At 39.5% G+C, this 115,136-nt stretch overlaps 2 protein-coding genes across 3 annotated transcripts; both read right to left on the reverse strand.

Annotated features, from left to right (window-relative positions):
• Nucleotides 1-17,525: 17,525 nt before the first annotated feature.
• Nucleotides 17,526-19,411, reverse strand: KCNJ11 (potassium inwardly rectifying channel subfamily J member 11). Of its 2 annotated transcripts, XM_059826156.1 has the most exons (2): nucleotides 19,099-19,411; nucleotides 17,526-19,059 (listed from the first exon to the last, which is right to left on the reverse strand). In XM_059826156.1, exons 1-2 carry the CDS (start codon nucleotides 19,406-19,408, stop codon nucleotides 18,206-18,208), a joined length of 1,164 nt encoding a protein of 387 aa, XP_059682139.1. In that variant the 5' UTR covers nucleotides 19,409-19,411; the 3' UTR covers nucleotides 17,526-18,205. The 2 variants fall into 2 exon arrangements, with proteins under 2 accessions (XP_059682139.1, XP_009818490.2); XM_009820188.2 differs by having other exon boundaries at nucleotides 17,526-19,411.
• A 5,520-nt stretch (nucleotides 19,412-24,931) lies between these two features.
• ABCC8 (ATP binding cassette subfamily C member 8) lies at nucleotides 24,932-106,104 on the reverse strand. Its single transcript, XM_059826155.1, has 39 exons — nucleotides 105,942-106,104; nucleotides 104,381-104,522; nucleotides 101,535-101,656; nucleotides 95,789-95,955; nucleotides 93,055-93,297; nucleotides 92,008-92,196; nucleotides 86,167-86,331; nucleotides 84,007-84,162; nucleotides 77,390-77,524; nucleotides 76,240-76,402; nucleotides 71,445-71,485; nucleotides 70,995-71,140; nucleotides 66,415-66,520; nucleotides 66,084-66,194; nucleotides 63,977-64,052; nucleotides 63,781-63,886; nucleotides 58,984-59,019; nucleotides 57,354-57,389; nucleotides 54,151-54,249; nucleotides 53,210-53,294; nucleotides 51,877-51,957; nucleotides 49,216-49,353; nucleotides 46,713-46,838; nucleotides 45,915-46,014; nucleotides 45,054-45,301; nucleotides 43,835-43,995; nucleotides 42,607-42,676; nucleotides 41,779-41,936; nucleotides 40,516-40,608; nucleotides 36,765-36,867; nucleotides 35,211-35,324; nucleotides 34,455-34,575; nucleotides 34,153-34,283; nucleotides 33,506-33,584; nucleotides 32,505-32,613; nucleotides 30,824-30,927; nucleotides 29,924-30,057; nucleotides 28,533-28,595; nucleotides 24,932-25,519 (listed from the first exon to the last, which is right to left on the reverse strand). The coding sequence occupies exons 1-39, from the start codon at nucleotides 106,087-106,089 to the stop codon at nucleotides 25,382-25,384; spliced, it is 4,743 nt and encodes a 1,580-aa protein (XP_059682138.1). The 5' UTR covers nucleotides 106,090-106,104; the 3' UTR covers nucleotides 24,932-25,381.
• Nucleotides 106,105-115,136: the final 9,032 nt, after the last annotated feature.

The raw sequence follows: 115,136 nt of genomic DNA on the forward strand, positions 1-115,136 counted from the left end.
AAAACAGAACAAGACTCACTGTCTTTTTCTGTACAGATTATCCTACCTCCTATGATAATACCAGATTTTTCAAAATGCACCATGTGCTCAGACGTGAATCTTGGGCTTGTTAAGAGTCTCACTATTAACTCTTGTTAGTCTTTCAGCAGTTGGTGTAAGTCCTAAACCAGGGGTGCTACTTGATTGTATTATTTTGATATTGAACCAGGATAAGTCCCTAATATTGTAAGCCAAGATTTTACAAGAAAAAGTTGATTTTCCTGTGGGTTTTACTATAATGTTGAAAAATTGTGTGATGGTCCTTGCTTGTCATTCATTTCAGACTGAAGGTAACCTAAAATGAAAACCGTGTTTGGGGTTTTTTTGTTTGCTTGGGTTTTTGTGGGTTTTTTAAAACATGGATTGTTCTGATTGTATAATGCTGGCTTTGAACCGATACACACACACACACCTTGGCAAGCATCCTTTGCATTTCTTTCCTGTTCTGTGGCTAACTGCTGACAGTGTCATTAAAGGAGATCATACAGGTTTTGAGCAAAGAAATAGAGGCAAGCCTCTGTTATAGAAAGATGTTCCTTTCAGAGTAAGACTTTAATATTTTAGGCAATCTCAAAAAAGATAGGAGGCAATTACTAGCATTTTGTATTGACATTTGGGAACTTTCTCACTCTGAAGCACTTTGATTGACAGAAGCTAGGCATATTCCTTCCATGTTTAAGGCTTCTTCCATCAGGACTGAGCACATTCTTGTTCTCCACACATTATAATAGAACTCACTGCTAGATTAGGTTTCCTTATTTGTTTCATCTTGTTAGTTGTCATGTCACATTTCTTTCATTTATACCACTCAAACGATTGGACTTCTTTCACCTTTTTTTTTTGTTTGTTCTCTACACAAGTGGTTCACATTTTAATTTAGTTTCCAAAACCAGTGTCTCCATTGTTTGTCATTTCCATGCAAGTCTAACATCAGTTTGATTATGTCTTTGTCAGGAGACTAAAATACCTTTCAACAACTTCATCTGTTTGCTAAGAGGCGCAGACATAGTTACCGCTACATCCAAACTAACGGAGTTTCTCAGTGCACAGACCTGGCTTTGGGGTTGTAGCCTGATAATGGGTAACAGAGCAAGGAGGGAAACAAAGGGGAAATCATTCAAACATCATGGAAAAGGTGAGGGGAATTTTTTTGTGTGTTTTCCCCATCCCACATGAAAGTTTACAGAGGACAAATGATACAGCCACAGATGTTTGTAGAGAATCAAGGACTGCAACCTTTGGTGTGAAGGGATTTCTATCAGACAAATACTTCCTTCAGGTTACATCTGCCTCCTAACAAATGTCATTATATGTAATGACATGCTTTATAATGTAATGCTCAAGTTTTAGTTTCAGTGCAACCTCTTTACGTGTTGATTGTAAGATCCTAACTCTCACTGCTGTTTGAGATGGGCATTATATCCCCCTTATCCCATTTACTTTGAAACATCCAGAGTTTTGTCAAGAACTGTTGTAACTCGGGTGCTGAACTCAGCTTCTGCATGCCATGGTGTAGTGAGTGTCAATAGTGACTCTGAGGAAGCCGCTTGTGTGAAGCCGGAGTTTTCACGTGTCATTTCATTGTGAGTTAGCATTAGCAAAAGTTCCTCATTTTGCATTTCAGCTAGCCACTGAGATGCGTTCAGTGTAAAACAGTACGCATCTTTCCTTCCATTGCTATCTGATACCTAAATGTTGTTCTTGTCAGTGTTAATTTCATTAGTAGGCTTGCAGTTTAGCAATATACTACAGACTTTCTGTTCATTTTTTAGAAGTGGAAACAGGTGGGTTTTTTACACCTTAGCATTGGTGATCAGCTTTATTTCTAACAACAATCAAGGTTTAGTCAAACTGACAATTACTTGCCCTAAATTATGTGGAAGTCAGAGCCTCAGTCCTCAGTAATGCTTAAGTTATTGAACTCCTACCAAACACATCTTAAGTTTGTGGCATAAACGTTTTTGCAATGATCATCCACCCAATTCAAAAATCTCATATGTGTGGGTACCTGTATCACATGTCCACAAAGATACCAAGGACTGAGTGGGTGTTCTTTCAAAAGATGATCTGTCAGCTCTGGTCTATCGACAGACAATGTTCACCCAATACTGTCCATCTCATCCTCCTCTGTAGAGGAAGGGTATCGTTCTTCAGGCCTAGGCTAAAAGAGGTCTCCATCTGAGTGTAATAAAGTCACCAAACTATTTTTGTGGATCAATTCTGAAGTGTGGTTTAAACAAGAGTTATCTCACTGTGAGGAACATCTGCCTTAGAGGTTATGCAATGTGCTGAAGTCGTGCTTACACATTAAATGTTTGGCAGATTTGTTGCTTTTTAATGTGTTCGTTGGTTTTGATGCTGATGTCTTCTTTTAATTGTGTTCTCTCTTCCATAAGAGAGACTAAAAGTATTAGCCACTAAAAGCATGTTTCTGCCATGGTACTGATTTCTCAGGAGCTTTTTAAAGTTGAAAAAAAATTATTAAACTAAGCTTACAGCTAAGTGCAGAAGTAGAAAGCTATAATCACAGATAAATAACGGACTGGAATGTCATGGGCACCAGTGCTTTCACCTGTACTTTGCTTTTCATTTAGGAGGTGATTACAAGAAAACTGAATGTAACTTCATACAGACACCCGTTCTAAAACAAAGTTGGAGAGATTTGGGTTTGTACTTGGCTGGGATCTCAGTAGGAGGATGAAGGGGTAAGATTTGGTCAATATTGTACAAATTTGTATTCTCCAGTGCAATATATGTAGAAAAAAAAAAAGTCCCGCTCCGTACTTTGTATAGATTAGTTTTTAACTGGATTAAACTGAAACTCAGCGCAGTGACAGATGTCTAGTGTTTTATTTTAAGCAGATGGGAAAGAGGCGGGTTTAGTTCTTGTCTATATGCACAACTTTGTATTTCTGTTTAGATGCCTTTCCTGTTTGCCCTCCACTTTTTGCTTTCTGGAACCATGTGAAAAGGGATTTATAAAAAAAGATATAAGTATCTTGTGTTCTTCCCTGGGACCAGCTGCCTCACTGCAATAGCTATTCACTAATCAGGTACTTGAATGCTCAATTTTCTATATTCATAAAAATACAAACCCAACTAATTAAAATGCTACTGCAACAGCATTACAAACTCTTGACAACACCACACACTTCCTTGACTTGTTCAAATTCAAGACAGAAATCCCAGAGAAGGTGAAGGACCCACAGGTTTAGTAACAGCTTTTGCTATAGGTTGCTTTCTCTTGGTTTACAGATTTTGCCTTCAAAGCCAGGTCTCAGCCATTTCAGGATGTCAGAATGGCTGTGGCAATGTGTCTCCTGCGGAGATCCACAGGACATGATGCCATATCCAGCCACATTAGACTTTTCCATTTTGTAAATGTATCTTGATAAAGAAAAATTTGATGTATAGTGACGTTTTGCAAAGAAATGAAGCTCTGCCCTTTTGTAATTTTTGCAAAAATAAGTAGCAGATGCCAGGAGCTGTCACTACAGTTGGCTGCAGAAACACTTCCTTGTTTACATCCTCAAATACCTGTTACTTACTGAAATTAAGATATAGTGGTACCAACGTAGTGAAATGAGAGTCCCGTCTGAAAACATAGCAACACTCTGTAGCTCATTTCTAAAAATGAACCCTTTTTTTTTTAAACATACTGGGAAATAGGGAACTAGCTTGAGTCCTGTTATTTACGCATCTACAGATGGCAAATGTCAAAACCATCTACAGTTACCCTAATGTTTTCTAATGCCTTAAAAGCTATACTTTTTATAATTATACTATCCAATACTATGCTAAATAACAGCCTGTGTAGTTCCTTATGTAGTAAAGTACAATATCAATGAAGGAAAACAATTTTTTTCAGAGATACCCAAATTTCTAAACCTAGTATATTTTTCAGTGACAAATGCAGGGATAGAGCAGCACTACAAAGCTGACCTCTCCATTCTTTGCACCTTTTCCATCAATTTGAGAAGCTGTCAGTCTGAATGATTGCACAGCAACTGCTGTGCAGTCTCTGTTGCAAACAATTTTATTTACTCAAATGTGTATTTCATTAGCACATAATAGTTCACAGCTGGTACCTTCTAAGAAACTGCTTGAGAGTAATTTCTGTGTTATAGGAGGTTATGGTGCATACAATACAGAGAGTTTCCATCTAATATCTCATTTCACACCCTCTCCCACTAGCTTATCATTGCTGTTATTACTACATTGAGAAGAGGACTTCAATTTTTGTGCTGCCTATCACCAGTGACAGTAGAGAAAGTAGGATGGAGGTGCAGGCAGCCCTCCACCTTCACTGTGCATCATACCAAGCTACCCTGCTGCATGAATTCAGAGCCCACCTAGGAGGAGAGGATGAGTTATTCAGCCATGGAGTAGAGCCCTATGTAAACTTCCATGTATGGAAATTTCCACAGTCAGAGAAAGACACTGGATACTTCAGTAGCAATGAGTGAAGTTCCTGAGTCCATGTCTATTCTACAGGCTGCGCAGACCTTGCCAGTGCATTTAGTACCATAGAGAAGTGACGCAACGTCTATTATAACACACAACGATTTTTCACATGATCAGCACATACAGTTGCATACAGTTTCTTCGCTAGAGGGAGTCTAAGACAAGGATTACTGAGCACTTCTAAAAGCTGATTAAGCAGCAGAGTAGTGGCATAATAAAATAGGATGTTGAGAACTGAATGATCCCTCAAAAGCCAAACAACAGCTGCCATGTTTCTAAACGCGCTTTCTTTTTTTCTTTTACAAGAATGCATTTCTTACATTATGCTGTTTCCTTTTGGAAGAGACCCTAAAAGTGCAAATGAGCACTAAGCTAGTGATGCTCTTCCTGAATACAGGCACCTCTGTACCATGTTTGACCTCTGAGTACAATACACCACAACTGGATAACAACAATATGAGAATCACTTGGTATTTAAAAACCCAAGATACTGACCAAGAAAAGATACTGTTTACATTTATAGCTGGAAACCACAGTCCTCCTAGAGTAGGATCCTACATGTTAGTGAAATAAAAAAAAGGCAATGCTCCACTATTTCTGCCAAAGATACAGCTGGAAGAAACAGGATTATACAGATGTCAACTCATTGTCATTCCTGATGCTGCTCAAGGAACAGCTTCTTTGGAGGTAGTTGGTAAGTTATTTTATATTAGCATTTTTTTCCCAGGACTCCTAAAGGTAAAAATTGCCTATATCAGAGCCAGCTTAGGGATTCTAGTTCATTCGGTCTCTGAAGCTCCCAGGGAAGCACAATCCCCAATGAATAGCCAAGCAAACTGATAAAAATCATGATGTTAAATATCAGAACTGGGATAAAGGAATAGGGTGTTGTCATCAAGGCATGCCTTAAGTTTTTGATCAGTCTCTCTGTATCTCTAGTTTATTGTCTGTGTTCAATGTCATGCTGCTTCCTACACATAAAGCCATGGCTCAGTTTCAAATACCCTCTTTCTATGCATTTTATTTTTTAGCAAAGAAAGAGGAAAATTAAGTGCTGTAAATGTTCACTTATTTGTGTTAACTGAGTATTATAAAATTATCAAGAACTTAATAAATTACATACGCTATTCATAGTCTAAATAAGTATCTGTACTTTCATTTTCTACTGTCTTTGCACTACTCAGGCAAGAAAAAAATACAGCCAGTCATCTGCCCTGATGGGTAGATTTAGTTCCATCTACAGGTAATTACAGTATCATCAGAATAGTCTTTATTAATTTATCTATTAATTATTTACAGCTCCCAAGTTGCATTTTAGTTGACTCAGTCTTTGGATTAACAGCTGCCTGTCTTTTGGTTGGACTGATTGCTTTCCTGTACATTAAGCACTATAAACCACATAAGTGGTTTCAAGTGTCTAAATTTCCATTTTGATGGTATTAAAATTTCTACATTGAAAACTGTTTTTGCAAATGATTTTATTCTAAGGCTAACAGGAGGGATGAGTGACTACAGCCAGCACTGGTATACTCCTTACCGCTATTGTGATCTTTAGCCACTGCTCCCAAAACCAACGCTCACATGCTTTTGTTCCCATTTGCTTAAAAGCAATGTTTTCAGTCGGTACTTCGGTGGCTGCAGGCAGGCTGGAGATTGCTAAGCCATCTGTGCTGTTACGTGGCACCGCAGACCTGCGCTGGCTGGTCAGGTTGGTTCCTGCGGCTGCCTGCCTGCACAGCACCAGCCTCACTGAGGACCAGGGATCACCAGTCGGCATCATATCCATTTGATCTCTGCCAGCTTATACATGCTTTGTTGTTGCTCATCTTTCAGCCTAGACATGTCCAATGTTTCAGATGTCCCTTGGGCTCCTCAGGACAAAGCCAGGGTTGCACCAGTGTTGCACCAAGTATGCACAGAGCATTTTTGTTTATGCTTTCCTCTTTGGTCCACCTGAAAACATCTGGAGAGGACACACTGCCTTTAAACTTGTGTTAGCTCTGCCATGATTCAGACTCGCTCAGACTCTGCTCTGGAGAGAGATCAGTGCAGCTGTGTCCTGGACGTCCAGCTTTATATGCATAGACATGCCAGAAAGAGAGATTTGAAAGGGCTGAATCTAAGGAGGAACAAAAATACTGCTCCTGATAAGATTTCACAGGCTTTGTCATGAACTATCTTAATAAAGTATTAAAAAGAAAAAAAGAATCCCACCCAGATCTGATTATTTGTCCCAATGTGAGACTCCTACGTGGCACTGCACTTGCAAACCAATGCAAGCGAAAGAAAAAAAATGTTCCAGATATAGATCTAAATCTAGCCTGAGGTCTAGATTCGGTTTGAGAAACAGAGTTAGCCTGAGAATGTCAGAGTGCCCACAGCACTTGTATTCCTGCCTACCCCACTAGAATTCAGGGAACCTAATCCCTTGAGCAGACTTGATGATCTCTATCTCTTAGAAGGTTTCAAGAAACTCTTAGCAAAAAAAAAAAAAAAGAAAAGAAAAAAAAAAGAAAAAGAAAAAGGGAAAGAATAGGTCTTGGAGTTCGTGAAATATCTTCCTGTGGAAATATTTTTTAGTAGGATGACACTGATGATTTACAAGAAAGTAAAGAGATTGTTTCTCCTGCAGCAGGCAAAGCACCGTAATTCACCACCTTTTAAGTTGTGCTGGCATAGCTGTTTTGGGGACCATGAGGAGGACCAACAAGGGGAAACTGAGAACTTCATAAGCCAGGAAAAATATAATAAAACATATAATTACACGTTACATTTGTTACAGAAGCCCTGTAGCTGGACAAGTACTAAATTATTATAAGTACATTTTAGTATCCAAAGGACTAGAGGTTCGTTGTGTTTAAGCTGTCAAAAAAATGTTATTTCTCATACTTATTGCATTCCTCACTGAGACTGGATCCCTCTTGTTTCCTGTATAAATAACCAAATATATAAATACCAAGGCTGTAAAGAGCTAAATAATCAAGTTATCTGACCTCCTTTTCACACCTTTATCTGCTTAACTAGCATTAGCAAATACTGTAACATCTCTCTGTGCCTGTGTATATATAGAGTAATTTCTGCCCTGAAGAGATTCAAATCCAGTGGTTACTGGAGGAGGATATAATCAAGGATAATGTCAGACAAGAGCTACCAGGCAACTCAGGTGACTGCTTCTACCTACAATCTGTGCTTCAGGTAACATCTATAGCTTTCATGTCTGGCAAAAAAAATGCTTTCAAAGTAATGTACAAAGCCTGGGAAAACCCATCACAAAAGAGATATTTCTAAGGCTTCCAGGTATGTATAATACATCTATGGGTCCTTTCACTTTAAGGGCAGTACAGAGCACTATTTGATGTAACTTGATGACGGAAAAAATTATTTTTTTTTCAGATGTACAGAGTCATTTGCGTCAGGAAGGTGTAACTTAGGAGTCACTGTGCAAGCATGATTCAGCCCTCAGGAAACCCTGGCTGTAGCTTGCTATTGAAGCACTTGGTGCTGCAGTAGATATATTCACTTGGCATGTCATGTTTTGACACTAACACTCTCTGCAAAAGTGTCAACAAATTGGTATAAACAAACGTTGAATTTAAGCTCGGATTTTTGCTTTGCCGGAATTGTTTTATTTCAAATGAATGAAGAATATTATACTTCCCACTATGAAATTTGCTAAAAGTAAAGTGGCTGGTAAAAAAACCAAAAGCCAAAAATTGAGGTTCTGTTAACTTTAATCCAGCCATTCCACCACCAGTTTGCTTTCCAGGAGATAACCCAGCTGACAGGAGCAATTCCACTTTCTCTCTCCCCTGTCAATGACAAAAAGACGTAATCTTGTATTTACCCTGCTGTAAAATTCTAGCGGCAAGGAAGCAATATATATTTTAGATTTCATAATTGAGCAGTGTTAACATCAAATCCTTGTCTGGGTTTTACTTCTCAACTCATTTGACATCAAACTATAGATCTTTCTCTGATTTTATAGCAAAGTAACAAAATATTTTAGTTGGTGGAAGTAATGGTAAATGGGCTGAAAACAGCCTGCTCAAGACAAGTGCTTAATTGCTATCAAGTTGATAGGACTCATACTTTGATCTTATTCCTGCTGCCATGAAAAACAACCCCACACCCTTTAACAAAGAGCAAAATTTCTCTCTTTTAATATATGCGGTATGACACACTACGTATGTATGTACGTAAGTGCAGTGTCTTACTGAGCCCAGGTACTGAGGACTCAAAGAACAGCAAGAGTATACTTTTTTCGGTTGCAATTCTTTCTTCTGTAATAAATCACTCTTGGCTTAGTGTCCCAGAAGTATTTTACTGCAGCAGCTTTTTAATGGAAGACTTTCTCTCTTGCTTTACCAAAGTCGCCTCTTGTCTCTGAGATAAGGGAAATTCCTACACAGAACACAGCCAATAAGACTGTCTGTCTTGAAAATTCCATATCAAATTTTTCACCTGACAACATCAAGAGTTGTATGTCTGTATCAGAGCCACAAAGACTGGACAGAGTTACCTGAAGCCAACCTAGTCATGAAAAATAATATTGGAGAAAATGGATTTTTTTTTTTTTTTTTTTTTTTTTTTTTTTTACGAGCACAGTTGTCTCCAAAGGCATTTGACAATATTAAGATATTAAGATGTGAAGCTTTTCATCCAGCAGCTCAGCACTGTGTAGAACAAGCCTTTCAACTCAAGCTTGCAGGTAAACTGTATTGTTTTATTATTTTTTGTTATCTCTTAGAAGTTAGTTTAAATTTGGATACTAGTTTGCAAATACTCAAGCTTCTTTTAGTGTGGCTGGATAATGGTGTAAGACACCCCATAAAGTTATTAGAGGTATTGGAGTCTTACCTAAAGGAGATTATATCTTTAAGGAAGTATTTCTGTATGTCAGAATAATGTGGAAATTTTTTATTTTTATTTAAACTGCTTCAGAAAAATGAATGAAATTTGAGTGCCAGCACACCGTTTTAGTCATGCATTCTCACTGCATCCAGATTTTTTTAAGTCAGTAAGAAGACATCTGTTGAATTTAGGCACTTAGGAGTAGTTTCTCTGAGAGCCAATGTGAAAACCAGTGATGACTGAATAGTGACTAATGAGAACATACTACTAAAAATTTTGTGGACTAGTGTAAATTTGGCAATACTTTTTCATATAAGATTATGGATTTTTCTATGGATATATTAACTCCCTTTATGATAGGTCAGTATAAGATTATTACTACTGTAAATAATTTTATTTCTTCCTACTTAGTAGAAGAACCTAACAGGGCTGCTAATAAACCATCTCTGACTGCAAATCAGAGCCACACAGAACCCTTGAAGTATTAGTTTTAAAACAGAACAAAGCTATAAAGGCCATTGTGATACTATCGTTCCTGAGCACAATTCTTGCCTCACCAGGCAGACAATACTGGAAAGAACACTAAGTGACTGGATGGCTAACGCAGCAGCTGCATGCCCCTGTGTCTCCTACAGGACTCTAGGTTTGGGATCAACAATGTGTGTGTAGAAGGGGAAGAAATAGGCAGGATGTATATTGTCCACCACCACCACCAAAGAAGTTGTCTCCAGGTTAATACTAGTAGTTGTTAAACACAGACCTTTTTTTGATATGGAAGTCACCTGAAGGAGGCAGTAAGGAATCTCTGGCAGTCCAGACAGAGGTTCACAGAAATACAGAGAAGGGTTTTGAACAGGCAACATTTTCACATTGGGCCTGCTCAAGGCCAAGTTCAAACAAGGGGAATAAGCAAGCAGGGAGTCTTGTATTTATACTGGTCTCTTTGGGTAGTTATTTAATGTTACGAGACATGAGTGAAATGTTTAAAATTACGATTTTAATAGTAAAACACAAACCACTCAGCCAACATGACACATTTATGGAGTGGCTTTGGTGCCAACACCTTTATCCTCTTCCCTCTGAAAAAAAAAAATCAAATCAAAGATTCTGGTCCATCTAGCCAAGAAGCAGTTACCGCTTTGAAGATGAAGTGCATTACTGCACATCCAAAGGCTAGCGTGGATGTGACACTTCAGTGCTGTGTATCTGGAAGGAATAGAAACAGGGTGAGTTTAGTTACCTGGTTTAAGGGACTATTCCCAGTTGAGGAAGAAGTAGAAAATAAGGACTATGAGGATAGATCTGGTTTCATCTCTGGTGTAACTTGCAAAACAGAAAAGCAGAGCTAAGAATGTAGGATCAGGTGGGAGGTTTCTACTGAAGATGAAAATTTTGAGGAAACCTATGTTTTAAAACTTGATTGAGCTCCACTTAACAAAGGAAATGGACTCTCTTCAGTGAAGACAGATCTGCACATTACAGTAGAAACACTTGTGATAACACTGAAATATCTTGAATGGTAGTACTGTAATTTAAGAGTTCTGACTGCAGGTCACAGGCCTGTGGAACTTTATTTTGAAGTGACATACTTTTCAAGCTATGTACAGTAATAAACAAAATAAGTAGAAAAAAAATCAAATAAAGGAATAACAACTTCACCGCAATCAAAAAAAGGAAACACAAAAGAGCAACCTTCCAAACTGAATGATTAAATATCACTATCAAATGCTTCCATTTACTGAAGCAGGTAGATTCTAAGCATAAAGATTTCAGCTACGGATGTCCAGACAACACTTGATAGTCCGTGAGAAAATAATGACTGCTTCCTATAGAGACATTTCTAAAGATAGATACTGCCTTTAGAAAAATACCTGTTAACTCCTAGAATTCTAGAAGCATGAGCTTTCTCTGTGTTTGGCGGAGCCAGCCATTAGTTCTTTCAAATCAAGCTACCCTCGCATATTCAGCGATCAGCACATCCACAGAGTGCTAGTCATCTTCTAAAACATCAGTGGGAATGGCTGCATAGGGTAGCTTCTTTACCCTTGGGGTCAAAATTTACCATCATTTTACATAAGGAAGCTGCGCTTTCTTTCTGGGCACTCTGTTCCAACAAAATCCATGCATTTTGCAAGAACACTCTGATCTTCCTGCTTATCTCACTGCTCTCCTTCTCCACCCATCCCATGAAAGAAGCATTATCTTGCTAACTATTTTCCCTCAAGTTTTAAAGCTACAGTAATGCTAACAACACTGGAAAAATGCATCTGTGGCAAAGGGAGGGTCTGGAAAATATTGTCCCTGTTACTTGTATGCACTCACCAGGAGACAGCAAGAACTTAGAATCACAGAATGATTTGGGTTGCAAAAGGCCTTTAAGATCATCGAGTCCAACCGTTAACCTAACCCTGCCAAGTGCCCCACTGAACCATGTCCCTAAGCACCACATCTACACATCTTTTAGATACTTCCAGGGATGGCGACTCAACCACTTCCCTGGGCAGCCTGTTCCAGTGCTTGATAAGCCTTTCAGTGAAGAAATTTTTCCTAAAAGCCAATCTAAACGTCCCCTGACACAACTCGAGGCCCTTTCCTGTTGTCCTCTCGCTTGTTACTTTCCTCGCTCCAACCTCCTTTCAGGTACTTGACAAACAGGGCAAGCTGATCTCAGACCACTACATAAACATTCAAGTCATTCAAATGCCTCAGCATAAAGCATTATACAATATGCTCAAGGGCTGTATTCTCTCATACTAGAGAAAAGAAAATAAACCAAGATTTTTACTCACAAGGGACAAGAGGTTCCCAGGAGATACTGAAGCAGGAGACTTTTAACGTAAAACACGGGGAACAGCATCATTGTTGCAGCAAAGGCACCATCAGGGACTATTTGGATCAGCTGCCCACCCCATTAATCTAATAGTGCCCAACCCTAAGAGGGAAATCCTGCTGCTAATGAACTCTCTGGCAAGCTCTCTTGGATTTAAAGGCCCAGGATTTAACATTGGGGCCTGATTGGAAGCTCACTGAAGTCAAGGGCTCCTGCTGCTGGCATTGAAACTTGCTGTCAATCTCTGTGCCTCAGCTTTGCTTAGGAATAACATTATTATGACTGTAACAGCAACAATGCTATTTATACACCGTGCCTACCCTCTCTTGGGCAGAGAAAAGATGAATGCAAAACAATAAGCGGGTATTTGCCACTTGAAATAGCAAATGAACTAGAACAGCCAGGGAAGGAAAAGGGTGGCTCCCACCTCCTGCTGTAGCATGTGGCAGCCCTACTCCCAGCTCAGGGCCTCACCACCCTCATGGCAGCAGAGGCAGAGGGACGGGGTGGGATGCCCGATGCCTCCTGCCAGGGCAGGCCCCAGCTCCTGTGAGGGGAGGAAAGAAGAGACACATTCCTCTGAGGGACCACCATCACAAGGCCTCTGGGCCCCCGCTGGTTCAGATGGGATTGATTATTTAAGGCTGCTCAGCTTTGCAGTAAGGGCTGGTTAGGAAACCTCTCATAGAGTTGCCATCTGCATTTAAACTCAATAAGTCAGGCACAAAGGTTGACAGGGGCAAGTGATGAAGAGGGCCTGCAGGTTTTAATTTTTGAAAATTACTTTTAAACTGAGTCAGCCCCTGTGATGATTCTTTAAAGTCACGCTATGTATCAAAATAGGGGCATAAGCCAGAAAAACATGCAGCATACTGTCTTCTGTAGGCATCCAGCAGTGCTAAGAGCAGGATGGAGGCAGTGGTATCTGCAGCCTCTCAAGAATGTCTTCTGCTCTTTTAATAGTTCTCCTTGGGGGGGTGTGGAGGTTTGTATCACGTATCTTTCGCCTGTTGCTGAATCAAAAATAGTACACTGAGTCATTTGTTACAGGCAGATAGACAGTCACCAGCCACGTTGAGCACGCATCACACCACCCGCTCTGCTCCAGCTTGCCCAAAGCCTTCTTCACACAAGGGTCTTCTCACCTCAAACAGCAGCTTTGCTTGAGTAAGGTCTGCAGTGCTGATTAAATCCCTCCTCCTGCTGCAGCACATGCTTTCAGCAGGTTGGCAGATTACATCCTTTGTTCCAAAAATCCACTGAAATGGGTGGGAATTTTTCTACTGCCTTCCAGGAACCTTGGGTCAGGGCTGTTGGGTTTGAGATATCCACCTTGGAACAGGGCAGTTGGCCCTGCATGAATGCAAAGAGCATTGACCCTGCCCATTTTTAGTGGCAACACCAGTATGACTTTTAGCATGGGGAGAGAGAAAGGTGTAATCAGGAAGCCTAAAATGCAGTGATTCTGAACCACCTTCTCTTCTCCCTCAATCCTAACCTGAAGACCTAAACCACTTTCACTTCCACAGGAACCCGAACAATGAACAACAGGGAATAATCTATTGCAGTTTATTAAAATCCAGTTCCTAGGAATAGGTATTTCCATGCTTTGTACAAGGAATCACTGTGAAAGTTGCAAGCTTGGCAATTTCACAGACATTTTTGGGTTTCTAATATCTATTTTATTTTTTTATTGCCCAGAGCACTCTTGTGCTTTATCCCAAATCAAAACAAACTGTGCTAGCAGATGTACAATAATTACTTTTAGGGGTGACCGATACACAAAGAAAGAGTGAAAGAGGAAGGAAAACATGAAGAAACAAATTCAGTTTTCAAAGAACTATTAATTATTCATTAGATTGATATTATAAACGATTAATAAATAACTAACCACAAGAATCAGTCATCACAAAGCCTTCCTAACACTGCTTCCAACAGGGCTCTGTTGTGACTTGTACCTTGCTCAACACACAGCAGTATTTGCCCACTGGATTGAGCAATGCTGATCATGCCCAGCCTGCAGTCTCGCCTTACAGGGCAGACTGAATTTTGACATTGACCCCCTCACTAATCTGCGCTAGCATGTAAACCTTGGCCTTGTTAAAGACTTTTATACCAGCCTCTCATATCTGCTTTTTAGGTCTCTGATCTCTCATCTCAATATCGTCACAACTTTGTTGGTGTGAAGGGCTTCAAAAGAAAACAGTTTATTACTTCTCGACATTGCCTTCCCACTGTGTCACTTGTGGATTTTAAATTTATTTATTTGCTGTCCCTGACCCTCTTTTGCCTTAATATGCAGCCTCTTGAGTTCACTTCTGGTTTGTATCTGTTTTATTGGGACATTGTCCTACTGAAATACACTGCTATAATACTATACTTATCATGTGCCTTGGGGAATAAAGAGACAAAGTCAGACCTTGTTATACTCTAATTTTGTACACATATGTCACTTGATTTCATTAGGAAACGCAGCGTGAAACTGATACGCCCAGTGGGTGTTTCTCACCAGCAGTCACTAGAAGTATTTTAAAACTATGGCATATAACATAAGTGTTCTCCAGTCTCCGTTTCTGATTAATAAGCTCTGTAATCCTTGTGTCCACCCAAACAGCTTGACAAACTCCAATTCAAATGCACTGAACAGTGTGAGCTATGAGTATAAACTGATAATGGTCTCTGGACTCTGAAGCACATGAAAGGCAATTCCCATGGACACAGTTGGTTCTGCCACGCCCTAAACTCAGCAATGGGTCTCTACAAAACCTACAGCTTCCCACTTTTTGTGTCCATATCCTCCCCTCGGTCAGGGCACGCCCTGAGCATGTAGCCCCCAGCTTCCCTCACACTGGTTTCTGTGCAGAGAACACGTGGAGAGATAGCAGCGGTGGGAGCCACAGCGCACTCCCCCCAGGGCTCGGCAGGACCCCAACTGCGATACCACCTACCAAAAAGCAGACATAGGCTGAGAGAGAAAGTTCAAAAGCCCACTCACTTGGGACTTCAACTATGGAAAACACAACGTTTGCTCATTGCTAAGAATGAGGACTATTCTATGTCAAATGATAGCACTGACGCCTTCAGAACCTTCCTACAGAGAGTGGGGGCTGTCAGCATAAGTACAACTTTAAGAACAATTTCAGATATTTGTGTGCCCAACTACTTTGTAAATGACAAAATGAAAGGATCCTCACAAAGAAGTAATATCCCTAGTATGAAATAAATACACTTATTCTTCCTTGCTCTGCCCCTGAAATGCTTCTGAATATTTTCAATGGTGAAAGAACAGAAGAATTTAAAATTACCAGAATCCTGAGATTCAAAATCACCAACACTTTGACTGAAATAATTCACAATGGTGATTTTAATATACAAATCCCGCTTTCCTCATAATACTGTGGTGCCTCTTGGTTGCAAGACTTCAGAAAATTAGGCACATTCTTGTAAAAGAAGTGACGTAAAAGGTGGTCCTGAAAGCAGCCCAGCAAATGCAAGCTGTTTCCTCCCGTCTTTCCCCTCCCATCTCACAGTGAACAAAGAGAATTTTCTACCTCTCTGTAGCACAGATTTCCCTGAGGAAAAAAGAGGCTTGCATCAGTTCCTGAAAATAGTTGCATGGTAGTGGTGCTGAAATTGCTTCACATTTAGGTCAAATCTTGACAAGAGCTTTAAAATGCTACCAGAGCTGAAGAGGTTTCACGTGAGAACCTTAAGGTATATCTTACACATTGAAACGAGGCACTAAGGAGGCTAAGGAGAAGCCAACGATTTCAAGTCACTGGAAAGCTAACTCTAATATTTTATCTATGACTCTTGTAAGAATAAAGCAGCAGTATTGCGATAAGTCGCAAAGAACAATCAACTTTCAAAGGAACAAAGATGTCTAGGAGATGCAAATGGCTCTATCCTAAGTGCCCCTCTGATGGGCGATGGAAAGAAGCAGTAAAAGGGAAAGCTGGAAAATAATGTGACAATTAGACTCAGTCTTACAGAAGAAATTTAATCATCAAAGGCATTTAATTATTCCCTATTTTAAAAAATAGGGTTTTTTACGATTACAAATATAAAATATACCTTTCCGAATTTTCTTTGCTGACTACTTGTTAATGCCAGTTTGACTGTCTTTTGTGAAACACATACCACATTTTTAGAGCTGTTCACGGAGTATTATTAGTGTATTGGGAATGTGGAAAATGAACAGGCATTTATTCTCTTAACTGGCTGTCTGATAATGCTGATACAGGTCTTCATAAAACTGAAATACATAAATTTTGAAAATATAACTACCGTTTTATCATTTTAAAACAACTTTTGATTTTACCCAAACATTATTTCATTTTATTATAGATGCCTGAAAATATTCCACAGTCAATATGGAAGCTTTGTCACAATTTTGAATGAGTTTGTTATTTTGTTACACTGACAAGGCATCAAAAATTTGCCTTATTATTGCCAACACAAACCATTTCAGGTGTCTGTCATGAACTACATAACACACCAGAACTTGGCACTAGAAGTTCCTTGAATAATTGTTTGAAAGTAAGTTGATGCCTCTGCACAGCTTGTGTAACCAGGTGTTGGATCAGTTCTGTAATACTTATTCAGGTTTTGTTTGGACAACAGTATCTTTTTTATTTGAGTGGCAGTCTGCCCTGTTAATAGCACGCTGTAGTTAATGCTGCTGCTGCCTCCTAATAACCCTGCATAGAAATAAAATTGCTGTTGTTACTAATATCGCCAGAGAGAGGATTTGCAGGAGCGTGCTAAAGGGGAATTGCTCCTATTGTCACAGTGGAACTGAGGGGGTGAACATGGCTCCTTCATGTTTGCTGGTGAATGCCGGATCTTGAATTCAGCTAAAAACCAAGGCAGGCACCAGCTGTGTAGGGAGGTCAGGATGTAAGTGGAAACGGAATCGTTTCCTCAGCAGGACTATGTTTTGCGACACAGCATCCCAGGAGTGACCACACTGTCTTACACATCCCTCCTTTCCCTAAGCACAAAAACCTCTGCTTCTCTGACAAAAGGGAAAGGCGTGAAAGGTTTTGCCCACTGCATGCAGATAGCATTTCAGCGTTCAGCATTGCCCTTTCATTTAAAATATCAAATTCTATTTATATTCCCTGATTATCTAACAGAATTTACTCTGAGAGATTAATTTTTTTACTGGGTATCCTATTGCCATGCGGTGCTGTGTGTGGAGGGGATGTTGCTTCTCTTCGTTTAGACAATTAGAACACAGATTTTTTCCTATTTATAATTCATTTCAGTTGTATACTATCTGCTACTCTTTTTAAAGGCAAAGCATTGCTTACTATCAGAAATGTACAGTCCAAAAAGGTATTCCTGAATGTTTTATTTTGGAAATGTAAAGGGTTTTAAAATAAACAAAAGTAAATATTCAAACACATTTCATATTGCATGTGGTAGGAGTGGCTCCATACGATACAATATGGATGAAGCAAATCTGGCAGTTAATTTCTTTGAGACATAGCATATAATACATAGACACTTCCAGATCTGGTCTTGTGTCATACATAACATTGCCTGACCTTTTTGTTATACTTTAAATTCAGCCTACTTTATCAATTATTAGTATTTTATTTTACTATATTGATTGTTCAAGTTAGAAAAAAAACAGTTAAAAACTACCGACTTCAGGACAGTGCAAGACCCTAAGTACTGCAATTTCTGAAGATAAATATACATTTATTTTTTGAGAAAATATGTCATTACCTGCAGATTAATCAACACAAAATGATCGTGCAATTAAATAGGACAGTTCTGAATTGAAATTTAAAGCTGCAGACCATGTTTCTCCTACTCTCAGTGCTGCCTGAAATCTCTCACACCTTTAAAAAAATATAATTAGCTTTAGATTTATCCCACAATAAATAACACCAGAACATACCTTGTGCTACCAACCTGAATTTAAAAAAAAGTAAGAGGCCACGTCAGTGTTTTGAGTTTATGACATCTTTCAGACACAAAGCCCTAACAGAGTTTCCCAGTCAAAAGGCATCAGGAAGGCTCATTGCTTATGGTAAACTTGGGCTTTAGCTTGACAGACCTCTTCCTTATTGTGCCTTTAGGGGAAAATGGCATGGTGTCCATAATGCTCTTGTCCTCCTCCAGCTGCCTAGCAGTGCACGAAGGGGTGGGCACTTTCACTGTGTTGCCAAATTTAGAGTAGTCCACAGAGTATCGCCCATCTTCCTCTGCCACGATGGGCACAAACCTTTGGCCCCAGAGGATTTCATCTGCCAGGTAGGAGGTTCTGGCTTGAGTGGTGATGCCGGTGGTCTCCACCACCCCTTCCAAGATGACGATGATCTCCAGGTCCTCATGGTGGTGAAGGTTCAGGGGGGAGATGTCGTAGAGGGGGCTGTTCTTGTCTATCACGTGGTAGATGATGAGTGGGGAGACGAGGAAGATGCTGTTGCCCCCCACGGGGTTCTCCATCTGGATGTCAATCTGGTTGAGGGGCACCACCTCCCCCTCCAGGCTGGCGGTCTTCTTCACCACCTGCATGCGGATGGTGGCGCTGATGATCATGCTCTTCCGGAGGTCCCCCACCCGCAGCATGAAGCAGAGCTTGCCCTCACGCAGGGCGATGACCGCGTGCTTGCTGAAGATGAGGGTCTCGGCCCGGCGGTGGGCCTGCGCAGTCTTCATGAAGATGCAGCCCAGCATGATGGCGTTGATCACCAGCCCCACGATGTTCTGCACGATCAGCACCAGGATGGCGGCCGGGCACTCCTCCGTCACCATGCGTCCCCCAAAGCCGATTGTCACCTGCACCTCAATAGAGAAGAGGAAGGCGGAGGTGAAGGAGTGGATGCTGGTCACGCAGGGCACAAAGCCGGCCGGGGCCCCTGCCGCCCCCTCTCTGGGGTCGCGCTGCAGCCGGGTGCTGTGGTCCAGGTCTCCGTGGGCGAAGGCGATGAGCCACCAGACCATGCCGAAGAGCAGCCAGCTGCAGAGGAAGGACATGGTGAAGATGAGCAGCGTGTGGGGCCACTTGAGGTCCACCAGGGTGGTGAAGACGTCCTGGAGGAAGCGCCCCTGCTCCCGGATGTTTTTATGGGCCACGTTGCAGGCACCGTTCTTGCCCACGAAACGCGCCCGCCGCTCCCGGGCGCGGTACCGGGCATGATCCGGCACATCCTCCGCCAGCCGGGTCAGCACGTACTCCTCGGGGATGATCCCCTTCCTCGACAGCATGGCTCCCCGCCGCCGCTCCGCCGCTCAGCGCCGCCCCATGCAGCCGCCGCTCCGCCGGGGGCGGGAGTGTGTGGGGGGGTGGAGGACGGCCGCGCCGCGGGGGCCGAGCGGGTGCACGGCGCCGCCGCAGCCCCCGCCGCAGCCGGCCCCGGCAGCGCGGCGGCGGCGGGGAGGTGGCGGGGTGCGCGGCGGCCACCAGGCGGCACCGCCGAGGCCGGGAGCGGCCGAGCCCGGCCTCACACGCCGGGAACCGGCGTGTGAGGCCGGGCTCGGCCGCTCCCGGCCTCGATGTTGCGGTCCCCGAGCCGGTACCGGCTCCTCGGCGAGCCCCCAGCGGAGGGACGAGGGGCTGAGGCGTTCCCGCGCGCGCCTCCGCGCAACGGTCGTTGGGCAACGGGCGCAACGGAAGACGGTTAAAAGCCGTTGGGCGCCGCTCCTCAGCGTCGCCCTGTGGGAAGGGACGGGGGGAGCCGAGTCCCGGATTGCTCCCCGGTGAGCGCTGGGTGCGTTTCTTTACCCTTTTACCTCAGGTTTTGGGGGTTTTTTTTTTGGTTTTGGCTTTTTTTTCCCTGAGGAAGGGGGAGGTCGGTTTTCGGGCCGCGGTGGTGTGAGCGATCCCCTTTTCCCCAGAGCCGATATCTGTAAATATTTGTTCGAGGATGGATTTGCTGCCAGTACCTGGCTTCCATTAACAGCCGTTCTTTCGCGGGATGGTGTGCTTTCAGGTTGGGCAATTATTCTGTGAAATAGAAAACAAAATGATGCTGGGGGTTTTTTTAAAGGAAATCTTTAACGCAGAAAAAAATCCTGAAATTCACCTGCGTGTCTTTCTGTAAGTAGAGGGAAAACATTCATCTAGTGAGTCGGGCAGGCAGAGGTGGGAAATTTGCTTGAAGAGGCCAAGTCCAAGGACGTAATGCTTAAACAGAGACCTGGAACTAAAAGGGCTCCTTCCCCCTTACAAAATTTGCTAGAGTTATTTAGCCTTGGCTAAGGAAGGATTTTTTCTGAAAGAAGCAGCTCATGAAATGATGCAAGTTGTGACTGCTCAGGAAAAATCTACTGTCCAAATAGCAGTAAATGTTGCAAACAAATGATCCGTCCACAAATGGTTATCCCACAGTGACGTGAACTTCCAGAGGGACGTCAAAATCGCCAGAAGAGGTGACGAAAGGAGGCAGGAAGCTAAATTTGTGTGCGGCAGTATGATGGCTCGGTGCAGATAAGTGCATACATGTGCATGCGTATAAGGATGTATCTCTGTGACAAGATGCGTTATTCAAAAACACTCTGATGTTACTGCTCCACTGTTCAAATAGCAATATTCGCATTCGCGTGTTTACCTTCTCTGATTTAAATATTTTGTTTCTAGTTCAGTTTAGACACCAAAGTTGTAGAGCTGCTAAAGCATCCAAGGATATTCTGGATAAGAGGTTTTTCTTTAGTGCCAGTGGGTTTATGATTATATTTTTCTAATTCTATGTGTCCATGGACTTGCCTTTCAGTTTTGGCTCTAAGTGCTTTGGTACATACTGTGAGCAGTTATTGGCACCAATTGCCTGGGGAAAGCAATCGCCCGGTTGACGGTTGGGAGCCAGACCGTTGGGGTTGAAATTAACTTTGACCACCTACAGCTACTTACTGTGGCCCACCTAGGGATTTCAGAATAGTGTTTTTAAGTAATCTGAGCAGTCGTTATAAGTCTTGTAATCAAATGATTACTATTACTTTAGACTATTTCTACATTTTATGTATGAATAGTTGCATGTCCTTGGACACATCCATTCCTTTTGGAGGGGTCAATTTCCCAATACTCCACACTTTCTCTTGTTCTGGGTCATCTTTCTTGCTGCTTTGATGAATAAAACTCAAATGCCAACAAGGTGCCCTGGCACCTGGCTGCCAGGCCACTGAGCTTCGCCAAAGATAAGTCCCCTTTCTCTGTATCACATTGTCTGCTAGACATTTTTTGTGTGCTTGCTCTGAATATGTCACCTGCACCTACACTTTTACTTTAAGTACATGATTTATATATACAATTTAACTTAGAAAATACTTTTCTTTCTAAAACTTTAAAAAAAAAACAAATGGATGAAATAATTTGAAGATTTATTTGTCAAAGGTGTGGTTCTCCAGCTGATGGCAGATCATAGTTACTTCCAGCATTTTGAAGTGAGCATAAAAAGGCTCTGTAACACCATGCAGTTCATTGGTAACATTTCACACTCTTTTGCAGAGATGGACATAGGTATTCAAAAGGCAGTCATGCCTCTCGTCTCATTTTTCCTTACTCTTTTCTAATGATTGTATTATTCTGTACCTTTTCCTCCAGAGGCCGGTAACTACATAACTACATGAATGTAGAATGAAAAAAAAATGCATCGGGGAGGGTTGTTTTAAAGGGAAAGGTGAATTGCTTCATAGTCTGGTGCTAGGAATGACCCACAGAGCCTGCTACAGCAAGGAATGTTGCATGAACACACTCACCATGCTGGTTTTAGGAATCCTGAACTCTGTTGAGCTAGAAGGGTGTTTCCTTGTTTCCACTTCTGCTCTTTACTGGGACTGACATTTGCCACTTCTTTTCTTTCACCTCTGAGCACTTGTTGGCTGAGATGGGACAGCAAAGCAAGTGGCTTCTGCTGAAGAATTTCTAGAGCAGAATGAAAAGAAGCCCTGTCTTTGTGGATCAAGTGACAGATACTTAAAAGAAAAAAGTGACAGATCTTCTGAGTGAGCCAACATATTTGTGTTAAGAGCTGCTGAACAAATTGGGCTCACAGGAGCAAACAATCCCACTGTGTAGTATTAAATCATGAGGGGTAAGTTTTTCCACCCAAAAAAATAGGTTTTACATTTCAAAACTCCCCCCGCCCCGATTTATCCTGATTTTAATGGCTATCAAAGAAGATATTACTATAACTGTTAAATTAAAATTTAGTTGGCACCATGCTATTTCTCTGCCTTCAGAAGCAGACCTTTCTTTCAAAGGCTACACAGCATTAGTCTAACATGAATTAAGCCTCACAAATCACTTTGCTAGACAGAAGAAAAGAGATCGGAGTTGGTTATGCAAAGCCACAGAGGAAGGCATAAGCAAAGCTGGGATGAGGGCTAAGGTAGCAGGCATGCTGTGCTTCTTGGCCTCCCAAGGAAAGAGCATTCCCCTGGAAATAACTAGAACAGGATGAAGTGGCCACGCTTAGACAGGTTATAAAGGTTTTTGTGTAATGGGAGCATTTACAGAAAACAAAATAAAACAAACCCTAGTTGCATCTCCATTGGCAGCCTATCCCACTAACACCTTTGGGACTGAGCCGAGGCCTATCTTGGAGGAGAAATGAAAGTCTGGACATGGCTCTGGGGTGGTCTTGCACCCATTTTAGTCCAGCACTTTGCTCAGTAATGCTTCATTGCCATACAAAATGCATTTGTGAGCCCAATTCAATAGCAACTTCTGGAACACCTGCCTTGAGGCAACAGGTTCAATGACTCCCCTAATGGTAGTGAGCCTCCCACCATAGAATCATTTTCTTGGATACTGCTTCTGGTCACTGTTGAGCCTATAACCCTTTGGAGTTAGGGGGCAGAAGCTCCCTGGGACTTGGCCCCATATAAACAAGACTAGATAACATGTGCTGAGGAAATCTGAAGTGTGTTCTGTCCAAGTGGTAGCTAAGAGGCATCCCTGTTCACACATATTTATCCAGCAGTGTGGTACCATTAAAAAGATAAATAATCATTGAATATGAACCAACCCCCTTACCCTACTCTCCTGCAATGCTGCTTTGTGAAATATAAGCCCCATTTCCAATGGAAATGTATGACACTTGCACTTCGAGTTCTTATTTCTTAATACTGCAAGATATAATACAGTCATCTTAGCGATATGCTGTGTCCTTTAGTCCCTTGCATTCCTTTCCAGGTAAGGTTGTCAGAAGCTTGTGGAGTAGGAGCTAGTCCAAATTGCTGTGTCAAATCCCAGGCACTTTATTAAAAGCATATGAAACCTCACTTCTCTGTATCTCTCCTCCTGCCATTAGGATTTAGGATCTTCCACAAATGGTTGCAAAGCTTCTGAGAATCTCTCTCTGCACCACGAATTTGAGATGTCCTGCAGAGTGGCGTTTTCCTAAGCCTTTACAGGATGAGATTCTGCCTTAGACCAGTGCTGGGCAGCTATCAGACAGCACGCACAGTAGCTGTGATAGAAACCTGCTCTGCACTCACTGGGCCCTTCTGCTATCCTGGAAGGATAGTCACCTGTCTCCCGTGTCTTCTCTCTTAGCCGTAATGGATGCCTGGGATCCCAGGGTGAAAACACACCAATAGTTCCGCAGCTATTTTTCCTTTGAAGCTGCCCAGCAAAATGATTCCCTGGAGGAGGAGATGTCTCCCAACTGCCCATTTTTTCTCTCCAGCTGGAGCAGGCAATACTCAGCAGACAGAGCTCATGCATTTCCTCTGCATAACTGTATTCTATCTCCCCACTTTTACTGTTGTTTATCCTACACTCTCCTGTTGGTTATATGTCCTCTGGCCCCAGTTTAATGTCATTAGGTATTGCACAAATAACAGCAGGCAGTTGCTGCAAATACTCCACTCTGGAACTGGTAACTCTACATAAACAGCAACAACAGTTCTTCAAGTTTTCCTTGCTCTCTACTGCAGTGCTAGAAGAGAAGCAATGCATTAAAAATATCACATATCCTGTGAAAACACTGAGATATCTTTTTCCAGAAAATCAAGCCTTTAAAAAACAGATTCCAAATTAATTGAGCAGGCTAAAGAGAGAAAAAAAAGAGAAAGGAGTTTTCCCAAGTGCTAGGAATTCTTCAAAAAAGGGGAAGAGGACAAAAGTGGATGTAAAGCCAAAGTTGTTATAACAAGAGTAATGGTGAAAAATTCCTTGTAGCCTTCTATTGGGTCATTGGCATTCTAACCCCTTAGCAAGTAATAAATCCTGGAATGATTGTCACAAGGAATTGACAGGGCAGGGATAAGCGGTTGTCCAGTCAAATTAGGATAATTTCAGTGGTTACAAGTTATCTTAATAAGTATACATAATTTATCGGTAAGGATGACAGTGAATCTAGAAACAGTGTGACAGTGGGTGAAATATGTGAGACTAGGAGACAAGGAGTCAGGCTCTCATGGCTCTGAGCTCCAGTGAAAGGTTTAATATTGTTTATTTAGCAGATTGGGAGGGATAATTTCCAGATGAATTGGTATGTCTGTACTGGTCTGGAAACAGTGTGCATTAAACACTGATACTTTATCACAGCCTGCCTCCTCTTTGCTTCCTCACAGTTTGGGAGGGAGCCTGGCTCAGTCCCGTTTGGGATCAGTATAATATGATTCAATGGGGGTAGAGGTGAGGCAGCCTAAGAAAGACTAAAGGAATCAGGTTGTGATTAATTTCTAAAAGGTATTAAAGGAGAGACCAAGAGACACAGGCGCTATCAATAAACCACAATATTAAAAAAGTTTTATAGATTTTATATTTAGATATTAAAGATTTACAGAGTCATATGATTAAGGGAGATACAAGCTTTTGAGAAATACCTTTGGTATATAATTTTTCCTTCTGCATTTAGTCAGTCATAAGTGTTATGTACAGTAGGGCTATGACACATAAAAAATAACATGTTAATAAAATGACAGGAGAGGTTTAAGAGTTACATAAAAACTCCATGCTGGCTATGTTTGTTTGATGTGTATCCTGTCATATTTCACCCATGTAGTTTGTTTCAGCCATATTTCATGATTCTTTGGTAGCAAATAAAAAGAGTAGTAGAAGTATACAAAAAGGAAAGTACATGGATAATTCATTAATGTTTCAGATGAAGAAAAATGGCTCATTTTATTAAAAAAGGAAAACCTCAATTTATTATGAAATAATATTTATTTACAGGTATTTTACATATTTAGAAAATAATACAATCATACTTTAAAATGCTTCATTTATTTTTATTACTTATCTGCTTGTACAAAAGAAGCAAAGACACTGTCTTCTTGTTCTAGCAGAACCTCAGGCTTGTCATATTCCAAAATAACCCCTCTCTTCATTACAATAACCAAATCTGCATTGAGGATCGTGTGCACACGGTGCTGAAAAACAAAGAAACAAAATGCCAGTTCAGTGTAGCTATCGAATATATTCCGGGATAAGACAGACTTCCAGAAATTAATTTTCCTTTCAAGTTCAAGTTTGATTAAGGCTACTTAGCCTACTTTTCACCCTAATTTACTGTGCAAATACTGCAGATAAATATACAGGCCAAGAGCCACATGGATATTCAAGTACCTAAATTGCGCATAGGTACTTGAGTATGAATCATCATATGAGTTCAGGCTACAATGTCCCTAGTCCGGAGTCCTGCCACCAAGCATTACCACAAGAAAGTAGCCAGGAAGAGTGGGAACAGGGCAAGTGAATGCGGTACAGCATGCGGGTACTCTCCCAGTCCTGGGCTACGTCTAGATTGGGGGGGAGTTCCTGAGCTTGGTGTGGTTTGTCTATTTGTAAAACTGAATAGATCTCACTCCTAAGACCTTGCCCACATCTTCTCTTGAGCTTTCATGAACATTTTGCATCCATCTCCTTAGGAAAAGATTTTTCCAGGTTTGCTCCCCACTGCATGAACAAGTACCCCTTTTTGTATGCTCTGGGCCTTGCTGCTCAGAGCTTCATCTGATGCCTTTTTCCCCCGCCTCATGATTTTGCAGACCTCTCTCATATGTCTTTATGTTGTCCTTCTTCCAGGCAGAAGAGGCCTAGCCTACTGAGCTGCTCCCCTTAAGGAGCAGTTCCACACCTCCAATCGTCCCTGTGCTTCTCAATATTTTTCAGTTGTAATGTGTCATTCTGGGGATGAGGAGACTGGAACTACATACGATATTCAAGGTTTGTGCGAACTATGGACTTATACAGTGGTATGATGTTTTCTTTTTTGTCCTCTACTCTTTTCCTAGTAAGCCCTAACATTTGATTAACTTACTAGGAAGAAACCTCCCCAGTTTTTTCCACAGTGAATACTGAAAATAATTAACTTAGTTTTTCTGCAATACCATTATCTTTCCCCAGCATTCCTTTCATGTATTGATCATCAAATGGCCCCACAGATTGACAGACTTCTTGCCCCCGGTGTGTTTTGGGGATTCATGGATTCATTATTAGTTTTGATGGCTTCCAGAAGCTGCTCTCATACTTTTTTTTTTTGCCTGCCTTACTGCATTTTCACGTGTAACATGCCAGAACTTATGATAATTTCTGTGTTCTTTATTTGGCTATGAGTTCAGTTTTTACAAGAATGCCTTCTTGTTTTTAATAGTCTTTTTTATTTGTTTAGCCATACCAGCTTCTTTCTAGCCTTACTCAAGCCTTTCCTAATAAATACCATGCATTGGCTCTGGGATTTTTGAATAAAATCCTTCAGTAATTTCCATGATCCCTGTAGATTCAATTTTCTTCACTTCCTCTTTTAGCTTTTTTCCGCCCCCTCCCCATTTATTTTTGGGTTTTGCTTTTAGCAAGCCTCCTCATTTTTACAGAATTCCACATTTTGAAGTTAAGTGTAACTGCACCGGATTTTTTTGGGTCTGCATTACTCCTGTAGGGATATTTAATCTCAGAATACTGTGGTCCCTGTTACACCTTCACTCTTCACCTATAAGGTTCCTAATCAGACCTTGGGCACCCTCAGTACCAAAACAACTCTCAAATTTCCTTCTGTGGCTTCCTAGCCAGATGTTCCATGAAATAATCACTGATGGCATCTACAAATCTCATCTCTGCTGCAGTCCTTCTGCGACATTTATCCAGTCCACAGGCGGGGGACGGAAATGAAATATCACGTTCCAGTTGCACTTGCTGCCCTTGTTGTCTGATCTCTTTGAGTATAACACAATCACTGCTGCCATCCTGGTAAAGCAACATAGATGATAATACAGACCTAATGCTATATTCTTCCTATTCCTATTCTTCCTAAGCACAAATTAGGAATATATAGCTTCCTCTGAAAAAAAAACCCCAAAACACTACACAAAACCTGCTGAAAACCCCATGTTATGTTTCTCTTACAGAGTGTTTTGAATACAAACCCACCTGCTGTAAACCACATTTACATTTGGAAGTAAAAACATTCAAAGTAAGTTTATTCCAAAATACTGTTTGTTTGAACTGTGCAGTTTAAAACTCACTAAGAGAGTGAAAGACTAATAAAACTTTCTCAGCCTATGCCCAAACAAACTGAAAAAGATACATACATGCAAAATGCAGTGCAACTCAGAATTTTCATGCACAGAAATCAGGAATTTTCATGCTTATGATTCCTTTGCTTTTTTCATAATGACACACTGAATGGATACCATAAGATAAATTAAGTTTTCTATTACACATTTGCTAGGTGAAAATAAAAAGATGCTGTAAGATCCCTGAGCATAGATTTCTTGACTTGTGTTTAATTTTTAAATGTTAAGAAGCATAATGACTTTATTTTACCTCCCTGAACTATGTGTATTTTTAGAAAATAGAGGATTGAAAAATATGTATTGCATCTGACATATCTGTTGAGCCAACGGCTTTGATTCAGGTCAAATCTCTTTCATAAACAGTTTTTGTATAGCTACTCGAGATCTTCGTATAATCACTTCAAGAATATGCAAACTTAAATTCAATCACTGTCAACAGGGATGGAATGTTTATTTTTAACAGTTAATAAGATTCTCACTTATTTGTTTAAATTCTGAAACATAATTGCTTTATCCAGTGGCAGAACTGTCACACATGTTTACTTGATGAAACTTATTCTTACATTTCACAGTAGTTAAAGTTATATTATATCTTAAATTGGCGTAAAATGGGTAACAGAAAATAGACTGCATGCTTAGATTACATGCCTTTACAGGCAACCACTCTTAGCATCACGCAACACATTTAAGAAGCTGCTGTTATGCATTTAAATAAGAAAGTAGTTTAAAATGGAAAGGAAAGCTTAGACTTAAACACCACATTAAAAGATTAATGGCCAAATTAACAGGTTTATTAACATTGACAAGAATTGACTAGTGTGGCACTTCTGATTCTTGTTTGCATTAGAATGGCAGCAGAGACTGTACTTACTGCTATTGTAACCACAGTACGGTCAGCAAACGCAGTCATGACTACCTTCTGGAGAATGTTCTCCTATGTAAAGAAAAACATTTGTTGCTTTTCAAACAACAGAAGTTACACGGGAGACACACAGACATTAAGAAGGCTTAAGGAACCACTCATTAGTCCATGCTTTTATTGATCCTTCGCTGCAGAACTGACAAATTAACTGCATGTCAGAGCCTGGTCTCCAGTTAGACAGCCCTGCTCGCTCCTGCCACCCCCACTGCCTCTGGGCTTCAGCACACAGAGCTGTGCTCTGGCTCCCAAACCCCCGCTACCCTGACCTCAGTTTTGCAGTGAGGAAATCGAAGGTGAATTCAGGGTGCTGCCAGGCTGCCTGCATGCTGGCGCCTCTGCAGAGCGTTCTTCACCCTGCTGGAAGCCCAGGAACGTCCCAGCACACTGGGGACATCTAACACCAGGGGGTGGCAGGGATAAGCAAGGGAGTGTGCTGTACCTGGCATATTTAACAGTGGTTAAACACAATGGTCTTAACATACATAGTTCTCACTCAACAAATACTCATCCTTTGCTATTTGGGAAATGTTGTTGTGTACCAAACTGCTGAGAAATGTCACTAGCACAGATACCTTTATTTGCTATCGTCTGTTCTTTAGATATGTAACTATATCCTCAATGTGTCAAAATTCAAAATGTGTTTTAACTGGGCTGTGTACAGTATAATTCCCAACGTTACTGACACCCAACACACTAAGATTTTACAGAACTAAAAGTTGCAGCTGTTATAATAAACCCCTCCAATTATATTCTTTACTCATAGAATGAAGCAGACTGAAACATTTCTCTAACACCTTAACAGAGGGGAAAAAACCTCTAAGAACGTACTGTTCTATTTGGCTAAAATCCAGTCAGTACACTATTATTGTGTGGTTTAACCTCTGTTTAGCAACTTCAGGCAATTAATGCAATAATCCAGTATGTCTTTTGTATGTCTCTGTTTATTTCCTTGACTCTACTTTCAAGCCTTCTACCTGACTTGTCCTGTCCACCATGCTGGGGAAATTTGTCTGCTTGCCAATTTACCCTTCACTGACAATGCCAGCTGACCTTCCAAAGTTTTGTTTACTTTAGGAAATCAAACTGCCAGTGAAAAGAACATGCTTCATTTCCTAATGCAAGCAATGCTGGAATAACTATTAAACCCCTAAAATGACTTAAAACCTCTTTAGATTGGTTATCAATGACTCACAACTACCTGGACTTGTAAACACATCTGCACTAAATATGGTGTAAGCATATTACAGAGTAGACAGAATTGCTTTCCACCTTTTTCTTCGCATATTAACAGTTGTCCCCCCCTCAAGGAAAGCAAGAAATCAGAAACACTCCGAACTCACTGTTGCCATGTCAATAGATGCTGTGGCTTCATCCATGATGAAGATGCTCGTCTTCCGCACAAAAGCCCTTGCTAGGCAGAACAGCTGTCTTTGGCCCTGGCTAAAGTTTTCACCCCCTTCTGTGACTATAGCATCTGGAAATGATATGGCAAAAACAGTATTTATGGGGTGTGCATGTCTGTGGGTCAGAGGGTCAGATCAGAGTAGAGCATATGGTTGGAAAATAATGACTCACTTGCAGCATAAAGATTTTCAAAGAAACATCTCACAGGTCTACAGCTGCTGGTGACCCAATTTTGCCTGCTTATTTCCATTGTTCAAAACAACCAGTACTTCTGTCTCACTATATTCTTTATTCTGTTAGACATCAAAGTAGCTAAGGATGTTTAAAAGTGAGTTTCTTTGGAACATGTGCAGTCTAGGACACTGCATCCCCCTGTCAAAGTGGCATCCATCATTTCTTTAACCTAAGGCTTTACCATTTTTAAGGTGGTTTTTTTTTGCATGGCCAAATGATTCACACCTTTAAGCTTTTGAAATCTTCCTCCCTGAACACGACTATTGGAAAATACAAAAGAACATATTCTAGATAACACCTGACTTCTTGACACCTTATTTAAATTCACAAGACCCATAAACCTCAATGCTTCATAACGAAGACATACTGAAATAATAATTTTACCATTGATTTCTATAGAAACATGATTCTGCCCCACAGGTGCAGTTGGTAAGGGAGTTAGATGGATATAGGACCTTTGCCTGCAGGCAAGCACTTTTCGTCACCTTCCATAAACCTAAAAAGCTTTTTCTTCAGCAACTACCTTTTTAATAAATAGTAAATGTGAACCAGCAATGTTGTGAACACTGGAAGCGATTTTCTCAGGAAGGAACTCTTATTACCTAGGCCCCCAGGCAGCGCTTTCACCACATGCTTGAGCTGTGCTATTTCCAACGCTTCCCACAGCATGCTGTCAGTGCACTTCTTCTCAGGGTCCAAGTTAAACCTACAGTTATGTGCAATTCAAGAATATCAGTCAATATAAACTTCTGCAACGTATTTCTTCTTTTAGTGTGCTTTGAAACAAACTTGCAAATAATCAGAATCATATGCTAAAGATCTGGGCTTCATTCAGATCTATCATTGATATAAATCCACTGAATTTTGCAGACTTAGTCAACATTTATACCAATGTGATTAAGAACAAGATCTGACTCTCAGTTGAGCAGAACGGGAAAAGCTTCCTGTTTTGCAGATATCTTTGTGGTTTTAGAATTTATTTTGTTCTGAATAAAGTAAAGAAATTCTTATGTTTTACTAGAAAAAGCTGTGAAGGAAAAAAACTGTGAATATAATCAGTTTAAATTAACATTAATTTTTAAACAAAGGCCAAAATTCTACCATCTCTCCTTTTAAATCCACTGTCTCCTTGTTCTTTACTGATATAGAAATGCTAAGCAAAACAATCAAGCTTCATACTGAATTATGAAATGCAAGTCTTTGCTACAACTGAACAAATCCTGGATTTATGAACAGATGAATGCTATTTTAGCTTGCTGTAGCACAGAAATGATAGCAACAAATGTGAATGTCATATCATATTAATATATAGAATGATAATCAGAAATAAAAAAATTCAATGGTGCATAACACTTTATTTTTACTTTTTACTCCCACTGTATGTGCTGTGAATGACCGATGCTGGCCTAAATAAATTTTTAATAGGTTAATTAACTAAACAAAGTTATACAGTCAGCTCATCGTCTGACATGAATGAATCATGTTCTATACAGGCAAGCTTAGGAGATAATCTTGGGATCTGTATTGGTGTGGAGTCAGCAAACCACAGCAGCCTGTATCATTTTCAGTGAACTCTAATGACTTATGTAGAAACTGTAACTACAGGTGATGTAATTCTGCACTGAGGATTGTACTGTTCCTTTCTAAGGTAAATGCCACAGCCATAGGGAAGGACATTTGCTGGAAACCGTGGAGCTTTTTTCTACTGTTTCTACTGCATCATCCTCTCAGAGAAAGAGGATTCTTACAGATATTCTCACAGATGAAATAACATTTCAAAGACTAGAAGAGCAACACAGATAGAGGCCCCAGGATAAAATACCCCAGACCTCCCCCAGTACTTCTCATATTGTTCTATTGCTTCCTCTTTTTCTACATTAATTTTTTAGTCTGCATTTTTTCCATCTCGTTTTTTAAGGCAGACAGATGAAAAGAGATGTAGGAGGGAAGGTTTCAAGAAGTGCTGGGTGGTTATGGGTATTTGATCAGTGAGCTAAACTGATTACTCAATCCTGGAGGAATAAATAGTGACTTTTCCTACTTCCCAGGCATGGGACGCCTTCTGCCGACAGTGTGCTAACCAGGCTGAGGCACTGGGAAGGTGCAGTCTGGCAGGGGTGCGTAAAAAGCACAGGCAGAAGGCAGCAATCCTCCCTACTCCAACTGAGGAGACCGGAATTGACCAGTTTGCTATCAGCAATTCTCTAAAAGTCATTATATGGTATAATTTATAATGGCATATAAGTCATTATATGGTTTTTATTACTGGTGCTTAATGCTTACCGGATTGTTCCGCTGAATAAAATAGGATCTTGGAGAATGATTGACAGCCTGGATCTCAACGTCTGTAAGGGGAGCTTAGCGATATCTATACCATCAATGATAATCCTTCCTATTCAAAAGAAAATAGATAATCTGCTAGACTGTTTATCATGCCACACAGCTGCTGGCAAAGACATGGCTCACTTTCAGCTTGCAATACAGTACAGCAGGAACAGGCCTTGAATTGCGTATCTCCTTATTTACTAATGAAACAAGTTTTGGTTAAGCACCAAGCACAATGGTCTTGAGACTAAGCCTCAGCTGGGAGGAATACAAAGTATACCTGTAATAGTTTATGAATGGTTAGACACACTACTTCTCTGCTTGACTATGATAAACATCTATCAAATAAGAAGGTAAGAGGTTACTTCAACCAGGGACTAGTTACCAGGGGGAACAAGTGTTTCAAAAAGCCAAATTACCATTAAGCACTTCAAAATTTTATCTCTAAGTACAACTGCCTGGCTCTGCCTAAGGGCCCTGTGGGCAATATGGCTGGGAAACAGGCTAAAATTTTTTGAGATGCACAGGAAGACACTCCGTGAGGCACATGGACATGGCACACATAGCAGGAAACATGGCAGGAAATTCCAGGGCAGCAAGCCAACCTGCAATCCCCAGTTGCTGAGTTTTCTGGGCCCTGTGGGTCCTATCTGTGCCTTGTGCATGGATACTTCATTGTACTTGAAAACCTTCCTCTTTTATGGGGGGAAGGTTTATTGCTTCTACTGTTGTGATTTAACAGCACAAAAGGACTTTTGCTTCTGTCAAGTAGAATTTTTATTAATCCAGCTTATCAATGGCACAGCTGTTAGGTGACAGATAATACCGTATTTAAACAAGGCCAGAGAGCGTGTCCTGCAGATTCAAAAATCGCACTGCAGAGCTGCTGCTGTAAGGAAAGGACTATCAAAGGACCTTTGGGAGCTAAGCTTGACCGATACGCAAAAGTGTAATCTTACCCTCAAAAGTGTCAACCATTCTGAAAAACGCAAGAGAGAAGGAGGATTTTCCACTGCCTGTTCGGCCGCAGATCCCAATCTGTGACACAGAAAGCAGATGAACGTCAGCTGAGCAAAAATGGATAATGTCTGTATTTGACACTTAAGATGCGTGGATGGAGGAGCTGTTCTGATTCATATGATCCTCATGTCCTCCTGACAGGTCAGTCAAACTGAACTGGCCATAACAGAAGTTCACTCTTTGTCTTTAGCGGTCTGAGCATTTAGGGATAAATCAAGGCCAGTCCTATATACAGGAACAATGGGAGAGTGGCAATGATAGGAATAAAGGCAAGAGAGCCACCTGGGAATGATGGAAAATAGGCCTAACACAGTAGGGGGTCACTGTCGCTTTTGGTACTGTGTGCTGACAGCAGGGCACTGGGATACTGAGAAGTGGTGCGTAGTTCTAACTTCTCGCTCTAACGTATGCCTAAACACACCAAACTAAGAAACCCACAGACTCCTTTCCACTGCACTACATTCTTTTAGAGAAAAAAATTCTGTAATTCAGTCATCAAAACATACTGTGGTGCATTTTTTTCAACTTTGTGATTTCTACGATGTGCTAGTCTAAAGAGCTTCTCAGAATCACTGCAGTTCTTTACCTTTTGTCCTGGAGAGATGTGGGCATTGACATGCTTTAGCACTGGCTTTAAGTTGCTGTCATATCGGACACTGAGGTTCTGGATTTGGATCTCTCCTCTGTCTGGCCAGTTCTGGGGAATCTGTGAGGAAGCTGTACCAGGAGCACAGGGAAGGAAAAAAAACCACCAACAAAAAAATCAACCCTCTCATAATAAATTAATCAGCTCATTAAGTGATTTACTACATTTTTCATGGCAATACACTGCAAAATCATTAAAATTTCAGCAAGCTCTTTCTGCATGCTGCACAAAACTGCACTTACAAAGGAGCCCTTCGTAATTTTCAGCTTCTGTTTTGAGAAGGCCATTGATTCTTTTCACTGCACCCAGCTGGATCTCCATGTCAGCCAGGTTACGAACCATCCAATTCAGATAGTTAGACACCTGATGTAAAGCAAATACACTACTAAATTCCAGATTTTTAGTAGTTTGCAACATTTGACCAGCATGCAGTTTATATTCCTCCACAGTAACACTTGTTCAGCCTTAATAAGCTGAAGTTGTGAATGAACTGTATGGTACACTTCAACAGAGTGACAACAATGACTAAAGGTTAAATTGCCTGACTGCAGTGCACAGATGCTTTGGTACTATGGAGGTCTGATCTACACCAACAGGGAAGAGGGAGGGGAACAGTAAAGACAGGTGAAAAGACATCATCTTGGTAACTTAAGGTTTGACAGTCTGGAATGATGTACCGGGGCATAATTACAATTGATACACCGAAAAAAATATTCTTCACAATGGAAGACGATATAAAAAATATGATGCAACCCGGCCATGTTTTGTTGACATATTTGAACTGACACTTCAATGAACATTTTATCTAAAAACTGAAGAAAGCATACACTCAAATATGTCAACCATTGAATGGGAACTGAAGTTAACACATGGTTTCAGTGATGTTACAGTACCCACTATAGATGTACAGACACCTTCGATCTTCCTGTTCATCTTTGTGCCCTGAAGAATTACAAAAAAATGTTTGGAAGAGACAAAAAGGGTCCTGAGATTCTTACCATAAGAGCATAGGTTAGTCCCAAGCCTACAAGTCCTGAAGAGAGTTTACTATACAGGCAACTGGTAATAGAAGTGACAGCTGCTATGAGTACCACACATGCTCCAATGTACTCCTGAAGGAATATGAATAAGCTCCATCACTATAAGTCTATAAATGATGAAAACATTCTCATAACTTTATATACCAAACAACAAACCCATTGCACAGTTTGAAATACAGGCAGAAAACACCACTAAGTCCATACAGACCCTGCCTAGGAACCCATTCTCATTGGCTTTAGCATGGCTGTGCTGTTTGGAAATGCTGTTTTACACAGGAGTTGTACCAACACCCCTAATCTTCTTCTAGAGAAGTCAACATAGATATCTTAGGCATGTAATGGAGGTGGCTGAAACCATGCAGCTGATGTTACCTGGGGTAGGAGGGAAATGCTCACGTGATCCCCTCTGTGAGTGGATCCTCTCTGCGGCTGATGATTGACTGCTGGGAAGCACTGCAGTTGCTGCTGGGTGGCTACCATCCATATTTGTTCAAACAAACTGTTCTTGAACAGCATGTATCTATTAGTTGGACTGTGTCCACCCATGATGGGCTTTTGCTGCTTTAAATTAAATCATTGGTGATTTGACTTCCCACAGACAAGTCTTTCAGTAAACTTATGTAACAGACTAGAAAATGAACTCTGTAGGAGGGAAATAGTCACTTGTCTGTGTTTGTACTGTTTAGTGATATAGGCAATGATCAGAATTAGGGACTTCAAATGGTCTAGGACTGAATGTATAAAAGGATAATAACATTTTATTTAAGTCATACTCAATATCTGAATTTAAGTAGCAAAAGGTACCAGCTAAAATGGAGTCCAAAATGGAGGCACAGAGTGTGACATGAAATATGAGTTAGCATACACTTAGCACATATAAAAGGAGGCCGTGTCACCACAACAGCGGTACTACACCTGTATCTAACAAAGCCTGATACAAATATCACATCCATAACATAAAGTTCCTTGATTTGTTTCTCAATGAATTATTCTTAATAAATAAATTTCTCACGCCAGGCCACTTGACTGAGCACTCTAAGGGAACAGGCACCTGAATATCTTTGGCATTCTTCATATGACCCAAAACAGGCACAAACCTCTCTACGTCCTTCTGCTTATTAAGAGAGCTTCCAAGATGTTGAAATGTTCCTGGGGGGCAAGAAGGCAAAGGCCTGCTGACACTGACTAACACAATCCCACAAAGGTGTCCTGGCTGGCAGCACAGCTCGACCAGCTCTGATCACTCTTCACACACAGAGGAGCCAATGTGACCTCTAAAAACTATTCTTGTCTTGGAGAAACAGCTACAGGCTATGGGGAAAATTTGTACTCCATCCAGTTTCCAGGATGGGTTGGGCACGTGTTCATTACAGATACAGAGATACAGATATAAAGAGTAAAGGTATAGCTTTGAAATCCAGATGAGGCTGTGTAACTGTTGGATGCCTCATCAGGTTGCTTGGAATGAAGTCACATAAATTCATTGTGTATACACAAAAATAATGTACTTGCCATGCGGACTTCCAGCCAGCGATTGGCAGCTGTAAGGAACAGGGAAGCGATGTTGTTGGAATCTGTGTATTCAAGAAGTTTTTGTCGAAATTTGTCTTCATACCTAAAAAAAAAAAAGAAAAGAAAAAAAAGAAAAAGAAAAAAGGGTCAGGCTTTGGGGTCTTGGAAAACTGAAAAGTAAAATTTAATTTCTGGGGGTATATGCTTGTGGGCAGCTTGACACAGGGTCTAAGTCAGCCTATCAATAGTCCAGAGTGACATCATCTGTAGATTTGTATTAGACACATGCGAACTGCATCTGTCAAGTATCTTCAGAAGTAAATGGATGTTATTGCATTGATGAAACTTCATGTGGGATTTCTGGATCACACTGGACATTTTTAAAATGTATTTTATTACATGGTAACTCTAAGAGAGACAAATCTGAAACTAAAAAAATTAAAAATATATACAAGAGAGAAATAATACATGCATGTACTTGTGAAAAGAATTATTAGTACTGCAGAATGCAGTTCCTCTTCTCACTTAATCATATAAACTCAAGTTTTAAAAATTATATTACTGTAGTGCCTAGAAATTGTAACCGTTTATAAAGTATAGATTCAAAGCACCTCCAGCCGTGGTAGCTCCAGTGTTAGACAAACATGTTTGTCCTTACCACTAAACAAATAGAGCACTTTGGAAAACAAAAGTCCAAGCACATGGTGCAACAAAAAGCAACAGACTGGAAAGAACTGTGTTTCCCCCAGCTGCAATGTATTAATCACAGAATACAAAATAAGATTAATGGCAAATAGATTTATTTACAGTTTATTATAGTGCATCTGCACCCACTCATCAGAACAGCTGCACCAATGAATTCTGCCTTGAATTCAGCAGATATGAAAGATGATTCCCTGTTACACCTATAAGACAGGGGTCTTGGCAAGCATGCAAGTCAGCCAGTCACCCCTTTTAGCTGGGCATATTTATTTGCATAGGTGTAAATTATTACGATGTTAATAATAAAGTGTATCAGTAATTATGACTAATAATAAAGGAGAAGTCTTGCACAAAAGCCTTTTCCGGGTTAGTAATAGAAGCTTGAAGGCCTGAAGATCTAGTTTAAGCACCCAAAACTTGCCTTTTTCCCCCTTTATTACATTAGCAAGTTTAACAAACTTGCTAATCTCCCCCTATAAAACTTTCCCCTATTTATATCCTTAGCTAGTATGGTTGCAACAAGCACTACTTATTTATAAACTCAGCTCACCTTATACTGATATGAGAGAAGGATATGACAATGTTTTGTTTAAGTATGATGTACATGGCTTAAAGAACCTTTCAAATTTGTTCACCGCAGAGTATCTTAATTCTTCTTCTGAGTACAGTATAATAAAGTTAGAACTCTACATAAATAATTTATGCTTTTGAGGAAAAGTAGTAAGTGCCACTTTGTGAAAATAATTTAGCTGTTCACAACTTAGCCATGTGCCAAGACATAAAAGATACATCTGCTGTGTGCAATGGAGAATGGCCTGGACTAGCTCCGAGCGTGTCGGTGTGTTTGCATAGCCTAGAACGGTTGCTCCTGAAAGCCAGCATTAGTGTCACGCAGTGTCAGAGCTAGCCAGCCCTGCCTCTCCTCAGGACTAATTACCCTCAGTGCCCTACCATACAGAGATAGCTGTACTGCTTCTGGAACCAATTCAGTCACATTTAACTTTCGTATCTCTATACCATAAGCTATTCCGTGATGCAGATATACCTTAGAAGTTGAGGTATGCATCATGAGTCAGTCATGCATATGCACATGGAAGGGGGATGCAGACAACGTTACCACTGTTGGAGTACTGCAGAAATATCAGAATTTCTCTTCAGAAAGTGCCCCCAGATTACCATGCCTCTTAGAATACAGACCAGTTTTTGCAGAAGCCTTCGCATTTACATTTTATTGATTATTTAGCACCAACGCTATCTGAAGTGCCATATATAGCAAACTATAATATAGCAAACTATAGCAAACTATAAATCAGGCCAGGGCATCTGCTGACGGTGTATTTATAGCTGCAGCAGTAGCTGTCTTTCTGATCTCCCCCTGGAGTTTTTGTACTTTTCTTTCCCTATGCACTCTGAGTAAGTGCAGGACAGGGAGTTACCAAGGGTAAGGACACTCCAGGAACAACTGGCACCTCCTAACTCTATGACCGGATTCCTGAATTAGTGTTATTTTTAGGGATGCTCGAGCTAGCAAGTCTAAACTCCACTCCCGTTAATATGTTAGGCAGCTGAAAAGCTACACAGTCCTAAAAATAGCTGGGTTACCAGCTGATGTGGCAGGCTGGCAGGCAGATGGAATACCGAACTTACTGAACACACATGGCTGTTGGGTCAGACACACATCAGTTACTACAGGATTTAAGAAAAAAGAGGCACCAAACACGGTTCTTTGACAGACAAATTCATTTCAATGTGACAAGAAGAATCAAGGGAATGTTCCAAATGACTGAAAATATTAGCTAGATGACATTGAATATTATCTATTGTATCAGCACCTGAAAATACATAGCCATAATACTCTAAAGATCCTCTTGATAAAGTAGAGGAATATATGGATAAATGAGAAAAGCAACAGTTAAAAGAGAAATTGAATTTCCTTAACTGAGCATAGACATAGCTACAAACTAGAAAACACCGTTGGCACTTAACAAATGAAATACTCAATAACAGTAATTAACAATGGAAAATACTATGCTGTTCTACCACTCTTGGGGAAGCTACCTTCAGTCAAAAACAAACAAACTCTTAAATTGGTTGTTTTTCATTGAGCTATTTATATCCTACTTAGAATAGTTTAAGAAAAGCTAATTTTGTGCATTACTAAATTAACATTAAAAATTAACATTATAGGTTAGGAAGAATAAGCACTACTGTTTCAAAGATAGAATGGTAACAGTAACAATTAACCGACAAAACATGTAGACATCTAGACGAGATGGGTGTGGAAGACAGTTGACCGCATTTGAGTCAACTGGGAACAGACAAGAATAGCACTAGTGTAGGGAAAGCAGCTGGTAAGCTCAGCAGTAGCTTTATTGGTACCTCCACTAATATCAGCGTGACTGCCATTTGTAACACAGATACACAGCCCAGGCACGTTATCAGGTATTCCTGGGTGGCTCTCCTGTGAGCTTACATGGACAGAAAAATGAATCAAAACAGGTGACGAAAGACTGTCTCCAGCTTGTGTGTTTTCAAAATCAGTATAAATGACCACATTTTCAGCTAGCAACTTGAAAAATAACTTAGGGTGCTATTGTAGCCTCTGAAATCACTAGCGTGCCCAATTTATCTTACCAGGACATCGACTCATACACAAATTACTCTGGCATAACAAGTTAGTGCATATTAGTTGTTCCATGGAAACTGTCCAAGTGCATAGTCTGCCACACTGCACGCTGTGGTAATTACAAGCTAATTTAGCTTCTTAAATCACATTTGCCCACAAGTTTTTTTCAGGCTGCGTGCAAGTGTATGGAGAGTTACCACAGGGCAGCTGACACACATTAGCTTGTTTTTCTACTGTAACTCCTTCACATGCAAAATGCTTAAAGTTCTTCAGTGTTTTGGAGTTCCCCCTTATCAGTGTTTTGGGAACTCTGAACTTTTCCAGGTGATCCAAATAACCATTATTAAAACTGCACACTTGCAGAACAGAATCAGAGATAGATATTCAAAAGCAAGGTAATGTATGTTTCTTAAAAAACTATACCTGAAGGCTCGGATGGTGGTAAGACCTTCAACAGTCTCTGAAAAATGGGAGAGTAATGGTAGCTGAGTGCTGTCATCCAGCTGCTGCAGGTCCCTGGAGAGGGTTATGAAAAGAATTTTGTAAAATGCCAGCTTTGTTGTGCAGTTTTCTCTTGAAACAGGCCCAGGGAATTAAAGGGAATATCATAACAATAATTATATATGTAAGGTTCAGATAGATTGCAAAGCAGTGCTGCATGTCTCTGAGCAGGGAATGAAGACCCCAGGAGGATTTTTCTTTTAACATTTGAATAGAAACAGTGCTGGAGTTCTGGATGGGTCTTTTCCCTTCAGTGCCTTCCCTCATTTCTCCTATATTCCTATTTCTTATACTCAATTGTTTATTCCTTTAAACACCTTTCTGGCTCTATCCTGAATATAAATTTAATGGGCTACTGCAAATAAGAGCTCTGTCGCCAGATGACAGCACAACTTCTCACTGAGCTAACAGTATAACTCATACACTCAGTAAATGAGAGCCCGCACTCATCATTAGGTTGTGCTTCTCAATTTCATGTTTAGTCATCAAATCAGTGGAAGCATGCGTATTCTATTTAGTCTCAGTTCCTTCCAGCAGGGAGTAAATTGGTTGCAAATTCCCTCTCGATCCAGGCATACACAAAGGGATAAATGCAGCATTGCTGCAAACACTTCTTGAGCACCACTGGGGGGGAAGCTGTATGAATGTAGAAGGAGAAAAATCACAGATACGGCTAACAGTTTTCAATTTGTTAAAAACTAAAAGGCACCCAGAATAAAAGAGGATGCTCATGCATGTTGGATCCTTAATGGGCAGCAGTACCACCATGGTTATAGTGCAGTCTCCAGCCTCTCCCTGGCTTTACAGATTTCCACTTCCACCTGGATAGGCAGACATCAGTTTCCCTGTTCTGTCTCCACATTTTCTTGGATGTACCCAGCACACAGCCCTTGGGAAGGACAGAATCCAGTTGCTTTTTGTGTCCTGTGAACTCTGAGAAACTTTGATCATGGACAAAGACCCTGGCTCATGCCTCCCAGAAGTTCTGCTTGAAGAGCTGCAGACAAAGGCACTTGTAAAACAACACATTTTCACTGTAGTGGATTTGGCTCACTTTCAGACAGGGCCATGGCTTTGACAGGACCAATTTAAACATGAAGTTCCACAGCACTGCAATTCTGCAACACAATCACGCATTGCAGAAGATGTTTCTATTGCCAGAACGATACTGGTTTATGCTCTTACCGTGATGCGACTCGGAAGTACTTCTGGATGAAGTAACACATGATTGCAAGGGGAACCAGGGCAATGAGAAACATTGGTGTGACGTATGAGATGACAGCAAGAGCAGATACACACAGCAAAGTGGAACGACTCAAGCACTCCAGGGTAGCTGGAATGTGCTGTATAGATAAAGAAGAATAAGCAGAGAGAATCTTCCATAACATATCAAGTTTAAAAGACCATTATTTTGTTTTCCTTTCTCCCACTTACAGAAGGAAAAAAAAAATTGCGTATTTGAAGCACTAAGCATACAGGTCTGCTTTGGAATTGACTGCTGGCTTTTGGGAAAGTCTGAAGGGATTTCTGTGGGGCTGCTTCACATGTCTGTATTGTGGACCACAATCCTCACATCAGAGGATTACAGATGTGATACAATAGATGATTTCAGCATCTGCATCGATCCTATGAACTGGTAGTGCAGTCTGGGGTAAACACTGATAATTTGAATTTCAGTAATTTCTATTTTGGGCAACAACATTTGCCTTTTTCTCATTTCATTCGCTCATATGTGGCAAGTGAATGTGTTTACCCACTTTTTAAAAGAATAGATCCTCTTAATTGGGGGATATCACTATTGATGTAATTTCAGTTAGATTTTGTTTTTTCAATGTGCATTTAAGATGAGGAATTTATTCTGAATCTAGAAAATCATGATGCAAATTGATACAGTGGTCAAATTACAGATCATCAGTAAACTTGATCTAAATGAGTCTATAAGAAATGAAAATACAGTCTTTCAGACTGGGCAAGATAGGATAACTTGGGAGCTTGAATATATTTATTCAGTACCTGGTCAATGGTATTGCAGTCAGCTGAAAATCTGTTCAATATACTTCCCAGAGGTGTCGTTTCAAAAAACCTAAGATGAGACAAGGAGTGTGAAAGATTACAATACTGATACTAGAACAGTTTTAAATTTTTTTTTTGTCTTCCTTAAGCTAGGTATTATATCACAGACACAAGTAAATAAATTGACAACCACAGTAAAGTTTCTCATTTTTCCCATAAACATGGCTTTCCAATACAATGGCAGTCTTGAATGTAACGCAAAAACAGCAAGCATGTCCTCAGCTCCCTCTACTGCCTAAGCTATGCAAATCACATGATTACATTGTAAAAAATCCTTTCAGATTTGCAATTTGAGGCCTCTTCAATTCATGAAAAATGCAAACAAAGTTAAATCACAAGTCTTGCATTTTTCTGTGAATAGAAATGCAAAACTAAGAACAACTGTTGGAATAATATATTAAAAGACCTTTCCTTTATATTTGCATATGCAAAATGCAAACTTCATTATTGCTCTGTAATTGTTAACTGTTCCATAACTCATGTTGAACCTGAAATCTAATTTGAACCTGAAAAAAAAATTTTTAAAAAAATATCTGAGGTTTTCCATGTATATTATTTCTCCATGATTTCTGGGTCAAATACAGTTAGCTTCAAAAAAAGAAGGTATTTTTCCTAGTGTTCAGTAACATCTGCAGGTTTGAATCAGGCTACGGCTTCCCTTTCATGCATTAGAAAGAAAACTTACGCAGGACAACAAAGGCCTTTACTGGTATCTGTGCATCCCAGTGTATTCTAATGATGCCTGCGATGACACTTGTCTAAGCTCATTATCTTTCACGGGCTTGCACAACCACTGCCTGACAGTAAATATTTCCAATGATTAAGATTATGATGCACGCTATGAATGAACTGTATAACATATTAATCAACAATTGTGTTTTCTCCCTAATTAAAAACAGCAAAGAGAAATTAAACATGCAAGGAAGTAAATCTCCAAAGCCGCAGTCAGGCAGGAGAGGCATTTGACTAGTGTCTAGGAACCCGAGCAGCCTGGGTACCATTTTCAAAAATTGCTCAGTAGTTTGATACCTGGTGATTTTCAGTGACACATTAAAAAAAGAATGTGATTCACAGTCACTTCTTATTAAAAAGTGTGCTTAGAAAACTGCCTTGAAGTAAGAAACACAAAATGACTACAATACAATTTGTATTACAATCAAAAGAATACCTCATTGGAGCCAAAATAATTTTATTTAGTAAAGAAGAGTGTAGCTTTTTGGTGACTTTCAAGCCAGTCCACTCCACCGCTATTGATGTGACAAGACATAATACAATCCCAAGACAGCAGAGAATGCTGAAAACTTTTGAATATGGAGAATGGTTGAACACCTAAGAAACAAAGAAAGAGTAACAAAACTATTCACTGTAAATTATGTTTAAATTAAAATTTATGTTTAAATTTAAAATTATTTTAAAATTATGTTTAGTGTTTCGTCATTATTGTAAAAACACAAACACAGGACCGAAAAACACAAGAAGTAAATCCTTTTTCCTCCCTAAATTAAACTGCCAATGATTTTTAACCATCTTAAACCACAATTTATTATCCTTTGGAGAGAGGAGTGTTTGCATGAAAATAAGAGATTAATCAGAAATTTAAAATAACAGGATACTACAAAAAAACCTGAAAAGATATATTTGATAATTTCATCTGAAGGAAAAAAATATCTTCAAAGCATTTATTATGGCTTTGTTGTTTTGGTCTATTTTTTGAATAGGAAAAGAATATAATAGTTTTTATTTTGAAATACTATTTTAATATTAAACCCCAGCATCAATAACACATCTTTTAGAGACGAAAGCATGACTCCAGTGAAATCATGAATGCACCTCCCCAAACACTAATGTGGATTATTTGTAGGCACTAAATCCAGACAAAGAAAACAATCCCAGTTCTAACAAAATCCCTCCACTAGTGCTTTATACACACACAGTACCCTGCTAGGTCACACTGTGGTCAGTTCCATGTGGAATTCACATAAATATCAACCAAAAAAGCATGCTCATCGTTAAAAAAAAATAAAAAGATCTGTGTTTCCGACATGTTACCAAACCTGAAAGTCCTACTTGCAGGGAGAATGCAACACTACAGGAAAAAGAAAAAAGAACCATGATATCAAAATTACTTTGGAGATCAAGGTTTAGGCATATCAGCTAGATGATGAAAATAGAATAAATCTAGCAAATGGAGAACAACAAAGTAAAAAAACCTTTACTGTTAGTTTTATTGCCTATGTACCAGAAAACGTATTAACTTTCAAAATGCTCTGGACTGGCTCTATTAGTAGAAATCTAGTGCATCGCATACAAATCTTGGAGCAGAGGTTGACAGTGGGAGATCACCACCGGTTAAATCATAAGAGGAAGGTGAACGAGGTATCGCGTACCTCACAGCGAGAGCAGTTTTTCAGCTCTGGCTCTGTCTTCCCAGAAATGGCATCCGAGGTCCAACGCGCCAAGCAGTAGTCGATGGCCACCATCACTGTGTGCTTCAGCAGCTGGGACAGAACCAGCAGTGGCAGAAGGAGGATTCCTGCTGCGCTGAGGTACTTGCCACAGGCTCTCCAGGGCATCTTTGCTCTCTGATGCAGCACTGAAGACAGGTTGTCTTCATCATCGCTTTCTGTTACTTCTTCTGCAACATGCAAGAAAAAAGGACAGCCACACCGACTTACTGGTACACACCTTTCACAGGGACTGGCAAGTGGCAGCTACAAAACAGGTCTCTTATCATACAGGATAAACAGTGGCTTTAAGGTGACATTACCTGCTCAGGCATGCACATATTAACCTGCTAATTTAGTAGTAATGCATGCTAAAAAGACGCAAAAAAACTTAGCACTTGGTGATCAATGTCTTCAGACATGTTTTTGCAATTTAGAAGTACTGGTTTGATAAAAATGAATTGCAATTTTTTCCTATGTAAAACCTTAAACAAGCGTGCTTAGCTATTGATGGGTTTGAAGCTCACCCAGCATAAATTATTCAATATTATTCCTCTTTCATTATCAAATCATGTTCAAGTATAAGAAAAAAACCTCAAAATTTTGGAGGACACTATGACTTCTGAATGCTTGAAACCACTGTAGTCCAGAGGTAAAATCAATGGAAACAGCACTCTTACGAATCATGACCTACCTGAAGAACGATTATTCTCTTGCCAGTTTGAATTACGTTAATTTGTTCTAATATAATTTAACTGTGAAACAGTAATGTAGTGGTACTGGGCTCAAAGGGAGCCCTTTTACCTTCATCCTCTTCATCATCTTTCAGCAGAGCTTCACGGGAATACATAGTCCTCCGGAGATTCGTTCTTTCCAAAACAGTTTTTCTCTCAATAATAGTCTCCTAAAAAAGGAACAGTTCATGTGTTTTCAACTAGACAATTGATAAAAAAAAATTACTGTGACAAAATTTGTTTCCAATCAGAACACCAGTGAAAAATAAATGTGAGAATCTTACAGCAGGTGGTCATAAGTGATGGATTTCCTACCTCTGTGTAAAACCAAAAGACATAAATTAGATATCTGACATTAATTTCAGGTTTCAATCCCAGCCCTCTTGGACTCTTAACTTGGGCAGACATCTCTGAATTAATAAGAACTAAGATTAACACCTCATTCTTCCTGTGTTACAGTATTAAAGACAAAATGTGTTAATGATTTAGAGAGCTTGATATAGTCACATCTGAAAAACTTCTACCCAATGCAATGAGTAAATTCAGGCATATTTATAGAAGCAGTTGTCAGTACTGCACATTACTAATGCTTTTCCTAAAATGGCCCAGTTTAATTTTCCTCAGACAAGAATATTTTGATAGGGCTTCCTATCAAGAATGGATCAGAGGCAACAGTATCAAGGAAGTATAAGATACGCAGATGAAGGAATTTCTCTTAATAGATAAATAATAATGGTAATAGTAATACTACATTCATACTAAGTTAGAAATCACACACAGCATGTCAATCCTTGCTAATGCTTTCAACCTAAGAAAAAAAAACAAGTCACATTTTTTGCAAATGTCAGTTGCCCTGCCCATCAAAAACCTTCTCCAGCTCTTGGTCTTGTCGATTCATTAATGTCTTCCAGTGTTCAAAGAGCTCAGTCTCTGATTTCTGAATGTCCTTGAGTGTTCCTTCTCTCTGGATGTTACCATCTTTCATTGCAATTATCTATAAAGTCAGAAACACAAGCGGTGAGATAAATAGCCATGTTTCTCTATTTATTTTAAAGCTACGTTGCTGTGCCTGGACAGAATTTTCTCTTTTCTTAAATAAAGAATATTTCTGTGAACAAATCTGTGAAGTTATCTCTTGACTCTATCCCCTTTACTTAAGATGCTGCAAATCCAGAAACTTCCTGCACTTCATGCTTTCAGAAAGGAAGGCTGCTTTTAAGTAAGAAAGAAGAATGGGATCCCTGTCAGCAGGCAGGAGAGTGCATTACTCTTCCTAAATACAAGCCATTAGCAAGATAAGATTTTAGAGTTCTCTTACTGCCTAAAAGGAAAAGGCTTTTAGCAACACACTGTGTGCAGCATGTTTTGTCCTCATTCAGGCAATTAGATATGAGCATGCTGGCTCCACCGTCTGTTTGATACCATGGACCTGATAAGGAAAAGCTAGGGAATTTGAACACCTGAAGCTTTTAAAAGCATAAATAGAGGACACAGTTTGAAAAAAAATTATATATGCCAGACAAAGTCTGAACAGTGCGGTTTCCAGCTTTATACCAGTGTAACTACGTTATATACACAGTCTAACTGCCTTCACTTTAGATATGACAAGGAGAATTGGAAAATGAGGCATGCGGATTGTAAACCCACGCGACATCATTAGAAAATAGTTAATGCAGTATTTATTTTTCTCTCTCCCTGGAAACTCAGAAATTTCCGTGGGCGGGGGTGGGAAAATAATCTATTCCACTTATTGCTAAGAATTTACACCCGAGGAAAGGAAAAAATAAAGCAAACAAGGATCTTTTTGTGGTCAATTTATTCAGGAAACCGGTAATTGGGCTGGATCTTGAATTCTTCTGAGGGTTTTGCTACAAAGATTTAGGAGGGCCATCACATATACTTCAAATTATATTTTTACTTAAAATTCCTTAATAAAATAAAATAAATATTCCTGCTGCACTCCATTGGGTAAGACTTGCTAAGGCTTAATGAGACCTGTGCTTAGGAAAAAAACCTGAACTATTTCTTAATAAATATTTTTAAATTATAAACTTAATTAATACAAATCCTTCCTGTCCTACAGGCTATTTGGAACAGCATATTTCATAAAACATTACTGAAACCCAATTAGAAGATAATAAAAATAAAATAATTCTTATAGAGCATCTCATAAAACACAAATACCTAGAAATGGTTCTGACATTCATAAAGAAAATGAAAACGATTATACTGATACAAGGACATAGCTGTGCATATTTAAAAAAATGCAAATATATAACAATTGAAAAAGAGGAAGCTAAGATGGACCTCACAGGGAGGCGCGAAGAAGGCAGAAAATTCCTGTGTCCTGAGAGACACTAACTGGAAAACCAGAACTGTGTCGAGAACAGTGTACAACTGAGGGACACCATATAGGATAAATGCTGCCCACCAGAAACATCATCCGAGTAAGATTAATGTCTATCTGCAACTTTATAGCAAGCCAATATGAAGAACAGAAAGCAGCTGAAATATGATTATTTCTTGAGACAGAGTAACTGCTGCTTTAGTCTGTGCAAGCTGCAAATGAGAGAGAAGTCCTGCTAGGAGGCATAACTGCAGTCATCAATCATCGTGGGCAAGAAGACCTGCCATGTTGTAGTTCTCCTACAGCTAGCCAGCTAAGTGCAAGGCCAATGTGAACCAATAAAAAAAAAAAAATATCCAAAAAACCAAACCTCCTTATCCTACTTGATTTGCTTCATCTTTGACATTTGCAATTGCAAACTGCTATAGAAAGCATACCTTCTTTTTTCTGTAAACTACAAGACACAACAAAGAAACCTAACAAAACAATTGAATACTACGCATTTCTTAAAATTTTGCCAGCATACAAAGGGTAAAGATGTTCTTGATACGTTATGTACCAGTACTAACCACAAGGAAATACTGGTTTTTTCCTTATATTTTCATGCACCTCAATATCCATAAACACGCCTTTTTCTGTCACAGCACAGACAAGTTCCTAGTAACATCCCAGCAGAGGCAAACATGTTACTCAAACATTTCACTGTTCTGAGATTAAAAAAATGTGCAAAAATTTCAATATAACTAATGGTTTTGGATACTCAATATATTTTAAATGCAGCCTACTTTCATGAGAGTATTAAGTATTAGCTCTATGAAAATCCAACTTATTTAGGTGTTCGAAGATGGGAATCCCAAAACTATGGCACCCCAAACTCACTGGCTAATTTTTAAGAGATCTTTATTATGGCTCTTCTTACTAAACTACCACTTGGCAGAAAGATGAAGCAAAAGCCTTGTTTGTAGCAAGACATGTTTGTGCCACATTCTTGCTTCCTCAGAAAAAATGGGAAGTGCTTTCTTACCCAGTCAGCATGGGGTAAGTACTGCAGCTTGTGAGTTACCAGCACAATGGTCCGCTTGTCTTCCCGTAGCATTTTCAGGATCCCTTCTTGCATGAGATGGTCACTTAGGTGGATATCCAGTGCAGAAAATGGATCATCCTGCCACAAGGAAAAGAGGTCAGCTTTTGGAGCCAGTGCTTATGAGATTTAAGGAAACTGTCAGATTTTAATACCAGTAAAACCAGTTAAATCAATACAGACAATCAAAAGAGGCCATCAGAAGATCAAAATTGTTCTGACTTGAACTGTCATTTTGCAGTGAGTACTCAGACACAGGGTAACATCAGCTGTGTAAATGCCATGATTTCGTGAGGCTTTCTGGGAACTGCTCCTCTCAACAGGTGTGTTTCATAGCCTACGTAACTGCAGTACATCGTTCTGTCAGCCCCAAGACAATGCAGCAATGTATGTCTATGGCATATATTGCACAACTGCCCCAGGGACAGTGACAAACAACACATTTTTATTTCCCTTGTACGTAATTGCCTTCTGGGTCTTTTTTTTTGTCCATAAATCAAAACTCTATTAACAATGAATCACAAAAGGAGAAATAGTGATAATTTTGATGACTCTGCTCGGATGCTTGATTTACAACCTAGGTTATCTTATTGAAACAATTAATTATATGCAATTAATTTAGGCATAAGCTAATCTGTACCAGCATTTGGGTGACTTGTTACCTAATCCTATTTATATGGAATTACAAATCTGTTATTTCTACTTGTACTAGTGATACTGGCTGTAGGATTTACTTAGTATTATTATTTCATACTATTATATCACACTAAACTCAGGATTTCTTAAAAATAAATCTTGTTTTCTTTTCCGCAGATGTTTGCTGATGAAGTAGGGTTGAATTTGAATCAGTTCTGCTTTCTGAGTGACATCATTGCCACCAGTTAGTTAGGGTGAAGTACAAAGAAGTGAGTTTATTCCCTTCAATTTTGCAACAATTTATATTGTGACTGCATTAGATACTTTAGTATTGTTGCTTTCACGTATTGACAAAACCAAAAACCTCTGAAATCAACAGTAGAATAAATATGACCACTGAAATTCTAATAAATCAAAGCATCATAACACAGAGCACTTAAAAAGTGCTTTTGAAACACAGTAACTTCCAACTGTGATACAGGATTTATTCTCAAAAATGTGTGCACACTGTGCTCACCGAGCAAGGATGTATGTTGTTAGCTTTTACTGCTGCACTCTTCTGATCTGGCACAGACCTAAACGTCAGCCTGAGCCCCGAGTTTGCGCACAGCACCTCGTACGCAATGCTGCACTTCTGGGGACTGTAAATGCCAGTTCACAGAACATGCCATTGCACTGCGGAGTCAGGCGAGGCTGTTCATTAAGGCAGCACTCACCATATGGGATTAGAATGATGCATTGATTACGAGACACCTGAAAAAAACCAGCTCATGCTACAGGACCAGTCCGACATGCGACAAATAAAACATGTTGAATGAATGAATGTATTTGAGAATAAGATATGTAATGAATTATCACATGACCTTTTTTCATATCTGCAATGATCACAAGAAATTTAGTGAATACGAAAGATTATTGAATATGAGGTGCACGCTTGTGAGAAAGAAGTTTCATAAGCATTTGTTTACACATTCAGTCTTAAAAGAACTGAGTGTTTGCAAATACTAACATATAGGATTCCTGATTATTTTTGAAAGACAAATAATTAGAAAAAATCTTATTTGTAGGTGCTTTTACATTATCAAACCATAAAAGAACCTGCTACTACTAGGAGGTTGTTGGGTGTCCTGCACAAAAGGAGAAAAGTGACAAAACCAAGTTACAGCCCAGGACTGGATCTGCTGATTTGCTGCACCTGGCCCAACTGCTCTCTCCTCTCCTGCATTCTGGTCATTGCCTGGAAATGCCCCACACATGAAGCAAGCACATATTGATCAACGTAATTACAGGGAAAGGTTGAAGTAACCTCCCAGACTTTTAGGGATGACCTCTAACATGCACAGCTTTTCTAATCCCATGTGACTCATGTCTCACTGTCATAACAGCTGGATTCAAAGCTCCTTGAAAACAAAGCTTAAGAAGGAAGTCCTAAATTGGAAAGCCAGCAAGCTCACTACTAGCAAGTGTGTAGGATGCATCCGTTTTCCCACCTACTAAGTTTTCAGAGCCTGCTTTCACTCCTTTTTCCATAGCACTTCTGTTTAAGTTGGGACAGGATATACAACAAGCAGTTCAGGGTGGGAAGACAGCTTAGTTTCTTGCAGAAAGGAAACACCCCAGACACAGGACAACATTAATTTTAGGTCTGAGACAGCTTAGGAATTTCATGAATACAGCTGAGACTATTAAGTTTCTAAGTACCAAAGACAAACACAAGGGTCAAAAAGAAATTTCAAGAGACTGAGAGGGATTTTCAGCATTTCAATTTGTATCCTAATACCTGTGTGTCTGCCTGCAGCATTTACAAAATGCTTCTTACCTGCAGGCTAGCTAACAAGGCATACAAAATGGATACATTTGGCTTCAGTAAGTGAAGCACAATGTTCTGTGTGTGTTACCCATGAAATACTCTAAATGCTCGCATCTCGTGCTTCTGTTTGGAGCATAAACATGATGGCACCTACTCACCAGGAACACAACGTTTGTCTGCTGGTAAAGTGCTCTTGCCACACTGATACGTTGGCGCTGCCCTCCAGACAGATTAATACCCTGGAGATAAGCAGGAGAAAAAACAATCAGACAGTTATAAAAACTTCACTTGAATATTCATATTCTGATTGGATTACCCACAGAAGACTTTCTGGACAAAGAAACCCAGAGAAATTTTTCAAAAGTGTGGGACTGCAATTCAGCCGGGAACACAGTACACAGATTGTTAGAAAAGCCAGAGCACTCTGTCCGGAGCTGTACTACATACATACCAGAGGGACGGGAAACGTTTAATGGTTTGTGGTGATATAATAGTGTAGGTGGCATAGATATTCTGCAGGCGGTCTAAACTAGACTTCTACTCAAAAGTTAACCTTATGAGTCTGGCTGTGTCCTGGTTTTTATTTATTTTTATAACTGTATGCTGTCATGCTATATCAGCTCCATTATATACTGTAATCAGTAATTGCTAGCTGACCATGCTGAGGTGAACATTACCTGGTTGCTATTATACTTGTTTTCGGCCCTTAGTCCCCTGCTACCACCCTGCTCGAAGTTACTTGTCCTTCCTGTGATCCACCCGCAGTGTCCCAAACACCTTAAGCTCTCATAAGCCAGTACTGCTGCCAAAAGACACTACCCCACCTTCTCCTTCTCCTCCAATTCCCTCCTTCTGTCAAAACACATTTCTTTGGCTACACAATGAATTGGGTTTGGAACTAATTCATTTAAAATTAACATGGTAGCAAGTGTGGAGATTAGGCATGGAAATGTATCCTTAAATGTATCCTTGTGTGGGGTGGTTTGTTGTGGTTTTGGGGGGGTTTTTTGTTTGTTTGTGACAGTGTCAGTATATGCCAGAGTAAATTGTTTACAAATTTGACTTCTGTTTCCTTTCTTGTCACTCCCTAATCTACTCTGACATGATAAAGTTTAGCCTGCCATTGATTAAACACCTGCCCTTTTTTAAATGAAGGGGCTCTAAAAATCTATGACTTATTTATTTTTATGTTACCCCTAAAGAAACCAAAAAATGCACTGTGAAGTCAGGATATCTGAGATAGCGGCTGCGGAATTAGTCAAACATTCTGATAGCAGCACATTTAAATCATTGCATCTCACATAAATGACAGTGTTTCCATGTTTACTGAGCAATGAGCTTTCAGACTAATGACCCAGACATACACTTAACTAAAAGATTACCTTTGTTGCCCAATAACCAGTAAGATTTGAAGAACACAACAAAATTAAAAAAAAAACAAACCGTCTATATATTTAAAACAAAAATAGAAGCCTGTAGCTGTTTACTGACCCTCTCTCCAATCTGGGTTTGGTCTCCGTGAGGGAGAATGTCAATATCAGGCTGGAGGGAACAAGCATCAATTACTGCTTTGTACCTGCGGAAACAAAAAAGGTAACGCAAAATCCACACAGATACTGCTAAAGAAGCACATTTCCTACCTGCAGAGGAACAAAAATTAACCAGCTGGAAAAATCACACAGTGGAAAACATATTTGTTAGCCACTAATTGTTCTAATGGGATCTCTTTCAATCACAGGCAAGTCAATAATATCTCAGCTAAGAAAAAGCATCTTAGGTCAGCTTCCCAATTAAAAATATTTAATAGTTAAAGCCAGGCAAAACAAGCACAACTTCTTCCATGGTATATTGTTATTGCTTAGCATTTAACTTTTTTCATGCCAAGGGCCTTTGTCTCTTGTTTCAAAATCCAAGGATGACAGAAGAAATGTGTGTGGGATGTGAATACATAACCAACCACTTCATTTAAGGGTGGAGGGGATGGAATACCAGCAATTAACTTTTAAATATTTTAGAATGTTTGGTTGGCATTTATACTGAATAAAAAGGCAGCCCACTAATCCTTCACAATGTACTGAACACTGAAATTGTAATAAACAACATTCCCATTCCCAAACAGTTTATGTCCTTCTAAGACAGTTAAACTAGTCAATTAGGTGTAAGAAGAGAATACTGCATGCTAAACAAACACGGTCCTTCTGCACTTCTGCACTTAAGTTCAAGTGAGACTGAACTCTGTTCCTTGTGTCCTTCACAAAAAACATGGTCACAGGGGGACCGTGCAGAACTCAAGGTCTTCTGTCATGTTCGGGCAGGTGCAGTACGTTTGTTACTAGAGGGAGATGTGGACTCATGCGTGAATGGAGGCCTATGCAACTCCATTATTTAGGGAAAAGGGAAGCAAAACATCTAACAGTGCTGGAACCTGTTACCTCTGTTTGTTAAAAGGGCTTTCAAATGTGATATTCTCTTCCACTGTGGCATTGAGCAACCAAGGCTTCTGTGACGCATATGCTACTGAACCTCTTTTCCTGGGGAAAAAAAAGCAAATAACAGAGTTCCCAGCTTACCAGTGCGGTAGGTGTTTTTGGAAACCATTTTCTTGTAAAGGGAGAAACTGGTAGTAAGTCTTGAAAAATGATGTCTTTCATTTCTTATCTTTAGGACAATCAATAGCTCTCCGATCAAGGACGTACATAAGATGTTAAATTTCCAACAGAATACCGAAATTGTTCACCTAAATAAATTTCAGTTTGTTCCCTCTTTTTCTGCTGTGAGGTGGGTTTTGGAGAGGATAGCTCAGTAAAGCTGCCTCTTGAGCAGTGCAGATGGCAGGAAGAAAATTACCAAAGACTGAATCCCAGCTCTGTTTGGATAAACTAATTAAAAAAATGTATAGCAGATCACTAGTTAGGCAACACATTTCAGGAAGGACATTCTAAAAAGATATTTTTAAGGTGTTTAAATAAAAGTAACGACTCCACACATGCACAAAGGCAATTATCCCCACCCCCAACACATTTATTTTCCCCATTCTAAGATGAGAACTTGAGTCACAAAGTAAATGGGTAGCCATGGGTAAAATCTTTCTGTGCCTATAAAGACAAGAAAAGAGAACACAGACAAATAATATTTGCTAAATTTCCTCCTGTAGAATTGCCCCCATAAAGTACTATCAGAAGGGACAACTTAATCAGGTACGGTCAACAGGATCTCACCATGCATATTTTATTTCATAGGAATTATTATTATTACTACTTAAAAATAAAAGCATCTGCCTACTAGTGAAGTAGTAATGCTTTTGTTGGCTGTTGTGCACTAAAGACCTCAGTAAGGCAGAGCTGGGAGAAAGGCAACATTTTTTATTAGAGCAACTGATACTGTTGGAAAACTCATCAGCGTATCACCGTTTCTCCAGAAAAGGGCCAAAAGAGGGATCATACGCCTAAAAGCATATCTGTTTTCTTTCCAGCTATATCAGCTAATCCAATAAAAGGATAGGACCTCTCACCCAAACGTAGCCTTTGTCTGCTAGACAGCCATTACAGCAGCCTCTTTCTAGTTGCACCTGAATGCAATTCAAACCATCAGCTGCCAAAATAGACCAGGCACTTTATCTTTTTTTATCAGGAGTTAGGGTCACTTGCCCTGCTCATTTTTTCAGGCTTTCACCAAGCTTGCTTAGAAGTCATTATAGGATCCAATTTTCTTTGATGACCTGAAAGAACACACAGTTACAGTACCCTGCTAACATGCTTCCAAGTTCAAATGTCTGATGGCTCATTAGAATTTAATTATGTTTTATGAATTCTCTTCATTGGAAAATGAAACAAACAAACAAACAAACAAAACCAGAAAAAAGACAGAAAAAATCCCTTAGGCAGACCAGCCTCCAGTCCCAAAATCTAATTCAAAGAGCATTCAGTTCTGCCTCAAGAAGAAGGTGTTTTTTCAATTAGTATGAAAATTTCATCCCAATGATTGGGAAAAAAATTGCTCTGAGTATTCCAAGATGAACATGTATTCCCCTCCCCTCCTTTTCATTGCTTGAAACTGTGCCTTTGCTGCTCTTAATTCTCAAAGTGATCGAAAAGCTACTTCTAATTTATTTTTTGAAAAATAGTAGCAAAATTTTGAGGAAAATGTTTTTACAACTTTTGTAACAAATGTTCTTTTGTTTAGTGAAGATACGGACGGGGACTGCCAGTAAAATGCACTCCACGCTGAGAACCAGCACAATGCCTGGGAACACCATTCAGCATTTGGCTTACATTCTGCTTTTAGGCCATCAGTGAGAATTAATTACTGCAAGGAATTTCGGAACAAGCAATGAGCTTGCCAAAATTCATTACTTAGAATTCAGGACTTAGAATTTAGTAAACCCCTCTAAATTGCAAATTGACACTAGGATGACATAACAGGGCAGATCATATTTTGACATACACAAAATCCTGCAAGTGCTCAATCATATGGGAAATCTATTGCATGTCTACAGTGCTTCTTACAGTACAGCGGCAATCAAACAAAACTTTTACCAAAACTGTGAGAAACATGTGGCCAAAAATCCAGAGAACAAAATATTCTGAAATGGAGAATGCAACACTTTTGCTGAAAGCCTGTCTTGAAGCTTCCTAAAGTTTCACACTTAAAAGACTGAATTCAAACAAATGGCTTAGCAGACAAAGACTTACAAGAAATTTATTCTGCAGGTGGAAGTAATTGCCTCCTACTCTCAGACTGCATAAACAAACATGCATTTTCATCAATAGAGTGTAATTTTTTTCCTCTGATAACACGAGATAGACTAACCATAGCTTCTTAATTATCACAAAGAGGCAGACAGCAAAATCCAACCTTACAATAAATAGGAAAAACCTTCCCTGAGCTCCCTGGAGACTATGCGCTTTGGCTAATACAAGATCAAGCCTGTTCATTAATTCAGAATCAGAAACAACATTGTCAAGATTGATTGTTTAAAGTTACTAATCTATCTTCACATTTCATTTTGTGAAGTCCAGTAGGCTCAGTATGCTTTCAAGATCACTTAAAATAACAGTAGTTAAGAGACATTCATATATGAATCTCAGTGCCTTAATAAACCTACGAAGTCTGAAATGTTGGCAATTTTTAGAAGAAAATATATGCACTTAAAATGCAATGGAGTTATGATTATAATGGTAGAGGAAATGACACATTGCAAAGCCTTTCCTGTGTGTTTTGGATTGCTGACTGAAGTTTTATCTTGATTATTTTGCACAATTCATGAATTCCGAATATCAGTCAACAATTCAAATTCAAATGTTCTCCAGCTACAAAAGAAATGTGTACTGTCCTGTCCTAGACTACTACTGCATGAACAAAATAATATGCTTCCATTGTTTTCAGCCTGATGGTAAGTAACAGAACGTTCTGATATTGCCAGTCCTGAGTATTCAGGAGCATACTTTTTTGCCGTTATTAAACTGCAAGGGTCACTTGCTTGTTTTTACTTCTAAATCTTGCAGAGACAACCCATTTGCCTTCTAAGGAGGAACAACTCATTAACTGCAGACACTTCTGAAGAATGTTGAGTCACAAAACAGCTGAGGTTGGAAGACACCCCTGGAGGTTCCCATTAGTTTTTAAAGTACTGTACCTGAATTCCGTGTCAACAGGAGATTCTTTCTCTGGGCTGCAGAAAACAAACACAAGGGTTTTTTTTTTTTTAAAAATTCAATTATTTAGTCAATGCAAATAATACCTTAATGTACTATCACTATGCTATAATTAAAAATAGAACAAAATGACTGCATAACAGAAATAAAACTCTCTTAAGTATGCTAAAATTCTGTACTATGTGATATTGACCTAAAAAAGGTATGATTAAAGCTTCAGGTTTTGAGAAGAGCTAAACAACCTTGTAGAAAGTATTCCACACCTATGAGCAAATGCTCAAGACCTCACAAGACTTTGACTCAAAATACTCTCTAAGAACACCAAAAATGTTCTATGGGATGCTAGTGCAACAAAACCACCAAACATATTCCTACAGCACTTAACCAACATAACTAGGATTCTCAGAACCTACGATAATGTAGGTAATTGTTTCATACAGTCTAATATTCTTTCCTACTTTTTAATAAGCTTGCCATACTGTTGTGCATGTTATCTCACTGTTTGCTGTCCATCCCTATAACAGTTTCAAACATGTGAATGTCTAATTCTGATCATATTTCTCTTGTGTCTTAACAGGTTCAAATGGTTTCACTTTAACTTGGCCCAGAAACTGCAGTCGCTCTTATACAGAAAGAACTGTGGGATTTCCAAGTATCCTTCACTGTGAGGCTTAGACGTTAGATACATGAAACTCCCTCTTATCCTATACACAGACAGGAGCAGAAGTTTTGCAGGACTCATTCTGACGACCAGGTAACAAGTCCGAGAAATAAGGTAAATGGGCGAGAAGAGGCTGATAAATCTAAAGAATAGGCAGTAGAATAGTTGGTGCATCACAGAACCAAGAAAATATTCTGGTCAGTGCAAGACACACGGTTTAGCATAAGTCAAGAAAAGGGACATCATATGATGTTTTTCCTCTGCCTATTTCGGTATCAAAGTTCTCACTGACTTCAGCAGGGGTAGCGTTGTCACTTTTACAAGGTTTATAATTCTGGAGGTTTGTGCACCACACTAAAATGACAACCATGTCAGAAAGCTTTTCTCTCAGTTGATTTAGTAGTTATTCCCAAAATCCAAGCTGAGCTATGTTAATCAGGTAAAAATAATTTCCATGCAAGGATCCCTTGCCAACAGATGGACTAATCTGCTACTCCCCACACTTCTCAGTTTGTGTGTGCCTGAAGAATGCTAGGTGAGAAAAACTTATGACAAGATGTAAAATACGAAGAGAAGGGTAATGGGGAGAATTTGCTTTAATAAATGAAACCTTTAAAGCAATACTTGATACTATTTTTTAAAATGTAACATTAGGGAATAATCTGGTTCAGACTTTAAGAGAAGGGTTTTCAAAGGCATACAGGAAAGTTAGGATACGATTTTCAAAATTGCTAAACGGCAATGTTTCCATAAAGGAAATCCCTCTCATTTTCATAAGTCACATAGGTGGTTTCAAAAATTGTATCCTAAGCTAAATAATGCAGCGAAATTTTCACTGATTTTCAGAATTCTGGCTCTGAAAAATCTTAAGCATAGATTTTGGAAACCTTTGGTTCCTTCTATTACAATCGATTTAGTAGGAAGACCAATAATCACGTACAATACCATACCTGACATCTTCCCCCGTCTCACTGTCAGAAGTACAGCTGCATCACAAATAAAAAGCAAAGACTGTTTACTTAAGTAAGCACAGGCAATCTGCCCCAGAAAGAAAAACTATTAAATTCCACTTAGTGCACAGACTGCAAACAGTATTTATCACAGAGGTGCAGCACAGCATCTGTTCCTTCTACACAAACTGACTTGATTTTAGCAGTCAAAAAAAATTTGGTGACAGGTTTTTTTCCTTATAAACATTTAATTTGACTCAACAAATAAAATCACCTCCACTCTGTCCTGGAGGTGCTAACAGAACTGAGAAATCCTAGTGTGACAAAAATGCAGTTCCATTTAAAAAAAGGACTTTTTCAGGGAAACCAAACTGATAATTTGTGATACTGTATTTTTCCATGGCAGTAGCTGCACCTTTGCAGCATATAATGTGTTAGTTTGAACCCCAAATCCCACCTTCGGTTGACTTGCAACACACTGCGTTCTGTATCAGCCCTATCCTTGGGAGGATGTGCCTGCGTAAGTAAGTGTGGGCAGGTCTGAGGGACGGACAGGTTTTGGTCTTGCTATTTTTGAATGTGTACCAAGATGTTCACAGACAGAGTTGTTTTGACAGGATGACTTGCCATACTTATTACTGATGCTAAATTCAGTTCCATTGAAAAGAATGAAAATCTGTGTGTCAAGTGGTATAAACAAAATCAAGGAAGAACAAAGTTTTTCATGCTTTAAAAAGAACAGTCTCATTAACTTTATGCTAACACCATTTGCTTATAAATATCCAGGAAAGAAAACTATACCTGCAGTTTAAAAGGTTGGTTTGAGACACTTGCAAAAAGTTTATGCATAATAAGCAATGACTGTATCTAAATTCCATTTGCAGTAGAATTTGAGAGATCCAGCCAGCCACTAGTATCTTTATTCCAAAGGTCAGTGTACCAAACAAAGCTTTTCCACAGCTACCTCACACTCCAGTGGTCTTCAGTGACTCTGTGAACTCAGTGGCACCTTCTCCAACAACCCATGAACCCGTTGCATATCATTAAGTAGCAACACATTATTTACAGAAACTATCACGGGGTTGAAATAGGGACTATCTTTTCCAGCCCTTCCATGCACAACACAAGGACCCTGAACAACAAACTCGGTTCCTGCTCATGGACCACCCTGAAGAAGGCCGGACATCCATTCTACTGGGGAACACCCTGATTACTTGCAACATGTAGTATTTGTGCACGACAGCAACTCCCTCTCCACTGTGCTCTTTCCTTATGCCAGCCTGCGAGACAGGCAGGAAACGGTGCAGCTCGTGTAATCCCCCAACGTAGCTCAAGAAGCAAAAGATCAGCCAGGGTCCCTCGAGGCTAGCACAGTTTACCTGTGCTTACTGCAGGGGTGCAGCTTTGCTCCAGTTTCTGCTCAGCCCCCAGGGCAAAGAGCCCTGATCACAGGGCACCGATGATTCTCAGAGTAACAGGAGGTGCAGCAGTACACAGCAATGTCCCGACTTCCTCTCTTAACCGTGTCCTTCTGCTATACAGCCACAGGTGACACAATTTTCATATGCAAGTATTGGTAGATCAATTCCCTGATCTGTGTTTCTGTTCTGTAGCTAGGAAAAATTAATTCTCCATTTGGAGCTTTAGCTCAGCCTTTTCAACCCCCTTTTCCCACTCTGACTTTGCTTTATCCCTCCTTTCCCCCTTTTCCTGCATACTCCTGGCAATTAAGGATTCATTTATCTCCTATCAGTGTTGAAATATCAAAGTAATGTATGTTTGATAATGAGGTCTAGATCTAATTTTTCAAGGCATATGGATGTCCGAAGATGCAAGTATGTGCCTCCTGAGATTTTCAAGCCTTCGGATCTCTATTTCCTATTTAAATAAAATAAAATTAAGTACCTGGATGTTTCTGAAAACTCCAGTAAACACATTTATAAAAATCAATGTACTTTTTAGGCATCAAAATAACTTTAAAAATATTGTCATTTAATGACAACAGTCAACTCCACATCAAGTAGAAGAAAATCTACTGTTAAAAACAATTAACAAATCTAGCACTTCCTTAATGTTATAAGGACTCTAGATTCACATGGGAGTATGTATGTCCTGTTTAGAAATAAATGACATAATTTTGTTTGAACAAACTATTTCTCATTTAGGTCAATTTTCTGATATTATTTACGCCAAAAAGACTTATACTACAAACTGCTCCCTGGACTTGAACTGGGACTATTTAAAGTGAGATAACTGCCCAGAAGAAACTAGCATGACATATACTGTAATTATTTACTCAATAACCAGTCAAATCAATACTATTTACCATCTGTTCAGAATGTAAATAATGATTTCTCTATTTTTGTTAATCTCTAACCATGTTATAATATTTATGCCGAGATGCTCGCAGCCTGCTTTGGACAAGGGGCAGTAATCTGAGCTAGATCTCCCGGGCACACACTGTAATACAAACAACAAAACAAAATCACAAATGAGCCAGTGCTCACTTCTGATTAGCCGATTCCTAGCCCAGCAATAAATTACATTTCTTTTTACGGTTTTGAAACAAATAATTTTTATAGGAAGCAAATAAAGATGATATGCAGTTAATCCTGTTTTATCAATAGAGCATGGAGGCTCAGAGGAGGGAAATGACTTGTGCAAGGTTATCCATTAGACCAAGGGAAGGGCCAGGAATAGAATCCAGATTTCCTGAGCACTGGGTGACATGTCAGCAGGATGTATCCTTCATCTTCATAGCCGTGACCTTGGAGGAAGGGAAGGGGAAGGAAATTTGGAGTAATTCAGGACTATTCTGTAACGTGAATGACTGAAGCCAAGCATTCATCTCATCCTAAAGAAAGAGCTGTAACAAGGATCTTACTGATTTTGGTGACACATTTTATTGCCTGAGCTAAAGCTACGAGCTCTGGTGATCACTTGATAAGACTTCTCTCCTTGAACCTGGGATAATGTTGCATGTACCTGGTCAGGCATTAGTACTTTCTTACCAAATTAAGGGAGCTTTCATCTGATAGCTTATCAACACAGGTGTGCAGCCTACACTGACTGCATCTATCATTCTGAATAGACCAGTGCACACGGTAGCAGCTCTGAAAGATGAGACAAAACATAATCTGTCCCAGTGCAGCCAGCACTTAGAGCGCTAAGACTGTTTCAGCCACAAGACCCTTTATACATATCTGACAGATAGCAAAGCAAATGTGATAACAACTGAATTTTACCTTGTGATACTTTGGCACATATAGACGATATGAAAACCAGTTCTGACCTTTACACTGCTGTGAAGCACATACTTCTAAACAAGTGCTATTTAAAAACACAGTCTGATCAGAACCATCATGTAATCTGTTTTAGTTTAGCATCAGACATCCAAATTACACTTCTTAATCATGTTATGTCATCTGTAAAAGATGACAGCCTTGCTGAAATGAAATTTGTTCACCTAATAAGGCTGCAGGGATTCTGTATGTTTCCCCACCATACTCTGATTTTCTGCTTAGGGAAGTATGTTTTAACGGATAGATCACCACATTCTGGAACTTTGGCTTCTATTCTTGTTTCCCTCACCAGCTGAAAGTGTCACCTTCCTATGTTTCATTTTCCCCACCCATAGAACAGGGAATCTTCCTTCCTTGTACTATTACTATTAAAGCATGTGCAATTCTGAGTAGTGTGACAGGCTTACGCATGAAGGCTGGATATAAATAATATCTCTCTACAAACACTCAAGGAATTTGTGAGAATTGTTTCACAAAATCAATGCAGAACCCACTGGGTAACAATGACCCTCCGTCCGTCAGAGTGCGTGGATGTGACTTACAGTTGCACTGTTGTTCCTTCATTCCCAATCAGTTGGAAATAAAATTAATTGTTTCTCTAGGTTCTTCTACAGTTTGTCAAGCTTTACCTACAAATAATTGCACCCCAAAAGGCAAAGTGTAGTCTGTATAGCTAGGAAGTCTAGTACTGTAAAATAAATAAGCCAAAAATGTTCACACACATTGATCAGACAGCGTACTAGAGATGGCAGTAATTTACTGGAAACCACATACAGGAGTTGCAATATATTATACCACCTGTCATTTGGTTTGAGGGCCAAGACACCAAGCCCTAACAGTACACCTGTTGGAGTTTGGTAGCATTTTTTTTCCTCCCTTCATGGCCAGCACAGAAGTTAGACACAAGCATGATCTATAACTGGCTGTCAGAGCGCAGCTGCTGTGTCCCCTTGGGAACGGAGGGAAGGACATGACTCTCTCTCTCTTGTCAAATCAGGCAGGATGCACTGGGGGAGTACCCTGAGGTCACTGCCACTTACAAAAAACCTCTTCAATTTCTCAGGCACTAGACCAGCGCTGGGATGGAGCACACATCTAAAAGCACAGCCAGACTACTCCTAGTGAGCCAGTACCTCTTTATAGTTCCGTTCAAAGACATGAGCTCAGGCCTGAAAGGGTAAATGCCATTCTGGAGCAGCACAACACTTCAAGCTAATTAATTCTGATTCCAAATTAGTTACCGTTTCACTCAGGTTATGTTGCTGGAGTGCAGAATGCCCAAGTATGATTATCTATTCCTATTAATGGCATAGATAGCTTGTTTGACCCTGGCTGGGTGTTCCTTCTGATGTGCTCCCCCGCCACTTGGGGTAAGGTTTTTATCTTGACTGTACACCTACAAAATCCCTGACTCCACAAACAGGTTGCCAGGACAGATTTTGGTTTTCTTCTGCATTACTACTCAACTCAAGCTTTAATGTTTAAATAGCACTACCTGCTCCAGAATATGTTCCCAGAGATCTTCTGCATCTCACCAAGTATGGCTAGCAAGAGAGATGACTTACCGCAGCCAACCTGTCCTACAATCATTGTTAGCTGACCTGTGAGAGAGGAAGGTATACATAAGCTTCTGATTTACCAAATGCTCATGGAAAAACATCTTACTCTGTGTATCTGATGTCATTTCGTACCTTGAGGGATTCTGATATCAATGTTGGACAATGCTGGAGGACCTTCAGGTGTCCAAGTGAAAAATCCATTTGCAATCTATACCAAGATGGAGAGAAATAAGAAACAGAAAACCAGCTTTAGAGCTGACTTCTTTTTTCAACATCAGAGACATTTCTGTTTTCATTACAGTGAGCACAGGAACAGAGTTAGCCTTTGCTCAATGCAGGAAACAGATCTTCAAGTGACTGATTTTTGTTAAGGCCTGTATTCTGACATGCAAGAATCTCTGAACCCAAACAAGCACAACAATTAGAAAACTATGGAAAATTCCTGAGGAAAAAGAAGTTGCTGTTTAGGGTTTGTTTTGTTTTGTTATTTGTAAGGTAGACACATGAAATAAGTGAAATGATTACGACACAATTAAATTATATACAGAGTCACAGTTTGCTCTCTGCAGAGCACTGAATGTCACGCTCTAGACACACTGCAGCATATACAGCAATTACACGGTCCAAATTCCAAGCAGATTTGCAGAACTTTCCACAGAAATTAGATGTTGCTACCTATTACAGTATTTTCCTTTGTATTTCTGATATGATTCTCAGATAACCTAGGCTTTGCTAGATACAGCAATCTTTTCACTGAAGGCGACTAAAAACAAGAAACAAAGCCTGTTCAGGACTTGAAATGGAGGAGATTTCCACAGGTACTGTGAAAAATAGGAAACAGGAGACAATTTTAAAAGGCCTGTACTTATACAGGACCCTCTTCTCTCACTTTTTCAGAGCCACTGAAGTCTTCAAAGCCTTTCAGCAATGCAAGGTACAACATTGATGGTTGGACTTGATGATCTTACAGGTCTTTTCTAACCTTAGTGATTCTGTGATTTTTTTTTTATCTGAGAAGAGTGGAATGGGACACTTCTATCCTACCCTGGAGAAAAAAGTGATACTCTTATCTTGGGAAACAACCTGAAAAAATGAGCAAAGTGCAGTGTTCCTCCCTGTAGATTACCGAAGGCAGCCAGGGGATCCTCTCTCAAAAAATGTCCCTTCATGCGCAATGAGCTGCAGACAGACAGAACTTTGGAACTGCAGAAGTTCCCTGACCCAGGTGCCGCCAGTGAAAACGATGTCAGCAGATGGAGCCAAAGATTACAGCTGGTCCTGGCTTTCTATTCAAGACCTTATAAATACTGTCCTTACAGAGGTTACTGCTCTGGCCCCTCCTTTGTGACAAACTCCTTTATTGTCACTCCAGGCCACCTTTTGATCCAGCAACCCACCCAAAACCCTGTCTCCAGTATTCCTCTTATTTTCCTGGAAATCTGTTCAAGAAGGATCCTGCAGCATGTCAGATGACAACCTCTAAAAAAAACCTGAAAGCACTACCAGTTGTCCTACTTAGTCCCATGAAACTGAATTATTCATTCTCTTGTGCCAGAATGCAAATGTAATAGCAGACTTCCTAAATAAACAGCATCATCACTATAACAACCAGGATTTTTATTACTTCTGGCCATTGCTATAGCAAATTAAGAGCATCAGTCTTCAAAGTGGCATCAGTAATTTTAATTTTTTCTTCAAAGAAGTTAGGTCTTTGGGGGTTAGTTTTTAACTCTGTCTTGTAAGGCTACTAGGAATTCAAAAAGAGGAAGGGAAGACCCATGACAAGGTTATTTTAGGAATGTCTAAACCAAATTCTTTCAAATTTTCTTCGTACCATTTTGCTGTACAGGCACTGGAAATGGAAGAAAGAGTCTTGCATACAGAAAAGGTTGGACCAGATGATCTTTCAGGGTTCCTTCCAACCTGGGCTGTTCTATGTTCTAAGTCGGAAATTTTTGTCATGAGAACAGGGCTAATGACTTAAACACTTCAAATAGAAAATTGCTGAGCAAAATCTAGAGGGATATACACAGCTAATCACAACACAGGGGTCAGTAGTCAACTCTTAAGACAGAAGACATAGAAAAGAAAAGAAAGGTGGAGGTTAATCTCTGACATGAGCTCAAGTGTCTGACAGTTCACATAAAATGCTGGTTCTTGAATTTGAAACTGCCATCAGAATACAAAAGTGACTATTAGTGAGCTATAGTAAGTGTTATTAGAGTGACCTTCATATCACCTTTACACAAAAATCATCTGCTTCTGTGATGTTAATGGGTCTTCTCATGTGAGAGCTGTAATTGTTCCAGTCCTCCCTGGCAGGCCTCTTGCGGTTAACAACTTTGAGCGGCTGTGCAAAATCAGACAGACAGAAATAAGCAGTAATTGGTGGCAGTACAAGCAAAATGTCCTAAACACAAGCAACCATGTTATGACCTACACACTTCAGGGCATTAAAAAGAGTTTTTGCAATTGCAAGAAATAATCAGTAGGAAATGGAAAAGTAAAAAATTTATTCTGGGTACAAATTACTCCAGCCACTTCACCCGCAATTAAACAGCATTACTCACTACCGCCTGGTATTTGCTGTGATTATCTGCACTTCTTAGCTCTGAAGATTTATCATCCTTTTCTCCAATTTCTTCACTGGACAGGAATTCACTCAGTTTCTGCACACTGAAAGGGAAAAAAAGGAATTACACCTCAACCTGGAATGCAAAACTTTTGTTCACTGCGATGTTTATTATAGAGCATCCCTTTTAGCAGTTCAACCACTGCTTGTTGCATAGTTCATCTGTTTTCATTTTGTTACAGGCGTATGAAAAGGTGCAATGAGAAATTACTGCAAGGAAGTTGACAAAACCCGCCCTGTAGTCTATTAACAGCTATGATATTTTAATGGTTGGTGCAGATGCTTCTCAAGTCTTGTCTTTTCTGATACCACCAGAGAGATTACAAAGAAGATTTTTTCAGGCATTTGGTGGAATGCAGACCAGCTACAACAGTAGCTCATTTTTAATTCCATTTCAGCACATGGCTTCATGTCATTTATGTTACTGAAGTGTTGTTGCACAGTCAGTTTTACTGAACAGTTTTATGAACACTAGGACTCTGATAAAATCCATACACCGTGAGCTAAATTCAACCAGCATTGATGAAACACGAAGTATATGAGGTAACATGACAAAGCAACATACCTTAACAGAACAGTGTTCAACAGATGTGACATAAAAGAAATCCTGACAACCAGCAACAAAGGAGAATGCATAAAATCTTCCCAAGCTGCTTAAGATTTAATTAATGAAGAGATAATGTGTCTTTATTACGACATTTAACAGATCATGACAAAAATTTTACCTCTGTACCTGACTTTATAAAATGTATGTCTAATCTACTTAGAGGAACAGCAAATGAAATTTGTAAAGGAAGTGGATTGAATCATGAACTCAACATCAAAGGGGCTCAATTAGCTGGAAATAAGTTAACTGTCAGCCTCCAAAAGTATACAGTGCCAGAAGGCCTTACGTTCCTAAAAATAAATTTATAGACAACGACTGAAAAAATTGATTTCAACATTTAGCCTTAGGCTAATTGGGGAGAAACAGGCAAACGATGCCACTGTAGCATAGGATACGTGGCTATCTATTAGTATGCAAATCTTAAAAAATAAAAATTGCATTTATTTTGCATTCCACCGCCAGGGATTTCTTCTTCAGGAGGAGAATTAGTTTCCTCTGAGAACCTCATGAGATACCCCACTGGTGCCAAAATAGTGCCTGGACCAAGGCCTTAGAGCACTGCCTAAGGTAGACTCCCTGTACAGTTAGCACTTGTCCTGCAAGTAGAGATGGAAGCCACCTGGGGACTCCCCGGGAGAGAACTGGTTCTACAGTTTTTCTCTCAACCTGCCCACGTGCTAATGGCAGCTTATATATGTAAGAGATATACAGTGGGGTGAATTTAGCTAGAGCAGGTACTACAATCTAAGCAACTGAAAAGGGGGAGAATAACTATTTGGGATAAGACAAGAGGAGTAATAACAAATTCAGGCTCAATGTTGGACCAAAATTCCTTAATGGGAAGGTCTATTATCTCAAAGGAAGAAATCAGAAGCCACATCACTAGAGATATTTATATCTATTTGTACAAAGCTCTGGAAAACAGGGCTAAGAATGATCTTACCTTTTCTGTTCAGTGAACCAGATGTTTAAAAGAACATTTTAAATATCTTTAAATGGACCAAATGATGGTTTAGATGCTGCCTATCTGGAGTTGGTATGCAGCTGCTCCTACATTCTCTCTAGGAAAATTACACTGACATTTGAATAATTGCTCTGAAGGTATAAAGAGCAGATAGAGAAGTCCCCTCTGTATCTGCTCCAGCATCTAGAAGGGGAGGAAGAGAAGACAGCAAACATTTTCTTGGACCATGCATACCCAAACAAGACCATGTCTCTAAAGCCATTCAATAGTTTGATTTTTGTTCTCTGCTCTCTGGCTGTGTATCAAGGTGTGCCAACACTTCTCTCTGCAAGCCCTCTGCCCAATGCTCTGCTTAATTCTGGAATTGCTGCTCCTGTGGCAGTTTCCGAGGAAACACAGTATAGCTATGAGAAAATCTTTTATTAGAGGCAGCAACTCATATTTCAGGATGCCCCACCATTCGACACTCTTAAAGAATAAAAAAAAGTACTTTCTCTGCAGAGTTCTCGCTGACATCGCAGTTTCACTAGTATTCCAATATCTCCACGCGGGGGAGCTTATTTTTAAGCCACAGAATAGACGTATTGATTAAAACATGGTTTTTTGCACAGCTGACTGAAAAAGCGGTTTCATATTAAATCCAGTAAGACACATAATGCCACTCTTGCTACTTGGCCTTTGCTGATGGGTAATTGTACACTGTACCCTTTGTCCTTGAAGACCTCACATTTAAGAAATACATCAACTGGCTGCTCAGCTTTAATTTTCAATGGCACAAACACTCTATATATTAAAAAAATTTTTCAAAGAGAGAACAGAATTTCTCACCTTCCTAAAGACTTTCATCAGTTCCCCTCTCTCAGAAGCAAACACCCGAGCCCCATAACTTGGATAGTTTGCAGGGGCCCTATGTGGAACAGAAGCTTTAAATCTGTTTTACCATTGCAATCATTCACACAGTTGTTCTGATAATGTCAATGACAATCCAGGAGGAAGCTTTGCAATTGGGCACATGTGTAATGATTAAAGATGCTGACAAGTTCATTTCTGGAGATTATTGTCCTTAATAGCAACTGGCATCAGAAACTGTAGCCAATATTAACAGAGCAGGGTTGTGAAGTGCCTAAGATGCAAAGGCAGTAACACACTCTTAGTATCCTTTATATGCTGGTTTCACTGCTTCACTTAGTTCCTTTCTGTCTCTACAGGAGAAGCTGTCTTGTACACTTGCTAAAACCAATTAGAATATCCCAGCCTAAAGAAAGCTGAAGTACGACTTTATCAAGGTTTATTAGGTTACCTTTACCTGATCTTACTGATCAGCTACTTATTAGCAGGAAGGTGCAACAGCAGGACACAGTTATAACAAGTAAACATTAGTTACGCTCACTTGGCGCAAACACAGCTTTCTAATAACTGCCTGCTTTTTCACATTTACCAAACTATTTAAGCAAGCATGTGTTTGCATGGGTTGAAAATATCTGGCACATGCTTCCAAAATATTGCACTGAAGGATGGGGTGCTCAGAAGACACATCTAGAGTAGCACCAGCAGCACTATGGGGCAATGCGCTCTGGAACACTCCCTGGGTTACTGTGACACAGACAGCCAGGAAGACAAGGATCACATCAGCTTTGTTACAGAGTTTGAACTGGGGGACTCCTGTCTGCGCTACAAATGCCAGGGCCGTAGCCTGCTAACTAGAAGATAACTACAGAATAACTCATGAAGAACTCCTAGCTAGCAACTATTAATACTTGGTTGATACTAACTGTTTCAGAATCGTTCCTGCAGCATTAACAGACACACAATTAATTTACAAAGAAGTCCTTAGACAAGCCAAAATAAATGCCCATGACCAGTGTGGGCCCCCAGATACTTTGCTGGCTGCAGCCTTAGCATGACAATTTGCCATGACTCCAGAGACTACCGCAGTGGCTGCAAAACATTTCATGCCAGCCGCTGACACTCTCAGATTTCACACTTGTTAGGAGAGAGGGCACAGCTGTGACTTTGCACTGTCAGGGAATTTTGAAAAAGCGAGGGCAATCTCAGCCTCCTGCTGTAGTTCCCTTTCCATCTCCAAAGCGACACAAAGGCAATTAAGCAAGGGCTGGTATCCAGTACCTGTCCCGTAGTTTAGAGAGGCTCTTAAGACAGCTATATTGGAGGTCACAAAGACGTTCTAATAAAGTAAGAAGCCCAAACTCTCTCTTCCTTTCCTATCAGTCAGGTAGAGTTACACTACATACAAAAAGCATTAAGAGGTTTTTACACTAATCCGTTGATACTCAAAGTAAAACTCCCAGTGAAACAGCAGTTCTACTGGTTTTTGAACAGCCTAACATGTTCACAAGAAAGTAAAAATTCATCAAGTCTGGAGTAGACATTTAGTCATCAACTCACTCTCACACTTAACAGTGATTTTTACGGGGTTTTTTTTGTTTGGTTTTTTGTTTATTTGTTTAAGTCTAACTCTCCACCAGCTGGCAACCTCTCAGGCAGAGGGGTGGAGGCTGAGCACAGCCCAAGAGATACATGATGAAAGACATGTGCTTCTGTGATTACCTTTTTCCCTTCTACATGCTTGATGGAGGGAAACATATGGGTGATTTACAAAACTAAATCTTCAGTAAGTTTTCACTTCCTTTCTTGATACCACATATATGGTGCATGCAGTACCAACATAGCTCAACCCATTCCACACAATGAAGTACTAGCTGTGGACCACAAAATATCGGTTGTGACAATTGTATCAGCAAAGAAATTGGCCCACATGCTGCAACCAAGGGAAGCATGCAAGGTGAAAAGTTGGGAAGCAATTTATAACAACAAAAGATAAATAATCACCACACTATTTCTAAACTTACAGTTGGAAAATGAGCAATAGACACATTCTCAAAAGTCAGAGAGGTGGTAGCAAAGCTAGTAATTTTACAGTTCTCACCTTACTAATGCTTTGACAGTGGATCTAACCACACTGGAGAGCAGGAACAATGGAGACACAAGAATATGAAACAGGGAGATGGAGGCAAATGCCACGGATGGGGAGAAGTCAGCCTTTCTTGTCAGATGAGCATGGACCACAAATGTCTACAAAGAGACAGACATCATCATCAGCGTTTTGTCATAAAGAAGGAAATGCACAAAGACTTCATATTTAATAAGCTTTTCATTTACAGAATCTTAATTTATATGCTCTTAACAGTTCGGGGGAGCGCTGCATACTCCGGGCTGCTTCTGTCACAGACGACAAGTGGGCGTTTTCCGTTGTCTCCCAGACGAATTGCAAACGTGTAGCAGGTTTGCATCCTGTCCTCTTCCTTCCTCATTTCCACATCGTTTACAGTTGAAAATGCAGTTATAATTAACGCTACTTAGAAAAGTCCATACTTACTATAAGTACAGCTGCAATTGGTATTGCTGCATTCATAAAGACTGTGAAGGAAAACACGTAGGAACATTTAGAAACTATTTCCATTCAGACATGCTAAATGTTAAAATACTACTAGCACTGGTTTACAATGGTATTTTCCATGCTTAAGATAGGAAAAACGCGCAGCTATCTACACACATCTGTACATTTTTTTAACATGCCTACAGTTTACTTCTCTTCATCTCATCAGAACAGAGAGCCCAACAGTGTGCCCTGGAAAAGGTTGACTAATCTACTGGTTTTGAGCTGCGACCAGGTCACACGCGGTTCAGGTGAGGGACGCGGCAGGTCTCCGTCTCACGATAGGCAGAAAGGCCGAGCTGGTACAAGGTCTGGGGGGGCGACTTGAATTCCCCACAGCGAGAGGACAGGAGTCCCAGCAGAGGCTGCACGGGCCATAGCGCTGGGCCTGCCCCGCAGGCTGGCTGCGCAGCGAGCTCTGCCCCATCCCGGCGCCCAGCGGCAGGACCTCCTGGGAGAGCCGCTGGCACCTACAGCAAGTTGTGACCTGCTTCTGAGGCACAGGGCTTTGTGGTACCCTCAGGTTTCGGGATGCAGTTCAAAGGGTAAGGGAAGGTTGGCAACCCTGCACTGTATCGTTGGCTTAGTCTATTCTTACGGAGGATTTACTCATAATGACTCCTGCTTTGGCAGGCTTGGCTACTTTGTGAGTGTCCTCAGGAGCTCAATACAGGTTCTAACAGTACCTAAATGTGGTAGAGCTTTGATTTCAGCAGGGCCTTGCGCTATTAAAATGCAAACAATGAACCAGTTTCCTCCCTGACCTCAAACAGTGTCTGTCTTGGTGCCCTGGATTCCCTCACTATAGCAACTCATACACTATAGCATTCAGAGGTTATTAAACAGATGGATGGGGAGAAGCAAGCAAATACCATTTCTGTACAGGGATCTCTTTTAGATCAGGCAGGAATATGGGTTAAGAGTGCAATAATAACCAGTTATCCATCTGGGAGCTTGAGTCAGAACCAGAGCTACAATCTTACCCAACACATCTGTCCCCTCTATAGCAACCTGAGGATATTATTTAATCATCACCTTTTCATTTTGACCTTCGCTCAACTTTATTTCATGAAGTAAACAATACAGAGAAAGAATGTAGAACCTATAGCTAAAATAGAATTAAAAGATCAGTACACATGTAACAGAAAAGAAAGAAGGTAGCCACTTTTTTGTTTAAACTATGCTTGTCCTTTTTTCTTACCAGGTATAGCTAATGTTCAGACAGTAAAAGCACTCCCCAGTTACTTTACCTGAAGTGGAGTGTCATCATTTAACCCACAAATACTTCTGGTTGACTGTTTGGCCATCCTTTTCTGGGCATAAACTCCCTGTCAGATGTTTCTTTTTCACACATTTAGAAGATCTTTAATGAATCCTGCAACATACTTGTAATCTCTGCACTCAAGCTTAAATAGAACAGCTGTGTTATTTCATATAGCTCTAATACCTTGACTGAGGGGAGTACTTGAAAATATAGGTACGTTTGTGTACATAATTCCAAAATAAAAGCTTAGCCTTTGAAAGACTAATATGTATTAAAGCCTAGAAATTAATAGTTTACTCCTCACCCTAGGGAAAAAAAATATATTTTTCTGAGGAAAATATTCTTTTCTGTGTTGGAATACAAAGCAACTTCAGTTCAGACTCTCATTTCTCCTAATGATTCTACTTCCTGCCCAGTTTTCACACTTGGTATAAACTTGAGATAGTTACAGTACAGAAATTTTGAAAAAGGGAAACTTTCTGCCTGCAGCTATGGACTTCTTAATTCTATTAAATCCTTGCATTTGCAATTTGCCTTTGAGACTGCTGCAGTACATGTGTTTGCTTTTATGAATGAATCTGACTACAATATCTAGCAAAGCTGATAAATTCCTCCGAGACGGATCCTGCTCTTCTGCTGTCTACAGTATGAGATCATACCTGTCAAATACAGACAGATTAAATATACTGTAGGGTTGGCAAAGTCCATTGCAGTTAAGACAGCCAATGTCACTTGGTGGCTCCCAAGAAGTCAATCTGAATTCTGCTATTATGTGAGATCACAAGTACCTCCAAGGACTTCACTTCAAACATCTTTTTTCAAACAAACAAACAAGGGCTTATTGAGCCACTGGAATTTGGGAGTTTTTTTTGTTTTTATTTTTTCAAGTGTCCAGAATAATAAAATGTTTTCTAAAATAAATTTATTTTACAGCTAAGACTTTTGGTTTAATTAGATTCAGACAAAAGTTCTTTGTTACTGGAAAAAGGCAGACTGAAAACTGGGAAAAACATTTTCAGTTGGTTCTGAACAGTTCAGGATAGTAACTACTGTTATTTTCCTGTAAGAAAGCCTGGAGTTACTTTACTTCTGACAGATTAGGCAAAAATTCATAGAAATTGGAAAACCTTTCTTTCTTTCTCTGTCTTTCCTGAATATATAGTGTATACTAAAACCTATAAAACCAAACATCGGATAATCTTACTAATCAGTATGAAAAAATGACATAGCAATCTTCTTTGCTACAGTTAAAGAACTCACCGTTGAAACTCAAAAGGTGTCACTATCAACTTTGCAACCCAGCTTTGATTCTGCTGAGTACATTTCATTAAAATTATAGGAAGAGCTAATTTCTATAACAGCTCTTTTAGTACACAAGAACAATTCCATATATGTACAAACTGGATGCAGGCACAGGGGCGAGGTAGATGAGATCCAAATTCCATGAGGTCTTGAAATGTAATTTTCTTGTGGTCTAGCCAACACTGCCCTGAAACTTGTAGGTATATTTTCTGTAATTCAATGCAAATCTATTCCTCATGAATAGAAGTAGCGCCAACCACATTCTTTCTTTCATGTTAATAGCTAAGTATACTTAGCAAAGTATTCCGGAGTCTATTCAACACTACGTTAGAAAAAGTATATTAAAAAATACCTCATTTCTACTTTCTTACTGTTCTAGGAAGTGTCTGCCTTCCTCTTGATCAATAATACATAAAATCTTGGTCATCTCCTAACTTTTTCATTCTATTTTTTCCTTCTTAAAAAAATGAAATCATACGTTCACTATAATATTAGCAAACATGCTTTGTGCTGATTATGCTTGTCATTTTATTTACACTTATGGTAAGAAAACCAACAAGTTCTCCTATATTTATGTTCCCTATGTAGTCTGCTAAAATGCAGTTTGCATAGATCAGTGTAATTTCTGCTAAAGAGAGAGGGTGTAAGGAACTCCTAGGCTGAAACTATATGAACCTTTTATAAGCCAAAATGATATGCAACATCAACATAAAAAAGCTGCACTGGTTTACCCCAGCTGAGGAATTATCTACTGTGTCTTACATAAACATAAATATCACACATAATACAAAACAAGAATGCAAATGCAAACATTGAATGTTTCAAGAAGCATCAGTACATATTTAGAATTGTTTTTAATAATAGGGGTTCTTATCTCACTTTCTTTACAGAATAGTCAGTACTCTTGGGATAAACACACCTTTTCCTAGCTGTTACAAATGATACTGTGAGGATCTAAAATCAAATAAGCCTCTACAACTCCTCCAGTCATACAGCTGAACCTGTGGCTCTGACTATAAATAGATTTAATGCCTCATGAAGCACTGCAAACACAGGGAGTCCATCTGTGTTGATCTGGGTGTAGGGTGGAGTTTCTGGTCACACAGCGTAACCCAGGTAAATTCTGTTTGTCAAAGTGGACACTACTCTCCAAGCACAGAGAGCTCATGATCCCCAGAGAGAAATTCTGGTCTCAGAATTCAATGAAAACCTCAACTTAATGTCAGTTAAATTCAGGGATCAGGATCTTTCCCTCAGAGTGCATTACCTATGTGATCATTTGGCAGCAAAGTCAGCTGCACATCTCTTGGTCAAATGAAATCAAATAATACTAACCAGACTGCAAGTTATTTTCCTAAGGAGTAGTCTTCCTTATTAGTCTAGAAGGTATTTGTACAGGTACCTTGTGTCATTTGAATACTTCTCACTAAAAGTTTCCATTTCATTGACATCTTGCAGATTACATAAACAGCGTTGTTCAGTATGACTTGACTAATTATTTCTAAAGAATTACAGTAGCAATTATATAGGTGTTGCATATGACCTCCTCAATTACAAAGTTCAACTGGTCCCAGGTCTTTTTAGAAGGATGATAAATGCCTTAAACCAGCTTGAAAATAACAAAAGAATCTAAATATGGAATATGTTTGATATTGCCAGAATTATCCTATTTTCCTTTCCAGGATATAAAAATGCTCTTAAGAATAACTTTTTTTAATAAGAAATCCAAATTTAGAGTAAGAAAGTGTAAGTACCATCTGTTGGAGCTTCAATGCAAGGACAACTTCTGTCACCTGATATTATGATACACTGTATTGTGCAAAATGCAGGAGGGAAAAAACCCACCTCATTAACAAAGGCTTCTTCCCCAGTGCTGTGTTATAGAGGAGAATATTGCTGGCTGAAGGCAGCCTGTGAAACACTTAAGAACTTTTCTCCAGAAAAAATAATGCTATGAAGCATTAATCTTGACTTTCTCTTTTAGGCATATTTCCTATACAGGCAAAATTCTACTGAATTAAATGGAAAATCTGACTAAATGGCAAGTGAGGAGTACGGATCAGAGCCTAAAGCAACTGAAACAGTCTCAACAGAGAAATGGTAAACTCATTAGCAGCTAATAATGCAGTATCACTTCAGGTGAACATTAGAATGAAGGAAGAGACTTACTGGATATGGAGGTATAAAGGGCAAAAGACTTGAGGCTAGTCATTTCTTTTTGTCTGGTTTCCTCTACACTGCTGTGAAAGATGTGTTCCCAAGCATAGAGTTTAAGGAGCTTAATGCCTCGAAGCATCTCATTTGTCTTCTTCAGTCTCTCGTTGGAGTACTCCTGCAATATTTACATACACATTTACTTAAAGAGTATAATTAAAGGACCTGACCCCTAAACATAAGGATCACAAAAAAATTGTATGCAGCCCCTTGTAATCAGTCAGGTATACTTTTACTAGTTCTGTCCATTCAGATGTTTTGTTGTTTTTTTTGTTTTCTGTTTGGATGCTACGTGGATGAATGCTGCCTACATTTCTAGAAGGATGTATACTGTTGTTGTGAAGGCATTACTTTTCACACAGGAAGGTGCACAAATAACTCTCATAACCACCCATGATTTGTGGTGGAAGAGATTTCAGCAAGCTGGCTCCATTACAGGTTCATATGGCTTCCTTGGCAGTGCAACAGTCACTGAATGTGGGAATAAGGTTCAGAGCAGCTGGGCATGGTAATTCCTGTGAACCACGGTAACTTTCCCAGCAGTGAGGCAGGCCATTCAAATTATAGACAAGTCAAGCGAGGGATCAAGGAACAGCTTGTGACTTAGCAGACCTCTAAGCTCCCAGCTGAGGAGCACGCTGAAGGAGTTAGGACTGCCCGGAGGTTATTTAAATAAATCAGTTTGATAGATTTCCACATCTCCGATATATCTGGGGTCTGAGTTTGGACACAGCATTCCTACTTCCTTTCCCCTTGGACAGCTTGCCCTGCACGATTCATTTAGTTGTGCACCATTTGACTACACAAAGCCATTTCAGTCAAAGACTACTGACGATTTACATGTGCAAGTTACAAAGGTCTTAAGTTTTTTTGCTCTTAGGGAAACACATACTTGTTGAAAAATATAAACCCCAGAACCTGCATCTTCACTGCTTACACTTATCATGTTTTCACATTCTTGAACTTGACATTCTTGAACATTACAAAATGTTTGAGAATCAGTTCCTGGTCAATGTCCGTGGTTAGCTTTGTAATTCCAAACACAGACCAATGCATAATTATCAGAGGTGATATTTATATCCGGTACCAGTTTGAAGACACTTACCAATGTGCTTCTTTGGGCCTGAGAGAGTTTTGTTGCTACAAAGTACTGAACAGGTGCAAGGACTATGATTACTGCTGCTCCAATTAAGGCACTGATTCCAAGAAGGTAGTAGAGCAGAAGAACTCCTACAATTATCTGTTGGGAGAAAAGAAAGTGAGGGGAAGGCTTGGGATGGCTTCCCTTTGTGTATGTACCACAAAGACCAATCACAGGGTAACCGGACAGCACGTTTGAAACCAACAGCCACTGCAGCTAACCCTACCCCCAAACATCAGACGTTTTGCATCACTAGCACAGCGGGGCTTGATCAGTCAGGCTATTCTGTCAGAAGACCAAATACGTCCACCTAGTGTTCCTCCCCAGCTTGTGGATTCTGTGTATTTCCATTTCATGGACTCCCCATTAGGAACAGTAGAAGAAGGTTGTAGAGATTTGCGTATCTTCTATGATGTAACTCACAGCTATTTAAAATAACTTTATTTAAAAATAAATACATTTGTTAAAAAAACTTTAAATAAAATTTAGAAGTTATTTTAAAATACTTCCAAGTAACACATTGAGATATTCCCTTTACAGTCATTATTAAATATTTTTCCCCATTGGCCAGATGACATAGCATGCGCTTTCTTTGATTTATGATTTTTTTTTCTTCTTTGACATTTAAGCATTTTTACATGGAGGAAGAAATTGCATCTCCCAGTTTGATCAGAACTCACCAGTCTACAACACATGGGACTTCCACAAAGGAGGAATGCTTCTTTGCTTACTATAGAAGCTAATATGAAATATTAAAAATGCAACTGATATTGTAAATGTTAACATGACATTATTGCTGACCAGTACATAAAAAAGGAACACCATAAATCATATCACTAAGAACCTCCACTTCAAATAAACTCCAACATAAACTTGCAAGGAATTGTTTTAAGGATGCACAGTCCCGGACTGGCGATGACTGTGAAAAAAAGGTTAGAGAAACAGCTTAAGGAAAAAAAGGTTTGCCTTTAGATAAATAAGTATTGAGAGCGCCACAGTCTGGATGGAAAGGATACTGTAAGCAGCTCAATAAACACAAACAAGATATACAAGCTGTCAGTATTAATTACCACTATTCTAATGACTGACTCCTGAACAGTCTGGAGCACTGATATGCTATACATTTATCAGTATAAGCTGATAAATTAATCAGAAGACATAGTGATGGAAAGTTAATTTCATACATCATTTTACTTAATTAAAAAAAAAATTAGCAATTTCCTTAAAGCATTATCTACTGCTCTTGCTATATCTGCATACTCTCATAACCCTCGCAGAAACACTATCTTCCATCATTTCAAAGCTCAGTAGTCATAAGCTCATCCATTCCCACACATATGTATGGGAATTGGGTGTTACCATGAAGAAAAATGAAGTCCTTAGTTTCCACATTTCCATCTTGACATTTTCATGAATTTAAGGCACACAGACAGATTTTTTTTTTTTTTCCTTAACAATCCTTTGATGCCTCTTTGCAGGTGAACTTAACTAAAACATGACTCTTAAAATGAGTCACAGTATTTACTTAGGAAACATGCAGTGACATGAAAGTAAAGTCCTATTGTCTATACATCACAAATCTAGCAAAAGCAAAGGTTAAACTGTAAATTAAAAATTTTTTAGTGACAAGTAAGCAAGCAATCTGCTTCCATCTGAAGTCAGGAAATCCATGAATGTGTGAAGCCAAAGAAAACGTGCAAAGCCTCTGTCAGATGGCGTTGGCAGGGCTCCCCTCCAAAATGTGAAATGGTCTTGGTCCTTAAAAATAAAGATACTCATTCCCAGCTGCTTATTCATGGGCAGACAATCTTGGCACTCAAAATACAGGAAAGCATTGAACAGTGCACAGTTAAGAGACGTTCAAAACTACAAAACAATGCAGAACACTGACCCCCTGCTTTCCTCCACTACTGGTTGATTGTCAAGGACATTATGGGACTGGCTGGTTCTAGGAACAGAGCCTCAGCTTCTCACATAGGCAAGGGGAAAGCTGTTCTAGCTATTGGATCCTCAGGAAGTTGCTAGCTCAACAGCTGCTTCCCCCCCCCCAACCTGGATATTGAAAAGGTCAGTCTTTGCAATAAAAATTCTATGTTTTCAATAAATTAAAAATTATCCCATTTTCATCTTCTTTATATTGTGGTAATAAGGGCAAACTTTTAAAATATATTCATCATGTATGGGACAAAAAATGTATTCTCAATTTATGTATGTGAATACTTGTATCTGAAAAGTGCTGAAATCTGTAAGCTCTATTGCAAGTAATTCTATATTTATCATACTGCACACTACACAGTCAAGAATAAACAGTACATACATAATATCTGAACTGCTGGAGGACAATATCTGGCAGATGGGAAGGCTCTCATTAATATTTCTGAGAAGGTAATGGTCGTATTTATAAAAAACTGTGTAATGAAACACTTTGCTTCCCTTTTCATCAAAATCCCAAAGCTTTTACCTGCCAGAGATATATATCACGAGCATGAAGCTCACCAATAGTTCTGGTTATTTTGTCTTCATTATTTATTGAAGATAGCAAATACTTTCAGTCAGAAACTGCTTTGTGGCCAGTTTTGAAAGAGACAAATGTCCTTTCATTACAACTGTAAGCTATCCCTGCCAATGAACAAGAGATAGGAGAATGCAGGATGTTTTAATAATCACAATGAAATCAAACAAGAGTGTTTATAAAATGGAGGCGTGAGGGAAAGCCTTTATAGGGCCTCATTTTGCTCCCAGGGTTTGAGCCAAACCTACTGAGGGCATCTTTCAACTGATGGGCATCCCCGGGCCTCTTTTCATGGATTTCAATGGCCTTCAAACAGCAACTTAAGGCAATGATAAAGCTCCTATTGACTCCAGTCAGAGCAAAGATGGGGCTCAAATTATCTGGACTGTATAGAAAAACCTAACTTGTTACGAATGGCTATTACAAAATCTACAGCAGATGCTGAAATGCTGATTATTAGGTTAAGAGCTACAAAACAATTAAAAACCTGTTTTAAATAATGATGAAGCTTGTTCCACTTTTCATTAGTCATCTCTCAAGCATCCAGTAATTGCTTTCACTGCCTCAGAAAACAAGGTATTGAATGAATGCTGTGGAAACATGGTTTGAAGAAACCTTTGTGACCAACACGACTCACTGATCTGTGCCTTGCAATGCCTGCACCATCCACAACACGGGAGCATGCTTTGACACTGATTGTCCTCATCTGCTAAGGAGCATTGCAGGGTGAATTTTAATGCAAATATAATCATATTTTCAGGAGACTGTCAGGAAATCTTCATGAGTCGGTGACTTCTGGCACATTAGAGCAAAATGTTGTTATAAAACATGCAATAAAATTGGCCAAATTCTCAGTTGCATTGAAGCTCTCCCTACACTGAGCTGCCAGAGTGGTCTTACGAAAAGTGTACATGAAATTGGTACCCCTCACATAGTCTGTTTTACTAACAGACTTACAATGCAGACTAAGTCTACAGGATAACTGGACCCTAAATGTTATCATTAAAGGGGTGGACTTTTCTTAAGCTCTCATAGCTCTTTCAGCAATATAGTTTTAGCAGTATACAATCACTGACTTCTTACTGCAGTGTACTTCTAGTAAATGGACAAAAAATACTCTGATATCCAAATTATTACTAACAAACTGCCAACCTATAACCATATTTAATATGATATTTCATATCAGTTTCTTTTCATTACAGTTGTCTTCTCTTTTGCAATTAGAAATCAGTATTAGGACATGTTCCTTGATCATTGGGGTTTTTTTCCCCCACTTTAAAATAATCTGGTTCCCACTTCCCCTCCCTGCCCTCCCCCCCCACCCCACCCCCCCCATAATTTCAGGGAAACCATCCTGATGCTAAAAAGGCAGTCAAGTTTCTTCCTGAAAAATTCCTGCCGATAATTGCTATAACCACCACCCTTCTTTAATTCTAGGAAGTCAAATATTTTTAACTGGCATATAAGCCTCTCCAGAGTAGATCAGGAAAGCTAATTCCCCAATGCAGTTACTACTGCACAAGAGAGAGACAAATGCATTTATACTGTATGAATGCAGCCACACTACGACCTGTATAAATGACTACAATCACTTTAAATCTTAATATTTTAACAGGTATAGTTATATACAGCTCACACATGTAGAGTAAATACAAACCCTAAGCATGAAAGCATGGTTATATACAGCTCGCACATGTACAGTTAATACAAACCCTAAGCATGAAAGCATGGTTAAAAGAAGTCATCAGTTAGTAAGCTGCTGATTGTTTACACCTTAATGTGCTCACTATCATGATTTGAGGCTTTACACAACTCTCACTGGAGTTTGTGAGAGTTTTACCAGAGATTCAGACAGATTTCTTTGCCCTCCACGTCCTACTGCAGTCTCAGAAGCAATTTACCCCTCACTACCACTAGAAGACATATGGTAACATGTCAGGTTTCAAACACATATAGCAAAAGTGTGAAGACTCCCAGAGTATTTCGAAAGGACACTAACTGGTTTTCCAGAGAACAAATACTCCCCGAAGAATGAGACTACACAAGAGGACACAAGACGCATTCAAGAACTCACTATCAATGAAGGACTTGCATTGCCCCTCCCCAGTATTTTCCTCAGTGAGGAAAAAAAAAAGAATCCAGGGAAAACAGTTAAATCAGGGGGTTTTTTCCAGGTTAGGAAGTTAATCTGGCTTACCATGCAATCAGATGATTTTATGACCATCACAAAGCAGAACTTGCTTATCTGATCTGTAGCAGCTTGACCAAAACCTCTTGGTTTTGACAGTAACAACTATAAAATCTACTCAATTCTAATATGTATCTTTATTGTCAGAAAAGAATTCAGATCCCCTGATGGCCAGCAGCCTAGTGCCTTACTCTTTGAAGGACATTCATATAATTTATACAATCACCTGAATGGCTGGCTTCTCTTTCCCATCCCCAACTTTTCAATATAATACTCTTATATGCTCAACATCTTATAGAAGAAAATCACTAGTATCAGATGTTGATGGATACAGGAATTCCTAAGCGACACTCCTAAAGCCATGTTAGAAACTGACTGGAAATATGATCTGCCAGTTACAGTCCACACACAGTCTCATGAAAATTATTTCATTTTTGGGCAAGAACAGGCAACCCAAAATGCAAAGCTGCTGGATAGATTACTTGCAGCTTTCTGACTTCCATGCCAGCCAAATCAGCCTCCACGTAGTGCTGGAACCAGACCACCTTTGTGACATGAACACAATGGAGTTTTCATCATGTTTTTGAATCTAAATGATACTTTTAGAAAATACTGAGTGAATTTAAACTCCACTGCCTCTTTTGTTTGTATTGAAGCACTTTCAACAAAAATACACCGAGTAGCTGGAAGAAAGCAGAAAGAATTGCAGGGTGCTGTATTAATAACAGATGCAACTATGTGCTTTACTGTCAGTTTTCTCAGGAAATTCCTAAATGGAAGTGCAGGAGGTTTCTAGGTTTTGTTTAAGTACTGGCTCTACCAAACTAAGTAATTTGCACTTTTCCACTGTTTCACTAAGAGTGAACTTTGAAAAATGATCCAAGGATGTACTGAGATTGCTCTGATCTCCTACTACTCTGTGTCTGCTCTACCCTCTTACTAACATAAGCTTAAATTCATCACGTGGCCATCCAGTGAGACTCACCACTTCACAGACTCAGAGGAATACTACCTCACTGAAAAAAGATGCACAATGCACAATCTATGGAGCTGGAACAACGAAGGTGGTAAAGACACTGCGTTTCCATGTTGGACATTGCATACAAACTCCTGTTTCAGTAAGAGCACAGGCTTCAGATTAATTTAAAATCAATTGTGAAAGTACGCTCGGAGATGGGACTCTGCTTGCCTCATCTTAAAGACTTGACAAGACACAGTTCTATTTCATTGGGCATTACACAAGGCTACAGGACATGGAACCAGGAGTCAAGGCAGTGTGTAACCCAGAAAAGTGATCTGCTCCATGTCAGGCATGTATGAAAGGAGATTCAAGGGATGAGAGTGGTATTTAAAGACAGGAGACCAAAGACACCAGAGAAGATAAAGTAGCAAAACAATTTCATATAGCAAATTAATCTGTGGAATTTCATACACTTGAATTTGTCATCCATGAGGCAGCAGTAGTTTTAAGGGATGACCAAAGGATCATCTCTAAACGATCATATTTTTGAATAAACTGCTACCTCTCTTGCTTCTACTAGGATTCAGGAGACAAATTATTGCAATACATTCCAGTTAACTCCCCTGATGTAATAAATGAATGCACTGGAATAACATAACCTGCTGCACCCTATAAATTCTTGTTACAAATGCAAAGTATGTTTGGCAGCAGTCAAGATCCTAACACAATCCTAAATACCTAGAGTCCTGCCACAGATATGAAACATATTATGTACAGTATTTCTAGATATTAATAGCTCGAAATCTTATCTCAAGTTATTCTTTGATTTCTTTAATAGCTCTACTTTCACAAAATTCACAAGCAATCAATCACTACAGACTGACCCACATTAATAACAAAAGCATGTTCAATCTCCTTACCTGTACTGGCATAGCCCAAAGGTTAGGGCAGAGGAAGAAGAACCACATCAGCTGATTTGTGTCTATGGCAACCAGGTTACAGATCTGGCCTGCAGTCATCTCCCCCATAGACATGTTAGAAGTTGAAAGCTGCATAATTTTATTGTATATTTTTGTCTGGAAGACAGATCAAAAGGTGTTAGCATATAGAAATACAATAAGATTTCCAGCTCCATCTAAAACACAGATGTAGTCCAGCATGCTGAGGGAAACCAACATTCTCAGTAAGTTGAATGAAGAGCTTGAAGTTTGGCCTTTTATGTTATGATGAAAAATTTTAAGCTACTGTCTTGTTCACCCACAAAAAGCACAGTGCAATTAGGTACATAATGATTCTCTAAGTACTCCCTTTTTGCATCCCTGTGGATCAGTAAGAGAATGAAACCTTTACTGCCCAAAATGCCCAAGAAACACATTAGTGACTATGATTTACACCTTCAGCTTCTCCATGGAGTGCCCTTGCTGCAACTAGTGCTCATAAGATAATGTATTATTACAATCAATATGTAATACTCAATATATTATCATCCCTTTTATTTTTCTCTGGCAATTGATTCAGGTCCCATCTACCTTCAGAACCATGTTCCTGGCTGAGAATGTTGCTACATTTTGGCTAGAGAGCTCAGTCCCATTACAAAATTTAATTCACAGACAACTAATGTAACAGGGCTAATTCTGTACTGAATTAAGTAGTTGCCTCAGTGCAGAATCAGGCACCATGTATAAAAATAACTTAATACATAATAATGAAAGTGTACTTTTAGCAACTGGTTTGGTAAAAGGCTTAGCAGTCATGAGACAGCTGACAGGAGGCACCTTGATTCAGTAAGTGCCTTCGGATCAAGTGCCAACTGTCCATCATGAAGCATAAAGTCATAATAGGGCATGTTGAACAGGAGCAGGTTTACACAGCAGAGGAAAAGAGATAAAAGGTTTAAAGAAAGTTGAAAAACTATAGGAAAAAAATTGTATAAAAATACTGGCACAGAGACTGCCATTAAGACTAATTCTGCTGCTTAGAGTGATGGCTAGAAATTTTCCAATTTGAATGGTCCGACTGCTAGCATTATCTGGGCCTCTGTGTAATACCCAATGTAGAAAACACAAAGCTTTTCTTGAACAAAATTAACGTAGCACTATTTGCCAACAATTCCCCTTTTACACTTGCTGTGGTCCATGCATTTTTCAGTTAGTTGCAGCTTTTCTGCTTGATACAAGACATGCAAATTTTTAATATATATTTTGGGTCAAATCTTTATTTCTTTAGGAATTTTCTACTTCACTCTAATAAGGGAAAACCGATGGACGGAGTCCAGAAGTCTGGCAGCTGACAAGTGCTTCCAAGTGTAAGATCCAAAGTGAATTAAACAATTATACTGCTATTGAAAGCATCCATCTGTGACACCGACTCTCACAGGATCTATGTAGTTCAATGGATAAATAGTGTAACTTTCAAGGCTGGCTTTCAAGCTGTCAGAGGGTAGGTTTCAGCCAGCGCACTTGTCAATACCACATTGTAATCTTACACCTAATTCTCTCATTTCCAGGAACAGATCTTTGAATACTACATAAAACTTTGATCTGCTGTTCACAGTTATACCATGATTATGGACTCCATTTTATCCATCTTACTTATGTCCAGTAAATACAGACTCTGCAATGCCTGGTAGATTTTGTGGCATGGCCCATGGAATAAGACACTACTGCGTGCACTGGGAATACAACCTATCCTTTTGGCCAAAGTATGTTTACAAGACATTTTAAAGCTGTATTATTTTCATGGGATGTTACAAAAACGCACTTTTGAGATGGGAGACGTGTAGTTCAGAATCTAGATTCTTTCAAAAGTTACATTCAGTTTTACTTTCAGCAAATTTATGCTCGAAGGTAAGAGGAAATACAGCATTAGATATTACAAATAAATGTTTTGATAAAATCATCAAGTAAGATGCAGAGGAAAGAGAATGGAGGTCTAAGTTAACACAATCTTTAATGGCAATGGTTACATTCAATACATTTCAGGAGAAACATATCAGAATTTAATGACTACAATTATAATTTGTATTTACAAATACACGTATGATTGTATGAAAATAGGTTAATAAATAATATATTGGCTACCTGTATTGCGCCTCTCAAGTTGATTCCCGTTTCAATAGCAACATAGTATGATGCTTGGAGAAACGTCCTTTGCAATAGAAGGGCAAAAAATAAGAGTACAGCCAAAACATAAGCATTGGACAGGAACTCTTGAGATGAAATAAAGAAAACACCAAGAATTTTAGTCTATAAAAAAAAGAAATTTAGAAATCAGATGCAATGGTAATTTAATTACCAGTTTTGCATAATTAATAAGCAGAGATAACCACAGTTTATTACTTTGAAAGTGCTCCCAACCTGATCTGAAACCTCACAGTTTATCAATTCAAGGAAACAGTCATATAATGTGCCAACTCAGTAAGCTTTATTTAAATGCAGAATGACATTTATAGGATTTCTGATATCCTTCCAAAATTCTAGGACACTTTGAGTGACTCCATATGGTCATTTGTTAAAAGATGTGCACTGCCCATTGTCAGAAAGGACTAGTTAACATCCTTTCGGGGAAATTTGTCTCCTTATTTTAGCATCTCAGGTTACTGAACACTAAAATGACCTTTAAAACTTGTCAAAAACACATCCTTCCAAATCCTGGAACTCTGCACATTATTTTGGTTTGCAGCATGCAACAGGTTTGTTCAGCATTTTTATTTATGGCCAGTACCTCCTAGCAAGTTCATGAGATCACCAAAGTGCATTTTGAAGCATGTCTACAGTTTACTGAGAAAGAAGTGCATTTATTCTAGATTGTATTTAACAAGCAGACGCCTTTGGTGCCACAACTACTTGAGAGGCTGGCTTACCTTGGGAAGCCTGAAACTAAAATGTCTCTGCCTTCCACTTTCTCAGCTTGGCTCCTTCAAAACATTGATTGCTGGCTTATGCTGCCATTAAAGGCAAAATTAAGAAGAGGTCTCTTTCCATATCCTCTCAGAGGATATTAGCACATTTCTTCTTGCCTACATAGTTTCTTTGCTGGTGACATTTTCAAGACTGCTATAACACTTAATAAACTATGTTTCACAAACTTTCACTGTCTGTACGCTTTATTACATCTGATCTGCACCTTGAAGCTGAATGGTTATAGAAACCCCACATGACAAGTTAATACAGAAGCTAAACTTAGTTTTTCAAGCTGTGGTTTTATAAGGTGCAGCTGAGGCAGCTGAAAGAGGAATGGACTTCGCCCTACTCCTAATTGCACCTGGGTTGCTCCAAGCTGCATGCTTCTGTCATTTACTGTGCAGTAGTTTGGGAGCTTACTGGATCTCTTCCTGAGCCAGTTCAAATCACCGGCAGAAGAAACTCAGCCCAGGAAAAAATATCTGCTTCTTTTCTTTTAGTTCAATGGGCCAAAGCAGACCACAAAGGTGTCCAGTTGGTGCCAGAGCTAGAGCAAAGGAGGGAACAGGAGCAGGTGTGACAAGGAATGCGAAAGAAGGAAGAGCAAGTCCTTTCAGCAGTGGTGACCCAACAGATCACTTCATCTTCTTGAACCAGAGCCTTAGGGTATTTTTTCCATCTCTTTTTACTCCATCTTTTGAGGTTCATGATTGCTCCTGACATTACTGTAGTGGGCACACTATCTATCCCCTTGACATTAGTAGGGAAATTAATTAGCCTTAAAAGCAGAGAAATGTATGCTTACCTTTGCAAACAAGTAAACAAGATAATAAGCAAAACAGTTTTTGAAAGGATCCTTTGTTTTACAGTACATGAGAAGAGCGCACACTTACAAGAACACATTCAGTACAAGTTTCCATACTGCCTACCACCTCACATAGCAATACTCCTTCTAAGGAGAAACAAGTCTGATCTGTCCACACAACATTTAGCCATCTGTTGAGGTGCCTGGGAGGTCATTCATCAACACCAAAAAGTCATTCTCCATAAATATCTCATCACTTCCAAATGAATTGTGGTTGACTCTTCTTCAAACATTGGCCAGATTAAGCAGCTGTCAAAGGACTTTTGTCTACTACACAACACAGAAGGACTTAAGTGGGAAAAGAGAGTAAACCTAAGAAACCCACACATGTGGCATTTGTTACAAGCTACTGAGATTCAGACCAAGGCCAGACACAAAAAAAAGCAAGTAATTATGATTCCATTCCTGTAAATTTTTGTTCATGCAAATGTTCCTTATTTCCATAAGGAGGCATCTTGATAGTCATATACTACTTTTATGAAGTACACAGTGCAATAACTTACAAGAACATGGAAAATTTCCATCAGTTGACACTCAACAGTGCTGAGTTTCATGCTTTGAAAACAGAGAATGAAAACTATTTCATTCAATAATTTATTTCCTGCTCTCAAAGATAAATTGTCAGACGATAATATTTTTCAATTCAGCTAGGTACTTCGACTTCAATCAGATTTGATGCATATAAACATTTCTGCAGTCTGTAGGCCCACTGAACTAAATAAGGAATTAGCCCTCAGAGAAGCCCTCTGAGAAAGTATTAACTTGCAACAGTGAGAATCTTTCCTTTGAGTTACCCTTTCTCAGGTCAGCTATTATTTGAGCAGTTCTTCACTGGCATTTCTTATTATTTCAACACAGGGTCATCCAGGAAAAAGTGGCATCTCTGTAACACATTACAAACTAAAAAAAGCTTCTTATGAAGGCAAAGCTAGAATAACGTACAAGTCTGCGACACTGGGAGATTGTGATTGCCAAAAAAAGCTTCTTATGAAGGCAAAGCTAGAACAACGTACAAGTCTGCGACACTGGGAGACCGTGATTGCCAAAGATACTAACATGACAGCAAAGAGAAAGGCTAAGCACTATCATAACTATGAACCATGAAGGTTACAGATTGTGCTGTATTATATCAAAGGCAGTAACAGAAGCAGCACAATTGCAATGCTGTTCTACATATACATCTGGTTAGCACTGCTCATTGCTGCAGCTAATACCACTTTTTACTGTATGTAAAAGAATACCATTTTTTACACAATCCATTTTTTACACATGGTTTTGACAAACCATGCTTTTCTAGCAATGAGATTTTGGTGCAGCATTGATTCACATCAAAACATGTAACAGATAAACAAGGAGGCAAGTGAGATGAATATTCTCATTATTTTTTCTAGTACTCAAGAGAAAAGGAGGACTGACACATATATACATAAACATCAAACGAACACACTTGGTGAAAGCACCAAAATACTTGCGAAGTCTCAGATGCATTATCAGGCCATTAAGATTTACAAAGTCACTGAGCATCTATGTGTTTAAACTACAATAGTTGTCTAAGTACACTTGTCAGCCTGCAGGAAACACAAGGAAATAACTGAACACCTACTGAACTTTTTTTTATATAAAGCAAATAATCTTGTTTGAGAAGTTGATGGAACTAATTAGATGTTTTATTTTCAGAAATGGCTTTGGGAACATTCAGTGTTCCACCTTCCTGTTGACTTCAGGATAATACCACTTTTTACAAGTGCCGGTAAGCTCTAACCAGTAAAAGGCTGAGCAAAAGGCCACTATTTAAATACTTAAAGACCCTAGTCTCACAAAATCTTGAATGTTAGTACTGGTCCTTTTGCTACACTGGGACCTATGACTTTTAGAGCTTTTTAAATAATGAGTCTGTAGGTTTGGTGTATTATTTGAATGTGTTATGTCAGCAGATATTCCTAATAATGGAACTGATAATCCTAACATTGCAATGTGGAAGATGTTACCAGCAAAATATAAAGGTTATCATTCTGTCAGTCTCTTCTTCAGTGCGAAATGATTAACACTCAGTCAAATTCCTGTCATAAGAATGTTCCAGGCTGGCCATAAATATTGATACTGCATTTATAAATAAACATGAAGAGCATGACAGAATATAAGACACTGTCATGCTCTGACTAACTGCAGCGCTAACTAAAGCAGTTAATACTGCCCGTGACACCCACGTGATCTGAGTTCCAGCTCCATGGTAGTTTATATCTGTCACAAAAGGCCTGAAGAATAGAGCAAATATTATATCTTAGGATTTACCTCTTTGCCTTCAGTTTCACAAACAGAATTTCTGTTTGAAAGATACAGTTGACTCGTTACAACATCTCCTCAATCTAAACTATTTAAAATGAAGAAATGTCACTTTAAGGTATGGGTAAAAGATGCTCTCCACTATACTCACAGCTTACTTTGCTTGTCCAATTCTGTCCCACTGTATGGCAATTCTTTCCAACAGCCTCAAACTCAGCAGCACATCAAACACAAACAATGTGGCCCCCCAACTTATCTTTGTCTTCATAAGACAGTGTTTTAGAAGGCTCGTTTCCCACACCTATGCAGCTCTCAGGAGCAAACAATTAATAAGGAAAGGTTCTCCTTTTTTGACTCATTACAAGTAAGGATATAACATTCCTAGCAGTAGAGCTGGTGGGAATTTTCCTGAACACCCCAGTCTGTTTACAGATGGTTTGAACAGAAAGCCTTCATACATTTTAGAAAGACATTTCATCTAATCCAGCAAAAGCAATTTTCAAATGTAAAGGTAATTAGCCTCTTAACAGAAAAACAATGTGTATAAACCAGGTCAAAACAGAAAGAAAAGCCTCTTGGAGACCTTTTAGCAAAGGTAAAATACACCCTTAAGTGTCACTCATGGACTATCACCACCAGTGAACACTGCTGTTTGGTGATCCCCAAATGGTATAAATGACAACAACGATGAGGCTACTGCTTAGCTAGACACAGTGAGGATGTCAAGGTTGGATGAGGCTCTGTTTAGGGCCTATCTGGACCAGCCCTGAGCATTTTTCACAGGGGAGAACTAGCTGACACTTCAATAGGAAAATTTAATAGGATAATCCGTAAATAGTGATTCGGTATGATTTCAGCTGAAACAGTATTCCAAACAAATTATCAAGAAGCAGCTCAAAAGCTTCCGCAGTACTTAGCTGCAACGTAGACCCTATAGTCCTAATTTTTTCATTTCCTGCTTTAACTGGTTTCCATTGAATCTACTTGCTATATTAAAGCTTCCAAATATTAGGATAAGGATTGCAAAATGGATAAACAATTAATTGTAGCCTGAGGCCTTTGTTAAATTTTCTGCAATTCATCTGACGTATTTAAATATTTACAGTGGACCTAATCCAAAGCGTACTTGAGTGAATAGGTATATTTCCATTAGTGTCAACAGATTTTGGAAATAAAGTCTTATATCAAACAATTAGTGAGCTGCAAAAATAAAGGTATCTTTCTCATAGAAATGGAGCCTGAGTGACCTCACCTTATAATGAGAAGATGCTTCCTGAGTTGTTTTTTTTTTTTTTTTTTTTTTTTTAGTTAATCAAGAAGTGTGTCTGTTTCTTCTTGGGGAACACTCATTTAAGTAGCACGCTTTAAAAATATGCTTCAGTCGATCTTTCAAAACCAACCTCCCCAAAGACACTAGTGGAAATTCTTTGTCACAGCTAAATTACTTGGCATTTTTTTGTCCTGACAAAAGCCCGCTTAAGTCCTCTTAGACTCACTCATTTTTGGAAATGAAAAGCCAAGCCTATTAAAAATACACTTTTTCCATTACAAAAAGCACTCAGTCACATACTTGATTCAATCTCTACTCAAGACTGTACCTAAAATCCTTATTGTACTAGTGGGATTCTGGATATGCTTCACCATTATCCTCAGCGAGGTTATTTTCCAGAATAGAAGCCTGACTAGATGCCTGAGTAACATATTTTGCTCCCCATCAAGGTACAAATGTGGATAATAGGCAGTACATACATACTGTCATTTCTAGCATTCACAAAGATATTGCAGAGTCACGTTCTTTACTGAGGCCAAATAATACACAGATATAGCATTACTTTTTTGACTCCTTTGTTTTTACGACATTTTGACAGTACCTGTGGGCGGATAGTGTTATTTCCTTTTCCAACATTGTGAACAATCCCAGAGATGCAGAGCGGACCAGCAAATCCAAGCAAGTCAGCCAGAATACGGAATGTGCTACTGAGAAGTAAGGGTCTTCCAAAAGCACAGCAGAGAGCACGCCATATTGATCTGGATCCTTGTGGAAATGATGACCTTTTGTTCTGTTCAGAATGAAAAAAATTAATTAGTATTATGTTATGTATCAGCCTCAGTTCTGATAAGTCATTGGTATTTTTATCCCTACTTTAATTCATTGAAAACCAGTTGCAATCTTAGAGCTAGAAAAGCACAGGAACTACAATTATTATTTCATTTGTTTCTATAGAGTCAAAGCTAAGCATTAATTTGTACTCTCCTCCACTTTATAAAAAGAACCATTATTTCTTTCCTTCCCTTAATAGGGATCAAATAAGTGTGTTGTTTGCTTGGGGGAGAAAGAAAAAAAGAGGGAAGGAACTGACAGGTTTTGTGTTCCTGAGAACATAGAGACTGGAAACCTATACTCTTTTTAGACAGGATGCAAATGACTTCTCTTAAAATCCTGAATACACTCAGCTCCCACCAGGGAGTCAAGCAGAATTTGAGCTGAGGTGGTTTCAGCCCTGAATTCTCCTACAGACAAACTGTAACTGAAAGAACGTGGACAAAATAGACCTGCGAGGCCTCATTAATATTGACTCTGTAATTGAATGATTCCAGGGTCTTATTAGGAAGAATGATAATGGTGTTCAGTGAATATACTCCATAATTAGCTTTCCACATCAAAATAGAGGCCATATGGATTTTACACGCATTTAACCAGTAATGTGCTTGACATGCATGTTTAGGTAGATAAATTTCATTATTTGTATGAGGTACAACTGAGTATGTGATCTCTTTGTATATGGAGAGCTATGCTAATGGATACTTCATTTGCATCAGGTCTGTTTATATAATTTTATACCATGCTCATACATAAAAAGTAATGAAAAACATAAGCACTGAGTGAGCAGACGGACATAATCCCATGCTTTGCATACCTTCTGTGCTTCAAAAGCCTCATTAAGGCGAATGTAATTGGTCAGAGCTCTCATAGCAATGGGAAGCTTGCCTATGGTTTTCAAGTCTATTGGTTTTTTATGGGCGGTCTTGATGAATGTATTCATCCACCAGTATGTTCCTTTGGACAACAGATTCACAAACGGCTGTAGGAATCGAACACCAAGGTCCTGGAGATCCTCTGGAGGTTTAACTTCTTTAGGAGTTTTGAAGAAAACATACCTCTGAAATTCAGAAAAATACCAAAAGAATGACACTAAATGCATAGAAAATAAAAGTCCACAAAGAATAGATAAGAGATAAAGGACATAACAGATAATCGATTAATCAGTCTTGGTTTCTCAGAGGTACTCAAGGAATTTAGGCATTCAAACTCAACCAATACAGCAATCCAGTTTCCTCAGGTACTGGGGAAAATCAGAGACATCCAGTCCAGAAATAAATCAGCCTAAACATTCACTATTACTTTGTTTATGGGGTACAAATTCACATTATACCCACACAAAAAATAATCACCTTACACTTCAAATAGTACAGCCTCAGCCTCTTACTCAGAGTTCCAGACAGAGCAACGTGAGACATACTAACTTAGGCACAACCCTGAGGCTCTCACAGCGATTCACCTTCAATACCATACTGCCTCACATTTAGAGAGCTACCTGTGCTGTCCTGAATGGGTCTGGGAAACCACTGAACTAGCGAGTGCATATGGCACTAACAAATGTTTTCATTGGCTTAAATGCAGAAAGAGTGAGGGCAGACTGGTGATGATTTCCTGCTGTCAAGACCAAACTTTTTCAGACATCACTCATCTTTGGGAAAGAAAATCCAAGCTTCTTAAACATACACCTTTTCCTTCTGAAAAATACTCAATCATATATTTCATTCAATCTCTACTCATGACTGTACCTAAATCCTATTAATCTTAGTAGGATTTCTGGATATGCTTCACTGCTACCTTTTCTCTGACCATAGTCAGAGAAATAAATCACAGATCCTAGAAAAAAATGGTGATGGGGTTAGGAAAGGCCATCTAGAGGAACAATGGAGGGAGAAAGTACAGTTGGGATTGAAAGTCAAACAAGTCAATCTTCTGCCTTCTGGAAGAAGAAGGGCGAAGGCAGGAGAAAAAGGTGAGGCCAATGTCACAGAATCACTAAGGTTTGAAAAGACCTGTAAGATCATCAAGTCCAATCATCAACCCAACACCACCATGCCCACTAAACCATGTCCTGCAATGCCACGTCCATACATTCCTTGAACACCTCCAGTGATGGTGACTCCACCACTTCCCTGGGCAGCTTATTGCAGTGTTTCACCACTGTTTCAGTAAAGAAATTTTTCCTAATATCCAGCCTGAACCTCCCCTGGCGTAACTTGAGGCCATTTCCTCTTGTCCTGTCTTGTCCTGTCATCTTGCCTGCTGTTTCTGCTAGCATAGAGGCCTAACCCCTTATTTTCCTTTTATTTTTCTCACCCACCCCCGACCCGTCCTTCCCCTCAGCAGTGGAGAGCTCCCCATGCATCCCAATCCCTTCCTTCAGCAGCTGCAGCAACAAGTCTCCAAACTCTGCCATAGACACAATAGGCAGTGAAAAAATCCATACTGCTGGCTAATTCATTCTATGCATCAATGACAACCTTTAATAATTAATGCCAAACAAACAGAACATTAAAAAAAGATGACAGTAGACAGTGACCATTTTTATTCTTGTTTGCGACCTATAATTCCACAGTGATCAAGTCTCATTTAATTATGCAGTTCTATTAAGAGGAGGTTTATGAATAAATCTCTCCTATATCACATTTTAATTTCATTTTTCCCACAAGCCAATCCACTGTTTTTCATTTATGAGATAAATACCGAACATCCAGCACTGAGGTTTTTATTACTCTTTCTTTCAAAAATATTACTGAAAAGTCTGCTTTTAGACATTTTTTTGTCCTCAGTTATCAAATAAACATACAGACACACAACCCCCCCCCCAAGAAAATTACAAAAGAACAAATATATGATAGATGTAATTCAAATTGTTGAATGCATTACTGGAAAGAGTCCACATACTAATGTGAGGGAAGCAGCAAGAAAATTTACATGGAAAAGTTTCTTTCCCTCCTGAGACTAAGTTTAGTTTGTGCACACAGTTAAGTGACGGACAGGTGAAAGGAAGAGCTTTTGCATTTATCTATCCAGCAGTCTCCAAAGCCATATCCCAGTTTGGATTACGGCTGCAGACACCACAGAGGAAAAACAATAAAATATATAGCTGGGAGGCTAGATAGCAACCCCAGTTGCCCCAGTAAATCACTTATTATGATTGTCTCCTGGAAAATGAGAGATTTTAGTGTGTCTAAGATATGCTCTGATAGAGCAGACAATTCCTTTCACCCAGTCTTTCCTTGCATCAGAAATACTTGCTTCTGATGACTGAAACTGTGAATCACAATAGACATTTTTTAAAACAAACTTGAACAGATGAAATTCATCTTAATTTAACTACAATGCAGTCTGGCATTTTCTTAAATTATGGATTCATCTGGCCTAATGAAGTTGGGTTTACCTTTGATTCTCAAATATATTTCTATTTCTAAGTGGATTTTTCTCTCTTCTTCAGGAATGCATTTCACAGTAAGTACCCAGAAAGGGGAATAAAATAAAAAAACAAAACCAAAAAACCCAAAACACAGAAGGCGAATTTTATGATACTAACTTACCCTCACCCTGATGACATTGATTTCTACAGCTAGTAGCATTCCATACAGAACAACCAGGAGTCCTGTGAGGCAAAATCGAAGCTGAGAAAATCCAACCCCATTATCACAGAACTTTACAAATTTGATGGTTTTAGTTATGAAAGCTAAAGTCCAATAGAACAGCAATGCTGTAGGGAAAAAAAAAAGTTAATCAGCTCCACAGTTTCAAAAATATACAATAGCAGTATTAAATATTCATTCAGAAAGAATGCAACAAGAATATATAAAACCAGAGAGTGGCCTTTCTCTTGTCAAAACAGAAGCCTAATTCAATACCACAAACATGAAGATATTAAGATAATGTTAGTTCCAAATTCCTTTCCTATTAGTTTTAGTGATATTTGGAATGTTTCACAAAGTGAAGTCTGCTAAAGGAAATTTCCATCTGCTGTAAACATGCGTCTGCGTGATGAGTTCAAGGGAGGGAGCTGCCCCAGAAGTGAAGGTGGCTGTGAATGATGCCCTTCAAACTTGGTTAATGCTACAAGACTGCTATGAATTTGGCTTGAAGGAAAATTGATCCCGTTCCCCCTGTAGATCTCTGGGATATATGCGGATATTAAAATATTTTCTCCAAACTGCTGCTACTCTATTGTTCAATGCAAATTCCATATATGTAATTTATAATGCAGATGCACAAGCACATCAAGGAAGGATGTTCTGGCATTCGTAGAATACAACTTTAACTTTTTAGAGTTCTACTGAACTTCTTGTCTAAAGGTGCTCATGCTACTGTCAGTTACAGATACATAATCCCTGCAGTAAGCTCTGGTGACGTGGAAACACACTTCATGACATTCACCACACCATAAGCCAGCTCCTGTTCCCCATTCTTAAAGAAACACCTTCTAGGGTTATGTTCTTTTACATGAATCTTTCATTGCTGCTGTATCTGCCATGGTGCAACAGCTGGAATGTGCTCTAACTACCAAGAAAAACATGGATGTGCTTTCTGAGCGTCTTGCTGCAACACCAGATGAAGTCTTCAACAAAGACATTAGCAACTGTAAGTCTAACTTACAAATACAGATAATCATCAGGAACTCGCACAAATTTCAAATAATTTGTGGTGTTCCAGCTACCCTGAGGCACCCTAGAAAACCCTGTGGGGACGTGCTGTGGGGCTACCTTTTCCAAGCAAAACTAAATTCAACACGAAGAGTACGTATGGGATTTGGGGCTGCCAATTCTGCTTCTACGGAAATCAATTTCAATACTCTCATTTAAATGAGGACAGTAAATGGAACAGTACAGGAGTACTGGGCATTAGGACATTTGCCAAGAGAGTCTATCTTGTGCTAAAATTAATAGGCCAGTTGGTAAGAAGAAAGCACTAAGAGGTCAGGTATTTCAGCCCTGTGTTTTAGTGGCTGATGCAGTTGCAGAGAGGATTTAAGAGACATACTTACAGCATCCCTCTTATAAAACTATAGCCTTCTTACATGAGGCTTCCTACCATCTTCCCAACTTATACTGCATCAAATCTGATCTCCTCATCCTGCTTCAGACTGTTTCCTACCTTTGAGGCACTATTCCTTCCTATTTGCGATATGTCTGACTAAAATCTTACTTCATCCAAGAATACATTCCACATTGTTCTACTCCCAACCACCTTTATCTGTGAATCCTTGTGTTTTGTCTCATTTTTCTTAGGACACGCTGAGAACACATCCTTCTAAGAGTAAAGAAGACTTACACGAACACTGCACGCTGAAAATCAGCACCAGTGGAGGACACCTAAAAAACCAACCAACCTAACTGGTGTCTATGTAGAGCCCCTGGAAGAAGAAATAAGAACTAGCAAAGCCATTCTCCTATTTAGGATTTAAATAAGGGTCTATGTGACTTTTTTTATTCTTATTATTTTATTAGAAGATTAATTTATCTTTTATCTAAGAAGTATTAGAAAGTGCCAAAGGCAACATTCTCAGATGACAACAACCTCTCATTGCACTTCTCACTTTTGAATACAAGCGTATATAATCTAACCTGGCGGATGTTCACTGGCCCCTCAAGATAGGGCTGCTTGGAAAATATAGTTATGGCTCTTTCTTTTAAGCTGTGTTTTTCTTATCTGGCTGGTGAGTGCATATCGCCTGAGAGTTTCTAGAAAGTATCACCAAGAACTTCCACTGGCCTGAACTGCCTAGTGATCAGACCACGGAGGCATGCTTTCATTTACTTGGTCACTTGACATCTATTCCAGATGCCTGCAGCCTAAAGGACCTCGCTTTTTCTTGGGCTGTGTAAGCGACCTCAATCCACACCACCAGGGTGTAGATTCTTGCCTGGAGCCAGACCACTGAAAATTAAGCAATGTGGAACTCAAACTGTTCTACACCTTTATTGGATTAAGCCAAAGATCTGAAAAATCATGCATTTAACTGGATGGGATTTATTAACTAACCTGTGTCTGTTTGGAGAGAAGTTTTGTGTACTAAGCAATAAGTATTATATTTATATGACAGGAAGTTCCATTTTAAACAATGAAATAATTCCAAGGGAATTAATTACAATGCCAAGGTACAAGAAATTTAAATTAGAAAATTAGATTACTGTCAAGAATGGTAAGGCAGTCATATAATTACAATCGGTTTAAAAAAAGACAATTTGCTTAAATTAAAAAAACTAATATGTGTTCCCATACTACTATTCCTTTCAGATTAAAAAGTCAAAGTCCTATTGCTATTTCATAATTTTCCCTTACTGTTTAATTTCTGACATTTATTTATCTATAAAACAAATAAATACTTTTAAAATATTGCAGTCAGATGCTACCATTCAATTACATATTGTGAATGTTGAGAAAGCTCACAGATTTTCCAATTCAGTATGAAAACTATTCTAAAATGTATCCTGCTATACTGTACAACTGTTATGCATCCATTCTGCAACACTGTGCAAAAAGCACCAAAATTAGCATTATTACAAGAGTCCACTGGTAAACAGCGCTACACTGGAAAAGCTATGTTTGTTGAAATTTAATTACAGGTCAAAACCATACAGACAAAAACGGATTCAGACCAGATCAAAGTGTTCCAATAGTTTGAACACTCAACTGGGATCCTAGACTCAATCATTAGCTTCAGAGAATAAATATTCCAAACTTTGTCAACTTATTTTTGATAAGAGATCATAAGAATGACTACTTCAAAGTAGCCAACAGCCTGGGCGTAAAGCTGAAAATCAGGATCAGTACAGGAACTTTGAGTCCTTGTCTTGCTTACCCCAAAGGAATGTACTAATCCCCAGGTCTCTTACGGTATCTGTCTCTTGAAGAACTACAAATGGACTTGGCTTCTTTAAGGTACAGAGTGAAAAAGATTTAAAAAAAGAAAACATCTCAAAGTTTCACTGGATTGGAAAACCTTATCCTGTTCAGAATTAAGGAACAGACCTTTAAGGGTCTTCTGCACTGCATCAATGAGTGTTTCCCCACGGGATTTAGTAACTTTTGGGTAAGGCTCTGCTAGCCTTTGCTTTTTATAGCTACCAACTCTTTGCAAGTGTAGGCATTGATCCTGCAGCTGAGACAGATGATGCCCTGCAGTTAGGTGGAACTTCACTGATGCTCAGAAGCAGCAGAAGATGCCACGTAAAGTCATTTGCTTTACTCTGTGTGTGTAATATTAGATCTCCTCCACAACACTGTACTAACTACGAACCCTCTTTTGGTTTCCTTTCTCATATACTCAGCAAAAAGTTTATTACCAACTTAAGCTTTTCTTCATTTGTATTAGGCTCTAAAAGAAAGCTGCTTCATGGCCACACTGCACTCTAGGGGGTTCATAGCTGAGCATAGGCATAATTTAACTATCTTATATGGGGCTAATTTGCATAAAGTTATCATCACCTAGTCCCCAGTTGTCAATACAGAGCAGTTGCAATTAACATTGACAGATGACAGTCCTCACAGTCAGGTAACAATAAATTTGTGCAGTCAAGAATAAAGGATGGAGACTTCCAGAAACATCTCTTAGGTTCTCTCACAAACACAGGACAAGGAAAAGAAAAGCAAACCCAAAAATAAAATAAAAATCAAAGTCCCTCAGCTTGTGAAGACTGCGGATTAAAATTAAAATCAGACCAACTAAGTGGGAAAGACTGTGGTGGTTTGATTTTCTTTTTTGCCTAAGAGTTAGCTATGAAGGTTAGATTTTTCTAAAGGAGTCTGTTCCTTGGAAATTCTTGCAAAATGAAAATTCACAATTATTAACTTCAGTATTAATAACACTTACTTAGTGTTGGTATTCATTGGTGTAACTGTTTATTATTCAAGTATTGTCCAGAGCTTATCCAGCATCAGTGCTCTAACTACTGAACAAAATTATCGTAAGAGAAATCTCTACAGGGAAGGGATTATGCAAAAATGTGTAATCAACTACCAGCTGTAAATTTGTGCTACCCTTCTCAATGATTTAACAGCAAAAATGTGGTAGCAACACTAAATTATTAAACACTGCATTATACATCTGAAATAACAAAAAAAAAAAAACAAACCACCAAGTCACTGCTTGCTTTCCATAGGTGATTGTAACAGGCTAGCAATGCTTTCTTGAGATGTAACATCTAGTCCTGTGAGAAGGCATTAAATAGACTGTGTTGACTTATCAAAAAAGTAACTAAATGACCCCACAGAGATGAGAAAGACAAAAAAGATCCTACTTAGAAGAAGGGTACAAGAATGAGAAATGAGAAAACGTAAAGGTTGCCAAGCCTGGATAGACATCTGAAGGTTTTGAAGAGGAATTACTTTTTTTCTTTTTTTTAAACAGGAGTTACAGGCTCCTTCTGCAGAAGAGGATGCTTGCTTACCACAACAGGGAGTTCAAAATAATCTTCAATATTTAAAAGCTTTCTCAAATCAAGTTGTTACTGACTTTTTACCACCTGACAAAAACTAGAACAGAACTTTGATACACAGAGGTACAGTGACACAAGACAAACCTTAGCAGGATCCATTAATACAGAAAACCAGCTCAAACAAAATTTGATAAGCCAGGACCACCAAAGAAATAACAGCTAACAGGATGACTAAACATGTAGACATTCACGGTCTGCAATCTACTTAAACAATAGAGAACACATCACCAACTGCATCATTGTCAGCAGTAATGGATTTTCTATAGCTAGCTACAGTTTATTTACAATCTTGCAGAAAATATATACTATACTAGGTATTTCTTATACATAAGGTTTTCCATTCAAAAGGTCTTAAAGCAGTTTACAAAGGGAGTTTTAGGAACAAAAAACAAGAACAAGCAGGCAAAGTAATATATCCAGGGTCATATTGAAAGTCAGTGATGTCATTAATTTCCCTTGACTCCCTGCATATTTCAATAGACCACACACACGAAGATGGCTTCGATCTTACATCATGCTTCAATGCAACACGCTGACAAGCAGGGGGATCTGGATAGCTTTTAGAGTTAAGAGTTTAATGTGCTACTTTTCCCACAAATCCAGTCTTTCCTAGAGAAGCCTTTGGCCCATTGGATCCCCAAGAACACAAGCTAAAAGCATTGAAAACAATGAACTGTTTCAGGAAAACTCAGAACTGAGTCTGGCAATGGCAACCAGCAGACCAGAATATAGGTGTAGCTTTATCCATACAAGCTAGCACCGAGATTGCAATGATCTGTCACAGAATGAACAGACACACAGCGCCACAACCACATTACCAAATCTTGTAAGTTGTGAGACATACCGATTAATAACTTCGGGAAATTGGATGTTTCGATATTATGGTAATAGACAACCGATGTGATGGCCGCCAAGAATGCCATCCCAGCTGGCATGTACAGGTGTAAGTGGCGTGATTCTGAAACCCTTAAAAAGAAAAAAGTTAACATCTATTAAAATCAGACCCTCTTAGCTATTTAAATGTTTCCCTTCTAATTTATGAATTTTATCCTTTACCCAGCCCTGACACAGGATTTTCTAGAATGAGTTATGGATGTAAAGGTCTCCAATTTTCAATTAGATTTATGCTCCTAAATCACAGTTGGATTTCAAATTCCTCCCCTGTGCTGAAAATAAAATGTGTATACTCCTATTTCCTACTGAAATCAATTGGAATGTTGTTTAAATTAGGATAAGCAGCTCAGCTCCAAAATGAGAAAAGTTAATTTAAGTTAAACTAGTTTGGGAGCTGTCTATCAATATATATATATATATTTTATATATATATGTAAAATATATATATATATAAGACCAACTGACAGCACAGGTTAAGATTTTTCTCCAGAAACTTTTTGTGGAAATATTTCATTTCCTTTTTCCAGTTTGGGAGAAGGAAGAGCACCGCAGTATGGAAATTACTTACAGTGAGTTCTGTTTTCAGTGACTGCAAGCCAACAAACAAAACCTACAACAGAATCATATACCTTTAAGTTTCATCCTATAAAGCAAAACTCCCCTGACACTTCGCTTCAGGTAGCAGCGGAGTGAGTCCTGCCAACTACAGCCCTTTGGGAGTATGGGAATTGTTTGGCAATGTTATTGGTTTGTGCAGAGGTGTACAGAATCATGTTTTCCTCCCTCTTTCCTTCTACTTGACATCTTCTCCTCCTCCCCTTTTCTTTCTTTCACAAAAGTAATAGTGTCATGTGCTGTCAAGAGGTATAACTTCCTCTGTCTCACAACCAACTCCAGAAGAGGCACCAAGAGGAAGCCTTCAGGACACAAACACTCAGGGAAATTTACACCTTGTCCTCCGAACCTCATGGAAAATAAATTCGCATCTCTGGATTTGTTCTTGCTGCAGCAAAAGCTACTTTTGTGTAGCTTAGAGAGACAAAAGGGGCTGTGCTGTCAGGGAGCTGGAGATCATCACAGGATGTCGCATGTCTGAGAGCAGAACATCCCAAATGTCTAACAGATCCATAAGAGCTCAGGAGGACCACTTCCTGCATCTGTACTAGGAAAGGAAAGCCCTCCCTCACATGGACGTTTTGGTGAACTCTGCAGAGCTGGCTGGAGCTACGCTGACAAGCTGTGGCACAAACACTCAACTCCTCTTGTTGACAACAAGTTGTATGTGTATACAGCAAAATGAGAAAAAAATTCCCCAGTCTGTAAATTCCTGGTAATGCCAGGGGTTTTTGTACATCAGGGCTGAACTCTCAGCAAGGAAAAATAAGCAACAAGAACAGATTTCTTCAGACAGCCTAAGCTTCAGTAGGTAATACTGTAGGAGTGGGAGGTTTTTTTAAAATTTATTTATTTCACAGACAGAAGTTGCTGGAATTCCCCTGTATAACCATATCTCCAATAGGCTGCATCTATTGCTGAGGTGCCAAAGCCTTGGGCACTCAATTGCTGTCATAAGGACTTACCAACATGATCCATTTTTGTCTTAGAAAGCTGATGAGTCTCAAAATCTGCTTTTATTCACTGGAGCATTCGCTAGCCTGCTGAGTGCTCGGAAGGCACGACTGTGGGTTGGCACTCCCCCAGTATAGCAAGGAGCTTTGATTCTCATCAGGTGACACTTACTACTTAACAGCAGCGTTCTGAGTCAAGTTAAATAGCAAATAAACATAATGAGAGGAATTGCTGAAGAGCAAAATAAAACAGGAAACTCAAAGCAAGAGAGTTTGCTCTGAGCTTCCCACACCCTGGTAACTCTGAATAAGCATGAGAAAAATTCCTTTTTAAAAAACTGGCACTGAGAAACATCCTATTTATATATGTTTGAGAGAAGTTATAATAATAATGATGATATCAGCTTCTACAGCAGAATACTGCAATTCCTTTCATACTGGTTGGTGGATAATTGTTATATAGATGGCTAAACAGAGAGATTTTGTTCTATTTAATGAGGAGCTTCAACTTTATCACCCTTGGGTTGCAAGTTCATAATAGTTATGAAAATCAGACCTTTCTTCACAGGAAGATGATCATAGCCATTGCCATACAACGTCAGTTTTTTTCATGATAAATCACTCTCCTGTATCACTTGTTTCACTTGGAATAATTTTTCCCCCAAAGATTACTGTTTAAAGACGTGGTAAGTGGAGGAACAGATGAAGGATTATGCTTATATGATGTGAGCTGCTCTGCTCAAAGTAACAGATCAGATGTTCTGCACAAATATCAGAAGAAACTCTATGGTGTAATGTAAGGCCCAGTAGATCTACCCCTTTTATCACGATGAACAGAACTCAGTTTGCGGTGAATGGTATGACCTACTGTGCACATGGGAGTTCCGCTTGCATAAGGACTGTGGGACTGGGTCCTTGGACATAAAACACATCATGAAAATGTCACCATCTGCTGGAATTGTTAGGATTTATCTATGATTACTCTTTGGAAAGATAGTGTCATTAAGCTGAACTAAAAATTAAGGTCAATTGTGCATGTGTACATAAACTTGGCAAGGTCTGTGGAATTTCTGAGACAAGGTCGGTAGGTTAATCACCAAGAATACAGATTACATGTTTATAACCCCAAGGAATATGGTCTAGATGAGAATTTAGACAGGGAGGAAATACCTGCCCTGAAACCTTTAAAATGCTCAGTGCTATCAAGAGAAGGTAGACATACACTTACCCATCAGACACTATGCCCTCTGCAATTTCACACACCAGTACAAACAAGAGGATAAAAGTCAGTATCCAGCGTAAATTGTGTCCAGGAAAATGAAGCCATGTGCTATGATGTATATGTACTTTGGAACTCTGACTTCCCCATCCTAAACAGGAAAAGAAAATGATAAAGAGCTTTCTTAACAACAAGAGTGACATACAAAGCTCGTGTGTACAGAAAAGCATATGCATTACAAACTTGTGTACTAAAGATGCTCTAACTGTGTTGTTAAACATACATGTATTTGAGTATTTTCAGAACTGCATTCTCATTGCTTCATTTCATAAGGAATAAAATCAACAACGCAGACAGGACAGAGCCTTATGCTCCTGTACTTTTAGCAGCTTACTATCAAGTAATTAGATGCATTAAATATTTTTCAAACATATTAACAGTTTAAATGAACATTTTGACAAATATGCACAAACACTATAATACAGTCACTGTTTTTCTTCACTTCAATGCATTTAATTAAAGAATTGATACCTTATCTCAATTATTTTTTTCAAGTAACTCATTCTCTTGATGTAGATAAAAATTACCAATGCTGAGAAAAGCCAGGTAAACACAGATTACCCTAAGCAGTTCTTCAGCTGACCCCGTTTTAACAGTTGTGCTGTTATTTCAGCACCGGACCTTTTATGATCAACAGAAGTGAGTGTTAAATCCCTCAGCTCATGCCACGGCTATCTAGAGGACAGACCAGGCTGAGCAGAGTGGTACTCAAAGTAGCGACAGCCGCATGTACTAAACCACCGGGCCGCCTGCTGGTAACCTCAGTTTTACGTTGTCAAACACTACCCGCTGCAGACACGGCAGGAGTCACAGCAGCCGGGCGGCCCTCCTAGGCACTAGCGGTAACGAGGAGGGCCGTCCGGCTGCTCTGACTCTTCAGCAATTGCAGGGAGTATTATTTGATAATGTCAGACTTACTTGCCAGGTTTTCTGGTTTTTAATTTATTCTGCTTCCCGCGCTGCTACTCAAAACCCGCAGGCAAATGCTGCAGCCTCCCTCAGCATCCGTGCAGCCCCCGCGCGAGGGGGTTGAGCTGCAGGGAGCCCCGCAGGCTGCCCCACCTCGGGAAGCGCCCGACAGAGAGAAACGGGCACCGCTGCCAGGCGCGGAGGGACGCCCGGAGAGCGGGCGGTGCGGGCGGGCAGCCTCGGGAGAGGCGGTCGCCGGAGCATCCCGGAGCTCGCACCGCGTCCTAACCCCCCGTGCAGCCTCCCGCCCCCCCGCGCCGACGCGCGGCGGGGAGCACGGCCCAGCGGACACGGCAAGGCCGGGCAAGCGCGGGGGGAGAGACGCAGCGAGGCAAGGCGGCAAGGCACGGGGGGGAACACGGCACACGCGACACGGCGGGGGAGGGAAACCCACGGCAAGACAAAGCAAGGCGGGGGACGACGACGGGGACGCGGCACGACAAAGCAAGAGGGGGGCGGGGTGGGTCAGGAGGCAAGGGGGGCGGCACACGGCAAGGCAAGGCACAGGCGGACAGGGCAAGGGAGCCCCGCAGGCGCTCACCGATGAAGAGGATGGGGAAGGTGATGAAGAGCAGGAAGACGTGCGGCACCACGTTAAGCGCGTCCACGAAGCAGCCGTTGTTGAGCACGCCGTGGTCCACGTTGTAGGCGGTGGAGTTGCCCTCGTCGCCGCAGAAAGCCAGGGCCATGGCGGGACCCTGCGCGCAGCCGGGCGCCGCCTCCGCCTCCGCGCACATCCAGGCGGGGCCGGCGCGGGCTGCGCGGCCGCGGCTCTGCCCGCACCTGCCGGCGAGCGGCGGCCGCCGAGCGGCCCCTGCGCTGCCCCAGCGGTCGGCCCCGCCCCAGCGTCCCGCCCCGCCCCTCGAGGCCCCGCCCTAACGCCCCGGGCCGCCGGGGGAGAGAGGGGTGAGGGAGGTGAAAAGCCCCAGCGCCCGCTGCTCGGCCTCAGCCTGGGAGGGGGCCCGGCGGGGCCCCGGGGGGGGCTTGGGGAGCGTCCGGGACTGGAGGACGGTGTGTCCCTTTCCTGGCACGACTAGAGACCAACGAGAAAGAACCGTGACAGCCCCCGGTTGCCTTAGAGCAACATAAAACCGTGTTCGAGGTTGCTTGGGGCTCAGTAATTCAACATTTTATGCACCGTTGATAAAACAGAACATTAAAAAAAAAAAAGGCACTAAATTAGTGATGACAGAGGAACTACAGACTACAAGAAGTATATTTTTTAACCTTCTCAGCTTTGCGCTTTTTTCTCCACTATGATGAAGATATTAGATTAAATGGTGTAAACAGCTGTACCCTGTCCCCAAAGGAGACTTCAACATCATACCCTGAACAGCTATTATGTTCATGCTTTACCTTTTTTACCCCTAAAATGAGTTCAAGCCTAACTTTTTTTTTTTTTCCCCACCGAGACTGTTGCAGTTTGTGGGAATCTGACCATTAATTTGAGTGGATTCCACATCAGTCCCGACACAGTTTTATGCATGCCAAAATAATCTATAAATCAAATTTTTCAAACCTGTTTGTCTTGAATAGAAGTTAGGCTCAGCTGAGCTAAAGCCAAACAAAATCTCTAATAAAATACATCCATGCTAGGGGATAATCCTGGAAAGTAAAACGTCGTATCAGAAGTTTGCACCTGACTTACACTTCCAAGCACAGGTTGAGTCAAAGCCTGAGATTCAAATACCTCTGGTATGTAGCCATTAAATACTCAACGCTATGATTTGTAACCAAATCCTTTACCTTGGAGCTCCCTTCATTCCCAGTCATGCTTATCCATTGCTTAGCCAAGTATTTAATACAACTTGCCACAACCTACAAACAGAAATGCAAACAAATAATGCCCACATATCCAGGTTTAACTCTTCAAATTGCTAAAGCGACAAGTTGGCTAAATGCCTCTTAGGGAAATGATCCCCTAAATGAAAAATCTCCTAGTTTTTCTTTTAATGATCAAGCTATGGATGCTCAACATAAGAGAGAGCATTTGATTTCTAGGACTAACAGCTCCACTAATAGACCTGAAAATTACTTTTGCCATGCTGCTTTTATTGATCTTGCTGTCAGACAAGAGGAAAGAAAAAGTAATTCCTTGCATGCAGTATATTATTTCCTATATAGAGTCTTTTGGGGCCACAGCAGTGTGGTTAATAATAATAATTAAAAGACAAACCCCAAGCCAAATCCTGTGTCTATGTATTTTCAAACGTTAAAGTTACACCCACACTGGAAAGACTGTAATTATTTTAAGTTTTGGACAGAACGCAGCATTCATGTGAGGTTCTGGTTAGGCTCATCTCTGTTATCCTAATAGTTATTTAATAAACAGTATGTGTAGTTTACATGCAGATAATTTTAAAATAATTTATATTTAAGTATTTCCTGAGGCCCCAAGTAACACAAGGGCTCTATGTTGCAGACGAACAAATAGCAGCAAAGAACTCTTGACAGTTTACACTCTAGAGACTGAAATAGCGGGGTAAAATTTGGGGAAGGAATCATCACCACCTTCACTGTGGATGGAGAACTAAACACGGAAACTGAAGCTTGCCAAAGTCTCCAAAGGAATCTGAGAACTGAGCTCACATCCCCAGCCTCTGCACGATCTCTGAACCTTGACACCATTTTCCTTTACTGCAAGGTGTCAATCACAATATTCTTAAAAACATACTTCTCAAACAACAAAACATCAAGAGACTCCATAGTTTGGAATTTGAAATTTATCTTTTCACTGATTTTCAAATGCAGCCAAGATTACATAGTTAACATGGTGGTTTAAAATTAATGGTCTCAGTCCAGGTTCTACAACAAATGTGCACCCATCACAGAGCTAAATTTGAGTCAGAAACGTGTTGATGACAGCCTGAACAGAAAGGTGGTGGATTAAATGGGGAAGAGTCCTGGATTACAACTAACTACTTAATGAAATACTGAAAAAACCCCACACTGACAGAAATAAAATCATTTGGTAAACTGAAATTGGTAAACTGAGCATTCTTACCAGTAAACACACACATGCACACACATAAACTCTTTAACGAACTCACACTTCCAATAACAATGCCACAATTTTGTCCCTCCTGTAACAATGAAATCAAGAGTGCTGAATTTGGACTAATACTGGTTTTAGCATCAAATAACAATTTCTTTTTCGCTCACAAATGGTGAAAGAGCTATTCTGTGACTTCACAAAATAATTTTAAGACAGAGTTTGATCCTTTTCTGAACAGCTTAGATGCAATTGCCTGTGGTGTCAAAGGACTGGATCTACTTACCCAGACTATCTTTGTAGTCCTGTGTCAGGTGGGCTTTGGAACAGGTTACAGAGGAATAGTTTTTTCTCAAAGCTGCATTTTTGTAAAGCTTTGTGAGAAGAGAATTCCTTCTCAAAGTACAGAAAAGGCAAAGAACAATACAAAACTAACAGGTAGACAGCTACGTTTTTCTGCATGTTGCAAATGCAACCTAATTTTTCACAAAAGTCCCGTTAGATCTTGTTTCCCTCACTCTTTTCTGACTATTTCCATATCACAAGAAGTCAGCTTTCTACTTCATCGTTTCAGCACATCTATTAGAAATGAGAAATCAAGTTAGATCCTGGCAGCCATCAGCACATTCAATAGGTGTCTGGAAATATCTTGGAAGCACACCTTGATTATTTGCAATTGAATTCCAGATAGATAAGGGCGAGATTTTTAATTCCAGGAAAAATCACTTTTTATGCTTGCCTTGGAATTTGAGTTTGTCTACAGGATGCAGACAGGCTTTGGTATTTGCAGTAAAGTATTGACACTTCAGAATTTAAAACCTGATAGCTGTTTTTAACAGATAAGAATATTCATTTAAGTGGAAGCTTTCATTTTTTCTTACCTACGTTTGTCGTTTGTTTCTTGTTCCTCTTATTCAGCTGTTTCGCACTGACCTCTCTTTCTCAACAGTGCTTTGTAGGGGAAGTGGTCTATCCCTAAAAATCATGTTTTGCTACTATGGGTCACTGCAGGATTTTGCTTTTGTTTGCATCTAGAAACACAGATATAAAAGAAAAATAAACTTTTGAAAAGTTCTGAACAGCCACAGCCCATATTCAAAATTAGTTAGTTAGGCATGTAAGTTTAGGCATCAAGCAGGAAAATTTCACTTTCCTGTGTATTTTCAAGTCATTAATGGGACCAAGTATCAAGAGGAAATCTTAATCAGAAAAAAACCTAATAAAGCAAGTTCTTATTGTGATTTAGAATTTGCTAAACAAGATGTACTGATCTATGACTTTTGCTTCCTATTAAATTCTGCTCTTGGAGGTAGAAAGGAAAAGCAATTTACGTGTATGGGAGGAAACTATCAATCTTTTTCAAAATCACATTTGGAAAGGTTGAGAGGAAAAAATTGGAGAAAATCACCTCCAGAGAAAACTGTTATTTTTTCCTTGTGGAACAAAGAACTCCATTCTGTCATTTCACAGAAGATATGATTTGACAAAGCAAATGAAATTTCTTTGTAAAAATTGTTTAACGTACTACTATTAAAAATAGTGTAATAAGCATCATAGAGCAGAGGTTCACAGCAATGGCTGTTTTTCTCTAAATAAACCTTATTAATTTTTAATTGCTGTCCCTCATTAAAAATGAAGAAAGAACTTATGAGTAAGCAGATCTATCTTAGTGACAAAACAAAACACAAGCTCTTTGTTGGACAATCATCTTTAGGCAAACACTCAGATAAGTGTTTTAGATTAGGACAGCTTATTTTTAAGTGTGTGCCACAGAGTTCCATTGAAACTAATGAATGAGAACTCTTCTGCATCCACTTGTTACATCATCAAAAATAGCAGCATACATATTACTGATTCAAACGTTCAGTTTGTTTCCCATATTTTACATGGCAAGAATGGTTATCAGCGCTTCTTCTCTCCACTTGATCTTCACAGAACGCCATTCTCCTTTGCCTATGATTGAGGAAGCCACACTATGTTATTGTAGCACAAACGATACTTAAGTCCTTGAATACTCTTCAGGCATCTTGTGACTTCAGCTACATACATGACCTCTATCATTAAGTCATTTGATGAAGCACACTTTCCAACATACAGAACATGCAGGCAGTTGTACTGGCTTTGAACTAGCTCCTCAGCCGAACACTAGCTTCCTAGTTCAATAAAGCCAGAGCAGTGCTGGCTTGGCCATACCACATGGCACTTGAAATCTGGGGAAAAAGCTTGCTCTTCTCTTCACTCATTCTGCTTTGAAGTGCACTCATGCATTTGGTGATACCTGGCAAAACACAAGGTGAATCAACTGAAAGGCTGCAGGCCATTTCCCTCACTAGTGTGACCTAAGGATACACCCGACGCTCCACTGCCCTCCTGCATCACCAGGATTCTTCACAACGAGGACAAGGTGCTCCAGGTACAGTGCTTTCCCTGAGTGCCAGTACTCTGGATCTTGCTCTCACTAAATAGAGGGGTTACTGTCAGATTCATCAGTTCTCTCTCCTCTGGGCATGCACTTCTCATCCCAAAAGAAGAGGCAGCTTTTCAGTAAAAAGTTTGCTTTTCCTCTTACCTGCCCACCTACTTACTCCACCTACAACTCTGTTTCATCCTATAAATATTTTCGAAGGTAATTAGTTACCCCAGCTTCAGTTAGCTTGGTTGGTGCTCAACACTAAAATATTTTAAGCTAAGCTGAGAACAGCTGAGGCAACCAAAGCAGCAGTAATTTTTGAAAAGTCAGACCTACACCAACTTCCTGTTCACTCCTGACTATTCTTGTACATAGATGCACTCTTACAATCTCCCCATGATCTCACTGATCACATTGTACCTTAGTTTATTTTCCAGCATTTAAATGGTTAATATTTTGAGTACTCTGTGTAGAACTTGTAGTACAAGTGTTGTGTTTTCCTCAGGAGAATAAGTTGAGTGCTGTGGACTAACTCATGCCAACAAACATCTCACATGCTGGCTCCAGCATGGTATCCTTCAGCAAATGTTATTTTAGTTACTGATTCAGTTAAGTGCCTTTATGGTGCTTCCCTTGTATATGGACTCTTATACACAAAAGATTATTTTGCCTGTTTATACTACAAGAATCACACGCACTAACAAATAAACACATAACCAGCATTAATTTCTAAAAAATAACAGGGCTAAAAGTCACTGGCCTTTCTAGGAACTCTTCCAAAAACAGAAACTAGACTGGAAACTAAGATTTGAATTGTTTGTTAAAGATTATTAGAAACAAAATGAAGCTGCCATCCTTCCTTTTCAGAATAGAAAACGGTTTTCTGTTCAGGCACGCTAGAGAATTGTAGTTAGTTGATTTGTTTATTCACCACCTGGGAACTGTTCCAGGTTATCCTCAATTTATCCAATGGGTAAAATTGACACAACAATTAAATTAGAGAGACCTTAAAGCTAGCAATTCAGACTTGGATTTGGATTGTATTTTTCTTGTGCTGCTATTTGACAAAATTATACAATAAATTAAGAAAAAGAAGAAGAGTGTTTCAGTTTAATGAGGTTTTGCACTACAATTTTTTCTTCTATTTATTTTTAATAGATTGCAAAGTGGCATTTATCCTAGCTCTTAAAATAAAGCAATGACCAGAACAAAAAAAATCACATTGTGGATTCGTTTAAAAAAAAAAAAAAAAAAGAAATATCATGAGTATGCACAGAAAGCTTGATCCTGTACAGCCAAGGCTGTTTATTCCCTGTTGTGATTTATCTTATAAGTAATTAATTGTCAAAGGACTACTTCTGGAAGCTTTCTTCTTCAGTTCAAGCCCACATGCAGACTACACTTGGGATTTTCAGAGGCTCAAGGGATTTCAAACAATCAATACCCATACAAAATATTAATAAAATTAATTTACTAACTTCATACTTAGTAATTGAACCCCTAGCCAGTAGGAACATTTTCTTCCCCTATTGTTTTGCATTTTTTCCATGATGATTTTAACCTGAAGCTCATTGTATCTTGGAGCAGTACAGGTTTTTTGCTTGTGTATAGCAAAGCGCTGTACCTGCATTCATAGGTATGGAAGCTTTGCATGGAAGTAACTGTAGTCTGTGACACTGTTACGTGGCAGCAGTAAATCCTGAATGTTCTCACTTACAGCAAATGGTCCACAGCCTCAGCCTTCAAACCAGCTAGAGATCCTCTACTCTGGATAGGGATTCTTTATGCTATCAGTATTTAGGAGGACTCAAGTAGCTTTTCTAAAAGGGGTAAAAAGACAGCTTCACAACTCTTTCCAGTAATGAAACTTGGCACTACTCTTTGCCCTCTATAGCAGGAGAAAAGTATTTTTTTAATGTTGTGTCCATACATCCTGCCCACAAATTTGTAACAACAAACGTCAAACTGAATATCAAACCCTTGAATCAGTATGCACTATAAAAAAAATCCCTTAAACTGGGCAAAATAATGCAGCATCAAGGGGGCTAAAACTATTTGCAAGCTTGGGTCACATTAAATTAATATTTTGGGCCAAAGAAAAAGGGGAAAATTTTAAATAGAAGCAATATCAACTGCCCAGAACATAACACCATGGCAATCTCGTTAGTACACAGAAAACTGGCTTCACTGAGAGGGGCCAATAGCTTGTCCTTGGGAGCCAGGGAGACAGACTCTCCTGTTAACGCCAAAGAAACCTCAGCGGTTCAAGCTAATGCCACAGGTCCTTCACACTGTGAATAACAGAGGACTTGCTTCAGGGAATGATCCTGCCCTGATATTTTGAACTCCTACTCTATTCTTAAAACTAGGAATTCCTTAAGTGGCTGAAATAAAGGGGGGGGGGGGGGGGGGTAGGAGTAGTGAATATTCAGGTTAGTTTTAATGTGTTACACAGTGCATTTACAAGTTCTTTTTCTTAAGCGTGAATAATAGAAACAAGGGCTTTGTACAGCTACAGCATCCCTCTAAACTTAGTGTGGCAGAGAATGGGTTGAAAACAGTGAAGAGAGATTAATTTCCAGCAGCATTTAAAATAAAATACTACAGCTAATCTTATTCCTACGTAGGATTGCTTTCTGTGAAATTTCTTGAAAAAAAAAGAGAAGGTTTAGAGGTGGGACCATGTTTAAGATGTATCAGGAGTCTGATGCTGAGTGGCACTTACATGCACTTTTATCATACAAATGGCAGCAAACTACTCCAGGTATCCACTTCACTGCAGAATGTAAACCAGCTGTAGATCTCTCTGTAAGAACTGCTCTCAGGAAAGTATGAACTATTGGTAGGAATACTGTGCACCTAAATATGAAAACTCACATTCTAATTAAAAAAAAAAAATCTAAATAAACTGTTCTGGTTTAAAAAAAAAGTTGGAAAAGTTGCTTTTTTTCTGACAATGATTATAAAGAGAATTATTCCCTTTTCCTTCAAAAGTAATTCTCCCCTTCAGCACATGTATTAAATTTTTGCTGACTGGTGGTAACACAACGCTAAAGACAATGCTTGTATTGTACATCTCTTCTTAAAAGAGAAGCCCTATTCTTTTGCTGTAGAAGATTTTCTGAAAAAAAAAAAAAATCTATTTTCTCTAAGTTGAATGTTTTCTTCTCATAACAACATACGTTCCACTGTTTCACTCTATAGCATTAGTTAAGAAAACAACCCTGACTTGTGAGCACAACAGTCCATTTGCAGTGTGCTAAAACTGTAAAAGAGCTTCAAAGTTGCACATTTGTGATTGATAGAGCTAGAATCACGCTGAGGATATAATGGGAATTGGTAAGTAACATGAATGAACATTCTGTTTGGTTTTATGATTTTTAGAATAAATAGTCTATGAGACCAGTTTGTAAAACATAGTAAAGAGAAATGCCTTACTTTACAGGAATTAGTTTGTAGATAGTTTGTAGGAAATAGTTTGCAGGGTCTCCTTGGTAGGAGCCTGATGCCCTAATATAGTCCCAGGTACTTCTCAGCCTAAGTCCCCTGCTCCTCAGTAGGCATGGGGCAGCCATGTGCAGGCACAAACACTGCCTGCCCACTTGATACCACAAGTGGATGCGTCAGAACCACCTATGCAGGCTACAATTCCCAGACTCTCATCTTCCCTCCTATATGGAATTATTCCCGAGTCTCTCTTTTTCTCATGGTTTTAAGTAGCCTGTCTCAGAATGCTTTCCCTAGGCTATATTTGTCTTCTGTGATAAGAAGGCAATACAAGCTAGCGGAAACTTTCTGCATGTCTACATTTTAGCAGTCCAAATGTGAAGGGGAATGTCATGTGTTGAGGCTCAGCCGTGGAAGTTTTTCACGTACAATCATCTGCTGTCTGTTTTTCATCTACAGCGTAACAGCAATGCAGTGGAGACAACAAGAACAATCACATCCAGCTGGAAAGCACTGACAAGTTATGATCTTCTCACATGTGCCAGGGATACATCCTCAGCACATGCTCAGTGTAACTGGGCAGAAAAAGTAAGATTGCTTTCTACACATTCCCAACCCTGAAACTGGCCAGGGCTTTTTTAACAAATGCTGAACTGCCTGTTCTTTCAGGTAGGGTATCACCACATCATAAAAAGAGCAGTGGCCATTTCCCCATTTACTTGTATTTTGGGCCATGAAGGCTCAAGATACTGTGAGATAAGGAATGGATCATGCTAGAATTAGATAGAACAAACTCTGCTCTCTTCCGTTATTGGGAACACAGCTGACTATACTGGTCATTGCCCCATGATTAAGAGACTACATCAATAATAAAGAAAGAACAGCCG

This window comes from Gavia stellata, chromosome 17 (genome assembly GCF_030936135.1).
Source record: "Gavia stellata isolate bGavSte3 chromosome 17, bGavSte3.hap2, whole genome shotgun sequence".
Taxonomy (NCBI): domain Eukaryota; kingdom Metazoa; phylum Chordata; class Aves; order Gaviiformes; family Gaviidae; genus Gavia; species Gavia stellata.

Coding starts and splice junctions, on each gene's coding strand:
- ABCC8 (XM_059826155.1), bottom strand. CDS start 106,089: ATGGCCCTGGCTTTCTGCGGCGACGAGGGCAACTCCACCGCCTACAAC. Junction 46,015..46,712: donor AAGACCAAGAGCTGGAGAAG/GTTTTTGATGGG, acceptor TTCCTTTTTTAG/GAGACTATTATTGAGAGAAA. Junction 41,937..42,606: donor ACTGCAATACCATTGACCAG/GTACTGAATAAA, acceptor TTATCTATACAG/CACATTCCAGCTACCCTGGA.
- KCNJ11 (XM_009820188.2), bottom strand. CDS start 19,408: ATGCTGTCGAGGAAGGGGATCATCCCCGAGGAGTACGTGCTGACCCGG.